The 138,931-nt window shown below is 56.4% G+C and overlaps 2 protein-coding genes across 6 annotated transcripts; both read left to right on the top strand.

The window, feature by feature from the left end:
• The first annotated feature begins 57,674 nt into the window (after positions 1–57,674).
• EPB41L1 (erythrocyte membrane protein band 4.1 like 1) lies at positions 57,675–121,502 on the top strand. 5 transcript variants are annotated; one of them, XM_058814999.1, is made up of 24 exons: positions 57,675–57,773; positions 66,210–66,259; positions 93,428–93,618; positions 94,215–94,379; positions 95,096–95,200; positions 95,278–95,320; positions 95,962–96,037; positions 96,351–96,569; positions 96,661–96,748; positions 97,002–97,154; positions 97,837–97,934; positions 98,083–98,258; positions 98,994–99,142; positions 99,657–99,692; positions 101,495–101,686; positions 102,851–102,949; positions 111,757–112,155; positions 113,499–113,567; positions 113,976–114,062; positions 114,250–114,312; positions 115,233–115,328; positions 116,572–116,652; positions 117,485–117,601; positions 118,692–121,502. In XM_058814999.1, the coding sequence occupies exons 3-24, from the start codon at positions 93,445–93,447 to the stop codon at positions 118,698–118,700; spliced, it is 2,694 nt and encodes an 897-aa protein (XP_058670982.1). In that variant the 5' UTR covers positions 57,675–57,773; positions 66,210–66,259; positions 93,428–93,444; the 3' UTR covers positions 118,701–121,502. The 5 variants fall into 5 exon arrangements, with proteins under 5 accessions (XP_058670982.1, XP_058670981.1, XP_058670984.1 ...); XM_058814998.1 differs by having other exon boundaries at positions 113,499–113,591; XM_058815001.1 differs by lacking the exon at positions 102,851–102,949 and having other exon boundaries at positions 113,499–113,591.
• Positions 121,503–122,790: 1,288 nt separating this feature from the next.
• AAR2 (AAR2 splicing factor) lies at positions 122,791–129,888 on the top strand. The gene is made up of 3 exons (XM_058814831.1): positions 122,791–123,538; positions 124,747–124,976; positions 127,862–129,888. The coding sequence occupies exons 1-3, from the start codon at positions 122,791–122,793 to the stop codon at positions 128,027–128,029; spliced, it is 1,146 nt and encodes a 381-aa protein (XP_058670814.1). The 3' UTR covers positions 128,030–129,888.
• Positions 129,889–138,931: the final 9,043 nt, after the last annotated feature.

Genomic DNA, 138,931 nt, shown 5'->3' with positions numbered 1-138,931 from the left:
TGAAGGTCTTCTAGATATCCAATATCTGGAGCAGCAAGGCAAGGATTCCCAGCTTATTTTTCCTTCAGAGATTCCTCAGGTGAACATCTCAGATCAATTCTGTCCCCTCAGGCAGAGCTGGGCCAAGGGATGTTCACACAGACTTCAGTTTGTCTGGCCACAGTGCTGGTGGTGATCTTCCACACTGGGAATTAAAGAAGTTGTGGTTTTTCCTCTAGCATTTTCATTTTAAAAACATGTTGGTTTTATTCCTTTTCCTGCTGGGCTTCTCCCTGCTGTTCCTGCCACATTCCTAAGCGATTGTGCTGGCTGCCCAGCAGAGGGGTGTAGAAACCAGCACAGGCACCAAACCCTCTCCCAACTGCTCCCAGCTCCTGCCCCGCTGCCCCCAGATCCCGTCCCTCTCTCTGGAGGAGGCAGGGAGGTGATGGAGGGGGTGAGGAGCAGTCGGCCAAGCCTCCCAGGAGCTGCTGGTGCCTGGCTCTGGGCACAGCGCGGTGTGGGCACAGGCAGGGCTGTGCCTTGGGCACCACTCTGGGCACGGGCAGGGCACAGACACCGGGGTGATGGCTGCAATCCTGGGTGAGGAAACCCCCGTGGGGCTCCCAGCCTCTCCTGGATTGATTTGCTTGGAGTGTGTGGCTGGTTGAGAAAGCTGCCAGCTGGGTCTGCATCCCGTGGGAATGAAGGTGTGTGGTGTCCCTTGGAGCTCTGGCTGTCCTTTGACCCCACGGGTGACAGCAGCAGGCTGTGCATGGCAGCTCCTCTCACATCCTGTCCTCCCCACCTTTGCAGGCTGCTCTGTCCATGCCTGGATGTGTTTTCCTAACGAGGCACTTCAGGGCCTTTCAAATCAGCTCCAAATTCCCTTCTCTCCATCTGCTTTCCAGCCTCTGTCCATCTGCTCTGTCAGGCCTGGCTGACATTTGTCACCGTGGGGTGGCTTTGGGCGGTGCAGCCGCCCTGGGACAGCCCGGGCAGAGCTCACTGCCCATCCCCCGTGGCTGCCAGACCCGTGGCCAGGATGAGCAGCAGAGCCCAGCCCCTGCTCTGCCCTCACCCAGCCCTGTCCCTGTCCTTGTCTCTGTCCCTGTCCTTGTCCCTGTCCCTGGTGCTCCGCTCTCCCAGCCCTCCTGTGCCAGTGTGGGGCCACCTCAGGATGGGGAGAGCCTGGTGTAGGCACAGGAAGGAGGGGATGGGACTCCAAAACCCTGAGGATGGGGATTTGCTGAGTGCCTTTGCCTGCCTTCCTGGGGGACTTCTATTCCCTTCTCCAGCTATTTGCCTTCCACTGGGGCTCAGCACTTTTGACTCTGAATAAAAGCCAGAAATTCCCTGGACTCCAGGAGCTGGATGAGTGGAGGGACTTTGTGACATTGCGGCAGAAGTGTTGAGTCATTAAATTGACGTCCCAGAAAATGCTCTTTGCATTAAGGAGATTAATCACAGATTTCTTTATTTTTTTCAAAAAACCTCCTTAACTTGTGTGAATCCTTCCTGTGAGTCCTTCTCTGTGCTGCCTACGATACTTGGCCTCCTTGGCTCAAGCTGAAACTGATTTAGCATTAAAAATGCCATTCCCAACAGTATTAATAACACCTAAACCCTTATGGGTGGAAATCCAAAGAGCTGATCTCCTCTCTGAAGCAGCCTGTCAGCCTTCCTTCCCAGCCATGGGGAAGGGGCACAGTTTGCAGTAGTGGGAGCTGGAGTAAAGATCTGTCAGGGATGAAATGAAGGGTTCAGGCTGGGCAGCAGAACTCCTGAGCTGCTGGTGCCCACCCATTAACCCAGCACTGCTGGGATGGAGAGGCTGTGCCCAGGCCAGCTCTGGTGAGCTCTGCCCCCCTGGTGGGTGGGGGGCTCTCCTTGCAATGCCAGCAAGGATCTCAGCTGGGGCAGCATGAGGAAGCCAAGCAGGAGGGTGGAACTTGCTGGCCCAGGCTCTGGAGCAGCCCCAGCTCTGGGAGATGTGCTGGGCAGAGCAGAGGTGTGGGGAGAAGCTGCCAGGAGCTGTGAGGGGATGTCCCCCTGAGACAGTGCTGGGGACACTCAGAGGGATGTGGCACACAGGAGTGGGGCTGGGCTGGGAAATGGCTTGTAGGAAATGACCCTACACTGCCCAGGGAGGGGAAGAGTGATTAATTCACCCTGGCAGGACCTCAGATCATTCCTGTCCAGTCAGGAGAGCAGCTCAAAGCTCAGCTGCTTATCCTGAACATGTAATGAATGATACAAGACTTCCACACAAGGATAAACATTATCAAATAATTTATTCTTAGATCTTTATACATGAGCAGAGATAGAGATTTATTCTCAGCAGTGCAAACTGCTTTCCATGAAGGTTGTGTCTTCAGGCTTTGAATTAAGATGTGCTGAGTTTATTTCTCCCTGCCACAGCTTTATGTGACCAGACTTCAGAATTGACCTGGTAAATCCAGCAGACCATCTCTGGGCTGTGCCATGAGTAAGAAACAGAGATTTAATAGCACTCATAAGTGACTGGAAGAAAGACCCCAGTGCAGGTAACTGCTGGTACACCTGGGCTGTTGTTTGGGCTGAGCTTACAGCAGCTGGGGTGGAAGGTGCTGAACGGAGAAGAGTTTTGTACCTTTGACACAGAGCAGATCAACCAGTTTGTGGATTTTTTCAAGAAAGAAAAACCACTGTACTGTAAGAGCAGTTTGTTAATTTGCTTCTCTCCTGATTTTACTGAGTTGATGTTTATTTTCCTTCTATTTTGAGGGCATTACAGATGCTCATATTAACAAGAGGTTTGCACTCATGGCTTAATTTTACCCTTTTCCCAAGACTTGCTGACAAGTCTATTGATAAAAATGGTTTCATTTTCACTTAGCACAAACACAGATGGAAGCATATTTGGGTGTCTTGTTAAAAAGATTGTCTGGATGTCATTTAATAAGCTAATTTTTTTTTTTTTTTTTTTTTTTTTTTACAGTAAAACCTGAAATACATCCATAGAAAAATAAATCCCATGGCTGTAGCATTTGCCACATGGTGTGAAGATGCAGATCTGGCTGCATTCCTGGCACCTGGGTGAGGGCACAGCAGTGCAGAGGGATGCCCAGGGACAGCAGATCAGTTTGCACTGGGATGGGCTGTGGATCTGAGATTTTCCATGAGATGGCACAGAGGACTTTGAAAGTGCTGCAGTCACTGTGGTGGCCTCAGCAGGTGTCACAGTGTGGTGCTGAGGGTGATGTGCTGGGATCTCCCTCTGCCTCCAGCAGGGAGCTGAGCCTGGAGCAGGGCATCCCCCAGCCCTGTCTGCAGGGCCAGGGCCAGGGTGTGACCATGAGAGCCCCAGAGAAGGCCTGGCTGCCAGGGCAGGGCTGGCAAAGGAGCTGGAATCAGGGAATTGCCCCCTGGCCACTTCCAAAAGCCTGCCCCAATGGCTTGTTCTCCACCTTGGGAATGAAGCTTTGAGATTTAGGAGAAATTCAGCCAGCTGAGAGCCATCCTTCAAATCCTTACTGAAATCCAGCCAGGAATTAGTGCAGGCCTGGCTTACAGTCCCTGCAGGAAACCCACAGCACAGGTGGGTGCAGCCAGGGGCCACAGGGATGGAGGGAGAAAAGCAGAGAGTGCAGGGTGAGAAGTGGTGGTGCTAAATATGAAAACACAACCAGCTGCTTGTGGGGGAGAGGAGCAGGGTTTGTTTAGGCAATCCTGGAGCAGGGTCTCTGCATCTCCTGCCTGGAGCTCTGGGAAGGTGAGCCAGAGCCTGGCCTGGCCCTGTGCCTGGGCCATGTGTCCTCTCCAGGGTAGGAGAGCCCTGAGGTGAGCACAGGGGTGAAGTTCAGCCCAGAGGTGACACTTGAGATGCAATTTGCCTGGCTCAGCAACGTGGAGAAGCAATCAGGCTGTCTGCACGTGACCTTCCCTGCTCCTGGTGATCAATCTGGAGACATCAGCACCTTCCAATAATGCTGCAGTGCCAGGGGGGATGGAAAACAGATGGTGTGGCCTGCCCCTGTCTGAGTGCAGGGACTCAGGGAAGCTCTTTGCTCGGGGATGGGCACACACCTGACACCTGCCAAGCTGCCCCCCTGGCACCTGGCAGTGCCAGGGCTCAGTGCTGGGCTGCAGGCACTCCCCGCTGTCCCATGGGCTCTCCACAGGCTGGGAATGAAGATCCCAGAGGGGACAGCCCAGGGTCCTGCAGGCTCTGGGAGCAGTGCCTGCCTTGCAGCCCAGTGGATGGAGAAGGAGTGTGGGGTGCAGGCAGGGAAGGGGCAGGGAGTGCTGCCCCCAGCCCTCAGAAATGTCAGTGCCTGTCACTGCTGGGATGAGGCCAGAGCAGAGAGCAGGAGGTGTTCATTGCTGGGCATTATTAGAGCTGCAGCACGTTTTCCTTGGGTACAAACAAAGGGAAATGAAGCAGCAGCTCAGTGTGTCCCACCCCATTCACACACTCCATCCTCAGTGGTGCAGGCTGATCACAGTCAGGGCATTTCCCTGGGTTTATTCCTGTGCATGGATCACTGGAGACACCAACTTCTTTTGGAGGGGTTTGGGACTGGGGTTGTTTTCCCAGTCATCTTTTTGCCTGTTCATTTCCACACCACAGAGCTCTTGTGGTTGCTGATGTGAGCCCTGTGCCATCAGCTCTTACCAGAGACCTGGCAGTGCTCACCAGCCAGGGTCTCCTCTGGGACATCCTAACCTGAGCCTCTTCCTCAGAAGGCAGGAGGAGATCCCTGCTCAGGCTCCTCTTTGCCTCTCATCCCTGGATCCTTCTAGAACTCAGCTGAAGCACAGTTCTCACTGAGCCTGCAGTAGCCAGGGCCAGGTCTCACCCCAGCCCTCACCCTGTGTGAGGAGCAGCAGCACCACTCGGGTGCCTCGGGGGTCTGGGCTCCATGCTGGCTCTGGCTGTGCCATCAGACACCCTGTGAGAGCTGAGCTGTTTAATAATCATTAATGTCAGGCCATGGAGAAGCTTTGGGATATTGCACACGGAGCTGGCAGAGCCAGCGCTGTCCCTGCTGGGTGGGCACTGCTGGCTGTGGTGCCCCATGGAGAGCTCATGGGGCCCTGCTGCAGAGTTTATTTTTCATTGTAAAGGTCTGAAAAGCCCTCTGAGGTGGTGGAGTGCAGCCTCTCCCACAGCACTGCCAAGGCCACCACTAGCCCATGTCCCCAAGTGCCACATCCACACAGCTTCTGATGCCACCAGGGACGGTGACTCCACCACTGCCCTGGGCAGCTGTGCCAGTGCCTGAGCACCCTTTTTGTGAGGAAATTTTCTGAAATATCCAATCTAAACCTCCTCTGGCACAAGTTAAGGCCATTTCCTCTTATCCTGTCCCTGTTCCCTGGGAGCACAGCCTGAAGCCCCCCTGGCTGTCCCCTCCTGTCAGGAGCTGTGCAGAGCCAGAAGGGCCCCCCTGAGCCCCTTCCCAGCTCCCTCAGCTGCTCCTGGTGCTCCAGGCCCTTCCCCAGCCCCAGTCCCTTCTCTGGACACGCTCCTACCCTTCAAGGTCTCTCTTTCTTTGAGGGTCCCAGAACCAGACACAGGATTTGAGCTGTGACCTCAGCAGTGCAGCAGGGGGAAGGCACTGCCCTGGCCCTGCTGGCCACACCATGGCTGGCAGGAGCCAGGTGCCACTGGCCTTTTACCCACCTGGGGACACTGGGGGCATCCTGCACCCCCCAGCTGTGGTGCAGTGCCTTTGTCAGCTCCAGAGTGCTGGGACTCCACTGGGATTTCTGCTTTGCTCAGTGGTTCACACTGTGAGTTACTGGGAGCTTCCCACATGCAGCTGACATCCTCTGGTCCTCCCACACACAGGGACAGGCTGGTGGTTACTGCTCCAGCAGCTGCCGGTTGGCTTTCTCCAATTCATGCCAACTTAGCACAAAATGATCAAAGCAGCCAGTCAAAACTCCCTCTTTTTCCCTGCAGATCATTGGTGGCAGAGATTTTGATCCCTTTGAAGGGAAGAGCTAATTAACAACTCGCTGAATTAAGTAGAAGGTGCAGTGTATGCTCTGACTTTTTGCTGTTTTCGGGGCTGTCACGAAGATTACTCATCCCGAGGAAATAATCGTTTCCATAGCGACTGATGTACTTGGTAGGGGAAGAATTGGAGACACAAATAACAAAGACAAAGGCCAAATCTATAATGCAAAGAGGAGGATGCAAACACAATAAAGCCCAGGCTGCAGTGGGATGGTGTGAGGGGGATCCCAGGAGCAGGGGAGAGTGGGAAGGACTCTGACAGGGTGAGGGGCTGCAGGGCTTGGTGCAGGCATCTCTTCCAGAGGGTTCAGGTGCTGCTGCTGCAGGATTTCTTGCTCAGCAACTGCCACAGGCCTCCTTAAAATCACAGAGATGCTCAAGCTAGCCCAGGATGTGCAGAAAGAGTGGTGTTTGGAAGATAAGCAGGAATTGAATCTTCTCTCCACCTCCGCTATGGGATCACACCTGACTCCATCCAGGTGAGTGATCCATCAGGCTTTTGCCTTATCCTGGCTGCAAGTCCTGTTTTTATAGCCCTGAAATTCAGTGAGCCCATACACCAGAGCAAACTGCCTCCACCTGCCAGCACCAGCTCCCTGCTGACTCCTGAATTGCAGGGACTGCAGAGGAATGTGCCTGGAGCAGCCTGGCCTCTGCCCACAGCACCCAGCTCACAGCCCCTGGGCAGAGCTGCAGGCTCCAAACACTTCACATTCCAGCCTTCTGGAGCCCATTAACCAGGGGGCTGGGGCAGGGGTTGGGTGAGCAACAATGAGGGCTGGCCTGGATATATTTATCCTCTGTCAGTGCAGGAGGGGGCTGCTTTGACCTCTGAGGTCAAACAACAACCTGTTTTACAGTCCTTGCTTTTTCCACCACGTTTGTCTCTTTATCTTTGAGAGCAGAGTGAATCTGCTGGGGGGCAGGATTTACCAGGCCTGTGCAATGGTGCAGCACAGGCCCAGGTTCCCAGCTCAGCAGGAGCACCCTGTGGTACAAATGCTGCACGAGGCCCAGAATATCACAGGTCCAGCTCCACAGCCCCCAGCACTGCCCAGCAGCTCCCTGGCAAGAGTCCTGGGCCAGCCTGATGCCAAAGTGTCCAGGATTCGTGGAGAATGGTTTGGTTAGGAGGAAACTTAAAGCTCATCTCATTCCACCCCATGGGGATGGACACCTTCCACTACATCAGGTCCCTCCAAATCCCATCCAGCCTGGTCTTGGACACTTCAGGGATGGGGTTGATTTGGTTCCTGAGGGTTTGGTTGCAAAAAGGGTCCAACAAGAGGCCCACAGACATGAGCTGAGGCTGATCCAGGTGACATGAGTGCTGGAATCCATCAGCATGCTGTGGCCAATGTCACCAGTCCCATCACCATGAAACACTCTGGCTCTACCCCTCCCAGGTCTGACGCCTTTGGAACCCAGAGCTTCTTCCAGGCTTTCTGCACCAGGGTCAATGAAACCTGGCAGAGGTTTTATATGAGTTGTTTAATAAAGCAGACAGATTCTGTGCTCCCCTGAGGTCCCCAGTCACAGCTGCAGGTGTGTGCATGGTGAGCACAAGTGCTACAGGGTTCTGAGGCTGAAAGAATTGGGGCTGTTCAGCCTGAACAAGAGGAAGCTCTGTGGAGGCCTCAGGGCCCTTTCCAGTGCCCAAAGGGGCTCCAGGAGAGCTGCAGAGGGACTGGGGACAAGGGATGGAGGGACAGGACACAGGGAATGGCTCCCACTGCCAGAGGGCAGGGCTGGATGGGATACTGGGAATGAGGAATTGTTCCCTGGAAGGGTGGGCAGGCCCTGGCACAGGGTGCCCAGAGCAGCTGTGGCTGCCCCTGCATCCCTGGCAGTGCCCAAGGCCAGGATGGGTGGGACTTGGAGCCACCTGGGACAGTGGAAGGTGTGCCTGCCATGGCAGGGAATGGAAGCACCTGCAAGGCTGCTTCCAACCCAAACAATTCTGGGATTCTGTGATTCTTCTATGAATCTTCTATGATTCTTGGCAGGTGCCTCCAACCCAGCAGCCCCAGTACTGCCTGGAACACATGGGAAGTTTGGCAGCAGGGAGGGCTGAGGGAAGGGATGAGGAAGGAGATACTGTGCTGAATAAAGATGCTTGAACAAGGAGGGTTGATAGTGGCAATTCCCTTCTGGCTCTGGCTCCTGAGCTCCACGAGCTGTGGATAAATGCTCCTGCCAGGTGTCAGACAGACCCTGAGGTTTCAGGGTTGTGACAGCTCTGTGCTCTTGCTGCCAGGCTCTCCCCTGTCAGAGCCATCCTGTACAGCCACAAGCTGGCAGGGGGGATTCCATCCCTTCCTCCTTGGTCTTCTCTCTGAGGAAAAGGAGCTGGAAGTGCCATGGCAGCAGCAGGACTGGCTCTGGCTCTGGCTCTGCATGCCCAGCTCCCTGCAGAGTGTGCAGCCTCACACAACACACACACCTCCCTCCCTCCCTCCCTGCTGCTCCAGGGCTCTGCCTCCTGCAAACATCCCTGAGGTGCTTACGTAAACCAGGGGCTGCTTTGCTGAGGCAGAGGAATGTCACCGTGATGTTTTATGGAAAATCTCTTCACCAGGATTTCTTCTCCTGGGAAGGTGGGAAGCTTCAGCTTCTCCCTGTTTTGCTGCTTTGGAATGTGATTTGGAGAATTGTTTACCCAGCATATTTTAATTTAATGACCAATCACAGCCAGCTGTGTTGGACTCTCTGAGTCTGTCTCAGGTTTTTATTATTCATTCTTGTCTACCCTTCTGATGTATCTTTTCTCTATTCTTTTTAGTATAGTTTTAGTATAGCATATATGATATGAAATATGATATTATATATAATAAATATAATATGATACAATTAATATCATATCATATCATATAAGCCTTCTAAGAAATATGGGGTCAAATTCTCATCTCTCACCTCATCCTGGGCACCTCACAACACCACAGAGGAACATTTCCAAGGAATATGAGAAATGGAATCGCTGCTGCCCCAGGTAAGCCCCAACCCCAGCGTTCAGGGCAGCAGGAAGAAGGAGGGGCAGATTAGGATGGATGAGTTTTTCCTCTGTAGAAAAATCTATTCAAGAGAAAAATGTACATTTCTTCTCATGGGACCCCTCCTGCACTCCAGCACCTTTCCCTTGAGGCAGTCCCAGGTGAGCTCCTCCTGTGTCCAGAGCCACATCAAGCCTGGGGCCAGGGCAGAGGGGACTCCCTGTGCTGGGCATTCTTCTCCAGGTCATTTGTGCAGATCATCTGCCTTCTGCTGAGGACTGAAGGCAAATACATCACTGCAGATTGAGAGGAATGGCAGATTTGTCTTTCCAAACCAGCTGTGGGTTTGCAGGTAGATAAAACCAGCACTGGGAGATAAAAGAAACAGTGGGAAGGATTCCATTGATTGATGAATGGAAAAAGGTATTTGCCTTCACAAATAAACTTTATCACTTTGCTGATAAATGAAATTAGACATTGAAAGATGAAACAGTGAGGAAGAAAAACCCCTAAATTCCATAAGAATTAAAAATGAAAAGGGAGAGTTATACATTAGAGGGAAATCTCTGTTATCAGGCAATTTGGGAAGTCTGAACCTCTCAAGAGAGAAGGGAAATGTGGCCAGGAAATTAGGATAAAAAGGAAGGCTGCATCCTCTAAAAATTGGAGAGATCCCAGGGGAATGCCCCATGGCCTCTGCCTTTATTCAAATAAAGGAAATGGACTCCTCTGTCTCCTTTTTGGACATCAACCTCTGATGTTTGTGGATTAATTTTCCTGACAAGATTTTAGGGATGCAGATGGTTCAGACATGACTGCCCTCAAATCTTTCTTTTCTTGGCTACCACAGAGGTATCCTGGCATAGCCATGTAGGGCAGGACTTCCAAAATCTGCCACTGACAGAAAGGGTGGCCCTGGCACAGCTGCCCCGGGCAGTGGTGGAGTCACCATCCCTGGAAGTGTTCCAAAGGTGTGTGAATGTGGCACTGGGGACATGGGAACTGGGCAGGGCTGGGTGAAGGGTTGGGCTTGACTGATTGTCTTGGGTTGGAAATGGGTGTGAGTATCTGTTTCTGTCTGATGGGGCGGTTATCCTCTGTTCATGGGGCAGTTTTCTTTATATGTCCCACAACCAACCCTCCCTCCAGGAGATCTCTGCTGTCCATGGCCACTGAGTGTCCCTGCAGGGCTGATCCAATCCCAGCATCAGCATCCCATGGGGAGATGCTCCGCCCAGGGGAGGAGCCAAGCATTCCTACCTGGATCCAATCTGAGCCTGGCACAGCACAGCAGCCTTTGCCCCCTGCATTGCCAGAGGAGCAGCTTTCTGCTGCCCTGCATGGCCAGAGGGAGCCCAGGCCCATCTGCAGCAGCCCTGGAGCTGCAGAGGAAAACTCCCCCCTTGTGCAGGATCCCTGCTGCAGCAGAACCTGCTGTATAACCTACAGTGTACTCCATTGTTTATTTTATCCTTCTATTTTTTTTCCCTTTCCCTATTAAAGAGCTGTTATTTCCTGCTCCCATATATTTGCCTGAGAGCCCCTTAATTTAAAATTTATAGCAATTGGGAGGGATGGGGAGGGTTTACATTCTCCATTTCAGGGGTGACTCCTGCCTTCCTTAGCAGACTCCTGTCTTTCCAAACCAAGACACCTGGCCATTCCCAGGGATGCACAGCATGCACTGAGCTGTCCCAAGGCCCCAGGGCTGCCTGGCCATGCAATGATGGATGGGACACTGGGCCCTGTCTCAGTGCCATTAGGAGGGCAGAGTTTAAGGGGAGGTGAAGGGTGCAATGAGGAAATTGGGGTCAACCTCATCAATTGCTGGGTATTGTGTATTAAAAATACATCAGTTTCAATACATCAATTTCTGATGAGGGCTCTGCCCACAGGGATGTTTGCTGTGACTCACGCACAGTCCCAAAAGCCACGGTGAGATGAGATGCAGTGCCTTTGTCTCACACTCATTCAGCTGAGGAGGAGGGACTGTCCACTCTGCAGGAACAGAGATGGGATTGGGGAGTGCTCCTGTTTTTTAAGGAAAGCTGCTGAGCCACTTAAACCTTGGCCAGCTGGAAGGGCTCACACAGACAGGGTGATCTCCTGGAGCACAGGGGTGACCAGGAGCAGCTGAGGGAGCTGAGGGGCTCAGCCTGGAGGAAAGGAGGCTCAGGGGGCACCTTCTTGCTCTCTACAACTCCCTGGGACAGGAAACTGCAGCCAGGTGAGGGTCAGGCTCTGCTCCCAGGGAACAAGGGACAGGAGAAGAGGAAACAGCCCCAAGTGCCAGAGGGGCTGTTAGATTGGATATTAGGGAAAATTTCTTCATTGAAATGGTGATCAGGCATTGGAACAGACAATGGAATCACCATGGCTGGAAATGCTAAAAAAAATCTGTATATGGCCCTTGGAGAGATGGTTTAGTGGTGGACTTGGCAGTGGTGGATTGATGATCTTGCAGGGCTTTTCCAATGTAAACAATTCTGTGAGAGAAAAAGAAGAGCACAACAAAGCCCAGGGGCATGTCCCTGTGGGGCATCACAGCAAGCACTGAGCACCTGCAGCAACAACAGCACAGCGTGCAGGGCTGCCCAGGGTGAGATTGTTGGGGTGTCTGTGCAGGGCCGGGGGCTGGGGTTGATCCCTGCGGGTCCCTCCAGCCCAGGATATCCCGTGATTGTCAGAGCTGCCTCACCCCAGCACGGTTCATGGGACAGGAGCTCAGGGGCTGGGACACGGCTGTGGCTGCTGGGACAGGCCTGGGCCACCTCCCCAGGCAGGCAGGGAGTCCCTCTGCCCTGGGCAGCAGCTGCAGCCCATAAACCCCTCAACTCTTATTTTGTGTTGAGGACAAAAGCCATCAACAAAGTCCTAATTAAAAAACAACCACCAAGCAAAAAGCACAGCTAATTGCTTTTTGACTGCAGAACAAAAGCCGCTCATCTGCCTAATTACACTGTGAAAATGAGAAGAATTTAAACAGGAATTATAAGTAATCACAGAAGCAAAGAGAGGAGTGAATGCCTATGGAAACCTGGATGCAGGGCTGAGCACAAAGCAGGCAGCAGCTAGGAGAGGGGGATGACAAGGAAAGTATTTAAGACTCATTATATTGAGCTAATTGGCTGCTCCTCAAGTACCTCCCTGCTCAGGCACTCCAAGCACCCTGTGCTTCCTGGGGAATTGAAGCTTCTCAGTATCCCAGAGGAGTCCTGTGGGTCAAACCATGGTTTCTGGCAGGTGAGGAAACACAGGAGTCACTCTCCCACTGAGGCACCAACCCTGGAGTGCTGTCCCCACTCGGGCACCAACACTTCTCCACGTCCTGAGAGCAGAGCTCCCCCAGGCTGGGTGAGGTCAGGTTCCAGAATATCCTGAGCTGGAAGGGACCCACATCGAGTTCGGCTCCTGGCCTTGCACAGGACACCCCAACAACCCCACCAAGTGCCTGAGAGCATTTTCCAAATGTTCCTTTGAGCTCTAGCAGGTTCCAGTCTGGGCAAGGGGATGGAGAGCCCTGAGGAGAGCCCCAGCCCTGCACTCAGCTCCACCTGAGCCCAGGGCTGTGCAGGGACCCACTGGGGTGAACTGGGTGGCTCTCTGGAAGAGGAGGGTGGGGAAAGGAAGAAGTCATTCTGTTGTGAGAACAGTCAGTGGGGCAGAAGCAGGAGGAGAAAATCAGGTCAATGGAAAATCTCAGGGTCCTCACTGGAAAAGCAAATCCTGTTCTCCTTAGGCTCATATGGAGACAGTGGTCAGGAAAGCTGGAAAAGGTTAAATTAACGTTTTCTGAGAGGTAATTAACCTGCAGAGCTCCCTGTGGGGAGGGAGGTCCTTGCATCCAGTACCAGGATGGCTCCCTGCCATCCCAAGGCCCCACCTGGACAGAGAGGTGCCAGGGGAGCAGGGACACCAAGGACAGCTCGGGCAGGAGGTTTTGGTTCCTGTGGTTGAAGCGCTGGGATGTGACAGTGACAGCCCTGGCACAGGCAGGAGGGGCCTGTGCAGAGCCACCCTGGCTCTGTCCCCTCTGTGCAGCCCCAGAGCCCCGAGGGACAGGGAGAGCCCACACAGGGCTGGGCCAGGGGGGCTCAGGGAACCCTCTGGGCTGAGCCCTACTCAGCTCCCAGCCAGAGCCAGCATTCACCACAACACTGGATCCTGCCAGTCCCACCTGCACTGCAGGCCAGGAGTGCCCTGCTCTGGAATGTGTGTGGGAATCAATAGTTCATTCCTTACCCAGGGACTGGGGAGGGAGGGAGCAGCAGCAGGAGGAAATCAAAGCAAATGGGAATGACACAGGCACGGGCTGATGTCTGAGGCAGCCCCCAGCAGCAGCTGCAGGTCAGAGCAGCCCAGGCCCTGCCACAGCACTGCCAGACTTGGAGGTGCTGGGGCATGTGAGAGCCAAAAGCCTTTGGTCACCAGGGCTTGTCAGCACAGCTGTGGCGTGGCTGAGCAGCACAGTGGGATCTGGGCTTTCACCCACACTGAAAACACCACCTGAGGCCACCAACCCCAGAGACACAGACACAGCCTGGCATTCTGTACCTGACAGAGGGATCATGGAATGCTTTGGGTTGGAAGGACATTACAGAGTGCCAGTCCCACCCCCTGCCATGGACAGGGACACCTTCCACTGCCCTGGGCTCCTCCAAGCCCTGTCCAGGCTGGCCTTGGGCACTTCCAAGATGGGGCAGCCACAGCTTCTCTGGACACCCTGTACCGAGGCCTCAGCACCCTCACAGGGAGGAATTTCTTCCACACATCTCATCCAAATCTGTCCTTTTTTACTTTAAAATTCCTCCTTCCTATCACAATCTTCCTGTGTAAAACGTCTCCCTAGTGCAGAGCAGTTCATTCCATCCCCATCCCATGCCATCCCATGCCATCCCATGTATTTCTCCATTCTAGAGCTCCAGCCCTACAGCTCAGACACACCTGCAGTGCTGCCAAGGTACCCTTTGTTCCAGGCAGGTCTTTTCCTAGCACTAATGATCCCACCTTTTGCAGATGAATTCCCACAGGTTTTTAAAAGAAAAGGAATTGCTTCAATATGTCCCAGACTCAAAATAGTGAGAGGGAATTTACCACCCTGCTATTAAACATTTCTCAGTGCTACCAGTAGCATCCCAAGAGCTGGGATGATGGCATTGTCCTACCCTGAAATCCCTGGTGTGCCAGCACGGGCAGCTGCAGCATGGATGCCCTCCCAAGGGCTGTGCCCAGCAGGTGCCCAGGGAGGTCCCTGTGCCCGCAGCACCCCCAGCCCCACATGGGGGGGTCACTCCAGTGCCACCAGGGCAGGGCCCAGCATCCAGCCTGTCCCACCAGCAGGTGTGTCCCACTCCTGGAGGAAAGTTCTGACCACCAAGTGCCCAGTCCAAGCAGCTACAGACTCCTTTGTGCATGGAATCACAGAATCATTGAGGCTGGAAAGGACCTTTAAGTCCTTGTCTTGGTTTGAACAGCCAGGTGTCTGCTGAGGAATGCAGGAGCCTCCCCTGAAACAGAAAATGTAAAACCCCTCCCTCTGAATTGTCATAATTTTGAAATTGTGGGGTTCTCAGGCAAAGATATGGGAGCAGGAATACCAGTTCTTTATTAGGGAAGAAAATAATAATAAAAAAATTAAACAATGCAGTACTACAAAACAAACCACTGCCAGAGTAAGACCATGCCCTGCCCCCTGTGTGTCAGGGTGGTGGCACAGCCCCATCCCATGGGGCTCAGCCCTCCTGCAGTGCCAGCTCTGTGGGCATCCACAGAGGGTTTTGTGTCTGCATCTCAAAGTGTTAACGGGAAAAACCAGAGCAGGTGCCCAGCACCCTGCCCAGGGATGGCAGTGGGTGCCAGTGGGATGTTCCCACCCTGGCACACACCCCCTGCCCACGGCTGCCCCACTCTGCTGGCACAGCCCATGCTGAGAGCCAGCTCTGGGTGTTCCAAGGCAGATGGATGATGGGGGCTGTCTCACCTGCCAGCATCAGCACCACCCTGCTGCTAAAGCCACCCTCCCCGGGGCTGCTGGCAGCAGCTGAGCTTAGTGCTCCCCTCCAGGAGCACTGCCAGCTCTGCAGGGACACACAAAGCCCCAGGTGTCACCTGACACTGATTTGTTTCCTCATGTTGAATTCTGAGCAGGGTGGCTCGGGGGCTGATCTCTATGGGGAGACAGGAGTTAATGCCGTGATGAATCCTGCTGGGGGAGCCTGGCAGGTGTCACAGTGGGCAGGACACCCAGCCCCAGCGCTCCTGGTATCACCTGGTGAGGTGTGACAATCTCATCAGCGCTGGGCTCAGGGGTGGAGGGACAGAGGTGACAGCCAGGGATGCTTCCCAAGCACCCTGCCCTCTGGCTCTTTCATTTCCTGCCTTTTTTGCAGTATTTCAGGTGTCTCAGATCAGTCCATCACTGCTCAGGGCCAGGAGCAGCAGGTACTTCCTGCTGGAGCTGATTTGCATGGAATAACACAGAGCTCCATCTGCAGAGCTGCTCTCCTGGAGGATAATGACATCTTGGGCTGTGCAGGAGCCAGGACAAAGCCCAGGCCCGGCTTGTAATCCCCTGGAAGCCTCTCAATGGCACTTGAGCAGGGTGTGAGGGGCAGGGCAGTGTGCCAGCCCTTCCCTGCAGCCCAGGCTCATCCCGATGCATTCTTGAACAAAAGCTCTGAGTCCGGCTCTTTGCGCGGCTGAAAGCAAAATCACAGCCATTCCAAGCAGCTCCTTTGGAGCCTAAAATTATCTTCACATCATGTTTCTTCTCCAGTGGTGCCAGCATTACATTTTCTCAAATTCTGAGTCAGACATCAGGAGAGTGCAAATGTAATTGGCTCAAATATAGAATCAGGGAATAATTCCGTTTGGAAAGACCTCTAAGACAATCAAGACCAACCATTACCCCAGCACTGCTGTGTTCACCACTAAACCATGTCCCCAGATCCCCATCCACACACCTTTTGACCGCTTCCAGGGTTTGGTGAACGCTTCCAGGGATGGTGAAACATTCTGTAATATCCAGGGATATGATACAGTTTAGAAGAGGATCACAGTGTCAGGCTGGTTTTCTCCTTTCTGCTGTCTCTAAGCCTTCAAGACCCTTTGGAGCTGAGGTTTGGGGTGTGGAGCTGTAGGATTTTGCTGTTCCTTTGTGTTTTAACAGGCCAGTGCTCACCTGCTGGGCTGCCCACGGTGGTGCTGTGCTCAGTGGAGCTGGGCTGTCCCTGCTGTGACATCCAGCTGGGGCTGTGCAGGAACCCCTCATTCATTCCCTGTTGCCTGACACATTTCCTGAAAGAGCCACGAGCCCTCAGCATTTTAATGGGAAATAAAGAGGAGCAAACCTATTCAATAAAGAGGAGCAAACCTGCCTCTTCCTTGGTGCAGGTGAACACAGGCTGGGACCCTCCTGTCCTGGGGTCCCCTCCCTGCCCAGGGTGCCACTGCTGCTGGGCATGGGGACATGGCAGAGCTGCTCCTTGCCCCGAGGCAGGGCCACCCTGCCCTCCCTGCCCCAGAGTGCCAGGGCAGCTGCCCCCCATGCCCAGCCCCTCCTTTGTCCCGCAGCCCCTCGTACAGAGCCTCCAAACCTCTGCCCCTCCTCCCCTGGCAGGTGCAGATTTAGAGCTCACAAAATCCAGATTTGCTTCTTTATTTGCATGAGGAGATGGAAAAAATGACAGTAATTACATCACTTCCAGACTGCTTTGCTGACCACGAACTGTGGCAGATGCTGTGACTGTCACCATTGCCACCGCTGCCACCACTGCCACTGCTGCCACTGCTGTGGCTGTCTCTGCTGTCCCTGCTGTCACTGCTGCTGCTGCCAGGCAACCCCAGGCTCTGTTGTCCCTCTGCCTCAAGCCATCCTCCCACATGTTCAGGGACAGACTGGAGGGAATGCTGGAGCTGTCAGGGGGTTTGGGTGGGACATCAGGGAAAGGTTCCTCCCCAAGGGTGCTGGCACTGCCCAGGCTCCCCAGGGAATGGGCATGGCCCCGAGGGTGCCGGAGCTCTGGGGATGCCCAGGGTGGGGCTGTTGGGGGTCTGGGCAGGGCTGGGGCTGCCCTGGGTGGTCCCTCTGGGTCCCTGCAGCTCAGGATATTCCATGGGCTGTGATCTCCTCTCAGCACTTCCCCCAGGAGCTGCAGCCCCTTTCCCTGGTGCTTCCCACCCTGCAGTGGGACCAAAGGCCCTGCCGTGCTGAGCAGAGAGAAGGGCTGGTTTGGGAAGAACTGAGTGAGAAATGAAGGAATGGCAGAGCTGCAGGGGGCACAGGAGACCCCCGAGCCCCTCAGGCTGAGGCAGCCCAGCCCACACAGGGCAGTGAATTCCTTCCTCCAGCACATTCCTCTGCCACCTGCTCCACTGAAATCACACTTTATGAATTGTCCATGTCAGTGACTTCTGCTTTGGAGAAAAGTTCTTTGAAAATCCTTCCTTTCAAGGACATTTTTATTCCAAGAGCATATTTTCTATTGTGTCTTATATAACGGTGTAACATTTTAAAGTATCAGAAGAAAATGTACCAACTTTTTTAGGATACACACTTCCAAAATTATTTTTTTGGGATGAAAAGATGAATGTGCCTTTTTTTCCCCTTTTACCCATATGCCTTTGGAAGAATTTCAAAATGCCAGAATTTTCTGGAAAATGGTGGTCCTGCTTCCCTCCCTCCTGGGGCTCTGGGTGGGAAATACCTGAGCTTTTCTTTGTGTGGTTTCCAGGGGTGTCTGTGACCGATCCCTGTACACAGGTTGGATGTTCTGGTTGTGAAAAATGTGTATTTTATGACTGGCTTTTCACAAATATTAAAATGAATATTATATTTGTTATGTTAGAAAGTCATGCTGGATTAATTTTCTTAAGTAGTATGTTAAATATAGTTTTAGGTTATAACATAATGTTAAAATAGAAACTATGTATGTGAGATATTTTTTAAGAAAGGAATGGGGTACTCACACCAGATAGCAGCCAAAGGACATCGAAATCTTTCAGAGAAAAATAATTTATTGCTCCCTTATCAGAAGAAATGAACTTCTTCCTGCCTTGCTCAGCCATGACAACACTGTCAGGATTCAGAGGAAGAAGTTGACACTGACCAGACAGAATCCTGTGTTTGAATGGAATTTATGCATCATGTATGAGGTGTATGAATATGCAACAGGCTGTTGCTTTTAAGGGTTAATCCTCTGTTAACGTGGATCCTTTTTCAGGCTTATTTTGTCCAGAAAGAGATACCCAGACTGTCCCCTCCTTTGGGCAGTTCCACAGAGCTCTTGGCAGGTTCTCTGCAGCTCCTGGGCCTCGTGGCAGGTGTCCCCTCTGTCCCCTCCGGGAAGGGAAGGGAAGGGAAGGGAAGGGAAGGGAAGGGAAGGGAAGGGAAGGGAAGGGAAGGGAAGGGAAGGGAAGGGAAGGGAAGGGAAGGGAAGGGAAGGGAAGGGAAGGGAAGGGAAGGGAAGGGAAGGGAAGGGAAGGGAAGGGAAGGGAAGGGTCTGTGCAGCTCCCTGGAGAGAGGTCATCATCCATTGACCAATCTGAAGAGCCATTGGAATCTCTGGGAGCACCTCACCTAAGGCACCAAGTCCTGAGTAACTCACAGGATCATTTTGGTTGGAAAAGCCCTCCAAGGTCAAGGAGTCCAACCATTAACCCAGAACTGCCAAGCCCACCACCAAACCATGTCCCCAAGTGCCACATCCACACAGCTTTTGAACACTTCTAGGGACTGTGACTGACCAGTGCCTGATCACCATTCCCATGAAGAAATTTTCCCTAATATCCAATCTAACAGCCCCTCTGGCACTTGGGGCTGTTTCCTCTTCTCCTGTCCCTTGTTCCCTGGGAGCAGAGCCTGACCCTCACCTGGCTGCAGTTTCCTGTCCCAGGGAGTTGTAGAGAGCAAGAAGGTGCCCCCTGAGCCTCCTTTCCTCCAGGCTGAGCCCCCCAGCTCCCTCAGCTGCTCCTGGTCACACCTGTGCTCCAGACCCTTCCCCAGCTCCCTTCCCTTCTCTGGACACACTCCAGCCCCACAGTGTCTTTCTTGTCCTGCAGGGCCCAAATGATGAGGAAGCTTATCCCACTGTGACTTATTTTAAAAATGACAATTTAAAATGACAATTTATTGTCATTTGACAAAATGACAATTAAAAAATTATTTTATTGATTTCTTTCCTGCCTGAACTCCCTCCCCAGCCCTCAGCATTTATTGTGGCCCTCAGAGGAGCTGGTCCCTGCAGGGACGGGCTCTGGATGATGGATTGGAGCATCTGCAGTCTCTGTTTTGCTTTGGGCAGGTACAATCCCAGCTGGGCTGTGCCAGGTTTTTCTGACACTGATGAAGAGGCAGGGTAGGAGACTGCAGCCAGGTTTAGTTTGGGGACCCAGCTGAGGCCCCTTTGCTGTAAAACAGGGACAACGAGTCTTGCCTTTGTTTGCAGCCAAGGGGCTGCAAAGTCAGTGAGAGCAGGGAAATCCCTGGAAGCCTCTGGAGAAGCCCAGAGCCAACCCCAGGGAGCCAGCTGGGGTTTGTCTGCACTGGAAACCCCACAGCTGCCCAGGCTGTACGGACACCACAAAGGGAGGATGCTGAAGGAAGGGAAAGGAGAAAGGAAAGAAGGGAAAGGACAGGATTAACCTCAGTCACACATTCACGAGCCCCTGGCAGCCTGCAGCACTGAGGATGGGCACAGACAGCCCAAGAGGGGCTCAGAGGCTCTTGGGTTGCTCATTTTCCCGCAGGAGCCTGAGTAACCCCACAGATGGGACAAGGGGCACTGGCCTTGCCCTGGGGCTGGCAGGGCACCCCAGCCCGGGGTTATCCTGTGATCCTGCAGCAGGAGGGGCACAGCCGTGGGCAGAGCTGGCATCCACTCTGCCCCTGGACCCCCCTCTGTCCCTGCTCATGGTCCCTGGTGTCACCTCCCTCCCTCCCTCCTGCCTCTCCCCATCCCAGGGATGCTCCTGCTCTTCACAGCAGCAGCTGCAAGCTGGAGAAACAGAGAGGAGCCCTTGGTGCCCCATCCTGACCAATTCAGCTTGCCCAGAGCAGCCCTGGCAGCCTGTGCTGTGTGTGGGGATGTGGCTCCTGCAGGAGCTCCCAGGCTGGGCTGGGCCAGCCCCAGGGAGCTCTGAGAGGAGCAGGGGAAGGGGCATCACCCCAGCTCCTCCTGCCCTGTACACCCAGAGCAATTCCCACTTTCTGCCTGGCTGCTCTCCCTGATCCCTGCGGGAATCCCAGCCCTGCCCAGAGCTCACTGTTCGGGTCCAATCCAGCTCTGGACCCCAGCCCACACAATCTCACATGGACAAAAGGCAACAGATGAGAAGAGCTCTTCTCCACGTGGGGACAAATGTCCTTTTAATTGACTTGATAGGAGACACCGGATCAGGTGACACCCCAGATGGGAAAGAGAGCATTGCCTTCTCACGGGAGGGATTTTGAGCTGGGGGAAGGGGTAAGAGGAAAAGGGGAACAGCCAGGGGGATACGAGTGAGGAGGGGCCAGGGGAGGTGTAGGAGTGACAGGGGTAGGACAGTCGGGATGGATGGAGACAAGAGATCTCTGCAGCCAGGGCTGGAACTTGGGGTTTATTGCAAAGGGCCTGGGGGCAGGGCCCTGCTGGGAGCTGCCAGACACAGCTCAGAGCAGGCTGAGAGAGGAGAGGGGGAGAGAGGATGAGAGGGTGAGAGAGCGAGGTTCCCGTTCCAATACAATAAATCTTCTTCTGTGTTGAATACTCTAATTGTCATTAACCCATCTAGTACAAGATACAAATCCTATAGTATTTACATACAGCCTATAAGAGTCATTACATTACCATACTGTGTTACATTTGAAACCCTAAAAAATCCTCTTTGGGCGCTTCTGCCAAGCTGCAGGGTCTGCTCTGACCCTTGGGCCTGTCTGCAAGCAGAGGGTGTTGTTCCATCAAAAGCGGATCACCTTCAGCTGGCCATGCCATTGTTTTCCAGATGTTCAGTAACTGAGGTATCTCAAAGCTTGCTTTCATTTCAATCTCACTTATAGTTTCCATATTCTCAAAATCTTTTGCCTGACAATCATATTTATAAGGCTTTCCTGTTTCATCTTTCCCAACAGGGAGGGACTGCCCAGGGCAGAGACCACCAGGGGGTACTGGGGACAGGGGTGTGTGGGGGAGAAAAACCATGTAATGTAACATCAACTATTCAGTGCAATATAAGGACCACTCAGTGAAAATCTCCAATCACCCAGTGCAAAACAACAACTAAATAAACTATTTAGTGCAATACAACACCTCCCCCTTTTCTGTTAAAAAAAATTAAAGGAAAAGCATCAGCCTATTTCTGACGCAGATTATGAATTCCTCCACCACTCATGATTCATGGGCCTGTCAGTTTGCTTTAGGGCCACAGACTCTGTGTGGTTGGTACTTGTGAGGTAGTGGAGACTGAATGCAGGGGGCAAAGGCTGCTGTGCTGTGCCAGGCTCAGATTGGATCCAGGTAGGAATGCTTGGCTCCTCCCCTGGGCAGAGCATCTCCCCATGGGAGGCTGGGATTGGATCAGCCCTGCAGGGACACTCAGTGGCCATGGACAACAGATAATTAATAATTAATAATTAATGGCCCATGAAGAGAAGAGATCTCCTGGGGGGAAGATTGGCTGTGGAAGAGATAAAGAAAACTGCCCCACCTGGTTTTAACAGCTGGCCCAATTTGCAGAAGATAACTGCCCCACCTTTAACAGATGCAATAGAATCCACAGCCCCAGCCACATCTGACAACCCAGCACAGTGGGACAGTGGAAGGGGTCCCTGCCATGGCAAGAGGTGTGGAACAAGATCATCTGTGAAATCCCTTCTCACCCAAGCCATTCCAGATTCTGATCCTGAAGCTGCTGAACAGCTTGGCTTTCACCCAAAATATCCCCCCCAGCCTTGCTGTGGCAGAGACAGGTTGGAAAGGCTGCTGAGAGCCCTGGAGACAGGAGCAGCATCCCTGGGAAAGGAGCCCTGTCCCAGCTGAGAGCTGAGCAGTGTTCACACCCCAGCAGCTCATGGCCAGAGCTGAGGCTGTTCTGTGTCCTGAGCCATCCTGCGCCGTGTGCCCAGGGTGCCAGGGCAGGGCCCTGCTCTGTGCGTGCCTGGCAGCCCTGAGCAGCTCTGGCAGTGCCATCCTGCTGGCAGCACTCCTGGGTGACATGGGGACACAGCCCTGGGGCTCTGGCAGTGTCACAGGACAGCCACTCTTTGTGCAATGAACACTCTGACAGCAGCTTCTTCCTGCCCCTCCTCTCTTGGTGTTTTTGGGGGTGCTGCAGAGAGGGGCTGGATGGTCTGAAACCATCCTGGCTGGAAGTGCCTTGGCTGATGCTAATCCCTCCACACTGAGAGAAACACAGCAAACCCCACATCTGAACAACCAGGGTTTGCTTGTGGTGTTTGCTCCTTCCAGGGCTCCCAGGGATTCCTTTCCTCTGGCCTGTCAGGCAGGAGAGCCAGATGAGGGGGCTCTGCTGCACAGTGTGGCTAATGCTGAGTGCCAGGGGCTGTGTTCTGGGCAGCTGGGCCAGAAAGGAACTCACACCCCATCAAATCATGGAATTGTTCCAGTTAGAAAAGCCCTCTAATTTTGATGAAAAAGCCTTTCCTTAGGATTTTTCCTCCTGAGAAGCTGAGAGGCCTCAGGAACAAAATGTAAACAATTATTATCTGCTGCTGTGGAATGCAACAGGTGCATCTGTGATTGGTCTCATGTGCTTGTTTCTACTTAATGGCCAATCACAGTCAGCTGGCTTGGACTGTCTGAGACAGAAGCTTTTGTTATCATTCTTTGCTATTCTATTCTGATGAAACCTTTTCTTCTATTCTTTTAGTATAGTTTTAATGTAATATATATAATAAAATAATAAATCAAGCCTTCTGAACACATGGAGTCAGATCTTTGTCTCTTTCCCAATCCAAGAACCCCTGTGAACACTGTCACACTCTAAGATGATCAGGTCCAACCACTAACCCAGCACTGACAGGTCCAGCACTCAGCCCTGCCCCCAAGAGCCACATCCACACATTATTCTGGGCACTGATTTGAGGTTGAGGCATCCCTTGGCCAGGTCACTCCACTCCTGCCCAGCTTTCCCTCTGGATGAGCTCTCAGCTGGCATTTCCCAATTTCCCAGGGGCTGAGGGCTCGGGCAGAGCTCCCCAGGAGTGAGCCAGGCTGCAGGGCTGGCTCTGAGGCACAGGGCAAAGCCTGCACAGCAACACCTGCACCCCTGCACAGCAACACCTGCACCCCTGCACAGCAACACCTGCATCCCTGCACAGCCCTGCTGGCCAGGACAGGCTGGAGGTGCCTGCTTTCTCCAGAGGCAGCATTCCCTGCTCATGCAGCTGCAAATTGCCTGCCTGGCACTCAGGCAGGGCACAGGAAAGCTCTGGGAGCAGCCTGGGCGCAGGAAATGAGTCTGGCTTTAGAGATGGAGTCTGGCTTTAACCCTGCTGTCGCCTGGCCCTTCCCATGGGAATGGGAGCTCGGGGGATGAGGGGGGCTGGCAGCCCTGGGCAGGGCAGGGGGAGCTGCCAGCTGTGCCCAGCTGTGCCCAGCTGTGAGAGGAGCCCTGAGGGAGCTCCCCAGAGCCCCAGCATAGATCTGGTGCTGCTCTGGAGGGCCCAGGGACGGGATGCTGGCACTGCCCATCCCCAGCTGCCCCAGGGGAAGCTCCACAGGAGCTGCTGGGGGAAATCTGCATCCAGCCCTGGAGCCAGGAGCAGCACAGGGATCTGGCACTGAGCACAAGCACAAACACAGCTCCAGGTGACAACCCTGCTGCCTGGGGAAGCACAAGGAGTAAAAGCAGCACTTGGCTCTCCAGAGCAGCCCATCCTCCCAAACCCTTTAATGCACAACACCTCCTTAACCCAGCCCTCCCCACGAGCACTTCCTGGCACTGGGATTTTTTGCACTGCCTTCAACATGGCCAAATTTCCCCCATTTCACTGTAAAATGAACATTCCAGTCTTCTGCTGTAACACCCAGCTTCTGATCCAGGAGAGAATTCAACTAAAAAAAGGCAAACCAGATGTGCTCCTTCCTTCCTCTTCATCACCTGCTGCAGGCAGAGGGGCAGCGTTTGCACTGCTCAGCTGCTCTGCAGAGCTGAAATGGCCCCTGGACATTGTCACCTGTGCCTGGGCCACTGCCCTCTGTGTGGGACCCACTGGCCTCACCCTGCAGCACGGCCAGGCCTTGGGGGCCCCTTCCTTCCTTGGGTTAGGATGAGGGATGAAAGTTTCCCTGCCCCATGGGTTATTCTCAGTGCACCCCAAATTGCTCAGCCCTCATTGAGGGGGTTTCCTTCGTGGTTTTCCCTGAGCTGGAGAGCCCCAAGGATGCAAAACCCCAAAACTCCTGAATTCAGGCTGTTGGTTGCTGATTTAGACATTGCAGCAGCACACGCTCCTCTGGGACATCACAACTCCAGGGGTTTTGGTGCTGAGTGCCAGGGGCTGTGTTTTGGGGCAGAAAGGATCTCAAGCCTCATCAGATCATGGAATCATTCAAGTTGGAAAAGCCCTCTGAGGTGATCAAATCCAACCACTGACCCAGCACTGACAGGTCCAGACCAAACCCTGTCCCCAAGAGCCACATCCTGGGGAGGGTTCACAGCCCTCCCATGCAGGGCAGCCTGGGATCCTCACCCAGACTGATGGACACTGTCAGAGGCTCTCATCCTTCCACCCTGACCTGCTGGACTGCTCTGCCCAGCCTTGGAATGCAGCTGAGCAGGGATCCTGGGGGCACCAGCCCAGCTCCTGCTGCCTTGCCCAGGACAGGGGATTTGTCCCCACGTCACCCCTCAGACCCCGCCCTGGGTCTGTTGTGAACACAGGTGAAGTTCCAGGCAAGGAGGAGGAGGAACCATGTCCCCATGTGATGGTGTCTGTGTTTTTCCCATGCAGGGCAGCCTGGGATCCTCACCCAGACTGATGGACACTGTCAGAGGCTCTCATCCTTCCACCCTGACCTGCTGGACTGCTCTGCCCAGCCTTGGAATGCAGCTGAGCAGGGATCCTGGGGGCACCAGCCCAGCTCCTGCTGCCTTGCCCAGGACAGGGGATTTGTCCCCACGTCACCCCTCAGACCCCGCCCTGGGTCTGTTGTGAACACAGGTGAAGTTCCAGGCAAGGAGGAGGAGGAACCATGTCCCCATGTGATGGTGTCTGTGTTTTTCCACAGAAACAGAGAACTCAACTCCACCTTGAGGGCTTTTGCTTAGCAAAACTCTCCAGTGCTTGTGCTCTTGAACTTCTGGGAAGATTGAAAATTGCACTCTTAGAAAGGAGAAGAGGAATTAAAAAGGCCCTCAGCCTTCTCTGTTCAAAATAACTCGTGGTTTGGAGAGTCTGGGCTCTGACTTGGGAACTCTTGAAGGCTGGAAACACCATGATTGCAGCCCAGGGCCTGAGGCTGTGCCTTGGAGAGCCAGCTGGAAAAGCAGCAGCTCATAAAATCAAGGATTTAACAGCTCTTCCAAGTTTTTGGGTGTCAGGATGTTCTGGATGCTGGTATTGCTCCTCTCTCCCAAGCACTGTGCCCAGGGCTTGAGGACAGTGAGATGTTCCCATCCTGGGCTGGAGCAGCTCCTCCATCTGCACAGAGGGACCTTGGCAGGGGCAGAGCTCTGCAGCTCCTCCTCAATGTAACAGAGCTGCTTCTGCTGACCCTGAGCCCCTGAGGACAGCCATGTTCACAGGAGCTGGAGAGCAACGCGTGCACCAGCCCCTTGCTGTGCCTCAGTTTCCCCCTGGTGGGGCACAAGGGGATGATGGGCAGCAGATGCCAGTGTTGATTTAAACTCTGGTATGAGCAGAAATGAGATCAGAAGAGGACAAAGTGCCCTGTTTTTCTTTCCAGTATTCCCCTTTAATGACTGCAGTTAACCCCCTCTGCCCTCATGTAAGATGGATCTGGCTTTTCCCATGTTCTTTTACGGGCCTTAATTACCTCTACATTTCCTCTCCTCTCAGCCTGCAGCTCTGGCACATCTGGCCATGCCTTATTGTGGTTTTTTCCACTTCATCCAAGGTGTCTTTGCTGTGTCAGGGCAGCATCAGCCCAGGCAGGGTCACTGCCAAGCCTCAGGGCAGCTCCCAAGGCTGATCTCTCCAGCTGCGAGTGCAGGAGCCATCAGAGCCCCTTTCCCCCTTGCTGGCTCTGTGCCCTCAGCTGACAGTTCCACTGTCCATCCAGCCAGGGCTCTGAGCACTACTCAGCTCAACACTTGTACTGTTTCAATCCAACATGAATCACTTGTATGATGGATCTGAGCTGGGCTCCCTCCAGACCACTTGAGCCTCATTGGGGTGTTCTGGGAGCATTTCCAGTCCTGAAAAATGGGCCTTGGAGCAGGAGGAGAAAGGGAAAACAATTCCTGAGCTGCTCAGCTGACAGCAGCCTGAAACCCTGTAAGGAGCCTTCAGTGTCACCCCACTGCAGGTGTGTTGAAGATTGCAATGCAAGGTGTTTTCCATTGCCATCTGTATGGCAGATTACCTTTGTCAAGTGGGCAGTTTGCCTTCTCTCTCTCTGAGTGACTACAATCACTCCTCCCTCAGGAGGGGACATTGCTGATAACAGCTATTGAATGTCCCTGCATGGCTGATAAGAACTACAGCATCCCACTGGGAGATGTGAGCCCAGAGGGAGGAGCCAAGCATTCCTACCCAGATATAATCCAGAGGTTCTGAGACACCAGCACAGCTTCTCCACGGGATTCCCCAGAGGAACAGCAGCTGCCTCTTCTCCCACTGGATCTTCAGAGGAAGAGACTGCACCTTTCTCCAGGATCCCTGCTCCAGCAGAACCAGCCCTGACACTGCAGGAGGGCTGAGCCACAATTCCAATGGGATTGCTGCCAACAGCCTGACCCACAGGGTGTCAGGTTGGGTTCTGACTCTGGCAGGGTTGTTCTAGTGTACTGCATTGGTTATTTTATCCTTTAATTTTTTTCCTTTCCCTATTAAAGAACTGTTATTTCCTTCTCCCATATTTTTGCCTGAGAGCCCCTTAATTTAAAATTTAAAGCACTTCAGAGGGATGGGGAGGGTTTACATTCTCCATTTCAGGGGAGGCTCCTGCCTTCCTTAGCAGACTCCTGCTTTCCAAACCAAGACAAGGTGTGAGTGGGGAGTGTCCTGGCTGGAATGGCACAGCCTGGAATGGCTGGGCTGGGTCTGTGCTGGCAGCAGGACACAGATCCATCTCTCCAGGGCAGGCTAGACCTGGGATCTTGCACAGCACAGCCATGGACCAGCAGAGCTGGAGGGATGGAACAGCAGCTGGGAACACCTCCAGCAGTGTGGCCCCTTCCACAGGGGATCCACAGCCCTTTCTTTGTGGGTCTAATATTAAACAATCACTCGATTCAGTAAAAATCCACAGAACTGCTGGGGTGGGGAGGCAATGGTAGAACTCTTGAGTATGAAAACTTTCCTCACACAAAGAGTGCTCAGGCACTGGCACAGCTGCCCAGGACAGTGGTGGCGTCACCATTCCCAGGGGGATTTATCAACCCTGTGGATGTGGCACCTGGGGACAGGGGTCAGTGGGAACCTTGGCAGTGCTGTGGTATTGGTTGGGCTCAGTGACCTCAGAGGGCTTTTCCAACCCTAATGATTCCATGATCCAAACTCCTGCCCAAAGCACAGCCAAGGGAGCAGGTTGGTGTCTGGGCTGTAAAATGTGGTTTGGGGCTGTGGATTCAATCCCCATCTGTCAGAGGTTATGAACAGTTATCCTCAGTTCCTGGGGCAGTTTTTTCTTTCTCTCTCCCACAACCAACCCTCCCTCCAGGAGATCTCTGCTGTCCATGGCCACTGAGTGTCCCTGCAGGGCTGATCCAGTCCCAGCATCAGCATCCCATGGGGAGATGCTCCGCCCAGGGGAGGAGCCAAGCATTCCTACCTGGATCCAATCTGAGCCTGGCACAGCACAGCAGCCTTTGCCCCCTGCATTGCCAGAGGAGCAGCTTTCTGCTGCCCTGCATGGCCAGAGGGAGCCCAGGCCCATCTGCAGCAGCCCTGGAGCTGCAGAGGAAAACTCCCCCCTTGTTTGTCACAGACATCTTTTCATAAAAATCCTTTCTTTAGCATTTTTCTCCCTTCTGAGAAGCTGTGGCCTCAGCAACAAATATAAACAATGGTTATCTGCTGCTGTGGAATGTAACAGGTGGATCTGTGATTGGTCTCCTGTGGATGTTTGGATTTATTGACCACTCATGGCAGAGCTGTTCTCACGTTCTGCTGGGACACAGAACTTTGTTATTCATTCCTTTTCTATTCTTAGCTTAGCTAGCCTTCTGAGAACTTTCTCTCTATTCTTTTTAGCATAGTTACAATGTAATATAGTAATATATACATGATAAAATAATAAACCAAGCCTTCTGAACATGAGGTCAACATTCTCGTCTCTCTCTTCATCCTGCAACCCTTGCAAGCCCTGTAACACAGGATCCCTGCTGCAGCAGAGCCACAGCTGGCACTGCAGGAGGGCTGAGCCCCCATGGGATGGGGCTGGGACACCCCCCTGGCACACAGGGGGCAGGGCCTGCTCTGACTCCGGCAGGGTTGGTTTGTATTGCTGCATTTTTATTTTGTTATTTTCTTCACTAGTGAAGAACTGTTATTCCTGTTCCCATATCTTTGCCTGACAGCCCCTTAATTTCAAACTTATAATCATTTGGGGGGACGGGGTTTGCATTTTCCATATCAAGGGAGGCTCCTGCCTTCCTTAACAGACACCTCTCTGTTCAAACCAAGACATTTGTTCAGGGCCATCTACAGCTGGACTTTGAGCAGCTCCAGTGATGGAGATTCTGCAGCCCCTCTGAACAGCCCACCATGTTCAGCCACCTCATGATAAAATGGCTCTTTCTGATGTTTAGGAAGGATTTTCTGTATTTCAGTCTGTGTGTGTTGCCTTTTGTCCTCGTGCTGGGCACCACTGGAAAGAGCCTGGCGCTGTCCCCTTTGGACCCAGCTTCAGTTATTTCTATCCATCAATAAGATCCCTCACAATCCAGGCTGAGCACTCCCAGCTCTCTCAGCTTTCCTCACAGCAGAGCTGCTCCAGTCCCTCCATGTCCTTCACAGCCACTGATGGAGCTGCAGAAACCTTTCTTGTTGCATTTTTTGCTGCCTTTCTTGCTGCCTTTCTTGCTGCCTTTCTTGTTCCCTGCCAGCCCCAGCTCTAGGGGCACTTTGGCTGTCCTGACCCCATCCCAGCACCCCTGGATTTGTATTCACACAGTGTCCTTGGATTCCTTGTTCAATTCCCTGCTGCCCTTGCTGCGTTCCCTGCCTGTCAGGGAGCAGTGGAGGAGCCGATCCTTGACAATGAATTGTGGCTCCTGGACCCCTTTTCTCCCCAGGATTGCATCCTGTGGGACTCTTCCACGCAGACCCCTCAGGAGGCTGAGCCTGCTCTCCTGAGCCCAGGTTTGTGATCCTGCTTTTTGCTCCTTTCCCTTCTCTCAGGACTCTCAGCTGTGCTCTCTCCAGCCGAGGCTGCCCCTCATCCTTCACGCTCCTCACCATATCAGATCCATCATAGCGTTTCCCCTCTTTGTGTTCTCGTCCAGCTGTGCAAGGAAATTGTTTCCAGAGTGTTCCAGGGGCTCCCAGGATTGCTGTGCCCTGCTGTGCTGCCCTCCAGCTGGTGCCACAGGGGTTAAAGCCCATGGCTGCAAACAGGAACCCTGTTAGCCCGGAATCTTCCAACTGTCTGAAAAAGCTTCATGCTCTGCTCCCCCTCAGGGCTCTGCAGGGCACACACAAGGCTCTGCCCCCACATCCCTTTGCCTCCCAGCCCAGATTCACCTCCCTGGTTCATGCTCCACCCCAGGGCAGAGCTCACCCAGCTTCCTCTCCTTGGCTTCTCACCCAGGGCATCCTCCCCATCCCTGGAATGACGCAGGCATCCATGGAAAAAGCCCAGCAAATGTCACTGAGACATGGCTGGGTGCCAACAAAGGAACAAAGGGCCTGGCCAGCCCTGGCACCTCCTGGCTCCCACCTGGACCCTGCCACCCCCTCAGTCTCTGTCTGGCCCTGGCACTGCCCTCCCAGGGCACAGGAACGCCCTGACAGCTCTGTCTGGCACTGCCTCCCTCCCATCTCCTCTGGACTCCCATTCATGGCTCATCTTTCATTCTTCCCTGTTTCCTGACAGCTTTGAGACTGCTCACACATGGCCACGCTCCAAACGTGGCTGCTCCTGGAATTCCTGTCATTTCCTGCCAGTTTGCCTTCTCTGAGGGTGCTGCAGGCTCCATCCAGCATTCCAGCTGGGAATGCCACCAGTGCCATGGCCCCAGGCACGGCCAGCACCGCTCTGGCACACAACCAGGGAACAGGAGCTTCCCAGTGCTGCTGCCTTGGGATACAGGTAGGGTTGCACAGCTCAGAGGGGATTTTAAGGGGACACACAGTTGTGTCTCCTGCCCTCTTTTCCTGCTGGAGACCCCCGAGCACAGATAGAGAAGCGAGCTCAGCCTCAGCTCTACAATCAGTGGATGCTGCAGCAGGAATTCTCTTGGCTGGAACACAAACCCCTCACCCAGGCAGACCCTTTGGAGGAGCTGGGAACCAACATCAGAGACGAGTGCTGGGCACAGCTGCTGCCAGCTGGGCACCATCCCTGGCACTGCCCTGGGCTCCTCCTGCTCTGCCCCCTCTGCTGAGGGCTCTGCTCCCCCAGCCCTCCTGGCACCCTGAGCTGCTGCTGTCCCTGTGCCATCTGTGCTCCCCCTGCCCGGGCTGATGGAGGAGGGAGGGCTGGGCAGGCTCCTGGCACGGGGAAAAGGGAAAGCACCACAGGGATCCTGCAGGGGCTGTGGGCACAGCCTGGGGAGCAGGGCTGGGTTCCCAGGAGATGGATCCACCTTAATGAGCGTTTATGAGCGGGCTGGACACCAGACTGGGCACCAGTAGACCTCTGAGACTGGGGGTGCTCCCAAACTGCAGCTCCCAGGGGACCCTGCCTGGAATGGCCCCCTTTGGTCCCCCCTGGCCTAACCCTGGGGGGCTGCAGAGCTCCGGGCTGCCCACAGGCTCCGTGGTTTTCTGTCACAGACATCTTTTATGAAAAATCCTTTCCTCAGGATTTTTTCCTCCTGAGAAGCTGAGAGGCCTCAGGAACAAAATGTAAACATTGATTATCTGCTGCTGTGGAATGCAACAGGTGCATCTGTGATTGGTCTCATGTGCTTGTTTCTACTTAATGGCCAATCACAGTCAGCTGGCTCGGACTCTCTGTCCCAGACACAAGCCTTTGTTATCATTCCTTCTTTTTCTATTCTTAGCTAGCCTTCTGATGAAATCCTTTCTTCTATTCTTTTAGTATAGTTTTAATATAATATATATCATAAAATAATAAATCAGCCTTCTGAAACATGGAGTCAGATCCTCGTCTCTTCCCTCACCCAAGAACCCCTGTGAACACCGTCACAGTTTTCCTCAGCCCCACAGAGGTTCCTGCTGCCTTGGTCCTGCTCAGCCTGGTGCTGAGGGTGGAAGGTGCACCAAAGGACAGCAAAGCAACTCTTGCTGCTTTTCCTTTCATGTCAGGGTGTCTCAAACAAGCACAGCAGAGCAACCACACCCTGCAGAACCTGCCTGACTCCTCTGATCAGGAGGGATTTGTCCCAGCTTCTGCTGGACTTCACCAGAGGATCCTGCATGGTTCTGCCATGACCTCAGTGATTGGGGAAGCTTTGAGCCCCTAAAAGTTGGCTCCACCAAATTTTGGGGTACACCACTGAGCTTCCAAAAGAGATGGTGCAGGGAGCAGGGTATGGAGAGAAGGTGAAGGTGAGGAGGAGGAGGTTCCTCCACCTGGAGAGGATCCTGTGCTTGGCTGTGGGAAGGGACCTGAGGGAGGGAATGGGACACACACAGAGGAACAGAGGTTCCTGAGGGTGCTGGGATTTCTGGGTACCTGCAGCTCCAACCAAAGTGGCCCAGGGAGGGCTGGTGGCTGCTGGGTCTCACAGGGTTTGCTGGCACCAGCAGTGGGAAGGAGCCAGAGGTGTCTTGGTTTGGAAAGACAGGAGCCTGCTAAGGAAGGCAGGAGCCTCCCCTGAAATGAGAATGTAAACCCTCCCCACCCCTCCCAATTGCTATGAATTTTAAATTAAGGGGCTCTCAGGCAAAGAATATGGGAGCAGGAAATAACAGTTCTTTAATAGGGAAAAGAAAAAAAAATAAAGGATAAAATAAACAATGCAATACACTAGAACAATACTGACAGAGCCAGAACCCAACCTGACTCCCTGTGGGTCAGGGTGTTGGTGGTAGTCCCATTGGAATTGTGGCTCAGCCCTCCTGCAGTGTCAGGGCTGGTTCTGCTGGAGCAGGGATCCTGGAGAGAAGGATGGATTCTTCCTCTGAAGAGCCAGTGGAAGAAGAGGCAGCTGCTGTTCCTCTGGGGAATCCCGTGGAGAAGCCGTGCTGGTGTCTCAAAACCTCTGGATTATATCTGGGTAGGAATGCTTGGCTCCTCCCTCTGGGCTCACATGTCCCAATGGGATGCTGTAGTTCTTATCAGCCATGCAGGGACATTCAATAGCTGTTATCAGCAGTGTCCCCTCCTGAGGGAGGTGTGAATGTGGTCACTCAGAGAGAGAGATAAGGCAAACTGCCCACTTGACAAAGGTAATCTGCCATACAGATGGTAATGGGAAGCATCTTGCATTGCAATCTGGAACCGGGGTACAGGGGGACCTCCCTGGCTGTGCCTCAGCTGGGACACCAGGAACCATTTCTTGGAGATATTGCAGCGAGGAGGGAGGATCCAGACATCCAAGGAAACTGCCTTTGATTGCCCTGCAGCTTTAGGAAGCCCCTCTTTGATATCAAGGCTGATATTTACCCTTCCTTCTCTGCCAGCTCAGGCCAAACCTGAGACAAGGAGAGCAGAAAAGCAGGGAGGGAAGGGATGGATGGGGAGCTGAGGTGGGAGCAGGAGAGGCAGTGAGGAGGGATGTGCTGGAGGATGGTAAGGAAGGAAAGCACAAGAGGATCTGAGTACTGAGGCCTCCAGCCAAGCCAGCACTGCTTCTCTCAGCCTGTCTTTCATGTCTCGTAGTGTTTGGGTTTCTCTAAACTTAGAAAATCCCACATAAAGTTTTTTTTAATCTTATCACCAAGACTGCTAAGTGCAACCCAAACTAAGAGACACCACATAGAACAAATGCTTAAACATTAAACCCACAGAAATCACAAGCAAATGGTGCATTTGTTATTGCTGTGTTAACCCCAGGAGCTCCAGGCAGGATTGGAGGGAGCAGTGAGAGAGGAGCAGCAGGAATCAAGGGGAACCTGGCAAAGCTGGGAAAGGGACAGGAAGGGGAGCATTGTGTGGGGGCAGGAGTCTGGAGAAAAGCAGGTTCAGGCTCCTGGAAGCAGAGTCCCACATGCCCAGAGATGTGTGGAGGTGCCAGCACTCACACAACCTCAATTCTGGCTCTGCATCCCATTTACAGATTCCAGTTGGAGCTGGGAACAGCTTTCTGCTTCTTCCAGGGTTAAAAGTTCAAAGTTTTGTCATTTGCTGGGTGCAAAGTGGAACCCCCAATATTTGCTGCTTCACTCCACCCAAGCTCTTCATTTCCTCATGAGATGAGGATCAGCACTGCCAGGCTCAGGGTGGGATTGTTGGGATGCCCTGGGCAGGATTCAATCATCCCTGGGGGTCTGTTCCAGCTCAGGACACTCTTTGATTCTATGATTTTAGCCTGAGCTTTAGAACTTTGCAGCAGACAATTTTTGGCCAGATTCTGCTTCCTCCACTCTCATAAATCAGATCTTTACTCGTTTCCACAGGAGCTGGCCCAGCTCCTTGGCAAGGCTCTGCTGGGGCACATGCCCTGTTCCAGGCCCTGCTGAGCCAGATGTGGTGTGCAGCAGATGTTGTGCCACCATCCTGAGCAGGCTGCCACATCCTCATAGGAGCTCTCTGGTGTGGAGTGGCTGCAGAGTCAGTGTGGGGTCCCAGCCTGGGCAGTGCAGGGTCAGGGATGGCAGCACAGGGAGGAGCTGGGCAGGGCTGAGAAGCTCCTGGCACCCTGCCCATGCTCACAGTGTCACCTTTCCCCAGATGTCCCTGAGCCTGTCCCTGCCCTGGTGGCTCTGGGGAGGAGCCTGCAGGAGCAGTGACCCATCTGCCATCCCAGCTGTGACACATCTGCCATCCCAGCTGCCGAGCCCCTCACCTGGACACAGGCTGGAGATTGAGGGTCCCCAAACCTCCAAGAGCTGCCTGTGCAGCCCGGGCTGGAGCTGTGAGCTGCTCTCTGCCATCCCTGCCCTGCCTTTCTGAGCCCTGAAGGAGCAGCACCTTCCCCTGCCCCCCTCCGGGCAGAGCTTCCCTGTGCCCTTCTGCTGTGGCTCCATCAGCACCCATGGCACAAGGCTGGGCATCTCCAGGGCTTTTGCAGCCTGGCTGAGCAGTGAGGAGAGGGTTTGCTCCTGCCCCACAGCTCCAGTCATCCACTGGGAGCAGAAAATACATCCCAGTGTGTGTGGGCACGCTGAGCCAGGGGTTCTGCCCAGGGGACACCAGCCCTCAGTGCTGCACCCCTGGGCTGGTGCCACAAGCACCTTGCTCACAGCCCCTTTTCCAGCTGCTGCACCTCTGGGGTGCATCAGGGAATGTCCTGGTGAGCTGAGAGGAGCTTCAGCAGCCCTGAGAAACCTCAGTGCTGGGTGAGTGCAGCCCAGCAGGCACATGGAGGGAGCGCAGCCCCAGCATGAGGACGTGGCAGAGCTGGGTGGCACCAGGACTGGGGCAGCAGGGAGAGACAGGGACAGGAAGGGTTGGGGCAGCAATGGGGTCACTCTGTGGGTGCCAGGGACAAAGGGGCTGTGGGAACCTGTGCTGGCAGCAGGGAGCAAGCAGAGTGCAGCCCTTCCCTCCCTTCCAGGGATTCCTCCCAAGCATCCGAGCAGCCAAACCCATCTGCAGTGAGGGGGTGGAGAGCCATCAGCACCGGCAGGAAGCACTGTCAGAAAAAGCCTCGTCAGTGTTGTTCCATCGGTGCAATCATGTCAGGAACACAAAAAGGCAGCGCCACCTGCAAAAGAGCAAAAGAAAGAGCAGGAGCTGCCTGTGCCAGCCCCAGCGAGGCTCCAGCCCTGCCAGGGATGGCTCGGGGCTCCTGCCGTGCCCCCGGGGCTGGGCATACCCAGCCTGAGCCCTGGGCCCTGGCAGGTGATGGGGCACGGTGCCCCCGGGCACACCCAGCCCCGCATGGTGCCCCCGGGCACACCCAGCCCCGCACGGCGCCCCCGGGCACACCCAGCCCTGCACAGCCGGGGGAACAGGGGCTCATTCCCCATCAGCAGTGCCTCCTGGCACTGCCCCTCTGTCCCCTGAGCCCTCAGTGTGGCCCCAGCCCCGGGGGCAGCAGGGCTGCAGCGTTCTGGGGGTGCCAGCTGTGTCTGGAGAGCATCAACCACTGCTGGCTGCTGCCCACCCCTGCCTGCTGCTCCCTGCCAGCTCCTGTGCTGCCTCTGGGGAGCAGGGACATCACTGAGCAGTGCCAGCCCCGTGCCAGGCCTCACCTGATGCCCAGAGAAAGCAGAGCTGCTCCCTGCCCTGCCTTTCCCCAGTCTGACAGTGAGCCAAGCAGGCTGCACGTTGGCATGGGGTCTCCTCATCAGTGCTCCCTCCTCATCCTGCCCTGCCCGCAGTCTGGTGTGCTCAGACACCCCCAGGGTCCCTGCCAAGTGGGCAGGCTGTGCCAGCAGCCAGGGGCTCCTGGGGCACCCGGGGGGCAGCCCAGGACACTTCCCTTCCCCTGTGCCAGGCAGATCTCAAACCTCCTGTACAACATCACCTCAAACCCGGCCTGGCAGCCCGGGAGCAATGTGTGCTCATGCTCAAATCCCGAGGGATCACAGTCCCTGAGGAGCAGCAGCTCCTGCCGAGCTGCTCACAGCCCCAGGGAGGCTCTGCCCGGGGCTGCCCTGACCCTGCTGCCACCTGCCAGGGCCTGGCAGCTCCTCCCTCTGCCCTGCCCCATTCCTGACGGGCACAGCTCAGCCTGGCACCCTGGCACTCCCCTGGCACACCCACGGGCAGGAGGTGCCTTCAGCAGGGAGCTGGGGATTCCTGGCACTGCTGGAGCACCACTTTGAACTGACCCATATCAAACATTTGGGATGTGCTTGTCAAGCCCCAACAGCTCTTCCATGCTGGCAGAACATGCTGAGTGTGCACCCAAACCCCTCCTGCTCTCCTTTTCCAGAGGGGACTGCTCTGTTGGCTCCTTGCCCTGCCCCACTCCATGGGGAGCTCCGGTGTCTCCCTTGTTGGAGGGTGGATGCACTGAGGGCAGGAATTCTGTGTGGGAAGGAGAAGGTGCCTCTGCTCAGCTCCAGCCTTTGTTGCTCCCGCACAGCCCCAGCTGCCCCCCCTGCCCTGCCTCATGCCCTGGGGGGGTTCTGTGTTCCAGAAGGTTCTGGGCACCTGTGTGTGACATTCCCTGAGCTCCAGGCACGTCCCTGCTGGGGCCAATGAAAGGCAGAGCTGGGGGTGCTCACCTGGGGAACAGGAGGCTCCAGGGAGAGCTCAGAGGCCCTTGCAGGGCCTGAAGGGGCTCCAGGAGAGCTGGAGAGGGACTGGGGACAAGGGATGGAGGGACAGGACACAGGGAATGGCTCCCGTTGCCAGAGGGCAGGGATGGATGGGGTATTGGGAATTAGGAATTGTTCCCTGGCAGGGTGGGCAGGTCTGGCACAGGGTGCCCAGAGCAGCTGTGGCTGTCCCTGGATCCCTGGCAGTGCCCAAGGCCAGGCTGGATGGGGCTGGGAGCAGCCTGGGATGGTGGAAGCTGTCCCTGCCTGTGATCCCTTCCAGCCCAAGCCAGTCTGGGATTCTGTAAATCCATCCAGGAGTGGAAGAGGTGCAGGAGGGAGGCTCAGGCTCAGCTCCCTCCCAGCAGAACAGGATTTCTTGATGAAAAATGAAAGTGCACCCAAGGACCTGGTGCCCCTGCCCAGTGAGGAGAAGTTTGTGTCCATTTGAGAGGACTGATGGCAAAAAACCAAGAGGGAGAAATAAGAAAGTTTAATAAAAGCCTTCAGGAAGAATGGGAGGGGGCAGTGGAGCCCGAACAGGGCTGAAGGAGGGAGTGTGGTGAAGACTCCTGACACCTGAGCAGGGCACAGACCAGCACCAGCAGCAATGGGGACAGCAGGGAGGGGCTGGGAACATCCCCATGGAGCAGGACATCACAGGCCAGGTGTGCCATGGAAAAAGGGAGAGCCTGGAAAATGGGAGTAGTGCAGAATTTCTGTACATCAAAGATGGATGTGTGAAGATGAAAGTAGAGCAAAGCACAAATGCAGAGAGGAAAATCAGGCAGACCAAGGAAGAAATGAGTTCTGCCCAGAGGGATAAGCCTATGAAAATATAAATCTGTCTGTCCAGGAAAGTCTTGGTGGAGGCAGTGGGACAGAGAAGGGAATGCCAGGTGACACAAGAGATGGCTGAACCTTTGTGCTTTAAATATGTACAGAAGTGCTCACTCTGCCCAGATTACAGCTGGCAACAAGAGGCTCAGAGCAAGAGCAGAATAATGGGGAGGAATAGAGCATGGGAATATTCAAATTGTCAAAATCTCATCAAGTTCACCTTGGCATACATGGGAAACCAGTCACAGGCATCTCTGACCTCAGAAAGCACAGGCACAGGTGAGGTCCTCATGGAGGGGAGCAGGGGGAAGCACAGCCTGTGGCATTAAAAGGGAGCAGGGAAATCCACTGGGCAGCCTGGCTTTGGTCCTGAAGGGATTCAGAAGGAATTGTTCCATGGGATATGCTAAACCTGTCAAGGGTAATGCATGGTGAGGAGCAGGCAGCAGGGATTTGCAATCACACAAAATACTGAACAATGCAGGGTCCAGCACTGAGGGGGACTCAGCCCAGCTGGGAACAGGAGCAGGGGATGTTCCATGGTGTGCCTTGGCTTCCATGGGGCTTTGGGGTGTGTCCTGGGAATGCTCCTCAGGAAACACAGCTGAGGGGCTCAGTCCCAGCTGGGCACAGCACTGAGGGCTCTGCCCAGCCTGGGCAGCCCAGCTGGGCTCACTGGGGCCCTGGCAGCCCTGTCCTGGGCAGCATCTTCATCAACCACAGGTGCATGGAGCAGTGATCATGCTCATAAAATGCTGAATTAAAAACAGATCACAAAGGGCTGCAACTGCTTCAAAGGACATGAGCAGAATGTAAAATAAAACCCAACTGCTGAGAAATGACTGGGAATTGGTAACAGCAGCTCAGTAAAGACAAATGCAAAGCAGGCGACCTGCAATGCACCACCCTCATACAGAGATCCTGGCACCTCCTGCTGCCAGGCAGGGCCAGCACAGCCTGGGCATGGCCAGAGGGGTGACCCCAGGGATGGAACAGTGGGATGGTTTGGGTTGGGAGCAACCACAAAGCTCATCCTGTTCCACCCCTGCCATGGCAGGGACACCTCCCACCATGCCAGGCTGCTCCCAGCCCTGCCCAGCCTGGTTTGGGCACTGCCAGGGACACAGGGGCAGCCACAGCTGCTCTGGGCACCCCCAGTGCTGCTCTGCTTGGCCCAGGGGGAATTTCAGCCGTGTTGCTTTCTTTAGTTTTTACGGATATACAAAACAAACAAACTCACAAAAGAAAACAAAAAAAAAAGCTAACAAAACTATGAAAGCTTTCTATCAAATTCTAAAAATTCTTTACAAATCTGTTTTGCACACAGCCAGAGATTTCTGCTGATCATCTCAAGGAGCAGGAAGCAAACAGGTGAAAGTCCAGAGGAGATGCTGACCAGCTTGGTTAGAAGTTTGAAAGACTTGCGCTTCAAGAAGGGGAAGAACAAATAAAATCTGGGTCTGGCAGGGTGAAAACTGGGCAGGGATGTGAGAACAGCCTCCTAAAATGCAAAAAAACAAAACCAACAAAACCACTAGAAAGGGATTAGTGATCACTTATTCTCAGGTCTACCAAGGGTGTTTTTTCCAGTAATTGGTTTAATTTGCATCCGGAGAGATTCAGGGTGGATTTTGATATTGCAAGGAGATTTTCCTTGTGCCACATGATGGTGCCTCAAAGGCTGCCTGGGATGGAGGTGCTCCACAGCTCCCTGCAGTGTCAGGGGCTCTGGGGGTGCCCTGCACCCTCGGAGGACCCTCCTGTGCTGGGGACACATCCCTGGTGAGCCCGGGCTGGGCAGGGGTGGGCAGGGAGGGCTGGGCAGAGCCCCGCGGGGGCAGGGGCAGGAGAGGAGGCAGCGGGGGCTCCTGTCCCTCCTGTCCCTCCTGTCCCTCCTGTCCCCCTCCCCAGCTCCTGCTGCCCCTGCCCTGGCAGAGGGAGCTCTGTCCCTGTGCCAGAGGCTGGAAGCTTTCTGTGAGCTGGGAAATCATCTCCATGAGCTCCACTTGTCCCCTTTGTGCCGCATCCAGCCTCTCCCCTCCCGTCTCTCCACTCGTGTTTTGCATCTCCTGCGTCATCCCCTTTCTGCTGCACCCTCCCGCATCTTTCATCCCCCCATCCCTCCAGCTGTGCTCCTCCTCCTTTCCAGTCTCTCCCACTTCATCCCCGCTCTGTCTCACAGCCGCTCTTTAATTCAGCAGCTCGGCATTTCCATTTCAATCGCGTTCCTGCCTCCATCCCGGGCAGGAGCGGAGCCAGGGGCTGCCACAGGGACGGTGCTGCTGTCCCCAGCCCGGTGCCACTCCCTGGCCATGGCAGGGTGTGCCCAGGCTGTCCCCAGTCCCATTCTCACTCCCTGGCCATGGCAGGGTGTGCCCAGGATGTCCCCAGTCCCAATCCCAATCCCATTCCCTGACCATGGCAGGGTGTCCCCAGGCTGTCCCTAGGGTATCCCCAGTCCCATTCCCTGGCCATGGCAGGCTGTCTCCAGGCTGTCCCCTATCCCAGTGCCACTCCCTAGCCATGGCAGGGTATCCCCAGGCTGTCCCCAGGCTGTCCCCAGGCTGTCCCCAGGCTGTCCCCAGGATGTCCTCGGTCCCAATCCCAGTCCCATTCCCTGGCCATGGCAGGCTGTCCCTAGGCTGTCCCTAGGCTGTCCCCAGGATGTCCCCAGTCCCATTCCCATTCCCATTCCCTGACCATGGCAGGCTGTCCCCAGGCTGTCCCCTATCCCAGTGCCACTCCCTAGCCATGGCAGGGTATCCCCAGGCTGTCCCCAGGATGTCCCCAGTCCCATTCCCATTCCCTGACCATGGCAGCGTGTCCCCAGGCTGTTCCCAGCCCAGTCCCATTCCCTGTCCGGAGAGGCAGTGACAGGGAGCATCCAGCGCTCCCCAGGGACATCCCCATGGACTCACCACCATTCCCAGAGCACTGCAGGGCACCAAGCACACAGCTCTGTGACACCTGTGCCCACCCATCCTCGTGGATCCACCCGGCAAACTGGGGACGCCATGGCAAAGGCACAGGTGAGGAGGGAGCTCTGGTGAGGCGTCACAGACATCTTTTATGAAAAGCCTTTTCTTTAGGGTTTTTCCTCTTGAGAAGCTGAAAGGCCTCAAGAACAAAATGCAAACGTTGATTATCTGCTGTTGTGGAATGCAGCAAATAGATCTTTGATTAGTCTATGTTAATTGTTTCTAATTAATGGCCAGTCTGAGCCCAGCTGGCTCAGACAGAGAGTCTGAGACACAAGCTTTTGTTATTATTCTTTCTTATTCTATTATTAGGTAGCCTTCTGATGAAATCCTTTCTTCTATTCTTTTAGTACAGTTTTAATGTAATATATATCATAAAATAATAAATCAAGCTTCTGAAACATGGAGTCAGATCCTCAACTCTTCCCTCATCTGAAAACCCCTGTGAACACGGTCACAGTGAGGGTGGGTCCCAAGGGCTGCTGGCTGTGGAACACCCACAGGGTTTCCAGGGGTTCTGGGAACAGGGCTGTGCCCTCACCAGGGCTGTGCCCTCCCCAGAGCTGTGCCCTCACCAGAGCTGTGCCCTCCCCAGAGCTGCGCCCTCACCAGGGCTGTGCCCTCACCAGGGCTGTTCCCCCATCAGGGCTGTGCCCTCCTCAGGGCTGTGCCCTCACCAGAGCTGTGCCCTCACCAGAGCTGTGCTCTCCTCAGGGCTGTGCCCTCCTCAGGGCTGTGCCCTCACCAGAGCTGTGCCCTCCCCAGAGCTCTGCTCCCCTCAGGGCTCTGCTCACCCAGGGCACCCCTGGGCTCTGAGGCTCCCCCAGTGCAGGTTCCTGCCCAGCTCTGCACACCCTCAGAGCAGCCACAGGGTCTGGCAGAGTCTGCTCCTGCCCCAGGGCCATCTCCACATCCTCCTGCTCATCTGGGTGTTTTGGGGGCTGCAGTTTTGGGGCTACCTCTCTCCTGCAGTTTCACAAGGCCCTGTGGGCACAATGCCCTGGTCTGTGCCAAGCATCAGCATCTCTGCTGGCCTGCCTAGGCTGCTGTGTGCCCCCGGGGCACCTGGCATGTCCTGCTCGCCCAGCAGAGCCTCTCTGCCCTGCAGGCACCACCACAGCCACTGCTTTGCCACCAGAGGCACCAGCTGGGCACCAAGGCTTGGTGGCACCATCCCTGCTGGCCATGACCTTTCAGGAAGCTTTACCCTGTTTCAACCTGAATATTTGAGCTTTGCACTGGACAATCCTTTGGCCAGATTCTGCCATCTTTGCCCATTTTCATAACACACAGGCAACCACATGGGTTGGGTTTGGTCTTCTTCTTCACCAGTGTGCCCAGTCTCAGCAGGACCCTGCCCAAGCAGAGGCCAGCCATGCCCTGGCCCTGTCCCCAGCCCTTCCAGGGTCAGAGAGTTTGTGTGTAGCCCAAATGGCCTCTCCCACACCCCTGAATTCCCTTCTTGCACAGCAGCACGTGTGAACATCCATCAGAGAGCCCTGAGCTGGCCTGGGACCTGCTGGGACAGCTCCAGTGCTGCCCTGGCCCTCCTGGGGCTCCTCAGCTGCCTCACAGGAGAATGGAGCTGGAAAATCCCATTCTGTGATACCCATGGACATGGGAGGCCCTGCAGTAAATCATCTAAAATTACCCTTTGTGGGTCCCACTACAATGCATCTTTCACAGTTCTATTTCTCCAAATTATCCACTCTTTTTGGCAAGGCCATCCTTTGAACGTTGTTTTCAGCTCCATTTCTCTCTCAGCAATGTCTGTCCTATTCCATGGCATTTCCCATGAGCAGAACCATTCCTGGTGCACTCCCTGCCCTGGGCTGGGGTCTGTGAGCAGGGGCTGCCCCCCCCCCCCCAGCCCCTCCTGCCTCTCTGAGGCTCAGCCCCACCAGATCTGCCCGTGTCCCTCCCAGTGCCACAGCCTGACAGGCTCAGTGGGATTTTCACCCTGCCAAGAGCCTCCAGGCCCCCAGGCTGCTCCTGTCCCCCTCTGCAGGTCCCAGTTAATGGTTAACCTCAGGAGCTTTCCTCCTGGCAAACAGGGAGCCCTTCAACATTCTCCCTCAGCTCCTGGTTAAAGAAAAGCCAAGAGGGCCAGTTGGTATCTGGGGAATTCTCTCTGTGCCAGGTGAAGCAGTGCCCACTGTGCAGGTGCCCGGCCAGTGCCAGGGCAGCTCCAGCCACAGCTGTGGCACAGGGCAGAACAGGGGCCAGGTTCACTTAGAGGACAGAATCATGGAATAACAGAATCATGGAATAACAGGGTGATTTGGGTTGGAAAGGACCTTAAAGACCATCTCACCCCACCCCTGCCGTGGGCAAGGACCCCTTTGGGCCCAGGCTGCCCGTCCCTCACACAGCAGCTAAAACCCACAAATGAATTTTCAGTGAGATCCAATCAAACAGAACATCCACAACTCCTTTGGGAAATGTTTCCTTTAGGATCTATGGGAGTGCATTTCCAAAATTCTGGACTTTAAATGAAACCTCTAAAGCTCCAGCAACCCAGATGGAGAGGCTGGGCTGGATGGAGTTCAGCTGAGCATGGGGGTCCTGCAGGGACCTTGCTGGGGAAAGGGACCCCTTTGGGCTGGGAATCAGAACTCTAGCTGTGTCCTTCTCCAGGGGCAGAGGGAGTGGGAGCAGGGCTGGCACTCTGATGCACCCAGGGAGCCTCAAGCCCTTTTCCATGGATCAAACTCACTCTCAGTGTGCAGGCAGCTGGGCTGGGGGGCACAGGCCTGCACATGGTGTCTCCAGAGGCAGAGCTGCTGCCCTGGGGTTCAGGTTCTGCTGTGACAGAGCCAGGGGAGGGTTTCAGTGGTGGCCACCAGTGAACCAGAGGCTCTTTAAGGACCTTTCCCACCCAGCCCATTCCATGACCCTGTGCCAAGCCATGGGCACATGGTGACCCTGGCACCACGAGCAGAGGGGCTGTGTGGCCCCTGGGGACAGCAGCAGAGCCCAGGGCTGTGTCCCCTCAGGCTGGGCTGTACAACAGCCCCTGATCCCCATCCCCTCTGCCATGATGGGGAAAAAAACAGGCAAAGGAGCTCTGGCTCGGGCTGTTAAATTTTCATGGCGATTTAGCAAGGCTGGTTGAGAGTCATTTTCCAGCTGATTTCAGTTCCTTTGAGCTGCTCCTGGGCTGCAGGGCCTGGGCTGCAAATGTGACAGCAGGGAGCTGCTGCTGTGCTGCTCAGAGCCTTGTACAGGAGAAAGGCTGGCCTGGGAAAGGGTGCTAGCAGCATTCTGGTCCTAAAACCTTTCTGTAATAGAAATGAGGGGCTTGTATTGATCCCAGCAATTACAGCCACAAAGGGCTCTCACAGCCAGGGAACATCAGGGAACATCCACTTCTGAGCTGAGAGACAGCAGAGGCTCCCTGGATCATGGCTGCTAATCCTGACAGAGAAATTCTGCCTTTGGAGGAGAAATCAGAAATTCATCAGCTGTCAGAAATTGAGCCCTGCTCTCCCCTGGAATCACAGAGTCATGGAATGGTTTGGGTTGGAAGGGACCTTGAAGCCATCCAGTGCCACCCCTGCCATGGCAGGGACAACTTCCCCTGTCCCAGGCTGCTCCAAGCCCCATCCAGCCTGGCCTTGGGCACTGCCAGGGATCCAGAGCAGCCACAGCTGCTCTGGGCACCCTGTGCCAGGGCCTGCCCACCCTCACAGGGAACAATTCCTCATTCCCAATATCCCACCCATCCCTGCCCTCTGGCAGTGGAAGCCATTCCCCTTGTGCTGTCTCTCCATCCCTTGTCCCCAGTCCTGCTCCAGCTCCCTCCAGGCACGAGGAGGGCTCTGAGGGATGCCAGGACAGCCTGGCCCACCTCTGCCTCAGGGCTGGGTGTCTCAGCAGCCCCCCTGACCCCCCTCTGCCTTCTGTGCCAGCAGGTGCAGGTGGCAGCACCTGGCTCTGCTCCAGTGCCAGCTGGGGCTGTGTCCAAGGTCTGGCATTCCCTGGGGTATTTCTGAGGATGTCTGCAAAGAGCTTTTGCCAGAAAATGTCCCTTGCCATAAAATGTCCCTTCTGGGGTGTCAGTGAGGTGGGCCCTGCATTCCAGGCAGCCTGATCTCTGGGTCTGGTGCAGCTGGGGGCAGTGTCACCTGCTGGGTGTCCCCATGCTGTCCCAGGGTGTGCCCAGTGCTTGCAGACACATTTCCCAGCAGGAAGGAGCATTCCCAGCCTGCAGCATGGCACAGCCATTGCCCCAGCACAGCTGCTTTCCCCACAGGAGGCACTGCCCTTCCTGCTGTGCCCAGGCCGTGCCCAAGCCATGCCAAGGCCATGCCCAAGCCATGCCCAAGACATACCCAGGCCATGCCCAGGCCATGCCCAAGCCTACCCAGGCCATGCCCAGGCTGTGCTCAGGCCATGCCAGGCCTGCGGGTGGGAGCGGTGCCAGCCATGCCAGGGGCATCAGTTGGGGCTGCAGGGGGGCACAGCCCAGGCTGCTCTCTCTGGGTGACCCCTGTGCCCACAACACAGCCTGGCAGGGGGCAGGGCTGCCAGTGTGCCTCATGGCAAAGCAGCAGGGCTGAGGGCAGGATGAGAAACCCACGGCTCCCCAAGGCAGGCCAGGGGCTCTGTTGTTGCCACATTTCTGTTCACAGAGAAAAGCAAGGCACAATTCTTCCCAAGGATTTCTGAGATTCACATCCTCTGAACCTCAGAGAAAGGGAAAACACAATTCTTATCACTTGCTGTGCCTGTGTTGTGCCACAGTAGAATGCAACATGGAGATTGTTTACCCAAAGTGAGGATGTTTTGTGTCCTTGGCCTATCAGGGTGTCTGTGTTGGGACTGCTGGGTGACAGCCACAAGATTCAGAGCAGTGTGTGCAGGGTTGAGTGCTTGGCAGATTCAGTTTTAGATGTATAGAATAACATGGTTTAATAAAGTAATTAATCAGCCTCCTGATATCCATGGAGTCAGATGCATCACTCTCTCTGCCACCTTTAATTTACAATCTCTGTGCCAGGGGAAGCCCTTGGGGGCTGTGCTGGTGCTCGTGTCTGCCCAGGACTCATCTGGAGCTGCCCATGTGAGCACCTCCAGTGCCAGTGTGGGAAATGGGTTTGGAGGGAATTCTCCAGGCCTGACAGAAGGCCCACACAGTGTGTGCATCTGTATGCAAACCTTGAGATAGGAAATACTGACTTGGAAATGCCCTGGAACAGGACAGACATTGCTGAGAGAGAAATGGAGCTGGAAACAAGGTTCAAAGGACGGCCTTGCAAATAAGACTGGATAATTTGGAGAAATAGAACCATGAAAGATGCATTGTAGTTGGACCCACAAAGGGTAATTTTAGATTATTTGCTTTAAGGCATCTATAGCATGGTGTGGCGAAAGCTGATAGGCCAAGAAACACTTAGTAGTGTCTTGGAAATAGATGGAAATATTTCCTAATAGTGTGTTAGGAAATAGATGGCTTCTGATTGTGATGGTGTGAATTATAACATCTGCATTGTCTCACCCTCCTCATGAGACTGAAAATAGAATAAAAGTTTTTAAAATGCCTCTCAGTTGCCCCATCTCTGGGTCAGAAAAGGTCACAGTCCAACAACCAGTCTGCAGTGCTGCCCACTCCTGGTGAGCATTGCCCACCAGCTCCCTGATGCCAGGCCTGGGACAGGCCCTGGCTCTATCCAGGGTGGCCAAGTCCATGTGCTGGGGCTGCTGAGGCTGAGCCAGGGCCCCTCCAGGCTGAGCCACCCCCAGGGGACATCCCAGGGGACAGGTGGGGATGGAATCCCTCAAACACTGCCTTTGCTGGGGGTATGCACAGAATGGAAGTTCCCCTGCCCCAGCTGGCCGCTGGCACTGGGCATCTCCAGCTGTGCCACTGTGGCAGGCAGGAGATGTCCCCAAAGCACCCAGACCCACATCCCTCCCCAGGGTGACCCTGAGTGTCACTGCCTGCAGTGTCCCTGAGCCCAGGGCTCTGTGCCCACCTGCTCTGGTACAAACACAGAGAAACTCCCTTGACTTTGTCACTCCCTGACTGCCCTGCACTGCACAGCTCTGCCATGATTGGTGTTTCTATCTGCTTGTTTGAGACACCTCTTTAAGCATTGCTATTTTACACCACAGCAACTTTAATGCTGTAAAAGATATGCTCTGTCCAAAGGATTCAAGCCAGACCTGGTGGTGGTTTCTGTTTACTGGTTCAATAAGTCTCGTCCATTCCAAGGCCTTAATTCAAAGCCTTCCTCCATGCCTATACCTTCATCCACCATCTCTGTGAGATGTTGAGAACTCTCTGTGAATCCATTTCCTGCATCTCTCTCTTGTACAATAAAAACTTCTTTGATAATTTTGTCCATCATTTGCTGCACACAGTGCAGTATGCAAGGTGTCACTGCCAGTATCACCACAAAACACCCAACACATGCAAACCCATTTTACAAAGTTCCCTTGGCTGGCCTCACCCACCCCAGGGCTCTGGGGCAGCCTGGGCTCAGCAGAGGCTCAGTGCCCTGCCCAGGGACCCCTTGGCTGCTGCCAGCACTGGGGGTTCCGTGGCTCCCCCAGGTCCTGTGTGTGCTGTCCTGGGCTCAGCTGCCATCCCCTGGGGCTGGGGGAGCTCTGGTGAGCCCTGCACTGCCTGCAAGGGCTCAAACGAGAGCACAGTGACCACAGGAGCCTGGCCAGGGAGCAGAGTCTGCACTGCCCCTTCCCTCCTCCTCACTTCTGCACTCATCCATCAGCCAAAGCTGGCAGGGGGCTGGAGGTCTCAGCACCACAAATAAACACCCTGACAAGAGGCCCCCACTGCCAGGCCTGGTGCTGTGCTGCTGGGAGAGGCTCCAGCTGGGTGTTGGACAGGCCTGGCAGGGGCTGGCTCTGCACTGATCTTTATTTTCCAAATATTATTCATGACCCTGTGTGTGATGAGCAGTAACAAGGCTGGGATCTCGCTGAGTGCTGCTGCCAGGGCGCCTGGGCCAGGGAAATTGGCTGTGGAGCTTTGGAAGTGCTCTGAGAGCACGGGGGGCTGAGCCTGGCAGCCCCAGGGACGCTGCCTTGGTGCCCTCAGTGCCCTCGGCCTCGGGGTCAGGGCTGGCTCATGCCAGAGGCTGCAGTGGATGTTGCTGGGAGCCCAGGGCAGCAGGGGTCTGGGACAAACAGGGATTGTTTCCCCAGGCCTGATTTCTCTCCTTAGCTCAGCCCTGGGCTTGTGCTCCCTGGCTCAGTGGGGTTCAGCCCTGGTGGATGCTCCTCCTGCCCCATGGCAGCTGTGGGGTGCTGTGTCCTCACTGGAACCTCGCTGAGGACCTGACCCCCCTTCCTGGGGCTGCTGGGCCCCACAGGGAGACACAGCACAGGCCAAGGCTGCAGGAGAGGGAGCAGCACAGCCCTGGGGCCCCCATCCCATCAGGGTTATGGCATTTGGGAAGGAGCCCTGTGTCTCAGAGCAGGATGAGTGTCCTGTCAGCCTGGGGGACACCAGTGTCTTGGAGAGGGCAGGGCCAGGCTGCTCCCAAGGCTGGAGGCAGCTGGGGAGTCACTGGCAGGAGGGCAGGGCTGGGCAGTGCTGCCAGCCCTCAGCATCTGCCCTGCCTGCCCTGGAGGAGCAGGGATGGAGGGAGCAGGAGCTGCTCCTGCTCCTGGCAGGGACAGGGACAGGGACAGCACTGACCCAGCTGGGGTTGGCTCTGCCTGACCCAGGGCTCTCCTGCTGGGTGGGTCAGGGACAGGCTCTGCTGTCCTGGGGGCTGCAGAGCTCCAGTTCCCATCAGACAGGGGCCAAGGCTGGCACAGAGCAGGAGGGAGCACCTGGAGAGTACCTGGCACTGAGAGGGAAGTGAGGTGGGCACCCATCGAGGAGAGAGACTGCCCTGCCCTGCCTGCCCATTCCATCCCATCCCTGCCCACTGATGCCAGCAGTGGCTCTTGGGAGCACACAGGACACCTTTTCCAAGCCCAGGGGTTTTGCCTTCAGGGAGGGCTGGCCCACCCTATGGCTGCACTTGGGATCTGTTTCTGCCCCATTTCTGGGTGAGTTTCTGATGTTCTCTGGGGTGCTTGGTGAGGGATGGGAGCAATATGAATGCTGCATGCTGACACAGAAGCACCATGGCAACATCCAGACCTCAGTCCAGAGTGTTTAGCACCAAATGTGGCTTTAGCAAGGTTTCTGTAAGCTACTAACCCCTCCCCATTTGCTGATCCCACACCAGAGTCTTCTTTCTTATACCTGGCAAATCCTTGCAGCCTCACTCAACCTTGCTGGTTTTGTTGTTGTATCCGGGGGGAAGCTTTTCCTTGGTTCCCTTTATTGACCAGGTACCCCAGGAAGGACTGTAACCACACTGAACCACATTGCAACCACAATATCCACTGATCGCTCGGGAGATGCTGGAGGGAGCCCCTGCTCGTTGTGATCCACATCCCTGCTGCCTCAGCAGAGAGGGGAGGGGTCCCCACCTCCTCCCCAGGTGTGGAACCCAGCTAGGAAGCACAAACTGCTGGGGACCCTTGGGGAAGAAAGCGTTGTTCTTCCTACAGCGATCCCAAATCCTCCCTGTATGAAGCTGAGTCTCAAGCGTGTTTTAAAGCCACAGACATTTAAATCATCAGGTATGAAGCTGAGAGAGGTCCTTGAGAGCTGCCATCCCAGCCTGGGCAGGGGAACCCGCCTGGCAGCAGCTGGGTGAGCTCCAGCACCCTGCGTGTCCCCAGGAGAATGCACAGAGGTGTGGGAAGAGGCTGGGGTGAGCACTCTGTAACCTGACACCTGCAGCCAGAGCCGCTAATTAGGCTGCTAATTAGAGCTAAATGATGGCTGGGATGCTGCTCCTGGAGTGGAGGTCATTAACTCCCTCAGGCTGTGGCCAGGTGACCACCACTGCTCAGCTGAGTGTCCCCACAGCCAGCTCAGCCCCTGGGGCTCTGGGGACATTTCTCCAGGCTGGGCTGGGCAGGATGCAGGAGTTCCACATGGTTTGGTGATTTTCCACATAAGCAGATCCTTAGATCATTCCTGACCTGTTATTTTAGGACATGAAATAACACAATTCACACACTGCTGTTCTCAAGGTAAAAGGGGAAGTTTAGTTTCTGACTTTAACATTTATAGATCTCCGAAAGTGACAGTCGATTGGAGGGTGACAGTGCCACCTCTCCAATGATACTGGACAAACTAACAGTCCATCAAATTTCTCTTCTTTTATAAAAGAATACAATAAGAAAGAGTAGAATAAGTTATTTACAAAATAATAGAATAAGTGATTTACAAAATGTATGTAAAAAAAGTTCATTACAAAAATGTAAACATCAGAAGGCTGAAAAAATCTTAAATAATCAAAGCAACATTGACCCTCTCTTGATTTATCTTTTGCCATTCCAGCTTTTAGCTTTCCAATTTTTCTGCCTTTCATTGAACCACTGAGGTTGCAAAAGACTCCAAAATCATCAAGTCCAACCAGTGACCAGCACCACTGTGGTTACCACTAAGCCATGTCCCCAGGTGCCACATTCTCACAATCCCACACCTTTTGAACCCTTGCAGGATGGCACCTCTGGTGCTGTGCCCAGCAGTGTTAGAAGCCAAGATTGTCACATGGTCACCTGCTCCATGTGCTGGGACACCAGGGGCTGCTTATCTCAGATATCTCAAACCCACAACAGATGGCTTCTTTCTTTTTTTTTTTTTTCTTTTTTTTTTTTTTTTTTTTTAGGCATTCCCTTCATGCCTGTGACTCTTAATAGAAAAATCCATACAGTCTCAGGATGTTTGCACTGAGAAGGAAGAGCTTGGGCAGCAGAAAAGGTTATGCAGGACAAAGGCTCTTGGGCAGAAATGCCACTTTCTGCTGGTCAGGGGGGCCTGGGGTTCCTGCTGGGAATGGCACTGCAGCCTCCTCTGGGGCTCCATCCATGCAGGGATTCCCCTGCCAGGGAATAACTGCAACACCTCCCTGATTCAGAAGGCTGAGCTATTGCTTTATTAAGCTATACTATATTAATTACACTATACTAAAACTATATCACACTAAAGTGTCTTGGTTTCGAAAGACAGGAGTCTGCTAAGGAAGGCAGGAGCCTCCCCTGAAATGGAGAATGTAAACCATCCCCACCCCTCCCAATTGCTATAAATTTTAAATTAATGGGCTCTCAGGCAAAAATATGGGAGAAGGAAATAACAGTTCTTTAATAGGGAAGCAAAAAATAAAGGATAAAATAAACAATGCAGTACACTAGAACAACACTGCCAGAGTCAGAACCCAACCTGACACCCTGTGGGTCAGGGTGTTGGCAGCAGTCCCATTGGAATTGTGGCTCAGCCCTCCTGCAGTGTCAGGGCTGGTTCTGCTGGAGCAGGGATCCTGGAGAGAAGGATGGATTCTTCCTCTGAGGATCCAGTGGAAGAAGAGGCAGCTGCTGTTCCTCTAGGGAATCCAGTGGAGAAGCCGTGCTGGTGTCTCAAAACCTCTGGATTATATCTGGGTAGCAATGCTTGGCTCCTCCCTCTGGGCTCACATCTCCCAATGGGATGCTGTAGTTCTTATCAGCCATGCAGGGACATTCAATAGCTGTTATCAGCAATGTCCCCTCCCAGGGAGGTATCAATGTGGTCACTCAAAAGAGAGATAAGGCAAACTGCCCACTTGACAAAGGTAATCTGCCAAACAGATGGGAATGGAAAACACCTTGCATTGCAATCTGGAACATAAAGAAAACCCCGTGACCCTTTCAGACACAGCTTTGACCCAATTGGCCAACCCATCCCAACAACCCTCACCAGAGTGCAATTAACAAATCAGTCTCATTAAACAATCTCTATAACACATTCCACATGTGCCAAACAACAGGAGCAGTAAGTAGAAATAAGAATTGTTTTCTCTTCTCTCTCTGAGCTTTCTCACTGCCTTCCCCAGAAAAAATCCTGGGAGAGAGAATGATGTCTCTCCCTGTTCACAGAGTATGTGAGTTCCACAGGGCTCCCCAAAGCTGAGGGAGGCAGGACAGGCAGGGTTAGGGAGCCTCCATCCTCCTCACCATCACCAGCAGGGATGAGGAGCTGGGCAGGAGGATGAGGGCGATGTGGGCAGGGTGGGTTAAAGCAGCACACCTCTCCACATCCACTCTTCCCTTCACACCTTGCTCTCCACCCACCTCTGCCCTCCCTCTGGGGCTCAGCTGCTCCAGGGGAACAGGCTGCTGTCCCTCATCTTTGCTCTGTCCCTGTCACCTCCAAGCTGGCAGTTAACTGAGCTGTTAGAGCCTTCCCTCGAAGCAGAGCATGGCAGGGGCTCCCTCAGGAGAACTTCACCTTCCTGGCAGCCTCAGGATGGGCAGCACAGGATGGGAAGACACCACAGGACAGCCACTGCTCTGCCTGGCACAGTCTGGGGCAGAGCCTGAGCATCCCCACAGAGCATGGCAGTGCCACCCTGCAGGGCTGGTGCAGGATTGCATCCAGCTGGTCCCTGCAGGGAGCCTGGCTATGGAGGGAGCAGATCCAGGGGCTCAGGAGCCACAGCTGGGGCTGGAGCAGGACCTGCCCAGCCCTTCCCCTGCCCCTCACACCCCACAGCACAGCAGGAACGCCTTGGCAGCACTGTCACTGTCTCTTGCTCTGCTGCAGCAGCAATGCTCTCTTTGCACCTGGTTCCAGCTCTGCTGGGTGGCACCAGCGACCCCACACCCTGCCCTGGGTCTTGGGGCCAAATATTCTTTCCTCCCCTTGTCCCAGGGGTGCTGCAATGTTTCCACTGCAGGCTTCCCTCCTGCCAGGCAGCAGGTGGGATGTGTCCCAACTCTGACATAGGTCATTAATCTCTTTGATTAATTAAAAATGCATTTCCTGCCCTTTTATTCCTATCTTTCCACCATGTGCATAACTACCTACAGTATCCCAACTGTCTGAAGGGCAGGCACTGAGAGCATTTGGGGAGAAGGTCCTTGGGAGCCCTTGGGAAGCAGAGGATGAAGGCAGTGGGATGTGTGCTCATCCCCTGAGACTCCAGGGCTGCAGACATGCAGGGATAATAAGGGCTGGATTGCCAGATCTGGTGACAGTCCCTGATGACATCTGTCCCAGGGACTTCTTTGAGCTTGGGATCCCACTCAAACAGCCTGGAGGAAGATGGCATCAAGAGCTGGAAATGTTTTCTTTGGCTGGAAGCGTTTGCCTGAGCTGCCCAGCATTCCCAGCACCCAAAGGATGAAGGGCAGGAGGTGCCCAGGAGCTGCAGCAGCTGTGGCTCCTCTCCTGTGGGTGCCAGCCCTGCCCGTGGGCACCCCAAGCCTCCTGTGGGGGGTTTTGCTGGAGCAGAGGAGCACACAGGGAGTGTCTCACTGATCCCAGCTGGCAGCCAGCAACCCAGGCTCACAAAGGGCCTTTTCATGCCCTGCATAAACAAGCAAGAGCCATGAAAGGTTGTTATCGCAGAGCATCAGCACCAGCAGCAGCTCAGGCAGGGATTCCCAAAATAACCCAAAATTCTGAAAAGGCACAGACATATACACACCCCCTTTTCCCTGCTGCTGGGATTTGGGGAATGAGGGCTTTGGGTGCCCCCAGCCCCTCTGCAGAGCCCTACAGCCCCAGCTCTGTCCCCCTATGCCAGGCAGGGCCTCCTTCAGCTCTACACAGCCCTGCTCCAGCTCCTGCTGCATCCCTGTGTCAGCTGGTTTAAACAGACAGGTGTCTGCTGAGGAAGGCAGGAATCTCCCTTGAAATGGAAAATATAAACTCCCTCCCTCTGAATTGTCACAATTTTGAAATTAAGGGGCTCTCAGGCAAAGATATGGGAGCAGGAATAACAGTTCTTTACTAGGAAAATTAAAAATACAAATGTAATAGTACAAAAAAAGAAAACAAAGCACAGAGTGATCACAGGCCCTGTCCCCTGTGTGTCAGGGGGGTGTCCCAGCCCCATGCCATGGGGGCTCAGCCCTCCTGCAGTGCCAGCTGTGGCTCTGCTGCAGCAGGGATCCTGCACAAGGGGGGAGTTTTCCTCTGCAGCTCCAGGGCTGCTGCAGATGGGCCTGGGCTCCCTCTGGCCATGCAGGGCAGCAGAAAGCTGCTCCTCTGGCAATGCAGGGGGCAAAGGCTGCTGTGCTGTGCCAGGCTCAGATTGGATCCAGGTAGGAATGCTTGGCTCCTCCCCTGGGCGGAGCATCTCCCCATGGGATGCTGGGATTGGATCAGCCCTGCAGGGACACTCAGTGGCCATGGACAGCAGAGATCTCCTGCAGGGGGGGTTGGCTGTGGGAGAGATAAAGAAAACTGCCCAATGGACAGAGGATAGCTGTTCATAACCTCTGACAGATGGGAATTGAACACACAGCCCCAGCCACATCTGACCTGAGGCACCTGGAGCATCCATGGAGCAGCCTCAGCAGGGCTGGTGATGGCTGCACGTGGCCCATCCCAGCACTGGGGCTGTGAGGGCTGCATGAAGGTTTGCTCTGGGCCTCCAAGAGCTCCAAGAGCTCCAAGAGCTCCAAGGTGCTCTTCCTTGCAGGAGGTTTTTTCCATGGCTGCACCCTGGAGCTGGGCCCCAAGCTCCACTCCTCTGATCGATCTCCTTCAGAGAAGAGCAGGTTTCCATGCAGAAATGCATTCCAGAGGTACTGCTGGAGGATGTGCTGCTCCTCTTGGCTTTCCTTCCATACAGCCAGGTCAGAGTCACTGCAGAGGTAAATTGAGAGGGGAAAACTTCCTGGAATGAAAGAGCTTGGAGAGTCTCAAGGAGATAGAGCCATAGACCCAGCCTGGCTTGGGTTGGAAGGACCTTGAAGACCATTAAGTCATTCAGTTCCATGGCAGGGACACCTTCCCCTGTCCCAGGCTGCTCCATCCTGGCCTTGGGCACTGCCAGGGATCCAGGGGCAGCCACAGCTGCTCTGGGCACCCTGTGCCAGGGCCTCACCACCCTCACAGGGAACATTTTCTTCCTAACAAGCAATCTAAATATCTGGTCTCTTAGTTTAAAACCATTTCCCCTTGTCATGTCACCATCTGCCTGTGCAAAAATCTGCTCTCCCTCATTTTTATAAACCTAAATCACTGCAAGGGGCTCTGAGCTCTCCCTGAAGCCTTCTTTCCTCCAGGTGAATGCCTCCAGCTCTGCCAGCCTGTCCCAGAGCAGAGGGCTCCAGCCCTTGGAGCATCTTTGTGGCCTCTCCTGGACTCACTGCAGCAGCTCCACATCCTTCTGGTGCTGGGTCCCCAGGGCTGGGGCAGCTCTGCAGGTGGGGTCTCACCTGGGTGGGCAGAGGGGCAGAATCCCTCCTGACCTCTGCCCACATCCCCCCAGGATGTCTCCCTGGGCTGCTAAAAATCTGGGAAAAGCCAGGTGCCCAAATCTGTCCTAACACTGACCTGTGAAACATCTGCCAGCACTTTGCAATTTGTGCCAGTCCTCGTTTATTTGTGGGGTTTTTGTGCTGATTCTGCTGGACAGTGGGAATCTGGTGAGGCCACCCTCACCTGGGATTACCTCACTCTCAAAGAGGGAGATTTGCCCATGCAGCTCCCAGGCTCACAGGTCTCTCTGCTCACACTGAGGTTGCAGGAAGCTCCAAGGTTTCCTTTGTGCACCCATGGAAATCCAGGCTGGACCCTGGACAATGGACAGGCAGAAGAGCAGATCCACCAGCTGAGACTGCCTGAATTTGGGGCTTAAAACAGCTGTGTTTTCTGGAAATGTGTTCAATTCATCTGAAAATAGAAACCTGAACAAATGCCAGCTCCCTTAAATGTCTTTAAATTTCTTGAAATATCTTTTAATTTTCAGTTAAGTTCTTGAAAACCTTGCAAAATTTACACTTCCTTAGTGTTTTCTGGGGAATAGAGAAGTCTTGCTGTCCCCTCCCTGCCCACCCCATCTGCCATGTGTGGTGTTTGCTCCCATCACTGCAGCAGGAATTGGGCAGGGATGCAGGAAAGCTCATTTATCAGATATTGAACAGCCAGGAGAGCCCATCGCAGCTGTGGCCATGAGAGCTCCCAGGGGATTATTTTGCTAGGGCAGCTCCTTCCCTCTCCTCAGCAGGTGCATTTTCCATGCCTTCAGGGCTGTGGGAGAGACTCAGGCTTTGGCTTGGTGGTCAGGGGAAAACAGGCTGGGCTGTTTGCAGCAGTGTGAAACGAGGAGTGAAGGATTCACTGGGGAAATCTGTTCTGTAAGTTCTTCTTCCAGCTCCTTGGCTCCCAAAGGGGATCCTGCATCCCAAGGGGACAGTGACATTAGGGATATGTGTGCTCAGAGTGCTGCCAGTGCAGTCACCCACTGACTTATCTGACCCAAATTCACTCCAAAGGGTGAATTAACATTTACATTTCCCAGACTTTCCTTTGGAGTGTGACAGAACCCCCTGAGCAGCCATCACTGTTTTCCCTTTGAAGGCCTGCAAGATGAATGCAGACAGTCACAGCAGCTTGCACACAACTGCAATTATTTCTTTTTTCAACAGCACAGTGCAGCTTTTCTCCTGTATAAATTCCCTACAAATTCACACCAGTTGTGTCCCTTGCAGCAAATGCTGTCCCTTGCAGAGCAGGCACAGCACCTCTTCAGCACTGTCCCCTGAGGATGTGCAGCAGTGAAGGTTGGGAGGGAAAGCTGTGCCTGTACAGGGGATCTCAGCCGCCAGCTGGAATATTTATTTATAAATGAATGCCCTCCCTCAAGTTGGCTCCCATGCAGGGGGTGTTTCTTTTTTTTTCCAAGAGGTTCCTGCTATTTACCCAACTTTCCAGCTGGGCTTCTCCACTGCACAAAGGGCAGGACCTGCCTGAGTTTGTACAGTGAGTCAACAGCTCAGCAGGGGATTAGAGCCCACAATCCCGCTGGCATCGCTGCCTTGGCTCGAACCACTGGACCATGCAGCCTCATTTTGTTCCTGGTACTCTCTGCTGGTATGTGGTTTGTCAGGGAAAAAGCCTCAGCGTGGCTCATAAAGGAGGCACTTTCTAAAGCATTCACACAAAGCCTGCCTCATCCCAGCACCCAGCCCAGCCCTGGTGCTGCGGGTCAGGCTGCCTGTGGGATTGGGACCTGCAGGGTTCCCTGGGGCTGGGGGGACAAAGCTGAGGAGCAGCACCTGGAGGCAGCTGGCACAGAGCCCTGGCACCCAGGGCAGCCAGCAGGTGACCATGTGCTGACACCCTGTGACTGCCTGGCTGCACAGGACGGGCACAGGCTCCAGGCTGGAGCTTCTCTGCTGGGAAGGGTCCCCCACCTCTGGAGGCCTTTTCTGTCCCTCACATAGGAGAGACACCGAGGGCAGCTGTGGCACCAGGTAAGGGTGCAAGGCAGGCCCTGCAGGACACTCAGGGTGCTGTCGGGACTCCTGCTCGGTGCAGGTGAGCAGAGGGCTCCAGGAACTGAGCTGGGAGCAACCACAGCCCTGGGAATGGGGAACCCAGAGCCCAGGGCTGGGCTGGCACCTCCCTGCAGCCAGGGTCTGCCACACAGGGGGGCAGAGAGGGCTGAGTGGGCACCTCCCTGTCTGAGAGCCAGCCCCATACTCAGAGCTTACACTGGGAGCAGAGTGGCCACTGCATCCCTGCTGTGCATCCAGTGCATCCCTCTTCTACTCTATCCTTGCTGGGCATCCAGTGCATCCCTGTACCCCCAGTGCATCCCTGTGCCCCCAGTGCATCCCTGCTGTGCATCCAAGTGTGCCCATGTATCCCAATTGTCGGTGCTGCAGATGCACACAGATTTTGAAGAGCAACAGCCTCCCCTTTCCGTTTGCATCTCCTGGACGGGGGGCTGCTTGCCCTGCCACCCCAAAATGCACAAGTCTGACAGCTGCTGATGTGGAGATGTCCCGGGGCCGGTTCACGGGTGTGCCCCCAAACGGCGCTGCTGGGCAGGCCGGGGTGCCCCACGAAGGGCCGGGCAGGACCCGCCGCGTGTCCCGCACGGGTGACAGAAGAGACTCAGCAGGGACGGGGCCCGGGGGAGGAGACTGAAGGTACCGGACCCTGCCCGTGGCCGGGGGCGCGTCCTGCGGGACGTGCGTGGGGAGCCGGGGGGCCCTCGGTGTCCCGGGGGCGGAGGGAGCCCCGCAGCCCCCGCAGCCCCCGCAGCCCCACGGGCCGGGAGCGCTCGGGGCGGCGGCGGTGCGGGCGGTGCGGGAGCCCCGGGCCCGGGCGGGGGCGGTGCGGGAGCCCCGGGCCCGGGCGAGGGCGGTGCGGGAGCCCCGGGCCCGCCCCTCCGCAGCGCCGCACCGCGCCCGGCCCGCCCCGCGCTGCGCCGCGCCCGCCGCACGGCGGGGCAGGAGCGGGCACGGACGGGCAGCGGCGGCGGCCGCGCCCCGCACACGGCGGCGGAACGGAGCCGAGCCGAGCGGGCAGAGCCGAGGTGAGCGGCCGCGGGTGCGGGGCCGGGCAGCCCCAGGTGCGGCGCGGGCTGTGAGGGGAGAGGCGGGCAGGGCTCAGCCCCGGGCCGGGAGCGCTGCCCCGAGCCGGGCCTGCCCTCAGCGGCGGCGGCGGCGGCGGCGCATCCCGCTCCCTGTCCCGCCGGGATGCTGCGGGCGGGGCTCCGGTCCAGGGGGCTCCGGGCAGGCGGCAGCGCCAGCCGCGTCCTGAGGGACGGACCCGGCCACCCCCGGCATCCCGAGCCCCGGGGATCCGGAGCCCCGAGCTGCGGCAGCACATTGAACCGCCGGGCTGTGATTTGAGGGAGATGATTTACATTAGAGGGAGAATGTGGAGAGGGCCAGGAACAACTTGGAATGGGTCCTCGCATATTTCTGTGGTTATTTTTGGAGTACCGTCATATGGCAGGAGGTGGGCTCTGGAGGTATCCTTGAGCTCAGCATTTTCTCCATAGGCTGGTTACCCGGGAGATTGTACTAGAGGACCTGCGTGGCCCTTTCCCCATCAGTGGTTTCTGTATTTCCCGTCGCTGTTCTCTGGCTGTTTCTCTGTATTGTTCCCTCAACCCGTCTCGGTGGGGACCCTCCTGTGGGCAGACAATGGTCGGGGTGTGCGGCTGGGCAGTCTCAGTGTGCTGCAGACGATGGCAAAGCTGTGCTTCATTCAGCTGTGGATGCTGTGAGGTGACTCCTGATCAGCCCCTTCTCCATTGCTGTGCATGAGGTGTGGCTTCTCCAGCATCCCCAGCGAGACCAGCCCATGCCTCCATCTCCTTCCTGCACTCAGCTGCCACTTTCCCTCCAGCTTTCTCCTGCTGCACTTGCCCAAAGGGATTTTTACTCCAGAAAAGCTCGGGGTGTGGGGAGGCACGTTGTTCCTCTGCTCTGCTCCTCGGGGGTCTGCACATCCCCTGGCTGTGCCAGGCCCCTCGGACATGGCTGGGGAGCGGCTCTGGTGGCTTCAGCTGCGTGTCCTTGTTGCAATGGGGCGAGTTTGGAGCTGCCTGGCTTTGGGTGATGGTCCTTGCAGGAAGGGAATTCATTAATGACTCTAATGATGTTGGTTCAGAATCTGGCTCGCAGGCACGGCACCGTCTGCGGGACTCCCCGGGGTGCTGGGTCTCTCCATCAGGACCTGTCTGCTGCCTGCAGGGACACAGGGCATCTTCTGGAAGCTGTGGCAGGTCCAGAGCTCCCTGCCTTACCCAGGCATGGCCTCTGTGTTTGGAGTCCAGGAGCAGGGTGCAGCTGTCTCCTGTGGGCTCTGAGCCCCTCTGGGAGGGGAGGATTCCATCTCGTTTCCTCTTCCCTCCATCCCTGTGCCATGGGGATTGCTCTCCTCCATGCAGCCGTTCCCAGCAGAGCCCTGGGGTGCAGAGCCTGTGTTTGGCTCCCTTTGACAGGAGATGGGTTCTTCCCCTGCTGCTTTGGCTGCTTGTAGATGTTGTGCCTAGGACTGCCTAGAATTTTTTATTTTTACCAATTCTTGAGATATGAGCATTCTCCAGAACTCTTAGGGGAGATGTTTTGGTCAGGAGGAAGCATCTAGAAAGGGTTTTTGGAGTCCAGCATGGGATTTCTGAGCTAGAGGTATGAGTGTTCCTGGTGCGCCGAAGATTTTGGTGCCTTCCCTGTGCAGACACAGAGCGTGCTGGGCCCCCTTCCCTGGCCTGCCACCCCCACCACAACCTTCCAGGGTGATGTGTGATGTCTTTGTGGCTGGCTCAGCTGAAGGAATCACTGCAGCACAGGATGGGGAAAGTCTTTTTCTTCCCCCAGGCAGCTGAGCTCCCTGTTGAGCTCTGGGTGATGACCTTGGTCCTGGTGAGGAGCTGGATCCCTCCCTGGTTTCTGGAGTTACATGAAGGATTTCTGCTGGCAGCACCGAGCCCTCATCCCGCGGGGTTCTGCCGTCACTCTGGGCGTCCTGCCTGCCTTCCTCTCTGTCCAGCACTGCTGGGACTTCTGCTTTCCTGCAGGAACCTTCCAGACCACTCAGGTGCCTGACTAATTCTGTCCCTAACAGAAGAAATCTTTCCCATAACTAATTAGGGTTTCTAAATTAGGAAGCTGCTGACAATGACCTGTCGGTTAAAGGGCAGGGGTTGGGCTTGGCTCTTCCCTGAGCTTCCTGCTCAGGCTCACAGACACCACTGGAGTGTCCTTTGCCTCAGTTCTCCTTGGCTGTGCACTTGGGCCTTTTCCCTGCTGCCTGGGCACGGGGCTGTGGTGCTGGGTGGCAGCTGGGACACGATGGGAGCGCGAGGAGCAGGGCTGAGCTCTGTCAGAGCGGCGTGGGCGGCTGCCAGGCCTGCCTGTAGTAGACTTGCATGCGGTGCCTGTCACTTGGAGGTCTGAGCTGAGCCTGAAGCTCCCTCTGCCAAAGGAGAAACACAAAACAGTGGCAGTCCCTGGGTGCTGGGAGCTCCTGCACAGGGGAACTTGTGCATCCATGAACACCTGACTCTCTGGCAGCACCTAAAGCGTGCTGGGGCTGTGACAGCCATGGCTGTGGGGCTCATTGTTCTCCTCAGAGCACTCAGTGCCTCTGAGTCAGCAGCTTTGTGTTTGTCACAGCCTGTGCAGGTCTGTGGTGCTGGGCCCTGACCCTGTGCAGGGGATGTGGGCTCTCAGCCTGGGCTCAGAGGCACTGGGAGCTTGTGCTGTCCCTTGAGCCTGGAAGGAGCTGGGTCTGTGCGAGCTGCAGGAAGCTCCAGCCTCCCTCAGGAACCCCTTCCAGCCCCTGCCCTGTGCCACTCAGGGCTGTAGAGCTGAGCATCATCACTGCTGCTGGCCAGGCTGGTCCTTCATGGTGCTCCTGTCTGGATCACAGGAGGGGGAAAGTGTGGGAAAGGGAGGAGACTGTCCCTGATGGGGACCTGCTGCAAGGCTCCCTGTGGCTGCAGATCCAGCCTTCCTCTCCTTCCAGCCCTTGAGGGGAACCTTGTGGGGTGTCCAGGACCCAAGTGTGTCTTCAGAGGAAGAGGAGGAAGTCTGGGCAGCCACGTTTTCCAGTGTGGAAGCAGTGGCTGCTTCCTGCAGCAGCTCCTGTGCACAGAGAGTATCCCTGGTGCAAAGCAGGTGCTGGGCCCAGGCACCATGGATGTCCCTTGTCTTGGATGGCAGCTGCTCCCTTTGTCCTGCCTTGCTCCAAGGGGATGTTGGAGCCATAGAATCATGAGTTTGGGTTGGAAAGAACCTTAAAGTTCATCTCAGTCCAACCTTCCTGCCGTGGGCAGGGACACCTTTGGCTATCCCAGTTGCTCCAAGCCCCATCCAACCTGGCCTTGGACATTTCCAGCCACAGCTCCTCTGGGCAGCCTATGCCAGGGCCTGCCCACCCTCGCAGGGAAGGGTTTCTCCCTAATATCCAATCCTAAGGAGAGCTGTTGGGCTCAAGTTTGGTACGACTGGGACAGGAGTAAAGATTTGCTCTGTTTGCACTGAGCAGGGAGTGATGGGACTGTGTGGAATGGGACAGACACCCCAGAGCCCTGGATGGGTCATTTGATACAAATTCCTGTCTGCTTGTCCCAGTACACAGCTGAGGGGGCTCTGGATGCAGCTCAGGGTTATCAGTGTCCTGGCATGGAATGGAAGCAGCAGACAGAGCCTTAAAATCTGGATGATAACTCTCTGGAAGAGGATTTTCTTTCCCCCTCCCGCTGAAGTTCTGTGTCCTGCCCTGAGCAGGCTCCTGGGGGCTCAGCAGTGCCCAGGACCCTCCTGCAGGAGCTGCCCAGAGCCCGGGCTGCAGGAGCACAGCCAGGGGATGCTGGGCTGACCCCATTGTGCTCAGAACACGAGACAAATGAGGCTGAAGCTGCAGATCTGTGCCTGCCAGCGGGTCAGCAGTTTCACTCGGCCACTTGGCCCCTTTGTGGCAGTGAAATGTGGCCGCAGGCCGGGATGTGCTCCATCCCCCCTCAGTGCCCAGCCCGCTCCCCCAGGCTGTGCTGGGCCCTGGGAGCTCCTGGCTGGGCCGGGCTGTCCCCGAGCCCCCTGGAGCCCTGGGGAGGCGCTGGGGGCAGCAGGAGCAGGTGCTGTGCCAGAGTAAAGCACATCCTGCGGCTGAGCGATGCTGAATGGGGATTCACAGCCCAGCCCTGCTGCCAGGTTCCTCCCACCGGCTCCTTCCTCCCTCTGCTCCTACTAACCCACTGCCGGGCCCCTCGCTGCCTGGCAGCAGAGATGTCTGCTGCTATCCTTCCCGAGCATCAGATGGAGAGGAAAACACAGGGTGGAGTCAGCTCCGCACAAAGGAAATGTTGAGGTATCGTTTCTGCCTTCCGTGCGTTTTTTAGGTGGCTGGGGAGAGATTAAACAGAATCTTAACACATTCACAGCCCCCTTCCCACCTCATTTTCCTGTGAATCTGTTGCTGTCATGGTATCTTTCGGGTGATATTTTTAGCTTTGCCTTTTCCTTTTTTTTTTTTTTTTTCCCCTCCGCTCCTCGTATCAGGCTTTAGAAGGGAAACACGTTTCTATGGGAGAACGGAACGAGCCATTTCACGAGACATTTTGTTATGGGCAGAAGGGCCGGGAAGTCTGATTGTGTATTTGAAATGACACATTCCCCTTTGTAATCAGCTCATCGGCCTGGCTGGGGCCGTGCCAGCAGCGAGCGAGGCGTCCTGGCCGGCCGGGGGCGGGGATGGCCCGGCCCGGCCCCTGCATCCTCCCGGGGCATCTGCACTGTCCATCCCCTCCATCCTCCTGGAGCATCTCCACTATTCATCCCCTCTGTCCTTCTGGGGCATCTCCACTGGATCATCCCCTCCATCCTCCCAGGGCATCTCCCCCAGCCCAGCCCCTCCATCCTCCCGGGGCATCTCCACCAGATCATCCCCTCCATCCCCTCCATCCTCCCAGAGCATCTCCACTGGATCATCCCCTCCATCCCCTCCATCCTCCCCTGAGCATCTCCACCATCCATCCCCTCCATCTTCCCTTGAGCATCTCCACTGGCCCGGCCCCTCCATCCTCCCGGAGCATCTCACCCTGCCCATCCCCTCCATCCTCCCCATCCCCTCCATCCTCCCCATCCCCTCCATCCTCCTGGGGCATCTCCACTGTCCATCCCCTCCATCCTCCCCATCCCCTCCATCCTCCTGGGGCATCTCCACCAGCCCATCCCCTCCTTCCTCCCCTGAGCATCTCCACCGGCCCGGCCCCTCCATCCTCCCAGAGCATCTCCACTGGATCATCCCCTCCATCCTCCCGGCCCATCTCCACCAGCCCATCCCCAGTGGCCTCACGGGAAGGGCTCGGGGCTCCTGTGGGTTTTTCTCCCCTGGGGAGCAGCTGGATGCTGTAATGAGGTGCACTCTGGGTCTGGCAGTGCCTGTGCTGGCAGGGGCATGGGGGATCAGGGTACTGGCACAGCTTTGGGGCTCTGGGGATGCTGAGAGGGACATGGCAAAGGGCTCCAGGTGGGAGAGGGGTGGTTGGATGGTGGGGCTGCTGCTCACTGTGGGAAGGTTTTGACAGGGATACAGATTGATGTTATGTGGTGATGGTGAACTTTGGCAGGGGAAAATTCCAGCCCAAATTCTCAGCAGTATTTCCCTGTAGCAGATTTACTCAGGTCCTGATAGATGAAGGTTCTGTGGAGTGGCCAGAGCAAGAGAAGCCTCCTGGAAGGGCTGGTCTGGCTTGGCTCTGCACATCCCTTCGTGGGGCAGGGGCTGTGACCTCTGCAGATTCCCTGGGACTGTTCTTCAGGGAACCAAGGAATGCTTCCTGCTGGTAGGGCATGGTGGCCATGGTAGCACAACATGCCTGGAAGTGTCCAAGGCCAGCCTAGATGGGACTTGGAGCATCCTGGTCCAGTGGAAGGTGTCCCTGCCCATGGCAGAGGATGGAATGAGATGGGCTTTGGGATCCCTTCCAGCCCAAACCATTCTGGGATTCTATGGGATGAGTAAATTCCTGCTCATCCCCTTGGTCTGGTGTAAGACCTGTCTGACTTGGGGTGACCCAGGGAAGGGCCGCAGGATGTAGAGAAGGTGCAGCTGCCCATGCTGTGTTTTGGGTACAGGGGCACTCTCAGCCCTCCTGGGCACCTCCATGCTGCTGAAGGAGCTTTGGAGCTCAGTCTCAGCCTGGGCAGGCCTGGGAAGGCCATGGTGGTGTGGTCCATGGTCCCTGGGGTGGTCCATGGTCTCCCCTGTGTCTTCTGGGCTCCTCTCCAGCTGCACCCCCTGCCCTGTGTGTGCCCTGCCCTGCTGGAGGGGACACCGAGTCCCTGTCCCTCGGTGTGACCCATCAGCAGCTGTGCCAGGGGCTGCTTTCAATCTGGGTGAGCTGGGACAGTGAAGGGCTCCTTCCTAAGCCTGGCCAGCAGTGCCTCCATCCGTGTCCCTGTGTCTGTCCCTGTGTCTGTCCCCAGGCAGTGCCACCCTGACCGGTCAGGGCCGGGCTGGCTGGCAGTGCTGACGAGGTGGTGACAATGTAGTGACAATGTGGGTCACTGTGGATGTTTGTGAGCCTGGGGCAGTGGCTGTGGCTGTGCACGCAGCCTGGCACCAGCAGGGCTGGGTGGCAGGAGCTCAGGGCTCAGGCTGCTGTGGGTTTGTGCTCTGGGAGCAGCAGGGGCAGGAGCTCAGGGCTCAGGCTGCTGTGGGTTTGTGCTCTGGGAGCTGCTGCTCTGGGCAGAATTGAGCCGGGCTGGGGGAGGCCTCGCTGCCACTGCCAGGATTCCCAGAGCCCTGCATTAATGGGATCCTCATTGGTGCAGTGGCTCCCACCCCAATGGGGCCATGGCTCAGAGCTGGCTCAGCAGCCACGGTGGCCTCTCCCAGGGCAGGAGGGCACGGGGAGGGCAGGGGCTCTGTGTGGCAGTGACAGCACAGTGCTGAGTGCCACTGCCCTGCCCATGGTGGCTGCATCCTCCATCCTCCCTCAGGATGCAGCCCTGGGGGCCCTGGTGCCATCCTCCTCCTTGGGGGTCTGGGGAAAGCTGGCTGCTCTTGCACCTGCCCGCCCATCCCTTGAGCTGGGATGAGAGAAATCCAAAATCCAAGCACACAAAGCTGGCAGCAGCGTGGAGAACCCACAGAAATCATTGGGCCCCACAGAGAATGAGCAGGGCCATGGAAGCTGTGCTGGAGCAGGGAGAGAATCCCACAGATCCTCTGTGTGCCCTGTGCTGCTGGAGCCCAGCCCGTGGATCAGCTCAGCCTGGTGGCACCCATGGACAGACAGAGCCCTTCCCACAGGGGCTTGGGCTGCTCTGCCCCCTGAGCCTCTGAGCAGGAGCAGCTCCTGAGCAGAGCAGGCAGGGGAAGGAGGGAGCTTTGTCTGGGCTCTGGGATGGAGCACTGTGGGCATGACAGCAGCCCCCAGACACCAGTGGCATCCCTGAGTGACACTGGGGCACACCCCCAGCTCCATGGCAGTGGTGCTGTGGGGCTCTGGGTGCCACCAGTGCTGAGCTGGGCACAGCCTTGCCCTGTGTGGGCACCAGCCCTGCTCCCTTAGCCAGGACAGCTCAGCCACGCTGGGCAGGGGGGCACCCAGAGCCAGCCCGTGGTGACATCCTGTCTGTGCCTCCCCGGGGTGACAGGCACAGGACAGCTGCCACCCCCTCCTCTCCTCTCACCTCACCTCTCCTGCAGCTCACCTGCTCTAAGGTGGGTTTGTCTCCTTGCTGAAGCTCACAGCTTTATCACATCAGATTTCTGGCTGGGAGCAGCCTTTGTGCTGCTCAGGGCAGGCTCTGGGCTGCACACAGCTGATGTTTGCTTGTGCAGAGTGAAAGGATTTTGCTGAATCCATGGCAGAGGAGGGAGTTTTGCATAGGCCTGCTTTGCTTCTGCCTGGGGGGAGGCTGGGCCTCGCCTGTCCGAGGATGTTTGAAATTTAACCCTTGGAGGAGTGGGGGCTGTCCCTGCTGTGCCAGACCGTGCTTCCTGCTCCTGTGCTGCTGCTGGGCAGATCCTCCTCCCTGGCTGGGTGCAGCTGTCATGTAAAGAGGCTCTGCAAGGCTGCTGAAGGCTGGGCTGGCCCTGCTGGAGCTGCCATGGCTGGGAGCTCCTGCCCCACTGCCCCCCAGGCAAAGCCCTGCTGGCCCTGGAGCCATGGGGACAAGGAGGTGGCACAGATGGCCTGAAAGGAGAGCCTGGGCCGTGCCCAGGGGATCTGGTGGCACTCAGAGGTGTGTGGGCTCTGCTGTAGTAAATATTTGCTGTTCTCCAGGAGGCAGCGGGGCTGGCTGCACATCAGGAGAGCAGAAGGAGTCTGAAGCAATGCACAGCTCCCATTTCCAGCGGGGAGAGTGGTATGGAATCCAAACACAGCTCTGGAGCTGGGCAGGCACCCTCTGGTGACAGCTGTCGTGTCCTTCTGAGTGCTTGCCATCATCTCTGGGCAGGACTTTTCCCTTCCTTTTAACCAAATGTGCTTTCCTCTTTGCAGGTTGTAAATCGTGCCCAAGCTGAGTGCTGAGAGCAGCCCCTGCAAGCAGCGTGAGTTTATCCTGAAGGCTTTTGTTCTTCTCTCCACATCCCACATGAGGTTGAGTGGGTTTTACAGCACAGAAAAGGTTGCTCAGCACGGAGAGGTGCTGCAGGGAGAGCCTTGTCTGCCAGGAACCCCTGGCAATCTGGCCTGCTCCCACCAAAAACACCAAACACTGCTGGCCTTGGGCTTGTTGTGGCTCTCTTTGTGTTGGGATTGTTTCCTGCCTTGGCTGGGGCTGGGGCAGCAGCCCCTGTGCCCACAGAAACCCTCCAGCTGCCTCATCCACTGCCAGAGGGGTTTGGGGTCTCACTGTTGGGTTTGCCCACTCTGGGGTTCTGTGCTCTCTGTTGTGAGGAGGGTCTGAGGGAGACAAACCAGTGTGTTTGCAAAGCAGCTCTGGGGTTTTGCTGGCTGTGCTCCCTGGGCTCCCAGCTGGCCTCAGGCGCAGCCTGGGAAGGTTGAGCTTCAGAATTCAATTGCTGTGATGCTTGGAAGAGTCCAGGGCCTGTGGCCCAGCCCTTCAGGGATGCCAGGGTCCCTCCAGCTGCTGGACTGCTCCATTGCAGAGCCCCCCAGCACAGTGACAGCCATGGGAACCAGATGTGAGCAGCTTCCAGAGCCCTGAGGGCTGGGAAGGACTCGGGGGACAAGGTCCTGCTCTGCTGGGGCTCTCTGAGCTGCAGAGTGAGGTGAGCCTGGGCAGAGCTGCAGCACAGCCCTCATGTCCTTATCTGAAAATTGGGGTGAGGAGCCCCAGAGCTGCACCCCCTGTCCTGGCTCTGCCCCAGATGACAGCAGTGTGTGACAATGTGCACCACAGGGCTCAGACCTCGCTGCCCATGGGGCTCCTGCCCACACAGGGTAATGGCTGCAGGTTCTTTATCTGAGGTTCCACACCCAGAGGTGCTGGCACTGCCCAGGGGATGGGCACAGCCCCGAGGCTGCCAGAGCTCCAGGAAGGTTTGGAAACACTCCCAGGCACAGGGGGGATTGTTGGGGTGTCTGTGCAGGGCTGGGGACTGGGCTGGATGGTCCTTGTGGGTCCCTTCCAGCTCAGGATGCTCTATGGTCTGTGGGTGTGGGGTCTGGGTCCCTGCTGAGGGCTGGGATGGGCTCCCAGGGCTGGAGCTGCCTCTGGCTCCCTGCAGGGCAGGTCTCTGCTGTGCTCGATGAGCAGTTTCTCACCAGCTCTCCTCCTCCAGGCATTTTGCAAGATGCCAACTCCACCTGTGCCTGGGGGTGCAGGGAGAGCCAGCAGTGGCAGGGATCCTTGTCCTGCTCTGTGTGCAGGGGTTTGGGTGTGGGGTGAGCAGTCTGCACTTGGTCCAGGCAGAGCTGCAGGCCCAATGTCACTGGTGGGTTCCAGGTGCTCCTGCATGGCCACAGTGTCCCCCACGTGTGGGACAGGGTGCCCTGGGCTCTGTGCTGGGCTGGGTACTCATGGGGAGTGTTCTGAGTGTTCTGCTCCTGGGCAAGGCCACCAGGAAGCTCTGGCCCTGCATGGGTGCAAATCCCTGTTGGGGTCCCCCATGCTAGGCTGGCATGAGGAGCAGGAAGGAGGACATGTGCCAGCCCCATGGTGGCCCTGGTGCCAGCCAGCCCCTGGCCTTGCTGGTGGCTTTGGTGGCCCAGGTGCAGCTGAGGCCCTTGGGTGTCTTTGGTTCCACAGCTGCCCGTTTATCTCCTGGGTGCTGGGGCCTGGGGAGCTGCAGCTCTGTGCCCAGGGGGTGTCCCCTGCTTTGGAGGGTTGGTGACACTTTGGTCATGGCACAGGGATTGTGCTGGCAATGAGCTCCTCCTGTCTCTGGGTTCCAGCAGCTCCCTCCCCCTGGGGCTGGCTGGTGGCTGATCCTGGGGCAGCTTGCTCACAGGACATGGACAGCACCAGCTGGTCACTGCAGGTCCTTTCAACTGAGCCACCCCAATGGTGCACAAGGTGTCACCTTCTGTTGGGGAAAATGTCACTTTGTCACCACTGCAGACCCTGACAGGGCCTTGTGGAGTGCAGAGCAGAGGATGATGATGGTGGGAAGAGTGCTTGGCCCTTCCTTTGGATGGGAGAAGATGGGGAAGGCAGGGCTGAGCCTGTGCCAGGACTCGCTCCTTTTGGTGCCCTCCCTTGCTCTGGGTGCGGTTCCCTTCCTCCTCCAACCCACAGCTTTCCAGGCTGTCTGGCCCTGTGTTCCTGCCCAGGGAGCAGCTGCTCTGCCCTGGCTGCACATCCCAGCACAAGGCAGCTGAACCCCTGCTCTGTGCCTTCCTCTGCAGGCAGGGAGGATGGAGCAGCTCTGTGCCAGTCCCTGCAGGGTGAGTGAGGGCTGTTCCACCAGGGCTGCAGCAGCTCCTGGAGTGCAGCCCAGGTGCCCCACAGTGGGCAGTGGGGTCTGAATTGGGCTCCCAGGACTTTTGGGCTGTGCCTCCCTGCCCTGCTGCACCACAGCATGGCAGGGCTGGGCTCTGGTGCCATCCCTGGGTGAGGCAGGGAGGAGGGCAGGGATGGCTGCAGGCTGCTGGTCCTGCTCCCTGCCCGGGCTGACTTGGCTGGGGCAGCTTTAGGACACTCACTGCCGGTCCCAAAAAGCAGTGAGGGGGTCAGCAGGGGAGGGCCAGCCCCAGGCAGGGCAGGGCCAGGTCCCAGCACCACCCCCAGGCACACCCCCGGGCTCTGGGGTTGTCGCTGGGGTCAGTCCCACAGCTCTGCTCACAGGTTTTAGTGCCTGCAGAGCTCAGGTGAGCAGGGAGCAGCTGTCCAGTGCCCCCTGAACACCCTGGGCAGGATCAGGTCCCTGTAGGAGGAGTTGGCCCAGGGCACTGCACAGATCCCTCTGGCCTGAGAGGAGCTGTTGGGTGTTTTATGGAGCAGCTGGGGGTGAGGCTGCTCTGTGCTCCTGCCTTGCACCCCGTGCTGCAGCAGAGCCCTGGCAGGGCTGGCACAGGCACTGGGAGCTGGCAGTGCCGCCCGTGGGCACCAGGGCAGAGCCCTGCCCTGCCCCGGGGCTGCTCCTGCACTTTCCTCTTGATTTGGGGCCCGTCCTGGCTGCAAGACATGCCTTGGTCAGCGAGCCCTGCTCTGTGCCGCCCCAGCTGAGCAAACAGGTTTGTGGTGTGTGTCAATGTGGGCCCTGGAGGCTGGGGGAGCTGCCAGCTCCCCAAACTCTTGGGAAAGGCTGGCTGAGGGCCAGACCCCTACTTGCCTTGGCTGAGCTTCACCTCTTGTGCATCCCAGCACTCAGAGCTGGGCCATGGCGGGGCAGCCTGGGGTGCCCACCCCTGTCGGAGCCCCCTCCTCTGGGAGCAGGCAGCGGCCCCGTGCTCAGCCAAGGCCTCGCAGGGCCTGGGGAGCTCTGGTCCCACCCTCCCCACCCTCCTGGGCAGGGGTTTGGGGTGGGCTGGACGGGCTGGGCTGGGATGGGCTGGGCTGGGATGTCCTGAATTGGGCTGGGCAGGGCCGGGCTGAGCTGGGCTGGACTGGGCCGGGCTGAGCTGGGATGGGATGGGCTGGGCTGAATTGGGCTGGGCAGGGCCGGGCTGGACTGGGATGGGATGGGATGGGATGGGATGGGATGGGATGGGATGGGATGGGATGGGATGGGATGGGATGGGATGGGATGGGATGGGATGGGATGGGATGGGCCGGGCTGGACTGGGATGGGCCTCAGCCCTGCTGCACTGAGGTCCCTGTGGGGCTGGCTGCAGGGGAGGAGCTGTCTGCTCTCACATCCCTGCCGAGGAGGATTTGCCACCTGGGATTGTTGTTTCTACAGCTTTTCTGGCACAGCAGGGCCCAGGGGATATGGAGCTGTGGGCAGCATCTCAGCAGGCCCCGTGTGGGCTGGGGATGTGCAGGACTGGCTCCCAGGGGAACAACAGAGGCTGGGCTGTGTTCAGGAGAGCACCTGCCCTATGTGGGTGTGCTCTGGGGCATCATCTTCCAGCAGCACCTCTCTGGCTTCTTCCAGCCCATTGCTGTTCTTTCCTTTATTGTGCCCCCCTGTGCAGCAGGCAGGACACTTGGTGGGCAGTGCAGGGAGCTCTGCACTGTGGAGGAGCTGTCAGGGATTGTCACTGGGCTTGCTGGATGCTGTGGGAGGCTGGGGCTCGTGGCCACTGTGTCACCTGCCCAGCTCCCATGTGCACACTGCCATTGAAGGCAGCCAGTGAAGGGACAGGGCTGTCACTGCACCTGCCCCAGCCCCAGTTCCAGGGTGGCAGCAGAGCCCCTGGTGAGGGGGCAGGGGGAGCTGCTCCTCCCATTCCTCACTGTGAGCTGGTGCTTTGTGATGGGCTTGGGGTGGAAACTGGGGCTGGAGGGGTTTGGGAGGGTGAGGGAAGGAGAGGCTGCCCCAATCCTGCTCTGGATTCAGCTGGGCTTTGTGCACAGGGCTGCTCAGCTGCCAGCGAGAAGGTGCCCGGGTTGCCGGGGAGACAGAGCTGGGGATGTGGAGGATGTGAAGATTGTGTCACCCTGTGCTGCCACCAGGGCCAGTGCCAGTCCCTGCCTGCATTGTCACCCTTGTGCTGCCACCAGGAACAGTCCCAGTGACAGTTCCTGACTGCATTGTCACCCTTGTGCTGCCACCAGGGATGGCCCCAGTGACAGTCCTTGACTGGGTTGTCACCCTGTGCTGCCACCAGCCCCAGTGCCAGTCCCTGAGGCTGCTGCAGGGCACACAGTGCTGGGCCATGTGAGGCCCTGGTGCTCTGAGTCCCCTCCCTGGTGGCTGTGGCTGCCTTGGGTGGTGCCCTGGGCTCAGGGCAGGCTGGGAGGGCAGGTGGCTGTGGGTGCTCCTGGCATGGAGCAGGGCCCAGGTGTGTCCCCTGTGCCAGCCCAAGCAGGGGGATACTGTCTGGGGGTGGGTGGCCTTGCCAGCCCTCATCTCATTCCATGCTGACCAAGATGGGCAGCCCCAACTCTTAAAAAGCCCAGGCTTCTCTTCTCTTCTAGAAGGGTCCCAGATCCACTTCAGGTCCCAGGAGGTGACATGGGGCTGGTGGGCAGAAGCACACAGGGTGCTGTGCCAGCCCAGGCTCAGGCTGGGATGGACCTGGCTGAGCTGGAGCCACCTCTGGCTTTGTGCTGCTGGTCCTGCCTGAAGCTTTCTCAGTTTAGCTGGGAGCTCAGGGGCTGTGCCAGCCTCTGCCCAGGCTGGTGCATGGCCCAGGACCTCCAGGACACGAATTGCTGTGCTGGGATTTGCTGTGGTGGGCCCAGAGCAGCTGTGACAGTGGGGTCCCTGCTCCCAGGGTTGGGACCCTCCTCTCAGAGCAGGTTCTGGTGATTCTCTCCAGCTCTGCCTCCCTCGGGCTCTGCCCTTGGGTGTGGTGGGGAGCCTTTGCTCAGGTTTGCTTTTTGTTTCCCCTTTATTTATTTATTATTGTGTTTTTAAGCTTCTCCTGCAGCCCTTCCTTCTCTTGTCATTTAATTGTCCAAGTTGCCTGAATGCTTGTCACCTGCCTGGGGGTAGAATTTGAGACACATCAGAGGTAGCTGAGAACATCCTCTGGGAGCTGGGGAGAGATTAAACAGCAAGGGAAAAAAAACAAAAAACCAACCAGCTGCTGTGCTCAGGTTTGGCCAGGAGGTAAAATGGAAGGGCTGGAGAAGCAGCAATGTTGGCTCTGCAGAAAATGTCTGCCCTGGGCCTGGCAGGGCTGGCCTGGGGGTCCCATATATGCTGAGGCCTTGGGGGAGCTGGGTGGGAACAGGGGCTGGAGCAGCTGTGCTGCAGGAGCTGGGGATGGGTCCCAGAGCCCTGGGGTGGATCCCAGAGCCCCTGGAATGGCTCTGTGGGCTGGGATGGATCCCAGAGCCCCAGGGATGGATCCCAGAGCCCTGGGGTGGGTTTGTGGGCTGGGATGGATCCCAGAGCCCCTGGGGTGGATCCCAGAGCCCTGGGGTGGTTCTGTGTGCTGGGATGGATCCCAGAGCCCTGGGGTGGATCCCAGAGCCCCTGGGTTGGGTTTGTTCAGGGAGGATGGATCCCAGAGCCCTGGGGTGGCTTTGTGGGCTGGGATGGATCCCAGAGCCCCTGGGATGGGTTTGTGCAGCTGTGGCTGGGATTGATCAGGGCTGGCCCTGCTCAGTGACTCAGCTCCCTGTGCTGCCTGGATGCAGCAGGGGGCAGGGAGCAGTGCCAGCTCCCCAGGGTGGCAGAGCTGGTGCCACCCCTGGGTCCCACAGGTTCCAGGGCACAGGGGGCCCAGCCTGGCAGTGGAGCTGCTGCTGCCTGCACTGGGCTGAGCCAGGCTCCAGCTGCAGCTCAGAGGGGCAAAGAAGGAGTTTTCAGCTTTGTTCCTGGGAGTGATGCAAAGCAAATGGGATCAATCCCAGGCAGTGGCGGTTTGTGGTGTCAGGGCTGGGTGCAGGCAGTGCTTGCAGAGGTGTCAGCACCTCGAGCTCTGGCAGGAACCAGTTCCAGCTGCACCTCCCGGGCCTTGGCAGAGCAGCCTTTGGGCTCCTGGTGGGGCTGTGACCAGCCCCTGAGCCTTGCTGAACCTGCACTCAGGGAAAAATGGATTTTTGGGGATGTTTCTTGTGGTTTAAAACCCTTATGGCAACAGGCATTTTGTTGCAGAAAATATCTCCTTAACATATCTTTTAAAAAAACCCAAAATAACCCACCTAAGATGTTCTCCTCCACTTCCCTGAAAAACCTCAGGGATTGATGCTGCTGGTGGGTGAGCCAGTGTGGGATGCTGTGCCCAGCACATCCCTATGCCAGCAGGAATGGATGCCCTGGCTGGGCTGAGGGAGCAGCCCAGTGCAGCTCTCTGGGGCTCCTGCAGTGCCCAGGGGCAGTGCCAGGTGCAAGGGGGCAGTGCCAGGGTGGGGAGCTCATGGAAGCCTCCCTGTGCTGGTGAGTGCATTGATTTCCTGCAGCTCAGTGATCAGTCAGATTTCCAGGTGCCAAGTCAAAGGGAAAGCTTGGATTTACCTCCTGCCCCTGATCTGTGAGAGGTCAGAACTCTGCTACAAACACCAGTGCTGGGGGTAGTTTAAGGAAGCCCTCAAAGATCCATTTTCCAGCTGTTTTCCATGGTTAATGCAGCAGTTTCCTGCTCCTCTTTCCAGCCAGGGAATCTGTCTTCCCTCAGAAGGGAGATGAACAGCAGCATAAATTGCAGGCAGGGCCCAAAAAAGACATTTGCAAGAGCAATTCTCTTCCTTGAGCTCCTGCCTGTTTCATTTACAGATCTGCTGCTCCTCTCCTGTGATCTTGTAGCATTTTCTTCCAAATGAATTTTGAGGTGTTTGGAGGAATGTTGGCCTCTGTTGGCTGAGGGTGTTCAGCTGGAGAAGAAAAACCTCCAGAGAGGACTCAGAGCCCATTCAGGGACTGAAGGGGCTCCAGGAGAGCTGGAGAGGGACTGGGGACATGGGATGGAGGGACAGGACACAGGGAATGGCTCCCACTGCCAGAGGGCAGGGATGGATGGGAGATTGGGAATTGGGAATTGTTCCCTGGCAGGGTGGGCAGGCCCTGGCACAGGGTGTCTGTGATGGTGTTCACAGGGGTCTCAGGTTGAGGGAAGAGACAAGGATCTGACTCCATGTTTCAGAAGGCTGATTTAGCATTTTATGATATATATTACATTAAAATTATGCTAAAAGAATAGAAGAAAGGAGTTCATCAGAAGCCTAGCTAAGAATAAAATAATAAAGAATGATAACAAAGGTTTGTGGCTTGGCTCTCTGTCCGAGCTAGCTGGGCTGTGATTGGCCATTAATTACAAACAGCCAACATGAGCTAATCAAAGATCTACCTGTTGCATTCCACAGCAGCAGATAATCAATGTTTACATTTTGTTCCTGAGGCTTCTCAGCTTCTCAGGAAGAAAGAATCCTAAAGAAAATATTTTTCATAAAAGATGTCTGTGACAGGTGCCCAGAGCAGCTGTGGCTGCCCCTGGATCCCTGGCAGTGCCCAAGGCCAGGCTGGATGGGCTGGGAGCAGCCTGGCACAGTGGGAGGTGTCCCTGCCATGGCAGGGGTGGCACTGGATGGGCTTTATTGTCCCTCCCCACCCAAACCATTCTGGGATCCCAGTCAGCTGGACTGGCTCTTGAGCTGGGCTCAGATGTGCTGAAGGTGTTTCCACGTGTCCTTTCCCTTCCCCACATGGCATTTATCAGTTTCTGGGGGCAGCAGCTGTACCTGGGCTGGGAAGGTCCCATCTGGAGGTGCTGCTGCCTTTCCTGGAGCCCTTTGGGTGGGGCAGAGCTGTGGGTGCAGCTCAGGGCAGAGCAGCACATCCCAGTGGAGGCATCATGGTGGGATGAGCAGGGGGCTGCCAGGCACCAGGGCTGCTTCCTGCCTGATTCCTGCATACCTGCCTGATTCCTGCACCCCTGCATCCCTGCCTGCATCCCTGCCTGCATCCCTGCCTGATTTCTGCATCCCTGCCTGCATCCCTGCCTGATTCTTTCATCCCTGTTTGCTTCCTGCCTGATCCCTGCCTGATTCCTGAATACCTGCCTGATCCCTGCCTGATCCCTGCATCCCTGCCTGATCCCTGCCTGAGTCCTGCCTGAGCCCTGTCTGCATCCCTGCATCCCTGCATCCCTGCATCCCTGCCTGCATCCCTGCCTGCATCCCTGCCTGCATCCCTGCCTGCATCCCTGCATCCCTGCATCCCTGCCTGCATCCCTGCCTGATTCCTGCATCCCTGCCTGCATCCCTGCCTAAGCCCTGCCTGATCCGTGCCTAATCCCTGTCTGTTCTGGCACCCCCACATCCTCCCAGGCAGCTCTATGGGAGCCCCTGCTTCCCACCACCCCCTGTCCTGGGGCACGAGAGCATCACCAAACCCTGATCTGGGGTTTCTCTGCCCTCTCCTTTTTCCCTGAGAAAGGAAAATATCTTGAATCTCTGTTGGCCCTTTTGCTTGGGATTCCCACCCCAGCACTGCCCTGCCTGGCTGTGGGAAGCAGAGCCCAAAGAGGGGAGACCCAAGGAGCACCCTGAGCCTCCCTGCAGCCCTGGGGTGCTGCAGGAGCAGCTTTCCCCTCTGGGATGGGGATGCCAGGGAGCCTGGGTGTGGCTGTTTGTGACAGGGACAGCCAGGCTGGCACAGGAGGTCCCTCAGGGTGCCCCCAGCCCTGCCTGGCCACGCTGTGCCCTTGGCTCCTGTTCCTGTGTGCCCATGGCTCCTGTTCCTGTGTGTGCCCTTGGCTCCTGTTCCTCTGTGTGCCCATGGCTCCTGTTCCTGTGTGTGCCCTTGGCTCCTGTTCCTCTGTGTGCCCTTGGCTCCTGTTCCTGTGTGTGCCCATGGCTCCTGTTCCTGTGTGTGCCCTTGGCTCCTGTTCCTGTGTGTGCCCATGGCTCCTGTTCCTCTGTGTGCCCATGGCTCCTGTTCCTGTGTGCCCTTGGCTCCTGTTCCTGTGTGCCCATGGCTCCTGTTCCTGTGTGTGCCCTTGGCTCCTGTTCCTGTGTGTGCCCTTGGCTCCTGTTCCTGTGTGCCCATGGCTCCTGTTCCTGTGTGTGCCCTTGGCTCCTGTTCCTGTGTGCCCATGGCTCCTGTTCCTGTGTGTGCCCTTGGCTCCTGTTCCTGTGTGCCCTTGGCTCCTGTTCCTGTGTGCCCATGGCTCCTGTTCCTCTGTGCCCTTGCCAAGGCTGGGTGCTGGTAGGGCACTGGGAGGGTGTTTGGCTCAGGTGACATCCTGCAGGTGGAAGGAGCCTTCCCTGTCTGCCTGGAGGATGGGGAGGGTGTTCTGGGGGTGGCTTTAGCCCTCCAGTGCCTCCCCAGGGCTGATGCATCATGTGCTGTGGCACTGGTGGGTGTTGTGTGCTCAGTGTGGAGCACCTGCTTTATCCCCAGCCTTGTCCTGCCCAGCCAGTGCCCCTTGCTGGATGTTGCTAGAGGAGCTGGAAGCCCCAGCTGTGCCACCAGATCATGAATTTCCCCTCTCTCCACTCCTGGTGTGTTCCCCACTCTGCTGACTGTGCAAGCCTTGCCTTTTGAAAGGTCAGAGTTTCCCTGGAAGAAACACATTCCTTCCTTTATGGGGCTGCCTGCAGTGATGGAAGGGACAGGCTGGGCAGCCTGAAGCCCCAGGGGGCTGCCAGAGCCCTGGGCCCCTCCCTGGGGCAGGGATCAGGCACTGGGCTGGGGTTGCTGTGGATCTGTCCTTGATGCACCCCCTGCTCCCAAGTGCCCATTCCTGGGGTGCTCTGGGCTGAGCTTTGGGGTCCCTGGGAGCTGCAGGGTGTGCTGTGCTGTGTGACAGCTGTCCCCAGGCAGGGAGGGCACTGCTGGGCAGCAGGGATGGCTCTCAGGGGGCAGAGGATGGTTTCTCATCACTGCTGAGAGATAAAAACTTCAGCTTGTGCTGCTGGGTGCCTGTCCCAGGGAGGGATGAGGGAACTGGGGAGCTCTGCAATAGCAGCACCCCCCTGTCACCCCCACTGCTGTGGCACTGTGGGGCTGCTGGGCAGGGGCAGCCAGGCCCTGGCATGGCTGGGGGCATCTGTGGGGCTTGGTGGGATGGGAGGGGCCCGTGGGGCCAAGGAAAGCAGGAATGTCCCCAGAGCTGTGAGCAGCAGGACGTGCCCTGCCCCGAGGGTGACACCAGGGCTCAGTGGTGACACATGGTGACTGTGGGGGTGCTGCTGGTCCCATCCTGCTCTGCTGGGAGCAGGGGAGGAACCAGGGTGGACTGGGGGCTGCTGGCTCTTCCCTCTCCCTGCTCTGTGGGGCCAAGGAAAGCAGGAATGTCCCCAGAGCTGTGAGCAGCAGGACGTGCCCTGCCCCGAGGGTGACACCAGGGCTCAGTGGTGACACATGGTGACTGTGGGGGTGCTGCTGGTCCCATCCTGCTCTGCTGGGAGCAGGGGAGGAACCAGGGTGGACTGGGGGCTGCTGGCTCTTCCCTCTCCCTGCTCTGTGGAGTCTGGGCTGTGCTTCCCTCTGGAGAGGCACTGGGTGTTCGCAGGGGCTGGCTCAGGGCTGTCCCCCTCCAGCTGGGACATCTTCATTTGGCTGTTAATAAGCCTGTGGAAGGAGTTTCTTGGCTTCTGAGGGGACACAGCAACTCATTCCTGGGCTTGTTTGCTCAGCTGGGAGGTGTCACCCAGCAGGGTGGGAGTGGGACCTTGCTGGGAGTGCCCCAGGGCTGGCAGAGGGACCAGGCTGTGTGAGGGAGCAGGGGGAGCTGCTTTTGCATCCTGCCGGGCCTAGAGGAGGAGAAGGCACCTCAGCCCTGTCCCCCAGGATGCAGCAGAGCTGTGCTCCCCTGCCCTGCTTGTTCCTGGTGCCAGAGCAGGCTGGAGAGGGTTGGTGTCTCGGATGGGCTCTGCCCTGGCTGCTCTGCCTCTGGCAGCTGTCAGGGTGAGCTGCCATGGCTGCCTGGCTCCAGCCTGGCTCAGGGGATGGCTCCCTGTCAGTTTGGTGGCTTCTTTTCCCTCCCTAAGTTTCTCATGATTCATTTTTGACATGTGGCACCAGCTCTGGAGCCGCAGGGATGCTGATCTCCACTTCCAGCGTGTCCTTTTGTGCCATAAGCTCAGGCTGCTCCATTAACCCCAGCTCAGGGGATGGCCCTGGGGCAGGAGGGCACTGCCCGTGCCCTGCAGGCCCTGGTGCCAGGGGAGGGTGTGAGGGAGGCCTTTGGTGCCTGTCAGCAGGGTCAGATGTCTGTGCTGCCTGGCTGGGGCATGATGAGCGAGCAGATGTCTGGGCTCCCGGCAGCTGCTGACATCATGTAAATCCATAATTGCCCAAACACACACTCAACACGTGTCAGGGAGGGCTGGGCTGGCTGCAGGGGAGCTGGGAGAGCCCCAAACCCAGGCTCCTTTTGGGTGGTGGATCCCACAGCTTGTGGAGGTGTCCCCCAGGATCACTGTGTGTTCCCGTGAGATCATCCCACCCTTGTGCCTTTGCTCTCCTGCTTTTCCCCACTTGACCCAGTTCTCCCCTTGGCAGCTCCAGGCTGGCTGTCACACTCTGTGATGACGAGCTGCTGTCTGCTCTGCTCTGGCTGCTCGTGGTGCCTCAGCCTGGCCCTGGCTCAGCATCCCTGGACAGCTCAGCTCAGCTCAGAGGGGTGGGCACAGCAGCTCCACAGCCCCAGCCTGCCTGGCCAGGACAGTGTCACAGACATCTTTTCATGAAAATCCTTTCTGTTACAGTGGTCACAAGGGTTGCAGGATGAAGAGAGAGGCGAGAATGTTGACCTCATGTTCAGAAGGCTGGATTTATTATTTTATGATATATATTACATTATAACTATACTAAAAAGAAATAGAAGGAAAAGTTCTCAGAAGGCTAGCTAAGCTAAGAATAGAAAAGGAATGAATAACAAAGGGCTGTGTCCCAGCAGAGAGGGAGACCCAGCTCTGCTATGAGTGGTCAGTAAATCCAAACATCCACCTGAGACCAATCACGGATCCACCTGTTGCATTCCACAGCAGCAGATAACCATTGTTTACATTTGGTTGCTGAAACTTCTCAGCTTCAGCAGGAAAAATCCTAATAAAAGGATTTTAATGAAAAGATGTCTGTGACACCTTTCCTTAGGATTTTCTCCTCCTGAGAAGCTGAGAGGCCTCGGGAACAAAATGTAAACAATGATTATCTGCTGCTGAGGAATGCAACAAGTGGATCTGTGACTGGCCCATGTTGGATGTGTATAATTAATGGCCAATCACAGTCAGCTGGCTCAGACAGAGTCTGAGCCACAAACCTTTGTTATTCATTCTTTTGCTTTCTATTCTTAGCTTAGCTGGCCTTCTGAGGTGAAACCTTTTCTTCTATTCTTTTAGTACAGTTTTAATGTACTATATATCATAAAATAATAAATCAAGCCTTTTGAAATACAGAGTCAGATCTACATCCCTTCCCTCATCCTAAGACCCCTGTGAACACCATCACAGGACAGCACCACCTGCCTGGGCAAAGGGGCTGAAATGGCCAGCAAAGCCCTGCAGGGCCTGTCCCCAGCAAGGGGAAGCCTGGAGGGGCCCTTCCTGCCCTCCCCAAAGCCTGTCCCCTGTCCCCAGCAAGGGACCAGCCCACCCAGCCTGGAGGAGCCCTTCCTCCCCCTCCAAAGCTTGTCCCCAAGAAGGGACCAGTCCAGCCACCCTGGAGGGGCCCTCGCTGCCCCCTGGTCAGGCAGGCTCTGGCTGGACCTGTCCTTGGTGCCCCAGGACAGGAGAGGATGTGTTTTCAGTGTCTCTGTGGTTTCCATGGGAGCAGACTCCCGTGGCCAGCCCATGGTGATTTCCTCCCCCAGCAGGTTCAGACCTCTCAGCTCTTCCCTTCCTGAGCTGCACAACCATTCAGGCTGGAAAAGACCTCCAAGGTCATGGACTCCAACCTGTGACTGATCACCACCTTGTCAGCTAAACTGAGTGCCACATCCAGTCATTTCCTGACCACCTTTAAGGGTGGGCGCTCCACCACTGCCTGGGCAGCCCTTCCAATGCCTGGCAACCCTTTCAGTGAAGAGATTTTCCCAAATATCCAATTTAAAACTCTGCTGATGCTACTTGAGGCTGTTCCCTCTCATCCTGTCTCTGTTCCCTGGGAGCAGAGCCTGATCCCCCCAGCTGTCCCCTCCTGTCAGCTGTGCAGAGCCACAGGGATCCCCTGAGCCTCCTTTTCTCCAGGCTGAGCCCCTTCCCAGCTCTGTGTCCTTCTCTGGACATGCTCCAGCCCCTCAAGGTCTCTCTTGTGAGGGGTCCAGAACTGGGCACAGCCCTGCAGATGAGGAGCTGCTGCTTCATGGTGCACTGCTGCCATGGGGTGGGACAGCTGAGGTCAGGCTGGCAGGACAAGGTGACAGAGCTCACCTGGGCTGTTGTGAAACCCGTCACAGGCTGAGGTGAAGAGGGAATGCTCAATTGCTGCCTTTCCTGCTGCCCTTCATGTTCCCAGTGTGATGTTTTTGAGCTCAGTCCCACCCTGCTGGGCAGGGAACAAGGTGCTCTCCTCTCTGACCTCCTTCCCAAGGCTCCTGGCCGAGGGCTGGGGGACAGCAGGCTCCTCCCTGGAGGGGGAGTGCCTGCTTTTGCCTCTGTCAAGGTCAGGACTGAAGCACTCCGGATGGTATTTTGTGTTCAGACTCAGGTGTTTATTATTTCTTACCTGTATCACAGACTTACAAGGCATAGGTTCTGTAGTATTTCACTAACAAGGTACAAAATGGCTGAATGTCCTTCTCTACAAGGGAGGGAGATTTGCTGAGATGGAAAACAACTCTCAAAGCTGAGGAGGATAAAGCCCTGGTGCAGGTGGTGGTGCAGGAGAGGAGTTATGGAATCCCAGAGTGGTCTGGGTTGGAAGGGACCCTAAAGCTCATCTTGTCCCACCCTGTCCAGCCTGGCCTTGGGCACTGACAGAGATCCAGGGGCAGCCACAGCTGCTCTGGGCACCCTGTGCCAGGGCCTGCCCACCCTCACAAGGAAGAATTTCTTCCCAACATCTGATCTAAATCTCTAGTTTGGAATGGTTCCCTCTTGTCCGGTCACTCCCTCTCCATGTAAAAAGTGTCTCTCTCTCTCTATTTCCAGTGCCCTTAGGCCCTGGCAGGGGCTCTGAACTCTCCCTGGAGCCTTCTCCTGTCCAGAGCAGAGGGGAGCCTGTCCCAGAGCAGAGGGGCTCCAGCCCTGAGGCCCTGGGTGAGGAGCCTTGTCCCACTGTCCTCTCCAGCACAGAGTGCTCAAGGCTCACTGGGATGGATGGATGGATGGATGGATGGATGGATGGATGGATGGATGGATGGATGGATGGATGGATGGATGGATGGATGGATGGATGGATGGATGGATGGATGGCCAAGCTCCAGAGCAGGCTGCAGGCTGCAGAGCCCCAAAGCAGGCTGCAGGGGCCCAGGGCAGGCTGTGAGCCCCATCCTGCCCGGGGTGAGTCAGCTCTGGTGATTCAGCTCGGGCCAGCCCCCCTGCTGCAGTGGGAGGAGCCACCGGAGTTGTTTTCCCTCCCTCATCTCAGCAGCGGTTCCTGAGCCTGCCTGAGGTACAGCAGCTCTGAGCTGGGAGATGTGCTCTGCCTGCCAAGGGAGCTCCAGCACATCTGGGACAGCTGGAAATCCCAGACTGGTTTGGGCTGGAGGGACCTTGAAGCCCATCCTGTTCCACACCCTGCCATGGCAGGGACACCTCCCAGTGTCCCAGGCTGCTCCAGCCCCATCCAGCCTGGCCTTGGGCACTGCCAGGGATGCAGCAGCAGCCACAGCTGCTCTGGGCACCCTGTGCCAGGGCCCGCCCACCCTCCAGGGAGGAATTTCTTCCCAGTACCCCATCTGACCCTGCCCTCTGGCAGTGGGATGTGGTGGTGTTCACAGGGGTCTCAGGATGAGAGAAGAGATGAGAATCTTGACTCCATGTATCAGAAGGCTGATTTATTATTTTTTGATATATATTATATTAAAAGAAAATTATATAATAAAGCTTCACTAAAGAATAGAAGAAATTATTTCATCAGAAGGGTAGCAAGGAATAGAAAGGAATGGAATGATAATGAAATCTTGTGACTGACCAGAGAATCTGAGACAGCTGGGCTGTGATTGGCCATTAATTAAAACCAACCACATGAGGCCAATCACAAATGCACCTGTTGCATTCCACAGCAGCAGATAATCATTGTTTACATTTGGTTTCTGAGGCCTCTCAGCTTCTCAGGAGGAAAAATCCGAGCAAAAGGATTTTTCATAAAATATGTCTGTGACAGTGGGAAGCCAGTCCCTCGTGTCCTCTCACTCCATCCCTTGTCCCCATCCCTCTCCAGCTCTCCTGGAGCCCCTCCACGCACTGCAAAGGGCTCCATGCTCTGCCCAGAACCTTCTTTTTTTCCAGGCTGAAATCCATTCAAATCCATTCACCAACCCAAGCACTTCAAAAATCTTACTTGGGCATCTTTCCATGTCCTCTCTGGGCTCAGATGCCCTCACCTGGAGCCACAGGAACTGCCCACAGGTTCAGTCCTCTCAGGGCTTGGCCCAGCTCGGTGCTGCAGCTCACAGTGGGCTCAGAGGCTGTTGTGCACCCCCAGTGCATGGCCAGGCTGGTGCTCCCAGCCTCTGCCTTCCTTCTGCAGGATTCTGCAGAGCAGGTGCCCTGTGCCAAGCTGAATCCTGGTCGGGGGGGGGGGGGGGGGGGGGGGGGTTGGTTGCATTTTGCAAGTCACTGAGGGGTTCTCAGCCTGGCTGTTTGTGCTGTCTGAGTGCTTGGATACCAAAGGATTCTCCTCAGCTTTGTGGGGACACAAATGCTGCTGCTGTGCCTTTGTACAGGAGTGAGACTGGGGAAATGTTTCCTTAGCAGAATAGAGGCAAAGCCAGGTAAGAAAGGTTGTTCCAGGCTGGACCTCTTGCCATCCATCTCTGCCAGGGCTGCTGTGAGCCGGCTCAAGGGGGATGTCTGGCCATGGTCCTTCCCTGGTTGCTATTCCTGGCTCTTGTTCAATCTCCTTTGACACCCTTTTAGTCCTTTTGTGTATCTGTGAGATGCTTCAGAGGATGGAAATTTCCAAGTTCCAGTTTCCCTGCAGCAGCTGGAAGCAGCTAAGCCACACGTGCTGCAGGACTCAGAGTTTCAAACCCTCAGGGTCAGGGTGGGGGCTCTGGGGACTTCGGTGCTTTGGGGTTTGTGCAGGAGGGGCACGGTGTGGTGGTGATGCTGCATTAATGGGGATAAACCCCCCCATTATAAATACACCCTGCCCTGCAAACAGACAGGGACAGCAGCTGGGCAGGGCTGGGCACTGCTCAGACACAGCCAGGAGGGTGTTAGAGGGTGTTATGGAGGAGGGAATGGCAGTGACGCCACGGGGTGTGGGCACTTCCCACCTGCAGCAGCACTGGGGCTGAGGGGTCCCACTCCTGGGGATGGTGGAGGGCTGGGAGCATGTGGGGCCCGTGGAGGTGGGCATGGGGCAGCTCCACTCTGCTCCTCCAGGCTTGGTGGCATGGCCTGGCCCTCCCTGTCCCCTCCATGGAGGGTGGGCAGGGCTGGGCATCTCTCTGTGCCCCCGAGGATTACCCTGCACAAGGAGCTGCTGGGGAAGGGGGTTCTGCCCCAAATAGGGACCTGCCAGGGTCTGGGTCCAGCACAGCTGCTGGGGTAGCTTTGCTGTTTTGGTTGCATTTTGCAAGTCACTGAGGGGTTCTCAGCCTGGCTGTTTGTGCTGTCTGAGTGCTTGGATACCAAAGGATTCTCCTCAGCTTTGTGGGGACACAAATGCTGCTGCTGTACCTTTGTACAGGAGTGAGACTGGGGAAATGTTTCCTTAGCAGAATAGAGGCAAAGCCAGGTAAGAAAGGTTGTTCCAGGCTGGACCTCTTGCCATCCATCTCTGCCAGGGCTGCTGTGGGGATGTCTGGCCATGGTCCTTCCCTGCGTGCTGGTCCTGTCTCAGCTCCTGGGAGCTTTGTTTCAGTGAAAGCCCCGGGGCTTATGGGAGCTGTACAAGATAAACTGGGGAACACAAGGATGGGTGTCACTGAGCCTGGCTGTGTGGGAGGCCCTGGAGGCTCCCTGGAGCAGTGGGACACCTCTGTCCCACAGGACCTGGGGCATGTCCTGCCTCTGGGGCAGGGGGAGGTGACAGGAGCCCGGCGTGGGCAGCACTGGGGGGTTCCCTGCAGGGCAGCACTGAGGTGCCTCCTCCTCTGCACCTGTGTCCCCTCTGTGTCCCTCTGTCCCAGGGTGTCCCCTATAAGGAGGGTCAGAGCTACTGAAGGAGCCCTTGTGCTGCTTCCCACCCTGCTGCAGCCCCGAGCTCACTCGCTCTCCCTTCTCCCCACTCTGATCCCTCTGGCATCCCTTCCCTTAAAAACATTTCTCTCTTATCTTTGATAATTGCCTGTGAGGCCTGGGCACCCCTGAGGCCTCTGAGCTGCCCTTGCCTTGGCAAAAGCTGAAAATCCTGAAAATCCTCTTTCTTCCCATGCCTGGGCTCCCCCAGAGGGGCTGTGTCCTTCCTGCAGCTCCTGGGCTCCCTGTGCCAAGGTACCAGGGGATGGTTCCATGCACAGCAGAGGTTCCTCATCTGCCCTACAGATTCTCCTTGGAGCTGTGGGTGCTGCCCAAAGACCGCCTGCTCCCTGCTGTTCCTGTCCTGCTGCATCCCAGAGTCAGTGTCCCTGTCCCTGTTCCTCAGTGTGGTGTGGAATCCTGCCATGGACAGGGGCCTGTGTTGCACATGTTTGTGTTATTTAGTCCAATTTGGAGACACTGGGGTTTTTCAGGGTCCTAGTCCTGTGCCAGTCTGTCAGTGGTGGCAATGGGGCTGAGCAGCCACAGGGTCCCTCTGTGTGACACACCTGGCTGGGAGAGGGGCAGAGGAGAGGAACCCAAGGGAAGCCTGCCCTGGTGGCTGCAGATGCTCAGAAAGTGTGAATCAGGCATCCCAGCAATGGGGAACTGGGCTGAACCCCGCAAATACTCAAAGAGCAGCCCCTCCAGTGAGTGCTCTGAGGGAGGAGCTGAGGACAGAGCTGAGCAGACACTGACAGGGACGAGGGTCCAAAGGGGGTGTCTGGGGAAAAGACTGCTGTGGGTGTGGGCCAGCTGTGCCATGCCAGAGCTCCTGGCCTCCCAAACCCTCCCTTCCCCTGCTCAGCCTGTGAGGGCAGCAGGACAGTGTGGGGACAGTGTCTGCCTGTGGCTGGCTGGGACTGGGTGACTGAGAGTGCCTCTGCTGGCTGGAGGTTACAGGGAATGAGGAGCCCTCACTTGCATTTAAGCTCTCAAGGGGTGATGGGGCCTGAAATGGCAACTGGGTATGGCAGGAGGCTGCTCCCAAATGCCCACCCCCAGCTGGGTATGGGATCAGACTGCTCCCAAATGCTCACCCCCAGCTGGGTATGGGATCAGGCTGCTCCCAAATGCCCACCCCCAGCTGGGTATGGGATCAGGCTGCTCCCAAATGCCCACCCCCAGCTGGGTATGGGATCAGGCTGCTCCCAAATGCCCACCCCCAGCTGGGTATGGGAACAGGCTGCTCCCAAATGCCCATCCCCAGTTGTGTGAGGTACAGGGGGTGCCTTGATGTGACTGAGCCCCACATGTCGGGGCTGGGTCGGCTCAGGGAGGGGACACAGGGAGGACAGTCCTTTCCCCCAGCATGAAGCCAGTGCAGAAGCTCTTGGCCAGTCTGGTCCTCAGAGGGAGAGCCATGGTGCCCCTGGGCACAAGGGCCAGCCCCCAGCACGGGGGGCTAACCCTAATGCCCCCCCAGGGCCAGGGAAGGGGGGCCTGAGCTGCACCAGCCCTTTTTCTGCTGGGGTGCAGGGCAGTGGGGCAGCCCCTTCCACAGTGCCCCCACACTTCCCTCCTTCCCTGAGGGCATGTCCAGTAGGGATGTGCCCAGGGCTGGTTCAGGGCAGGTTTTTCAGTTGATTTTTCAGCCTTTCCAGCACAGCTTGGCCATCCCTCCCCTTCCTCCACCCCAGCTTTATTGCTACCCAATTAATGAGGAACATGTTGGTGCTTGAAGTCAGAGGCTCTATCAGCAGCTCTGCCTTCCCCCAGCTTCCCAAATGCCTCCAAAGGAGGGCTGGCAGCTCTGCCAGGGTGAGGGGCAGGGCTGGCACTGATGCCCTCCGCCCCCACAGCATCCTCTGCTGGGATCTAAGGGCTTCTGGGCCTCTGAACTGAAACCAAAGCCCAGCTCAGCCTTGAGCTGTGTCCCACTGTGGTCTGAGGGAGCTGGCTCTGCTTCTGCTTGAGGCACCAAATCGTGCTCCAGGTGGCAGTGGGGGATGCAGCAATGCCCTGCTGTGCCATATGGGATCACAGGGATGTGAGGAAAAGGTGCCATGGGGTCAGAGGGGCAAGGGGGACTCTCCAGCAGCACTGCCTGTGCAGGAGCTCAGCTCAGTGCTTGCTTGGGGGGCACTTCTGGAGCAAGGGGAGCACCTGTGGGACCCCCAAACTGCTCCTTCCCCCAGGAGGCACCTTGGGGGTCTCACCAGTCAGGAACCCCTGAGCCTGGAAAGGAATTTCATGTGTCAGGTCCAACCCTTATCCCTGCACTGCCAAGGCCACCACTCAGGCATGTCCCCAAATCTGAGTGTCCTTTAAATTCCCCCAGGAATGGTGACTCCACCACTGCCCTGGGTGGCCTGTGCCAGTGCCAGACCACCCTTTCCAAGATTTTTGGAGCCCAGAGGAGTTTCCACAGGCCCCTCTGCAGTTAGTGGGTAGTGGATGCAGTGTGTGTCCCTTTCTCTGGGTCCATCATTGCTTCCTGCCAGGGATGGAGGGAAGGTCCCTGCTGTCCCTGTTTTCCCCAGAATTCCCTGTTTTCCCCAGGATGGAGGGAAGGTCCCTCCTGTCCCTGTTTTCCCCTGGATACCTGATGGAGCCTGCAGGGACTCTGTTCAGCTGTGGGTGACCCCAGCCCTGAGCAGTGCTGAGCAGCCAAGAACTGGTCACCCCCAGCCCCAAGCCCCAGTGGTTGCAGCCTCCAGGAGGGCTGGGAAGGGGAGGTTTAGGGCTGGCAGTGCCATCGGGGGTGCTGAGGCTGCCTTGGCACGGTGGGTGCTCCCAGGGGGGCTGCAGGCTCTGGGGGAGCTGCAGGCCCCACTGCAGGCCTGCCTGAATTGTGGGGATTGCACTGCTGAGGTTTGGGTTAGAGTGCAGGTCAGGCAAGGATTCTGGAGTGTGAGTTTGCTGGTAGCTGTGGGATTCCTGGCTCTCCCTGGCTGCAGGCTGCTGTGTTTCACAATGGGACCCCTGGGCTGTCCCAGTTCAGTGGCTCAGGAATGCCTGTGAAGGTGTCCAACCTCAGGGAGGGCTGTGGGGGCTGGAACCCCTTCCCTGCCCATCTGCTTCCCCCAGGGCTGATGTTCATGACTGGGGAACAGTCCATGAGCATCCCAACCCACGGGTACCACTTGGGGAGCTGGTCCTGGTGAGCAGCTGGGCACTCTGGGGTTCTGCATCCAGCGTGGTCACCCACACAGTGAGTGCCTGTACCCCACAGCCAGAGCCTGACGGGGTCTCCATGACTTGTGCTTTGTCCCCTTGTGTTCCTGCTGGCTCAGCATGCCCAGGGCTCCCATCAGCGTGTGCCCAAACTGGCGGGTCCTGCCCACACCTGGCCAGGACCCCCCAGCCCCTGCCTGCCCCCCGGACCCCGCCGTGTCCCTGCCCGTGCTCTGGCTGTCCCCCTGCCAGCAGGAGCTGTCCCTGTGCCCGGCGGGGTCAGTGCAAGGCTGCAGGGAGCCCCTGCCGAGGGTCCGTGCCGTGTTTGCTCCGCGGGGCTGTCCCTGCCAGGGGACCGTGCCCTGGGGACAGGGATGCGCCGGTGTCACCCTGGGCAGGGCCGGTGAAGAGGAGCCTCTGTTCAGCCGCCGGCCCAGCCTGGGTGTGGATGGCAGCGCAGGGTTCGCTGCCCCGGGCCCCATGGCAGGGCTGGCAGGGCAGGACGGTGCCAGGTTACCTTGGCATGGAGATGAGCAGCCGAGCTCTGCTGCCCTGCCGGGCGTGCGCAGGGAGGATCCCGGCGGGAGTGCCCGGCCCGGGATGAGTCAGGCGTTTGCGGGGCCGGGGGCGATGGGGGCGGCACCGGCACCCGGGGACACGCCCGGGAGGGTAGCCCCGCTCCCATCCCATCCCATCCCGTGCCGGCTGCGGCAGCAGCGCACATCCATCCATCCATCCATCCATCCTTCCATCCTTCCTTCCTTCCATCCGTCACCGCGCGGGGCGTGGGAAGAGGCGGCTCTGCAGAAGGCGCTGCCTCGGCCGCAGCGCCCGCCCGGCGGGATGAGCCGAGCCGGGCTGAGCCGAGCCGAGCCGGAGCCATGGGCAGCTGGCACCCAGGTAGGGCCCCCCGGGCACGGCGCGATGCTCGGCCCCGCTGTGCTGCCGCTGCCCCGGGCTCAGCCAGCGGGGGCTGCCTGGGGAGGATGGGGAGGATGCGGCTCCTGGAGCCCGGGGACCATGGGGGCGCTTGGACTTGATCTCAGAGGTCTTTCCCAAACTTGCTTCTAGGATTCCATGACGAGGCACTTTTACAGCTCGGGGCACTGCAATCTCTGCCCCTGCCAGTCCCCCGTGAGGAGATCAGGGTTCAGTCTCCAGGAGCAGGGGATCCCCTGTGTTTCTGATCCCCCCCTTCACAACAAACAGCTCATATGATCCTCTGGCCCTGCTGCAGAGCAGCACAGGAGAACTCTCAGGCTACACTGCGGAGTTCTTTGGGGATTTGTGTGTCCCGTGCCAGGGGGGTGAGGTCCCAGGGATGGCACTGGGGCCCGGGGGTGGCACTGGGGCTCAGGGTGCTGTGTGCTGTCAGGGCTTTGGGGCTGCTTTCCTTATTTGCTGTTTCTATGGAGGATTCCCAGGACTCCCTGCCGGGCTCCCTCAGGTTTACAGGATGGCTGCACAGCACTGCCTGTGCCCCTGTCCCCTGTGCCCTGTGCCCAGCTCAGCCCTGTGCCCAGCTCAGCCCTGCCCGGTCGGGGTGCTGGGTGCCACAGCCCCGGGGAGCATCTCGGTTCTGCCCGGCCCCTGGCCCGTTCCCTGCAGCCACTGCCACCCCCGCAGGGTGCCCCCCATGTCCGTGTGTCTGTGTGGCACCATCTGTCCCCAGTGTGACCCCACAATGTGATGGGGCTTTGCTGCCACCATCAGCCCCACTCGGAGGGGTGGGAGAGGAGGTCACTGGGTTGTCACCCACCCCTGTGCTCCCCACCCGAGCTGGAGCCCCCTTTGAGCGCTCAGCCGTGGAGAGCCGCCCTGCAGCCGGCAGTGACTGGGCACGGAGGGGGAGCAGCCTGCAGGGAGGGAAGGGAAGGCTCTGCCAGAGCAGCGCTGCAGCGCCTGGAGCTGCGAGATGCTGGGAAAGTGCTGGGGCAAAGCAGCTGGGAAATCCACACTCCAGCTTGAAGGGGAAGGAGGAGGAAAACACCAAGGGGAGGAGGAGCAGGCAGGGAGATGATGGGAGGAGATTCCAGGCATGACAAGCAGGTCTGCCTGTGATCCTGCTGAGGCTTCCTTTGCAGTCACCGTTCCCACGTGCCTGTTTCTGTAGCCTGGGCTCCATCCGGCTCCAGCCCTGTCCCCTGAGGGAGCATCCCCGGCCCTGGGCTCCAGCTGCAGCTGCATCGAGCCAGCCCTTGATGGAAACTGGGCCTGTGCTGAAAGCTCACCCTTGCTGGAAACCAGGCATGGGACACCAGGGCCTGTGGGTGCCAGGAGGAGCCCTTTGGGCACTGCCTGCACAGAGCAGGCTCTGGGGGTCTGTGCCCACTGCCTCCAACAGCCTCAGCACGGGATTTGCTCCAGTGGGACAGCCATGGGCAAGGCTGGGTGCTGGGAGGGCTGGTGCCCACAGGGGTGGGGTCCTGCTCCTGCTGTAGGAAGTATTTAGAAAGAAATAACTTTAGTACTCCATCAAGTTCACTGCACATGTGTAAACCTCTTTAACAGGTTTGTAACAGCAGATATTTCAGTGGAATTGTCCCTTTGGCAGCACTCTGGCAACTGTGTCCTTTCTGAACCCATGGCCTGCACTCTGGGGTCTGTGCTGGGACAGCAGGAGCTGAATTTGCACAGGGAAGGTGCTGTGGGATGGGCAGGGCTCCATGGCTGCTGCTCCCTGTCTGTGGTGTGCTGCCCCCTCCCATCAGGGACAGCTCCTGCCCATGGCACAGAGCTGCTCCCAGGGCAGCATCTCCCTCTGCAGCTCTCGAGGGCCATGGGGATGCCATGGGGTAACAGAGGGACAGGGGGCTGGGACAGGTGTCACTGTGAGGGTGCTCAGGTCCCTGCAGGGCCTGCAGGTGCCCCCAGGGTGCTGAGCATCCCCAGCTGGGCACAGAGGGTGCTCATGCGGGTGCTCATGTGGGCCTTGGTGTCCCTCTCCCACAGCCCCGGGTGCAGGTGAGTGCAGGTGACCAGGCTGCCATGGAGGGTGGCAGTGTCCCACAGCAGGTGCCACTGTCCCCAGGGGCTTGGTGCTGACCCTGGGCTGCAGCAGCACTGGGGTGAGTGGCAGTGCTGGAGGAGCCCTGGCCTTCCCCCTCAGCCCCAGGGCGGGCTGGGAACAGCTCCTGAATGTACCCCTTGTGGCTGTGCCCGGGAGCATGGCAGTGCCAGCGTGGTCCCTCCGTCAGGGCTGTGCAGCTGCAGGGCTCAGCTGCAGCGGGGCCGTGCCTGCAGCCACTTCCCCTGCCAGCCCTGGCTCCCTCCAACAGCTCCTGGCCCCAGCAATGATCCTGTGGAGGGAGCAGAGCCTCCCCAGCACGGCTGCAAGGCCAGAGACTGAGGGATTCCCTGCCCTGGGAGCAGGGACATGGTCCCTGGGGGTTTGCCAGGCTCCTTTAGCAGAGCCCTGCCACCCTGGCACTGCTGTGCCATGCTCTCCCTGGCTTCAGATGGAAGGCAGTCCCTGGGATCAGGTTCCTGGCGCACCATCAGAAGGTTGGAACTGGAGCTTAAGATGCAGAAGTGAGATGGGATGAATTCCCAGCTTACTACACTTAAAAAACCCCTCATTTCCTCAGGGATCACTTCGGGGAAAAAGTAGTTTGGAAGAAAGTTGAGAAATGCCAAGTGAAAAACTCAGCATGTTTTTGGCCCAAAGTGATGCGTTGTCATTTTAAAGATTTCACGTTGATTAAAAATTCACACACTGAGATCCAAGCAGAAGTGCTTGGGAATGATCCACACAGGGACCAGGCCTTGGAGTGAGCAACTGCTTGAATTTGCAGTGGAAAAAAGCAGCTCTGTTTCCTCTGTGGAAAAAACAAACCAGCAGTGACCTCTGGAAGCTCCTGGTGGCCTTGGCTGAGTGTGGGGTCTGTCAGGAGGAGCTGAGGCTGCTCAGGGCGGGTTGTCTGGCCTGTCATGGCCAGGAGAACGTGGCTGTGGCACAAGGGGTGACATGCTGGGCCCTGGCTGTGAGCTGAGGCCCCTTGGTGAGCACGCAAGCACGGGAGGGGAGCGTTCCCGGGATCTCCTGGCTGCGGATCCGGCGGAAGGCGTAGGCTTGACTCCCTGTCTTCTCCATCACCTCCTCTCTGTTCCCTCCACCCCCAGAGCCAGTTTTAGTCATTTTGTTGGGAAGGTTTCACATCTTCCCACGGCTGAGGACACCTGAAGGGCAGCAGTGGGACAGGAGCTGTGGTGTGGGATGGGTTTCTTTGTGAGTCTCAGTGACAGTGAGCTGAGCCTGAGCTGTGGATCCAGATCTGCCAGGGATGGGGCACCCAGAGGGTCCTGGGCAGGCTGGGGGAGCTCACATGAACCTCATGGAGCTCAGCCAGGCCAAGGGCAAGGTCCTGCACCTGGGTCAGCCCCAGCACCAGCACAGGCTGGGAATGGCTGTGTGGGGAGCAGCCCTGGGACAAGGACTTGGGGGTGCTGCTGGTGACAAACTGGATGTGACCCGGCCATGGGCACTGGCAGCCCAGGAACCAACCCTGCCCTGGGCTGACCACAGCGTGGGCAGAGGTCAGGGGGGATTCTGCCCCTCTGCCCACCCAGGTGAGACCCCACCTGCAGAGCTGCCCCAGCCCTGGGGACCCAGCATCAGAAGGATGTGGAGCTGCTGCAGTGAGTCCAGGAGAGGCCACAAAGATGCTCCAAGGGCTGGAGCCCTCTGCTCTGGGACAGGCTGGCAGAGCTGGGGTGCTCATCTGCAGGAGAGGAGGCTCCAGGGAGACCTTGAGCCCCTCCCAGGGCCTGAAGGGGCTCCAGGAGGGCTGGAGAGGGACTGGGGACACAGGATGGAGGGACAGGACACAGGGAATGGCTTCCCACTCCCAGCGGGCAGGGTCAGATGGGATACTGGGGAGAAGATTTTCCCTGTGAGGGTGGGCAGGCCCTGGCACAGGGTGCCCAGAGCAGCTGTGGCTGCCCCTGGATCCCTGGAGGTGTCCCAGGCCAGGCTGGGCAGGGCTTGGAGCACCCTAGGATAGTGGAAGGTGTCCCTCCCACAGCAGGGTTTGGAACTGGAACAGGATCTGCAGGCATTACTCAGGGCTGCAGGTGTGGCTGCTCTCTGGGCAGGGTGGGTGATGTGACCACAGGGTCACAGATGCTCCAAGTGAGCCACCTTGTGCAGCCATAGCCCTTGGACTCGGGGATGATCCCAGCAGGTGCTGCTCAACTGGATACAGCCTGGTGGAGAGTGGGTGATGGTCCAAAGGGTGCTCCATGACCTGTGGAGTATGGACCCTCCCAGGACACCCTGCTAGCCCATGCTCTGTTGGCATAAAGCATATCAAAACCATAAAGGTTCCAAAACCACACTGCTGAGCATCCCAGCATGGAAAGTGCCTTCCCCTCCCTGTTCCTGGCCCTGGGTTTGTTTTTCAGGCAGCTGGGGCTGGAGGCAGGAATCCACAGGGTCCCAGGCTGGCCGTGGGAACCCAGCATGCTGCTGGGGTGGCCGGAGGGGAGCAGAGCAGCCAGCCCGGATGTGAGAGCTGTGCACTGTCCGTGTCTGCCATTTCCTGTGTCACTGCAGCCCTCCCTGACTCACAGCCTGCCTGTTCCTCCCACTCCTAGAAAACAGCAAGGCAAGGCTCCAGCCGGTGCAGGGGTGTGGGAGCAGGGGGTCAGAGCAGCTCTGCACGACCAGGTGCATCCCTGGCCATGGTGGGTCCCTGTCACCGATGTCCCTCCCCACTGCTGCTCTTATCCTCCAGCTCAGAGTATGAAATCCCGGTCCTGTGCTGCTGCCACCAGCCCTTTGCAAAGCCAGCTCTTGGCAGAGACAGGGATTGAGATCTGGCAGTGGATCTGTGCAGGGACAGGGATCTGGGCTCTGGCAGTGGATCTGTGCATGGACAGGAATCTGGCAGTGGATCTGTGAGTGGACAGGGATCTGGGATCTGGCAGTGGATCTGTGCAGGGACAGGGATCTGGGATCTGGCAGTGGATCTGTGAGTGGACAGGGATCTGGGATATGGCAGTGGATCTGTGCATGGACAGGGATCTGGGATCTGGCATGGATCTGTGGATGGACGGGGATCTGGGCTCTGGCAGTGGATCTGTGCAGGGACAGAGCTCTGGCAGTGGATCTGTGCAGGGACAGGGACAGGGCTCTGGCAGTGGATCCGTGTGAGGCAGAGATGGGCGCATCCCAAGCCTGTCCCAGCCTCCCCCGAGCAGCCAGGGCATCCCAGCCGGCTGCCCGGGCAGCATGCCCCGGCCCCGGGTGACACCTGCTGTCTCTCTCCGGTGCCGGTGGCAGCGCGGTGACCGGCGGTCATGACAACGGAGACAGGCCCGGGCTCTGAGGTGAGGAACGCGCAGGAGGACGCTCCGCAGCAGCAGCTGGAGGCGGCCGCCCAGGGCCCCACGGCCGCGCCCAGCCCCGCCGGCCGCGACACCGACCCCAATGAGAAGCTCGGGGCACAGCCGGACACCCGAAACCTGGAGCCGGTGAGTGGCTGTCGGCCGGGGAACGCGGGAGGGGACGGGCAGAGCAGCACGGGAGGGGCCGTGCCGCCGCTCGCTGCCGGCCGTGGTGCCGCGAGGCGGGCCCGGCGCTCGGGGGCAGCCCCAGAGGAGCCCCTGAGGCGGGCCCGGCCGGGCTGTGCCGCTGCCCCCGCTGCCCGCGCGGCTCCTGCAGGCAGCACCGGCAGCCCGGGCACGGGTGATGGTGAGGCCGGTGGTGTGCCCGGGCTGGGAATGGCCCTGCCGGCCCGCCATGGCTGTGGGCAGGGGTGCCGTGTCCCCACTGAGCTCCCCGGCCCGGCTGGAAGCCCCAGCTGCAGCCGCTGTTGGCTGTGGGGCTGTGGGGAGCTGAGTGCTGCCCTGGTGGTTGGGCAGGGAGATTGGGGTGCCGAACTGACCCCTGGTGTCCGTTTTCCAGGGAGCTGGGCTGTGCTGGCACTGTGGGTTGGTGGAACTGGCCTTGGCTGGGCACTGTCCATCAGCAGCTGCCCCTCTCTGCTGTGCAGAGCCTTCCCCCTCTGCCCCTGTGTCCCTTGGCAGTGGTTCCAGGTAAGGTAACTCTCTGTGTGTCCCTGCTCCAGGGCACAGACATGGAGGACAAGGACTACAGCGAGACCGACGGGCTCTCTGACAAAACAACTCCCAGCAAGACCCAGAAGTCACCCCAGAAAACCACCAAGAAAGTGAAGAGTGCCCTGTGCAGGGTGACCCTGCTCGATGCGTCCGAATATGAGTGCGAGGTGGAGGTGAGTCCCAGACTTGGGGGCCTGTGCGGGCACCAAGGAGGGGACACTGCTGGGACCCTGCCCAGTCCAGAGGGTCCTGAGGGAAAGGACTCTTCCTAGGACAGCTTTGTAGTACCTCTATCCTAGAGAAAAACACACGCAGAAATAGCCATTGAAGTTGAAATTTCAAAATTAGTTAAAAGTCTGGAAAGAAAGACCCTTGCAGGGGATATCAGCCCAGTGAAACCAAATTTGGCAGCTACTCATAAGAAAAAAGAGTGTCTAAGTCAGAAGCTTAATGGCTGGGGATAGAGCTCTGCCTGGCAGTTCGGGCACCTGGCCGTGGCTGCAGGGTGGGACAGAGGGGACACACATGGCAGTGTCTGCAGGGTGGGAGGGAGGCAACTCATGCCTGTTGGTGGCTGCAGGATGGGACAGAGGGGACACACACACCTGGCGGTGGCTGCACCAAGGGTGCTTGCCATCACTCCACATGCTCCTGGTGGCTCTTGTTATGCTGTGCTGGGGGATCCAGCCACCACTGCCACCAGGAGCCCATCCCTGCAGCTCTGGGACACCCTTTGGCCCCACTTTAGGGACACACAGGTGATCCTGGGGCTGCAAGGCTGGGATGTGCTGCAGCCCATGCTGGGTGAGAGGATGTTCTGATGGTCACCTGGAGGGTGTCCAGGAGCCCAAGGGACCAGCTGACATCAGCCTGTCCATGTCTCTGACAGAAACATGCCCGAGGCCAGGTGCTCTTTGACTTGGTGTGCGAGCACCTCAACCTCCTGGAGAAGGACTACTTTGGCCTCACCTTCTGCGATTCAGACAGCCAGAAGGTGAGCATGGGGGGGTTCCTCTGCAGCCCCCCCATCCAAAGTTGGGACCCCCCTGACCTGCTGTCTCCTCATTGCAGAACTGGCTGGACCCCTCCAAAGAGATCAAGAAGCAGATCCGCAGTAAGTGCCTGGGGAGGGTCCATCCTCCTCAGCCCTGGGATGTCCCATGGGGCTCCTGGATGGCTCAGTGTGGCTGTCCTGTGGCAGGTCACCTCCCCTTTGGCCACTGGCCTGGGGACAAGGACACTGTTGCTCATTCAGCTGTTTGTTACCCACCTCTTCTCTTACTCATGACAGGCGAGGGGGCAAAGGACTCTGCCACTGGAGAGCTGTCTGACACTTGGTGCCACCCTGGGCACCACCTGGCCCATGCAAGGGGGACAGGGATGTTGGGGAGAGTGGGGATCCTTGCTGGGACAGGTCCTGGGGTGCATTTGCCATGGTATTGCCTTGCTAGGATGGCAGAAGAGCTGTTGCCCAAGGTGTCACCTTCTGGGACACAGGAGGCTTTTGCAGGGACACTGAGCTTGTGGCTCCTGCAGTTGTGATGCTTTGCTGTCCCCAGCTCTCTGGGGAGGATTCCCCAGAAGCTGTGCTGGAGTCCCAAGGGCTGTGCCCCTGGCAGCCTCTGGAGCCCCCTTGTCCCTGCCCTGTGCAAGGCTTGGAGGGAGCAGCAGGATCCTCTGTGGGCACACAGATGCTCCTGTGCCATGTGTGCAGCCTCTTGGGTGCTGTCCTGAACTGCTCTCTCCCCTCCCCAGGTGGGCCCTGGAACTTTGCCTTCACTGTGAAGTTCTACCCTCCAGACCCTGCCCAGCTCACAGAGGACATCACCAGGTGAGGAGAAAGGGCCTCCTTCCCAGGGAGTGCCAGCCTGCTCCAGAGAGCACCAGATTCTTTCTCAGGGAGCCCCAGCCTGCTGTGGGGGCACCAGATTCCTACCCAGGGAGTCCCAGCCTGCTGTGGGGTTCACAATTCTCCTTCCCAGGGAGTCCCAGCCTGCTCCAGAGGGCACCAGATTCATTCCCAGGGAGCCCCAGCCTGCTGTGGGGTGCACAATTCTCCTTCCAGGCGAGCCCCAGCCTGCCCTGGGGGCACCAGCTTGGTTCCTGGGTGCCCTGCCCCGCTCTGACTGCCTGCCCCCCTGCAGATACTACCTGTGCCTGCAGCTCCGTGCCGACATCATCACAGGCCGCCTGCCCTGCTCCTTTGTCACCCACGCCCTGCTGGGCTCCTACGCCGTGCAGGCCGAGCTGGGGGACCACGACACCGAGGAGCACGTGGGCAACTACGTCAGCGAGCTGCGCTTCGCCCCCAACCAGACGCGCGAGCTGGAGGAGCGCATCATGGAGCTGCACAAGACCTACCGGTGAGCCCCAGGAGGGGACAGCACGGGCAGGACAGCTGCCCCACGGCCCTGGGGCACCCAGCTACGTGTCCCCCTCTGTGTCTCCCTGCAGGGGAATGACCCCCGGAGAAGCAGAGATCCATTTCCTGGAGAACGCCAAGAAGCTCTCCATGTACGGGGTGGACCTGCACCATGCCAAGGTACGGGGCTGCCAGAGCGCTGCCGCTTCCCAGCCTGCTCCTGCCCACCTTCCTCCCACAGGGAAGGCTCCTGGCGTGGCTTTGGGTGGCACCAGAGAAGCTCCAGAGATCAGACTCCACCAGCCTGGGGTTCACTGTTCCCTCTGCCAGCCAGGCCCCCGCAGCACTCTGCAGGAGGGATGTGGCCCTGCTGGCCAGGCTGGCTCTTGCCAAGCTGCTGACCTGTCCCCTCCTGTCCCCTTGTCTCCTGCAGGACTCAGAGGGCATCGACATCATGCTGGGCGTCTGTGCCAACGGCCTCCTCATCTACAGGGACCGGCTGCGCATCAACCGCTTCGCCTGGCCCAAGATCCTCAAGATTTCCTACAAGAGGAGCAACTTCTACATCAAGATCCGCCCGGGGGAGGTGGGTGTCAGGTGCTGGTGCAGCCCCTGGGTACCTGTCCTGAGGGATTGGAGCTGATGGTGAGGATTTCCTCACCTGGCTCTGGCCTCTGCTCCAAGGATGCCACATTTGTGACCATACTGGCCAAGAGAGCACATTTCCTGTGGCATGGATTTTCTTTCATGTTGTCTTGTGACTTCAACAGCTGAGGGACCCCAGGATCCCATTGCTGACAGACATCATGACCCTGCTGGTACAGGGAGCTTGCCCAGGAATGGGGGTTAAGGGCCATTTTTGTCACATCTTCACAAGGTTTTTTCATTCATTTTCAGACTTTATTTCCACTCATTTATGGTGGGAAAATGCATTTCTGCCTATGTGTTCCAGCAGGCTGGAGGGCAAGGACAGCACACCTGGGAGTGATGCCCTCAGATCAAAACAGCTGTAAAAGCTTTTTGTTTCTTGAGGGAATTTCTCTTGCACCGAAAAGCTGTTTACAGCTGAGGAGAGTGCTTAGCCCAGAGATGTGGGGGCTATCACTCTGCTGGGCATGGACCATCCCAGCATGAATTTGAAGAAGATTTTTGAGGGTCTTTTGCATGGTCACCGCTCCTGCCAGGGGAACCTGAGGACCTTGGCAAGGTCCTGGCATGTCCCCTGGGGCAGGATGTGTCTGTAACAGCCTCTCTCTGTCTCCCCCTAGTACGAACAGTTTGAGAGCACCATTGGCTTCAAGCTGCCCAACCACCGCTCAGCCAAGAGGCTCTGGAAGGTCTGCATAGAGCATCACACCTTCTTCAGGTGAGGCACCTTCCCTCAGCCTTCTCCAGGCCTCTTTTCCCGGAGGCAGACACATTCCTGCTTCTGCTGCAGTGGGTACACGTGGGGGAGCAGTGCCCGGGGGCCTGACTGGGGCTCGCTGACACCGTCCCACCCCTGTGACCCCCAGGCTGGTGTCCCCAGAGCCACCCCCCAAGGGTTTCCTGGTGATGGGCTCCAAGTTTCGGTACAGCGGGCGCACGCAGGCGCAGACGCGCCAGGCCAGCGCCCTCATCGACCGGCCCGCGCCCTTCTTCGAGCGCTCCTCCAGCAAACGCTACACCATGTCCCGCAGCCTGGACGGAGGTACAGGGCACACGGGGACACTGCGCCTCTGGCACCAACAGGGGACGCTGCCCGGCCTCGCTGGGCTGGCTCACAGCACCGTCGGGCTTCCTTCTGGAGGCTGTCCCCAGCCTCATCCCCGTGGCACAGGGGCTGTCCCCACCCCTAGGGGTAGCTCAGACTGCATGAACAGGGGGACGTGGCAGGGCTGGGGTCGGGCAGCTCAGGGACACATCACCCCCTCCCCTGTGACCTGGGACCCCTGGAACCACCTGCCCCAGGTGTGAGCTGGCAGGGCAGGGGGCTGGGGCAGGAGCAGGGTGGCAGGGCTGGGGCAGGAGAAGGGTGGCAGGGCTGGGGCAGGGGCAGGAGCAGGGTGGCAGGGCAGGGGCAGGAGCAGGGTGGCAGGGCAGGGGGCTGGGGCAGGAGCAGGGTGGCAGGGCTGGGACAGGAGCAGGGTGGCAGGGCAGGGGCAGGAGCAGGGTGGCAGGGCAGGGGCAGAAGCAGGGGCAGGGTGGCAGGGCTGGGGCTGGGGCAGGAGCAGGGTGGCAGGGCTGCAGTGACCCAGCTGGAGGGGCAGGGAGCAGGGACAGGAGCAGGGTGGCAGGGCAGGGAGCAGGGGCAGGGAGCAGGGACAGGAGCAGGGTGGCAGGGCTGCAGTGACTCAGCTGGCAGAGCTGGCAGGGGCAGGAGCAGGGGGCCGGGACAGGAGCAGGGTGGCAGGGCTGCAGTGACCTGTCTGTTCCCCATGGGCAGAGTTCTCTCGCCCAGCCTCTGTCAGCGAGAACCACGATGCCGGGCCTGAGGGGGAGAAGCAGGATGAGGACGGTGAGTTTGGCAGCAGGAGACGCTCTGAGACGGAGGATGAGGAGGTGACCACCCCGACAAAGATCAAGGAGCTGAAGGTACAGCCGAGGTGGGCAAAAGAGGGTGGGGGTGGAGGGGTAGGCAGGCAGGGCCTGGGCACAGGCAGCAGGGCTGGGCTGCAGGCAGGAAGGGTCACCTCAGGGCAGGGTCCCTGCAGCCCTGTGGGTGTCACCTGTGCCCCAGGCTGGTGGGGCCCTGGGGATGTGACTCTTGGCCCCACCAGTGGAAGTGGAGCTGTCACAGGGGTTCAGATTAACTTGGATTCCCCAGAGCCCTCCAGGTGGTCTCAAGGTTCATCTCCAGGCAGGGCTGGACCTGGGAGCAGCCAGGTTCTGGGACAGGGATGGGGACAGGCTGAGCACATCAGTGCCCACTACTGCCTAGCACAGCCCAGCCCCTCCTACCCTGGTCCCTGTGCTGTCCCAGCCCATTTCAGCCCCATGCTGGGAGGGGAGGGGGGTCCCTACCAGCCTGTCTACTTAACTGTGGTGTTTGTGACAAGTGCCCTCAACTGACCCTGCTGGTTACTTTTAACCCTCTCTTTGCTGCCAGCCGGAGCACGAAACAACCCCCAGGCACAAGCAGGAGGTATTCTCTCTCTGGAGTATCTTAGTCCTCATTGGTGCATCATATTGTCCATCCTTCCCAAAACAAGTCCGTCTGTCCCCCTATTTACTGGAATACAAGATGCACCGGGCCGGGGGTTGGGTGCTGGAGGAGCCCGAGGAACAGACAGCTGGGCATCAGCTGTGGCATCTTCTATCCCACTAAGTAAGGTGGTCCTGATCGTGCCTGTGAGCAAGAGCCCTCCCAAGGGCAGGAGAGGCCCTGGCCCGTTGGGATGACTTGGCTTCTGCTCGTGTTCCTGACCCTGCCATGTCCTCACCTTGTGTCTCCTCTCCTGTGGAGCTGGTCCCATCCTCCTGCTGGCACCCGACCCACGCTCTGCTCCTGCCTGACCCAAAGTGCCTCAACCCCCTGCCCAGCTCTCCTGCAGCCCCCGGAGAGCTGGGCTGGGGCTCCCCAAGCACTGTGGCTGCCATCCCACCCCACAGGGGCCAAGAGGCTCTCAGCTGCCTGGGGGGCCAGCACTCACACCAGCCCTGTGCCTGCCCACCCTGAGGGGGCCTGAGCAGAGAAGGAGGCTGAACCCTCCCTGCACAAATTGTGCCTGTGATGGCCCCGTCAGGAACGATTCATCCTGGCCTCAAATCCAGGGGTGCTCCCCGGGGGATCCCCTCTGTGAGCAGAGATCCCAGCTGGAGCTGCCAATGGGAGCAAGCACTGCCAGGGGATGGGGTTGGCACCGCCGGCGGCACGCCCAGGCTCCCTGTGCAGCCCCAGCAGGGTGGGCACTGCTCCGACCCCGCCCAGGCTCCCTGTGCAGCCCCAGCGGGGTGGGCACTGCCCCCACCCCGCCCAGGCTCCCTGTGCAGCCCCAGCGGGGTGGGCACTGCCCCGACCCTGCCCGCCTCATCGCTTGCCCCCTGCATGTGCATGTGCTACGCCCAGCCCAGAGGTGAGCACACCTGAGCCCCCCTCAGCTCGGGCATGCGGGGCCAGGCCGGGACTTTCCTGAGCGCTGCTGAGCCCTCTGGTCTGGAAAATTCAGTGGGGCTTTTGCTGGGACTCTCATGGGTCTCTGCTGTGTTGCCCAGAAGGTGCTGGGGAGGTGTTTGGGGGCCTCCTTTTGAACCTGAGGAGAGCTTTGGGTTTGGGTTGGAGGCAGAAGCCGGGTTCCTCCTGGTTTGCCCACCTCTGTGGCAGGATGAGGGGGCACCGCGACGCCGTGCCCTGACACTGACCCCTCTCTTCTCCCTGAGCACTCTGAGCTGTCCTCTCTCCACAGCAGATCAGACTCACCCCACCCTGGGCTGATCCACAGGGATCCAGTCTTGGATCCATGCTGGACATCCCGGCCCAGCCCTGGACCTCCAGCCCTTTGTCAGAGCCTGCTCTGGGGGAGCTCTGCTGGAAGTTCCTTTGTGAGAGAGCCTGGGCTCCCTTGTGCCTGGCACCAGCCAACAGCAGAGGCTGCTGGTGTTTCCAGCAGGGCCCCATTCCTTGCTGGTCCCAAAGGAGAGGCAGCTCTCCCCTCCAGGAAGCTTTAGCATGTCCCCAGCCAGGAGGACACAGAGCCCTGGAGATGCCACCAGACCATGCTGTGCCCTTCACCTGCTACCCACATTCTGCTGCTGCCTGCAGTGAAGGAGCTGCTCCCTGTCCTACAGTGGGACCTGCAGACCATGGTGCTCCATTCTGCTCCTCATTTGGCTCCTGAGCCCCTCAATTCCAGCCCAGTGTGACACCAGCCCTCCCAGTGCCCGTGCTCATCCCTTTGGACTGGGCTGCTGCTTTAACCATCTCCCTTTTCCTCTCTCCTTCCCAAGTTTTTAGACAAGCCAGAGGACGTTTTGCTGAAGCACCAAGCCAGCATCAATGAGCTGAAGCGGACCCTGAAGGAGCCCAACAGCAAACTGGTTCACAGGGACCGGGACAGGAGGCTGCCTTCCTCACCAGCCTCTTCCTCACCCAAGCACGAGGATGAAACACCAAAGGGAACCCCTGAAAAGGCCACTGAGGTTTGTTCTGCTGCTTCTCTTCCAGAGAGGATCAGGATCTGTTGGGGAGCAGTCCTTCAGCTCCTGTGCTGCCCTGTGCATGCTGGGGACAGGGATGTTGTTTCTATGTTTTTGAACCATTTTTACTGCTGGTGGAGGGGTCTCCCTGGGCACTGCAGGAGACTGAGCAGCCCTTGTCTGGAGGAGTTTGGGGGCTACCAGAGAGGTGGGCTGTGGCTCTGGTGGCCCATGGGGTGGGGTTTTGCTTGCTCTTCTCAGGAGCAGCCTGTGGGGCAGGGCCAGTGCAGCTCCTGCCCAGGGCTGTCCCCAGCAGGGCAGGACCAGGCTCCTGTGCAGGGGTGCCCTGTGGTGCTCTCAGCAGTGGAACCTGGGTGGTGGGAGGAGGTGGAAGATGGGTGGTGCCGTGCTGGATCCCACAGCCACATCCTCCCTTCTGGGCATTGTGCACACTGGCTTTGCACTGGGACCAGGGGGGCAACAGGAGAGTGCTGGAGTGGGGTGCCAGGACAGAGCCCCCGTGCTGGAGGGGTGTGGATGTGGCACAGCTCTGTGGCCTGGGTCCCTGCTGGGCTCAGTGCAGGCAGCATGTGACAGGAGTGTCCCCCTGCCAGCCTGGATGCCCTGTCCCTGCCAGGGACCTTCCCTGCCTGCTGTCCCTCGGTGTGTGCTGTGCCCGCAGCAGGGGACATGGCTCCAGGAGGGTGGGTGCCACCCGTGGGGCTGCTCTGCCCTGGCTGCCCCTGTCATGGAGAGGCCATGGGCTCTGTGGGGAGTTTGGGATGTGCCTGTGTTCCCAGTGGGCCCCAGCACTGCCTGGAGATGGGGGCTGCAGGGGGGGCTGTGGCCCCTCACAGTGCTCAGAGGAAGGGGGGCTTTCCCCCACATTGCTTTTACCATGGAATATATCAGGTGCAGAGATGTGATTGGAGCATCTAGAGCTGGCACAGCTGTGACCTCTGTCCATCTATCTATCCATCCTTCCATCCATTCATCCATCAGCTCACCCACCTGCTCACCCTTTGTTCCTTCATTCCTTCTCAAATTCTCCCTTTCTCTCTCTCTCTCTCTCTCTCTCTCTCTCTCTCTCTCTCTTTGTCTCTGTCTCTCTGTCTCTGTCTCCCTCTCTCTCTCCCTGTGGGTGCTGGGGTTTCCGTGCTGGCACAGACGATGGAAGAGGACACCTTAGAGGATTTTGCATCTGAGCATGGAGCTTCCCTAAGCATGGAGTCTTTCACACAGAAAAGCCTTGTCTCCTCTCCTGAGGTTGTCACCATCCCCTTTCTTCCCCACCTCTCACTCCCACCATGGGGGTCCCCAGCCTGCCAAGGGGTCTTGTGCCCTCTGCGCAGAGCTGCCCATGGCTGGGTGCCCTCTCTGGTGATAGGCAGGACCCTCCCAGGACAGGGCTGTTGGTGGGACCTCTCCCCTGGCTGTTCCTGCAGGGCTCTGTGTTCCTGGAGAGAGTTCCCAGTGCTGGAGCTCAGTACTGAGGGTCCCAAGGCAGGGGTGACCTGATGGCCTGGACACCTGGGTGGCTGCTCCAGCAGCCTCGGGCTGTCCTGGCTGCAGCTGGGGTTCCCTAGGCCCAGGCACCCTGACAAAGGGCACCCTTGGAGCCATGCCTGTGCACATCATGCTCCATCAGTGTGAGGGCTGTGACCTCCCAGCACCACCTGTGTGTGGGTTTAGGGGACAGCCAGGAGTGGTGCCTTCACTGAGCAAAAGCAGCCTGGGGTTTGAGCCTTGGTTCTGGCATGGTTGGCCCCAGGGATGTGCAATGCTGGGACACTTGTCCTGCCTGAGCACCCCAGGGGAGGCAGAGGGGTGGGGGACAGGCTGGGCACACTCTTGCTCGATGTGGATGTCCCTTAGACCATGCAGAGTCACTAGCATGGGCAGGAGCCTGAACCTGGGCTGGCTGAAGCAATCCCCAGGAGGCAGGATGGGGGTCAGGGAGGGCTGGGGCACAGCCTGGGCTTCAGCAAGGATATGGCACCTTCAACAGAGCAGCAGCATCTCCTGGTCCATGCTGGCACCCTCCCCATTCCAGGATTTGGGAGCTGGAGGACAGAAACAGCAGGTGTGAGGTGCACACACACATCTCCTGAGTCAGTCTTGCCCTCGGTGTGCCCAGCCTGAGCTGGGGTGCAGGTGCTGAGGTGCCTCACCAGTGGTTTCTCTACAGGCATCTGTGACTGAGACAGCCCTGACATGTCCCCATGTGTCCCCACAGGCCAGAGCCTGAGGTCTCCCTGAGAGAGTCATGGCCCCAAGGGGGTGATGGCACAAGGACAGCACATCTGCAGAGCCTGGAGCTCTCATCGCTGCCAGGACGTCCCCTGGTGCCCATGGGGTTGGGTGGTCTGTCACTTCAGCCCTCTGGCCCCACTCCTGCTGGAGGGCAGGAACACTGGACTGGGCAGTGCCAGGAGCCTCTCCAGCCCCGTTTTGTCCCAACATCTGATTCCCTCATTATCCTTGCCTGAGGCTGTGCTTTCCTCTCAGGTGAGCTGGGTCTCCCTCAGAGCAGAGAAGGGCAGCAGGGGCACTGAAGGATGCTCAGGGGAAAAGCCCCCATGTGCCTCTCCAAGGCTGTGGCCCCCCTTGGCAGGAGCGGAGGCTGTCTCTACTCCCTGCTCTCCTCTTTCCTTTCTGTCTCTTGTGCTGAAGGCCACAGTGGGAATGCCCTTCCCAGTTGCTCCTGTCCCTAGAGCAGGTGCATGGGGAGGGAGGGAGGGCAGGAATGTGAAAGTCCCTTATCCCTTGGGAGGTCAGGACTGGTCTCTGGACAGAGCCTTCCCAACATCAGCCCTTCAGAGGCAGCTTTGCTGTGGCTCCATCCCCCAGCCCACTGACAGCTCCTCACGAGCTCCTGCTTCCCTGGGGGATGTGCCCCAGGGTCCAGGGATTTGCCCCAAGCATCCCCCAGAGCCCTCAGGCTCTGGACACAAAAGGGCTGCCCTGAGCTGTGGGCTGTGGCCAGAGCCCTCCAAGCAGAGTGTACACCACACCAAGGAGGAACTGGATGCCCCTTGGGCTGTGCCCATCTCAAGAGCCTGAGGAGAGGGAAGAAGCTGGTTTGGGAATAAATCTGAAACTTTGGGGTTTTCCTGACTGGTGAAGAGGTCCTGTCATGGATGAAGATGTTCCAGGGTTCAGACTTTTTGATCTACATTTATCTTGGGCCTTAGTTCAGAAGAGGAGCCTGAAGAAAATCATCCCCTTTGCTCTGGGAAGATCTCCTCTGAAGGACTCTGGTTTGAAGCCAGAGAAGAGGGATGAGAGGGCTTTGCTGAGGAGGTTTGTACAGGTGCCCACAAGCTGCCCATCCTTGTCCTGGCTGAAATGCTTCCAGCAGTGGGACAGCAGGGCAGGAGCAGGAGAGAAGCTGCTGCACCCTCAGGAAAGTGAGCGGTGTCCTGACTGAGCGTGGCTGCTGGACAGCAGGGAGTGCAGAGGGACAGAGAGAGCAGCACAGGGACTGAGGGACAGAGAGAGCAGCACAGGGACTGAGGGGCAAAGAGAGCACAGGGACTGAGGGGTAGAGAGAGCACAGGGACTGAGCGACAGAGAGAGCACAGGGACTGAGGGGCAGAGAGAGCAGCACAGGGACTGAGGGACAGAGAGAGCAGCACAGGGACTGAGGGACAGAGAGAGCGCCGGGACTGAGGGTCACACAGCAGCACAGGGACTGAGGGCCAGAGAGCAGCAGAGCAGCCCAGGGAGCTCCCAGGCAGGGGGGATGGTGCTGCCATGGGTCACACCCAGCTGGGAACAGCCCCGGGGCAGGCACTGGTGGGCTCTGTTCCCAGTGCCATGGACTGGGAAGGAACAAAAGCTGCCCTGGAGGCAGGAGTGGAGGAAGGGAGCTGGAGAGCAGCTGGTGCAGGGGAAGGGGCTGTGGGAGAGGCTCCTGCTGGAGGGGGCTGGGGATCAGGTTTCCTGCAGCCCCTGCTGCTCACTGGGGCTGCCTGGCCAGGGCAGAGTCCTTGCCAAGGATCCCTCTGGCACCAGAGGAGGAGGCTGCCTTGCTGCCCATCACTGTGGATGCCCTGGCACTGCAGGAGTTGGTACTTTCCTGCCCTCAGGGGTGGGGTGTGCTCCTGGGGTGCCCATGGGCTGCATCACAGCACAGCCCCCAGGTGCTTCCCTGCAGGCTCCTGGGGGTTTCTGGGGGCAGAGGGAATCTTGGCAGAGCCTGGGGCAGGGGCAGGTGGGGGGCTGCAGTGAGGGCAAGGGCAGGGCCTGCAGCACTGTGCCGAGGGAGCTCTGCTTCCTTTGACACCTGGCAGAGAAAGGAGCAGCTGGGAATGGCATTCTTCTGCTGGGGGCTTTCACTGACTTCTCATTTCCTTGTGGGAGCTCTTCCGCTAGTAACTGTTTTTCCTCCTTTCTTTCTCTCTAATATTATCTTCCCTTCCTCTCTCTGGCTCTGCTCCCCTCTGCCCCTCTTTCCCTTTCTTCAGTATCAGTCACTAGGTTTGCATTTTGGTGCAACTGCTCCAAACATTCCCCCAGTGCCCTGCATGGGGCAAGGCTCACATTTCCAGCTGTTCCTGGCTGGAGGGGGCACGGCCAGGCAGCCCCTCCCTGGGCCTGGAGTGCATCCTGGTGCCCTCGAGGGCCATCCCTGCCCCTGCTGCAGGCTGTGCCATGGGCAGTGCCAGCCCCAGGGGAGCCCCAGCACTGCCCTCCTCATGTGCTGCCAGGGGTGGCTGAGCTGCCCCATGGTGCAGATGTTCTCCTGAAACTCTCTTCCCATGAGTTATTTCCTACCTGCTGTTCCAAAAGTGGCTGGGTTCTAGCAGTGCTTTGTTCTGTGCCCTCATGAGGCCTTCAGCTGACGTGCAGGATGAGAACATGGATGTACAAGGTGTCCCTGGCAGCAGTGACCTGGTGTCCCCTGCCAGCAGCACGGTGACATTCCCGCTGTGGCCCTGCTGCAGGATGCTCCATGGCCTTTGCTCAGTCCTGCTGCTGAACCTGTGATCTTTTACACTTCCCAGGGAGCCTTTCTCAGGTGACACTTGCTGAACACTTGTTTTCAGCATGGCTGGGTTCTGAGGAGATGTCCCTGGTGAGCTGGAAAGGAGGGATGGCCTTTTGGGGAATCTGAGCTGCAGCAGCTGGTAGGAAAGGGACAGGGCCTTGCTGATGGCTTGCAGTGGTTTCTTTCCCTGCTTGTGCTCTTGGCACTCTGACAAATTCTTAGGGCACATGGATGACACTGAGAGTGAAGCTACCCAGAACCCAGGGCCTTGCTTCCAATGAAATCTCACCCCTGGGAGTTGCCAGAGCCAGCTACAAACAAGGGGGCAGCCAGCTGTGTTCCCCTGCCTCCAGAGAGACCCTGGTGGTGTTCTCGTGTGTGCTGGGAGCTCCACTCCCACTCTGTGCCACCAGCAGAGCCCCAGGTATTGCAGGTGTGTCAGGGGGCCACCACCCAGAGCAGAGCACTGTCCCTAGAGAGGACACTGGCTTGATCCCCAGTGTGGCATCAGCCCCTTATTTCCAGCCCCTCTCCCCATCAATGAGCGGCTGGGCTCTGTGCAGAGCCTCAACTCTGGCCTTGATAAGAACAATAGTAATAGTAATAATAATAATAATAATAATAATGACAGTGATGATGGTGATGATGATGTAGGCAGCCCTGTGCCAGGCTGAGCAGCTGTGCCAGTCATGCCAGCAGCATTCGGGGCCGGGTGTCTGATGCGTTTAACTCTTCTTGCTCCAATTGCAATGCAGGGCTCGGAGCACTGGGTATTTATAGAGAGAGAAGCCCCTAGGCTGGAAGCTGTAGCTCTGAGGAAAACTCTGAGAGCCAAGACAGAAGAAGCACGTGCAGGGACCTCGGAGGGGAGCACGAGTGGCAGCCTGACCAAAGTGGTGGTGACGGTAGGGAAAGCCAAGGATGGGGCAGGCCAGGAAGAGCCGGCAGCTGCAGCCTTGGAGACGAGGAAGAGAGCCAAAATGATTGCTAGTCCCGAGGATTTTGAGTCTGTGTGGGAGGATGAGCTCTATGAGAAGGAAAGCAGGGGTGAGTCCAGCCCAGGGGAGGCACATCCACCCGCCGAGAATGCAGAGGGGGAGCCCCAAGAGCCGGGCAGAGGCGCAGCCACCAGGGAGCCAGGGCTGCCCAAGCCCTGTCAGCAGCCTGAAGAGAGGCAAAGGACCAAGATTTTGGAGCCAGAGCCTCCCCAGGGAGAAGGTGAGGTGCTCTCCAAGGACCGTGCTTCTGCAGCCTTCAGGAAGCAAGAGGCCAGAGTGGCAGCCACAGCCCCAGAGGTCCTGAAAATTAAAGTGAAGGCTGGTGACGACAGCTCAGAGACTTCTGCAACCCAGAGGATCATCTACTTAGGAGATCCAGAGGGGGAGGAGAAGGACAGTAAAGCACACCTGGTCTTGGACACTGGTGGGTGCCTTGGCTTGGAGGAGAGACCAGAAGCCCCAGTAAACACATCCAGGGAGGGATCCGAGCATGTCACACCTGTGGCAGAAGGGTTCCAAGCCCCCTCCTCAGCAAGTCACCAACACAGGACAGTGTCTGAAAAACCCACTGGAGCACCAGAGCCACCTGGGATGAGCTGTGATGGGACTGGCCTGGAGGGACATCCCCTCTCAGGGTGGGAAGAGCTGTCCCTGCAGCCAGAGAAAGCACCTGGTGCTGGGGTGCCTGGAGGAGCATCCATGGAAAGTGAAGCCCTGCTGTGTTCCCAGGAGGTGGGACCAGAGGAGATGGAGCTGCAGAGCTCAGTGGGAGGCTTGAAGCCATGTGGCCTGGCAGGGGATGGCCCCAGGGCTGAGGAGCACAGAGGGAGCCCAGAACAGTCCCCAGACATCTGCCCAGCACTGGAGGGGCTCTCGGGAAGGGTTGGAGCAGACAGTGATAGGGAGGAAAGTACCAGAGTGGTTCTTCAGATGGAAGAGATAGAGCCCAAGTCACCACCATCATCAGCTGGGTCTTGGCAGGGCCACACTCACGCCACGGGGCTGGAGAGGGACAAACCCAGTGCTCCTGTCCCTCCACCCCTTCCCCAGAAACCCAGGCCAGTCCCTGTGGAGCCATCTGCAGGTACGGAGCCATCTCCAGGTACGGAGCCTCCGGGCACAGACCTGTCCCTGGGCACCAGCCCTGCCAGAGAGGTGGCCATGCCCGAGTGTGGGAGTCCCTCTAAGGAGGTGGCATTGCCCATGGGCACTAATCCTGAAGCTGAAGAGCAATCCCAAAATGTGGGATTTGCCTCATGGAAACCCCGTGAGGTGAAAAGTCCTGTTACAAGAGAACCACCCCAAAACACAGACCCTGCAGCAGAGTCAGTCCAGGTCAGAGACCTGGCCACCAGCGAGGTGGCCCAGGACATGGACACAGCGCAGAACAACAACGTGCCTGCCACTGAAGAGCCAGTGCAGGGAGAGAAGCCCATGATCAAAGAGCTCTTCCAGGGCTCAGGGTCAGGGAAGCCAACCAGAGATGAAGGCTCTGGGATGGAAGAACTGTCCCGTGACAAAAGCCTTGGCATGGCTGAGGTGCCCCCCGAGGGAGAAGAAGCAGAACAGCAGACTGAGACAATCCTGAGGGACTTGCCCCTCCCCAGTGCAGATCCCAAAGCACAAGAGCCACAGCAGGACTCAGAGTTCAGTGTTGGACAAGATCTGCAGAGTGGGAGCTGGAGAGTCCCAGAAAGCACCAGGGACAGTGACCTGGCTCCGGGGCAGCCACCACAGGATGACTCTGTCCCTAAAGCAGCTGCTGATGTCTTTCCCTTCCAGTCCCCTGCAGCAGGATTGTGCCAAGGAGGCGAGGCATCCCAGCTCTCTGCCGTGGTGAATGAAGGCAGGACAGGGCAGTCAGGTGGTGAGACACATCCAGCAGGGCCTGGGCTGTCGGTGTGCATGGCTGGGCTGGCAGGAGCTGTGGCCCAGGAGCACAGGGATGCTGCCCTGGCCCCAGGAAGCCCGGAGGACAGCAAGAGCTACAGGGAAACTTCCGTGGCCTCCAAGATCAAGATGTTTGAGCAAGGTGAAGCGGAGCGAAGGGCGGGCCAAGAGGGACAGGAGCACGTGCCTGAAGCTGAGACATTGGTGACAGCCACGGGGAAGGCAAATGTGGCACAGGATCTGCCTTGGAGCACCGGCCTCGCCTCACCCTCTGCAGTGGGACCTGTGTCCAGCGTGGGCTCCTTGGCCCTCGGGCAAGGGGCTGGTTCAGGAGGCACCTCCCAGCCTCAGTCCCTGAAGGAAGGAGTCTCTGCCGAGCCCGAGCACGAAGAAGACAGTGCCGAGCTGGCCTCGCCCGACTCTGGCTGTGAGCTCACCCTGGCCGAGGCCGTGGTAACCGCACTGAGCCGTCCGGACGGGCCATTCGTGCGCATGTTCTGTGGCTCTGCCCGTGTCCAGTGGCTCCTCACACTCCATTGACTGGCAGCAGGCGCTTTGCATCCCTGTCCTCTCTGTCTGTGTGTGTGGTCAGGCTTCACTGGCTGCATGCGCAGCCGCTGCCCAGTCGGTTCATCAGCTTTTGTTTTGCGCCCCCCAACATTTTGGCTCCCTGGAGAATGCTGAACCCAGGAGGGGCACCCGAGCTCCGTGGCCGGGAGCAGGACAGGGCGCCGGGGGGTGGCTGGAGCAGCTGGGACTGTCACGGACACGCGGCCCACGCTTCCAGCTTCACCCCTGCATTTCCTACGTTGGTTGATTACCCCTTCTTGCTTAGCTGCCACCCTTCCTGCCTTCAGCAAGCTGGTGGCTGGCTGATGGAGCAGCTTCCCTCGCTCTCGTGAGCGCCTGAGCAGCTCCTGCAGAGTTCATTTCCTTCCGACTAACCCTTTTCTCTAATCCAGAGCAAATCTCAGCAACCAAGTGGGGAAGAGAAGGATTTATGTGACCCATCAGTAAAATCCAGCCTGAAAGAAGAGAATGTAAAGGCTGCTGTTCCAGTGGTCTCGCAGGTCTCAGTGCTGTTTTGATAAGTGCTTCTCCCGGCAGTGTGAGCGCTCGCCCCGCGGCCAGGGCTGTGCTGCCCCTCCGCTCCCCTTGCAGGGCTCTCTGTATGTATTGGTCAGACACACCCCCACACGTGTCTGCAGCATGTTCCCCGGTGCTGCTGGACACCCTGTGTTTTGTCCATACCTCTCAACCTCCCACAGTGCCGAGGGAGGGGTGTGCCAGCAGGCCCAGCCCGTGGGGGATGGCCCTGGCTGTAACACCTGGAGCAGAGGCCAGGAGGTGGGGTTTCCTCTGGCATCGATGAGCTTAGAGCTGTTCCTAAGGGACAACTGGGTGTAGATTTCCCATGGCTTCATGGCAAAGCGTGGCAATGGGACATGTCCCCTCCGATGGCAGAGTTGAGAGGTATGTCTGTGTCTGGAGAAGAGTGGATGGAGGGAGGTCATCCCTTGGCTCTGGCCGTGCTGTCAATTACACTGACCAGGTCACCCTGAGACTCACCTGAGGCCTCTGGAGGGGCAGGTGGTGTCAGTGGGGCAGACTCACCCCGGGGCAGCTGTTGGGCTGGACCTCCCCCCAGGGTGATGCTTCACAGGATGCTCAGTGGAATTGGCTCATTCCTCCTCAGTGGAATTGGCACCTTCCTTTGCTTCTCCCTCACCGTGCCTGGCCGATGGGCCCTTTCCTTTCAAACTCTTCTCTCTTTCTTTCCCTTGTTTGTTTTTTTTGAGTCACTGACATCCGATAGCCCTTCGTCTGAGCTCTTTCTGAATGTCTCCTGTCAGACCCATTGTTTTGCATCCATCTGCTTCCACTGGTGCACTGAAGTGCCTCCAAGCTGGCCGAGCTTGTTTTTTGTCTGACCGAGCCTTTTTGAGATGATTCATTGCCAACAAACTTTTGGCACAATCCAATGGAGTCGCCTTCTCTCCCGCAGCAAAGCCACTGCTGTCAGAAAGGTTTCGGTCTCCATGCTTGAGTTGTGTTTGACTCTACTCTGTGATGTTTGCTGCAGTCTTCCTCCTCCTCCTCCTCCTCCTCCTCGTGCTGCTGCCGTGTCCCGCCGGTGCTGCCCCGCGGTGCTCACGGCCCCGTCTCTCTCTCCACGATTGTGTCTCCCTCAGAGAGCGGGGGCAAGGGAGGGCCCCGAGGAGAGGGTGAAACCGCCCCGGCACAGGGCCCCCGAGAGCGACACCGGCGACGAGGAGCCCGACCAGGAGAAGGACTCGGTGTTCCTGAAGGACAACCACCTGGCCATCGAGCGCAAGTGCTCCAGCATCACCGTCAGCTCAACCTCCAGCCTGGAGGCAGAGGTGGACTTCACCGTCATCGGGGACTTCCACGGCACGGCCTTCGAGGACATCTCCCGCAGCCTGCCCGAGCTGGATAAGGACAAGAGTGAAACAGAAGATGAAGGCCTGGTTTCCTTGCAGCACACTGACAAAGTAGTTCCCGGACTGGAAGAGGATGTCAAAGGCCGGGATAAGGTCTCCCAGCCCAGCCCAGATGTCTCCCAGGCAGAGGTACACAGGGACACCATTCACTGAGACCGGCCCGGTGCCGTCGTGCCTCCGTGTCCCTCGTGCCTGCGTTGTGCTCCCGGCTGGTTTTGGGGAGCATGCTGGCTGCCACCCCTCGTTCCTGCCTGGTGCACGCTGTGTCTGTGTTGCATGGCTCTGTCGCGTGCTTGGTGCATCTGCTAACCAGGAGAAGTCACTGTCACCTGTGTCCCTGCGTGTGGCTGCCCCAGCACAGCCCACAGCAGCATGTGCGCCACAGGGAGGGCACGTGGCACTAACCATGGGAGCTGTCCTCGTGTCCTGCATGAATCCAGTGACCAGTCTGTGTAGTGCAGAGCCATGTGCTGCCCACTAACCCCTCTGGTCATGCTGGGGCTGGGGGGGATTGGCCTCGTGGAACCGTCCTGGAGCTCATGGAGGGTCACTCTGTGCTGGGAAGGGTCATAGCAGGGCTAACAAAATTGCATGTGCATGTGTGTGGGGCTGAGTGCACTCATGGGGATGGAACAGCATCTGTGTGGCCTTGTCTCTGTGCTGGGCAGGGCCATCTCTGGCCCTCCCACCTAGGGCAGCCTCCAGCCCTGCAGGTAAGTCCCCAGTGCTGGCCAGAGCTGCCGAGGTTAGTCCAGACCTAAAGCCAGGAAGGAGCTACAGAATTAGAGGGAGCTGTCTCTGAGCCAGCCTGGAAACCCTGGTTTGTAGCTGTGGCTAGCTGTGGGGGATCCACTCCAGGGCTGTTGGCTCAGGAATTCTGAGCACTGGTGAAGCATCTCCCATGCAGGAGCCCTTGGCAGCTCCAGTTTCCTGCAGCAGGGCAGTGCTGCCAGCCTGTGTCCATTCCCCCCAGGTTCTGACACCCCAGGTGTACCCAGAGCCACCAGGAGCTGGTACAGATCACAAAATGACTGCAGCATAGGCATGAAACTGGTTTGGTGGCTCTCACTTGGCTTTTGAAGAGTAGTTTGTCTTTATCCATGGTGTCTATAAATCTATCCAAAAAATCCCAGGGACAGAGCAGCAGGGCTGATTTGGGGTGTGTGGGTCACAGGGCACTGTGGGTGGTGCCTGTCTGCCCAGGGCAGCATCCCAGCCCTGCAGTTTGCCCAGGCAGGACTCAGTGTGACACTCATAGAACATTGTGTGCCATTGTGTGTGTGGCACCTGCGAAGGAGCAGGGCAGGGATGCTTTGGCAGGGGCTGCTGCACAAGGAGCACAGAATTCAAGTGGCTGGGCTGGAAGGGACCTTAAAGGTTGTCTCTTTCCAGCATTGTGCCATGGACAGAGCACTCAGGACTGTTGGCATCGTGCCCCAGGCTCTGCTGACTCTCTGCTGTTCCTCCTGCAGCCCTCAGCCCCCAAGGCAGACGCTGTGACTGTGAAGAAGCCCGAAGCAGAAGGCTCCGCTCCCCATCGGGTCAGCGCCACAGACACGGCCCAGGTGACACGGTGGCTCCCCAGAGAGCCTGAGCCCTGAGGCTCCCCAAAGCCTCAGCCCACCAAAGCCTGTCCCTGGCAGCAGCTCTGGGAGGGCAGTGGCTTTGTGGGGTGGTTGGGGGCCTCTGCTCACCCTTGGCGTGGTGAAGTCCTCCAAAAACACAAGCTAAAGGGGTATTGTCTGAGTGTCCCTGGCCCCACCTGCCATGCTGCTGGGCAGTGCTGGCACACCTGAACATCCCTAGTGGGTGACAGCCACCAGCTGGCTGTAGCTTCACTGCCCTCCCTGGCTTCCTCTGGCAGCAGGATATGGCCACATTGTCCCTGCAAGTGTCACCCACTCCCTGGTGGCACCTCCAGGCTCACCTGGTTTCCTTTGCCCTGGCAGGTGGACGGAGGCACCCCGGGCAGCAGGGACAGCACCACCACCAGCACTGGCCAGGCTGGCACCACAGAGACAGCGCTGGTGACCTCAGTAAGCGGGGCTGGCCCTCGAGGGAGGGGCAGCCACTGTCCCCTGCGGTCCCTCTGCTCCTGTGGGAGTGACCGGGGTCAGCTGTGCTGGGGAGACCCTGCCCCACTGGGGGTGTCTTTGGAGAGTGGCACCTGCCATGTTTGCCCCATGCCAACATGAGCCAACGTGCCATCTGCTCTTCTTACAGGATCACGGCACCAAGGCTGGCAAAGGGGCCGCTCCCACCACAGACCTTCGCTCCCTGTCACCGGTGAGGGGGGACCTGGTGCCACCAGCAAGGCCAAGCTGGGAAAGGCAACCCTGTGGGGCTGGAAGTGGGTGGGATTGGTCCCACTGGGCCCTATGCTGTGTTCCCAGGACTGGCACCCAGCTGATAGGTTGGTACTGGGAAGGGAAGAAGGATGCTCAGAAGATTGGAGCAAGAAGTCAGGAGGCCCCAAGCTGTGGGGTTCTTCCTATGCCAGATCCATACCTTGAGCATCTGCCTGTGGAGGATAATTCCCAAAAACACCCCAGTCCCTGCTGCATTGGGCTGAGATACATTTAGCTCTGTGTGTCCTGTGGGGTCACCCAAGGCCACCCACAAAGTCTCCTGACTCCCAGTGGAGGTGGTGGCCACCAACCATCCTGCCCAACACAGCCCTTCCTCTGGAAAGGGATTTCTTACTCCACCCCTTCGTTTTGATGGAGTGCAGCCTGGCCAAACACCAGGTGCTGCCCCAGGCTCATCCTTTGTGCTGCAGGGAGAGCAGCCCTGGGGCTGAGGTACCAGTGCATCCTTCCCAGCCTTCCCTTTGGCTTGCAAAGTGGGATGGACAGAGACAGAGGCAGCCTGAGAACTCTGTGCTAGAGTGGCCCTGAGGGTGGATAGAGAAAAGCCAAAAGCAGCCATGATACCCTCTGCCCTCTGCAGCTGCTGTGGGCCTGGATACCTGTGGAAACCTCTCCCTGGTCCCCCAAAGCTCTTGGTGCAGTTGGAAGCACAGCTCATTGCCTTTTTCCCTTGCTGTGCTCTCCCCTCCCTGCTGGGCTGAGGGGGTACATCCCAGAGGGAGGTCCTGGCTGGCTGGGGCTGGGCTGAGCTCCCCAGGAGCAGAAGGCTCTGGGATGTCCCCTGAGCACGCTCCAGGATGTCCCCTGACCATGGTGTCCCCTGTTCATGTCCCACAGATCTCGGGCGGCTCTGCTGGCAAGGAGGTGCTCACCAGCATATTCAGTGCCACTGCAGAAACACTCTCCACCTCCACCACCACCCACGTTACCAAGGTGAGAGCAGCTCCAGGGCTTCCTGAAGGCCACTGGAATTAGGGGATGGGTGGATTTATGTTGTGCCAGGTACAGCAGAAAGGGCCCCTCTCCTTCCAGCAAGCCAAGAGCTGAGTGCTGTCCCATGGCAATCCCACAGAGTGCTGTGTGCCCTGGGTGCTGCCTGTGCCATCCAGCCAGGTGTGACCACAGCAGGCAGGCACAGCCAGGGGTGAGCATTCAGCCAGGGACAGGCCAGGGGTGGGAAGTGAAGGAGACAAGGCTGCAGCAGAGGGTCTCACGCATGGCTGTTGCATCCCCAGATTAAATACACACTTTTCTTCCAGGGAGCAAGGCACAGGATGGGAGGAAATGGCCTCAAGTTGTACCAGGGGAGGTTTAGATTGGATAAAAGGAAAAATTTCCTCACAGAAAGGGTGGTCAGGCACTGGCACAGGCTGCCCAGGGCAATGGTGTGTGACAGTGTTCACAGGGGTCTTAGGATGAGAGGAGAGTTGAGGATCTGACTCCATGTTTCAGAAGGCTTGATTTATTATTTTATGATATATATTACATTAAAACTGTACTAAAAGAATAGAAGAAAGGATTTCATCAGAAGGCTAGCTAAGAATAGAAAAAGAAGGAATGATAACAAAGGCTTGTGTCTGGGACAAAGAGTCTGAGTCAGCTGGGCTGTGATTGGCCATTAATTAGAAACAACCACATGAGACCAATCACAGATCTACTTGTTGCATTCCACAGCTGCAGATAACCATTGTTTACATTTTGTTCCTGAGGCCTCTCAGCTTCTCAGGAGGAAAAAATCCTAAGGAAACGATTTTTCATAAAAGATGTCTGTGACAGTGGTGGAGTCCCATCTCTGGAGGGGTTTCAAAGATGTGTAGCTGTGCCACGTGGGGACATGGTCAGTGGTGGCTTTGGCAGTGTTAGGAAACAGTTGGGCTGGGTGATCTCAGAGAGCTTTGCCAGCCTCAGTGATTCTGTGGTTCTATAAGGACAGCAGCAGCTCTGTGAAGGAGCTGAGCAGCAGGAGGGTGTTTGGCACCTGCCCCAGCCCCTCTCCTTCCCCTGGGGCTGCTCTGTGCCTTCCTTCTCCCTGAGCCAGGGGCAGTGGGAGTTCTGCTGGATTACAGGGCACTTCTGAGGAGATGCTGGTGCTGTTCCTGCTCCTGTGGCAGAGTTCCCTCCCCTGCCTGGGGCTGGCTGCTGGGGCAGGGCTGAGAGCTCTCCTCTCCTCACGCAGACTGTGAAAGGAGGGTTCTCCGAGACCCGGATAGAGAAGCGCATCATCATCACGGGAGATGAAGATGTGGACCAGGACCAGGTAGGAGCAGGATGCTCTGCCTTTGCCCACTTCTGGCTGTCCCTGGATGCAGCACTGCATGTTTCTGCTTCTGCCTGAACCTGTTTACTGCTTTTGGCCAAAACCTGACTGCCGTGGGCCCAGACCTGTCTAGCAGGGCGGGTTCCCACAGGTGCAGTGACCCTCGGGCCATCTGCCACCATGAAGCCATGGCAAAGGCCACATCCCAGAACAGAACAGAGTGATGGCATCACTTTCTTACAGTCATAAACACATATCTACGTGTCCTTTCTCTGTTGAAATACTCCAAAGTGACCCAGGTCACCTCTCTCTTCCAGCACTATCTCACTACAGATTGAGCCTCCAGGTGACAGTGCCTCAGTGTCAGAGGACAAAAGTGACATACTTTTGGGATGAAATCACAAAGACTGACACAAGTCTTTAGGTCCACAAGGTCACTTCCCTGTGGCCTCACAGGGATTCATTACTTAAGAAAAAGAAATAAAGAGATAAAGTAATTAAAAGGCTCTGAAATAATTTTTAGAATTATAATAATGAATTTGATAATTCCTGTAGATTTTTCTAGTGTTTTCCTCTGCCCAGGCTTCAGTAGCACATCTGTACAGAAAAACAGCAGAGAAAGGCAGCTCGTGGGGGCTCTGAGTCATGGATGAATTCCCAATCATGCTGGATTCTCATGCTGGGCTTCAGCCTCTTCACCCCTGCATTCCTATCCTCCTGGAATCCCACTCTGCTCCCTGGAATGCTGCTCAGCTGCTTTCTGGCTGCAGTCAGGGTGCCTGATTGCAGGAGAGGGAGGATAAATGCTCTCTCTCACCCTTCTGCTTTCCAGGCACTGGCTTTAGCAATCAAAGAGGCAAAACTCCAGCACCCTGATATGCTGGTAACCAAAGCTGTGGTGTACAGAGAAACAGAGCCCTCTCCAGAGGAAAGGGACAAGAAACCTCAGGTAGGTGGAGAAGCTGCCAGGTGTGATTTACTCCTGCTGGTAATGGCGGTGTCACAGGTCACGGTCTCTGGTCCCCACAGAGGGTGGCATGGTGGCTCTGGGCTCAGCCACCTGGTTGTGGTCAGGAAGTCACTACCATGCCACTGAAAGCAATGCTGTGGATGTCACCCTGCTGTCCTGCTCAGCACAGGGCTCAGAGGCATTTGATGTAAAAAGGAAAGAACCTGGAAAGAACCTGTTCATCCCCCTGAGGTGGGAAGGGAATGAGGGATCTCAGGTTTTTGGGTAGGCTGAGGCACTTGGCTACAGGTTATGCAAAGCCAAAGTATCAGAACAACATTGGCACAAATTATATTTGCTTTACAAAAACCGTACAGGCTTTCAGTCCCACTCATGCCCAGGCTTCGTTTTTATACACACACAGGTGAAGGCAGCAGCACACAAGGTTTGCACCTCCCTGCAGACACCCCAAAGCTGTCACAGTCCCAGACACTTCTCTAGGGCTTGAACCTAGAGAAGCCCCCTTTGAACCCATTGCCCCTGTCAGCCTGGAGATGCAGCTCCTCTGGGCTGGCACAGCCACCGGAGCCCTGTGTGGGAGCACTGGGGACAGAGGTGCAGAGGAGAGGGAACAGTTCTGGGGGCTCTGGCAGAGCCAGGCTGCAGGTGCCTTTGGAGAGGCTCCTCAGAACTGGGGTTTTCCATTTCTTTATCATATGAAGGTTCGGATTGGCAGCTTTTAAGCCTGGAAAAGTGGCCAGCAGTGCAGCTGGGGAGGCCATGAGAGCCTGGTGGAGCTGCCTCACCCTGTCCCACAGTACAAACGAGTCCAGACATTCCTGCATCCCATAGGATCCACCCAGTTTTAGTTGAATGGCTTAAAGTGAGGGAGTGACAGCTCCCCTCATGTCCTTCATGTACCAGCACCAGCCCAGTGCCTGAATTCCTGCTAATTACCAAAGCTCCTGCTAATTAAATGCAAACCGTGGCCCCAAGTGTTTGCAAAGTTTCTATCCAGTGCCCTCATCCAGAGAGGAGCCTCCATGGACTGGCACTCCATGACTTGGTCCTTTCCATCTGCCTTGCACAGGAATCTTGACCAACATGTTCCTGGAAGCCAACATCTGTATTCCAACCTGGAGAAGAGGGGAGAAGGAGCCTTCATGCTGGATTTATCAGCAAGACATAGACATCCTGGCTGCAATGTTCATGGCAAGAGACAAAAATTTTTAAAAAAGGAATAGCAAATATATTATATATATATATACATACATACATATATATATATATATATATATATATATAAACAGGAAACAAAATGCATCCTTGCACTGCTGCTATATGCTGGAAACGAATAGCAAACAACACCACCAACAAACAAAGCCAACCCTCTGCAGATAAATTGAAGAATTTCCTGGATTGGTGATCAAATCAGATTTAAAAAGTCATAATAATAACAATAATCTTGGTAACAATACAATAAGCCACCATCTTGCATGTTACATGAAAGGACACACAATCATGAGTTCATTTGTTGCACACTGAATGAAAAGGAAAACTGCTTTGCAACAAAGCAAGTAAGCAAACTGAAGTAAAAAACCACAAGCAGAAGCAAAACCATTCCCCACCTCTGGAAAGAAGAGAGAAAAACATTCAAGTTATGACCTTAGAGTTATTTTCCAATTCACAAGTGTCGTTTCGCCCTTCTCCTCATTCCATGCTGGTTTTTTGCATTTTTTGGGGGTTCTGTTAACTCTTCCCCTCCCTTCCTTATATTCTCTGTGCACTTGTCCAACCTCTTGTTCTCTGAAGGTATTTAGGAATGGGTTCATTTCAAACAAAGCAAATGATATGTACATGGTTTCTCATCTCTAACGAGCAGCCTGTGGGGTTTCATATGGATGTGCATTTCAGTTCTGTATATTATTCTATATAACAGAGGGGGAGGGAGGGAACAATGCTGAAATAATTGAACAGTGCTGGTACAGACGATGCCAACATTTTTAAATGGTTAACTCTTGGATTGACTGTGGTTGGTGTACTTGGAGACTCTTAGATCACCCGTGGGACTGTGAGTCCTGCAGGAAGGAATGGGAAAGGTTTTGGCTGCTGCTGGCTGGGGGGGGAAGGGGAGAGGGACAGGGACAGGAGTGTCCTGCTGGTGATGTGCAGTGTGTGGTAGTGAGGTTTGGAGGGGCAGCATCACCTGGAGGGGCAGGGAAGGCTCCAGCTCCAACAGCAAGAGGGGCTCCCAGCCCCAGAGCTCGGGCTCAGCTGGGAGCGAGGTGGGAGCTGCAGGGCTCGGGGCTCCCCTGCAGGAGCCCTGCCCCTGCGTGGGGTGGGTTTGCTTTGTTTCTGGATCCCAATAATGGACGTACTTGAGTTTTGTAGTAGGGTCAGAGGCAGAGGGGCTGCTTGTGCCCTGCCTCCCCCACTGCCAGGGGTATGATGGCAAAGGCTGGGGACAGCGCTGGCAGTACTGCCCTGTCTGCCATGGGATGGGCAGTGCAGGGAGCATGCTGTGCCCATCCCTGCAGTGTCCCCAGCGTCCCAGGCTGGATGGGGGAGCCCAGGAGGTGTCAGTGGAGCTGCTCCCAGCTCAGCCTTCAGCCGAGGCTCCTCCAGGGCTGCCTTTGGAAGGGGACCGTGGGCCAAGCCCAGGGCCCCGAACACTGTGAACAGGCAGTTCAGGTAAGCTCCCAACCAAAATCAGAAAGGAAAGGAAAGAAATGGGTTTCCTTCTTGGAATTATATCTAGCTCCTACAGAAACAGAAGGGCCCATGATTCTGCACCATTTTGCCTTTAGTCTCCCACCCCGACACAGGCTGTGCCCAGGACCGGGTGTGCTGTGCCAGGCCCTGCCAGGGCTCGCAGGATGCCCGAGCAGGAGCTCCTGAGCCACGAGGATGCCGTCGGCAGCCCCTGCTCCCACCTGCACTGCCCAGCAGGGAGCTGCTCCCTGGCAGCTGCTCCCCAGTGACTCTGTTCTCTGGCAGAGAGGCGTGGAAGACAGAAGCACAGGGCAGTGCCCATGCCCAGGTGCCAGCCACACACCTCCAGGGAGCACAGCCCCAGCCTCACAGCACTTAGGGCAGCTGCAAAGAGGCTCCTTTTGTCTCCTTTGTTTTCCCAATGCACCCAAGCCAGCCGTGCCCAACAGAGGCACTGCCAGGGGTGGTGGAGGGTGTTCACCATGGCACAGTTCAGGGTCAGAGCCCACCTGGCTGGGGCACCTCCACAGCCCACCCGAGGCTGCTGTGAGCCTGCAGAGTTGCTCTCAGCGTGGTGCCCAGCCCGGGAAGCGAAGGCTGCCCTGGGATTGAGCAGCTTTACGGAGTGGGGCTCCCTGTGCTTGGGCTGCTGCGAGTTCTGTTTGCAGTGAGCAGCCCCTGGCTCCCGCAGCGTGTTCATGGGTGGCACTGTCAAAACCTTTTTTTCCTTACAAAAAAGAAAAAAAGGAAAGAAAAAAGCTCACTTCTTGTTTTCTTGGCAAGGTGTGGCTTACTGCTGCTCAGCCCCAGCCTGCCCATCACCACACTGTTTCAGATAGCTGGCCACTGCTTGTTTTCTTCCAGGGGCCTTTTCTGTGGAAAGGGGTGGGAGACATGAGTGCCTGTTTTTACCCAATCCCACAAATTCATTCTGAACCTGGCCTGCGATTGCATGAGTAATAATAACAGTAACAATAATAATAATAATAATATTTATTTTTCTTTGAGAAGCACCTTACCAACCAACTGCAACGCTCTGTTGTTCCTTCACTAACTCTCCTTTTCTCTTCCCTTGTTCTCCCTCTCCCCCTTTGGTCATACTCCTTTTCAGTGCTCGGTGGTGTATGCGTGTGTGCTCACTGTTCTTGTATTCAATAAAAGTGAAATAAATGTGTTTGATGCTAAATCACCCAGGGGCCTCGATGGACTCTTTCCTTACTGAGAGGATGGAGAAGGGAAGGAAGAACCTTGCAACGGGAGCACTGCACATGGAAATATCAGGCTTTGTGTAAAAAGATCATAGAAATCACAGAACCCCAGAATGGCTTGGGCTGGAAGGGAATATAAACCTCATCCTCTTCCATCCCCTGCCATAACCAGGGTCACCTTTGGCTAGACCAGGATGCCCCATCCAGCCTGGCCTTGGGTGCCAGGGATCCAGGGGCAGCCGCAGCTGCTCTGGGCACCCTGTGCCAGGGCCTGCCCACCCTCACAGGGAACAATTCCTGCCCAATATCCCATCTAACCCTGTACTCTGGCACTGGGAAGCCATTCCCCCTTGTCCCCAGTCCCTCTCCAGCTCTCCTGGAGCCCCTTTAGGCCCTGCAAGGGGCTCTGAGCTCTTCCTGGAGCCTCCTCCAGGTGAGCACCCCCAGCCTGTCCCAGAGCAGAGGGCTCCAGCCCTCGGAGCATCTCTACGGGCACCTCCGGACTCCAACATCTCCCCACCCGTCCAGAGCTGCTGAGCCCAGAGCTGGCGCAGTTCTCAGGTGGGCTCTCAGCGCCCCAAGGGCAGATGATGTTGCCAGGTCGGGAACTGCGGCTGCCGGAGCCGGGAGCGGCTTCATGACAGGGGCTGAGCCTGGGGCACAGCGCGGGGCAGCGAAGGTGCTTGTGAGAGTGCTCGGGGTGCGGGGAGGGCTGGAACTGCCCCTCTCTGGGGACCCCGAGCCCGTCTGCTGTCCTGCGAGGGAGGACGTGGTGCTGGGACAGTGTCTGTGTGTCACAGTGAGAGTCCCGTGTGTCTGTCCGGGGGGCCCTCTCGATCCATCGGTCCCAGGCACGGCTCTTGTCCGTCTGCCCCGCTGGGGGCTGGAAGCACGGGGCCCAGGGGGATGGCAGGAGGCAGCTGGGGGGGACTGCGAGCCGGATTTGGGGACAATGGGTCAGCGGGGAGCAGCCGCCAGCCACGGAGAGGCTGAGGGGAGCAACGCCGGGCCGGGGCTGGGGCTGGGCGGAGGGGACGGGGAGCGAGCCGGGGATGAGCGGAGGGGACAGCGAGCGAGCAGGGACCGAGCCGGGGCGATCGGGGACACTTCCCGCTGTTCCCCGGGCACCGCCGCACCGCAGCCCGAGCAGCCCAGCCCAGCCCCGCCCGGGTGCGGTGCCGGGGCCGGCCGGGCACAGGCTCCTCCCGCCGCCGTGCCCGGAACCGCCAAGCCCGGATATCCGGGCAGGGCCGCTCGGTGCTCGGTGCCATGGCGGCGCTGCGCTCGGACCCGGAGCTCGCCCGGCAGCTCTTCTTCGAGGGCGCGACCGTGGTGGTGCTGGACGTGCCTGAGGGCACCGAGTTCGGCATCGACTACAGCGCGTGGGCCGTGGGGCCGCGGTTCCGCGGCGTGAAGATGGTGCCGCCGGGGCTGCACTTCGTGCACTGCAGCGCGGCCGGCGGCGGCGGGCGGGACGCGGGGCCGCGCTCCGGCCGCTTCCTCAGCCTGCGGCGCCGCGAGGTGCGGGTGCTGCGCTGGGACCCCGCGGGCGAGGCCGTGCGGCCCGAGCCGCCCGAGCAGGGCGAGGCGCTGCGGGACGGCCTGCGGGAGCTGGACCCCTTCCTGGGGCCCTACCCCTACGAGACGCTGAAGAAGTGGGTGTCGCTGAGCAACTTCATCAGCGAGGCGGCGGCCGAGGAGCTGCAGCCCGAGAGCGGCCAGATCTGCGCCTTCGCCGAGGTGCTGCCCGAGGCGGCGGGGCGGCACACGCGGGACCGCGCCGGGCAGCGCCGGCCGCCGCTGGGCGCCGAGTGCCGCAGCTACGCCGAGGGCCTGGCCCGGCTGCCCCGCATGCGGCCGCGGGCCGGCACCCAGATCCGCTTCTCCGAGCTGCCCCGGCAGGCCTTCCCCGACGGGGCCAGCCCCGAGGAGATCACCCGGCACAGCATGGACCTGAGCTACGCCCTGCAGCGGGTGATGGAGCAGCGCTACCCCGGCCAGCCCCTGGGCCTGCTCGGTGAGCCCCGCCCGGGAAACGGCGTTTTGTGCTCGGGGTGCAGGCTGTGCCGAGGCGCCTCTTCAGTGCGGGACAGGAGTTTGTGGAGTTTATAGCAGCCACAGGGCTGTTCCCATGGCCTGGAGGAGGCTGAGGCCGGAGCTGCAGCTCCTCCCCGGGGGCAGCTGCGATCTCCCTTCTGTGTGACCAGGGAGAGCACCCGAGGGAACGGCTGCAGCTGTCAGGGCAAATTTAGGTTGGATATTAGGAAAAGGTTCTTCCCCAGAGGGTGCTGGCACTGTCCAGGCTCCCCAGGGAATGGGCACGGCCCCGAGGCTGCCAGAGCTCCAGGAGGGTTTGGACAGCGCTGCCAGGGATGCCCAGGGTGGGGTTTTTGGGTTGTCTGTGCAGGAATGGGGCTGGGCTGGGTGATTCTTGTGGGTCCTTCCTGACTCAGGATATTCTGTCATTCTGTTCTGTGACTCTGGTGTGGGAACATGGTGCTGCAGCCCAGGTTGCCCCAGGTGAAGTCAAAAGCAGCCGTCAGAGGTGGCCCTGGTGTCTGGCACCTTCCCTGTTCAGGGAACCTCTTGAGGAACCTCCCAGGACTTACAGATACAAATAAGTGCTGCATTTGTGGAGGTCCTGGAGCAGGGTTTTGTTTTGTTGCAGGATGGAGGGAGAAGCCCTCCCAGCTGAAACCAGATTTGGAATAAGCCTTTGTTTTTCTTTCGTTTTTTTGTACATTAACATTATACAACTTATTATTTTTCAAAATTACCAAAGACAACTGTAGGATGTAGAGAGAACCTTAGGGAATGGTGGCAAAGCAGCTGATACCAAGCATCCAGTGTGATGAACCCTGGCTCTTAGTTCAACAAGGCAAACACACTCGTTGAGGCACTGCTGGCCTCTCCCAGAATTCCAGGACAGTGCTGTTTGCAGTCCCATAACAGAATAACAGCAGGCTCTGCCTTGTTGTCTGGTGTTATTTACTGTTTGTGGAGTCCCTCTGCAGTGCTGATAACCACAGTTACAGGTGACCTGCCCCATTCTGCTTTGCTCCAGCTGAAGAGCAGCACAGGGTCAGTGTTTGAGGTATGAATGCCCTATGCAAAAGCCAAACCAGAGTTTAGAAATCATTTGCAGAGCTTTGGGGAGGACACATTCCCAGGATATCTGTTAGTCTTATGTGTTTTGTTTTGTTTCCCTTCTCTGAACCCACACAGCTGAGTTGCAGTTTGCCTTCATCTGTTTCCTGATTGGGAATGTGTATGATGCCTTTGAGCACTGGAAGAGGCTCCTGAACATCCTGTGCCGCTCAGAGGAGGCCATGGGCAAGTACCAGGACCTTTACATCAACCTCATTTCCGTGCTCTATCACCAGCTCAACGAGATCCCAGCAGATTTTTTTGTGGACATTGTCTCCCAGGACAACTTTTTAACCAGCACCTTGCAGGTGTGTTGGGGGCTGTTCCCTGGGAAATGGGGTGGGAGGGAGGGCATCAGCAAATCTGGGGAGGAGCCGCCAAAGGAGTTCAGCTGTGTGGGAGATGGGAGCCTGTTTGAGCACACAGGGCTTTACTTTGACTTTTTCCCTCTGTTATTCAGTGAGAAATTCAGCTCAGCAGATACCAGAGAGGCTGGGCAACTGCAGCAGGGTGTCTGTTTGTTTAATTTTTCACAAGTGCCATTCAATTTTCAAAAGAAAAAACAACACACAAAGCTTTGGCATGAAGGACTGATGATGCTGATCATCAGTCAGCATCATCAAACACTTGGTTTGCTCAGTGTGCAGGGAAGCTGCAGCAAAGCTTTCTTGAGACAAGGGCAGTGATGGTGTTTAAGAAGCTTTTCCATTGCTTAGCACAGCTGAGGATTTCCTGCCATCAGGTTCTTATCCAGAGGGAATTTATGGTTATTCTAAAATGCAAAAGGTGCTGCCTCTGCTGGGACAGGTGGGGCAGGTGTGTTCCTCAGCCCAGTGTCAGTAGTTACCCACTGTAGGAGCAAAGGGGGTGGGACAGTCAGGACAGACGGACACAAGAGATCTCTGCAGCCAGGGCTGGAACTTGGGGTTTATTGCAAAGGGCCTGGGGGCTGGGAGCTGCCAGACACAGCTCAGAGCAGGCCTGAGAGTGGGAAAGAGGATGAGAGGGTAAGAGAGCGAAGTTCCTGTTACAATACAATAAATCTTCTTCTGTGCTGAATATTCTAATTCTCACTAACCAATCTAGTACATGATACAAATCCTATAGCATTTACATACAGCCTATAAGAATCATTACATTACCACACTGTGTTACATTTGAAACCCTACAAACTCTTCTTTGGGCCCCTTCTGCCAAGCTGCAGGGTCTGCTCTGACCCTTGGGCCTGCCTGAAAGCAGAGGGTGTTGTTCCATCAAAAGGGGATCACCTTCAGCTGGCCACACCATTGTTTTCCCATTGTTCAGTAACTGAGGTATCTCAAAGCTTGCTTTCATTTCAATCTCACTTATAGTTTCCATATTCTCAAAATCTTTTGCCAGGCAATCATATTTATAAGGCTTTCCTGTTCCATCCTCCCCAACACCCACTGCTGGTGCTCATGCTGGCAGTGCAGCAAACTGGCTTAGTTTACAAAAAAGAGCCCAAATCAGACACTGACAAAGCTGAGCAATGGGAAGCAGCCCAGCAGGAAGCTCTGCTACAGATGCAGTTCCATTCCTCTCCTTGGTGACCCCAAGTCCTTGCTGTACTTCTGGGGAAGCTGAAGGTGTTTGGGTTTAATTGCTGGGTAAAATGTTCTGGGAAGCATTGCTTTAATCAAGTGGCTTTCAGATTTTTCAGTTGTGATTCTTACAAGTCTCAGGAGGGTTTTAATTTACGTTTTATTTCTGTTGGTGGATTTTTTCCATCCTAGTACAGGACAGCCCAGCTGTGTTTGCAGCATGATCAGAGCAGTGCTGTCAGTTCCCAGCAGTACCCAGAATTTGGGAAACCCTTTTGGCTGCCTGAGTCTTGTCCATCCCTGGGCTCCCTCAGTGTGTGTTTCACCCCCTCAGCAGGAGCTGTGCTGGTTCAGGATCACCCCTAGGCCCTGCAGGACTCACCACATTGCCCTTGCAGACTGAGCCCCTCCTCACTGAGCTCTCCATGCTCTGCTCCTGTGGGATTTCCTCAATGGAGCCAGGGAAGCTCTGGGCCTTGCCTTACCCACTGCACACACAGACTGCAGAGCTGTGGGGAGGGCATTGTCTCTGCAGCTCCTGCTCAGCTCTGGAAGCAGCAGCTTCATTTTTGGGGTTTGAGCCAAGGCAAGAGGAGCACAGCCACCAGTGACTCTGCAGCCCTACCAGTGCTTAAAGAAAAAACAAAACAGCTTGGTGAAATAACTGATTTTATGTGCAGTTCATTGAGAAGAAGTAGGAAGTAAAGTCTTCTAGTAATTTTTCCCTACCAGCAGCATTTCTGTGTAAGAATTCTGTTAGAAAGAGGCAGTTTTCCAGTAGAATGAGCAAGAAAAAGGCAAATGTTCATCCACAAAGCAGAGAACTTTGCTGCTCATTGTCAGTGCTTTATCCAGCTCCCAGTAAATAAGAGGCTGTGTTTTCCCAGAGGAGATTTCTTTTTATGGCAATTATTTCTGGATCAGTTCAGGAGGAGCAGAGCTGGGCTGGGCTCTGGGCTCAGTGCCCTGTTCATCACACTCAGGTGCTTTCCCCTGAGTCCAGCAGAGGCTGAGTTTGTGACATGTCAGTAGATTTGTGTTTGGGGATGGAAGGCAGGGGTTCCCCCACACTGCAGCACCCTGTGCACAGGGGGATGGCTGTACTAAGGATAACCAAGCTTTTCCAGAGAGCTCCCATTCCTTTCTGACATTCAAGGTATTTTCATTAAGTTTCCTCTGTGTCCTGAAGTGTTGGTAATACCTTGTTACAGAAATACTTTGGGAGATCTCTACCCATGGAAATGAGGGGTGCAAGTATTTTCTGGTCTTTAGACACTTGCTGGAAGTTTGCCTACTCATATTTGAATTTTTTAAATGCCTTCTGTCAGGATGTTGTCCTGAGCTCACCTTTGGCCCTATTTCAGAATTGCACAGTACAAATTCAGTTACAGACACCTCCTGCCTCAGACCAAGATCTGCCCTGAGTGAGATGTGTGTGGTGCTGCTCAGTGCTGGAAAGGCAGCAGGCAGCATGGGCTTGGGCTGGGAGGTGAGAGCTGTGGGCTTTGGCTGGGTCCCCCCAGAGCTGCACGAGTGCCAGGGTGTGGATCCCAGCCTGGCGTCCCTGCAGGGAGGAGCTGCCCAACTGGGGCCATGGCTGGGCTCTGCCTGACCTCTGCTCTTTGTTTCAGGTGATGTTCTCCTGCACCTGCAGCTCTGCTGTGGATGAGGCTCTGAGGACCAAGGCTGAGAAGTTCAAGGCTCACCTGACAAAGAAATTCAGATGGGACTTTGAGGCAGAGCCTGAGGACTGTGCCCCTGTGGTGGTGGAGCTGCCTGAGGGTGTGCAGGTGGACTGAGCCAAGGGCCCCTTAGGAGCAAACAGCTTCTAAAATGACCTTTCCTTCTCTTCTCCAGCCCTGCCAGCTTCTTGAGGGCTGTGTCTGAAGCTCATCCTCTCTCTGCTGGAGGAGCAGATGTGGGAAACCCAGGAGGGTGCTGAGCTCTGTGAGGAGCCCAGAGGTGTTGGGGGAGTTTGAGCGTTGCCATGTGGCACCTTTGGACAGGTTGGGGTTTTCCCAGCCCTCCTGCAACGTCTCCTTCTGGAACACAAGCCACAGACAAAGTCACAGAGTCATTAAAGATCCAAAAAGACCTTTTGGATATCATGGAGTTCAGCCCTAAAGCTGACACTGCCACGATCCTCCTGCACTCAGCTGTCCTCTCATCCCTGCTCCCCTCTCCTGCTGGGCTGGAGCTGATCCCTGCTTGGGGAGCACCTGTGCTTTAGGGCTGTCTGGGTTTGAACAGCCAGGTGTCTGCTGAGGAAGGCAGGAGGAACCTCTCCTGAAATGGAAAATGTAAACCCCTTCCCGCTGAATTATTATAATTTTGAAATTAAGGGGCTCTCAGGCAAAGATATGGGAGCAGGAATAACAGTTCTTTACTAGGAAAATTAAAAATACAAATGTAATAGTACAAAAAAAGAAAACAAAGCACAGAGTGATCACAGGCCCTGTCCCCTGTGTGTCAGGGGCTGTCCCAGCCCCATGCCATGGGGGCTCAGCCCTCCTGCAGTGCCAGCTGTGGCTCTGCTGCAGCAGGGATCCTGCACAAGGGGGGAGTTTTCCTCTGCAGCTCCAGGGCTGCTGCAGATGGGCCTGGGCTCCCTCTGGCCATGCAGGGCAGCAGAAAGCTGCTCCTCTGGCAATGCAGGGGGCAAAGGCTGCTGTGCTGTGCCAGGCTCAGATTGGATCCAGGTAGGAATGCTTGGCTCCTCTCCTGGGCGGAGCATCTCCCCATGGGATGCTGGGATTGGATCAGCCCTGCAGGGACACTCAGTGGCCATGGACAGCAGAGATCTCCTGGAGGGAGGGTTGGCTGTGGGAGAGATAAAACTGCCCCATGAACTGAGGATAACTGCCCCACCTCTGACTGATGGCAAGTAGAGCACACACATATCTTACAATCCCGGACTGAATCCAACCCCCAAACTGCTCTTCATTCCTTCTCCCTGCTCCACAGGCTCTCTGGTGTTGGACAGATCAGAGTTTTTAGTCTCGGACAGTTTCCTGGTGTGGGGCCTCTGCCTTGTCCTGCACCATGGATTGCTGCTGCTTGTCCCATCCACCTGCAAATCCAGGCATGAGGAATGAGCTGCCCTCCTGTTACAATGTGGCACAACTCCCTTTTTATTGGTGTGACAGGTGAGCAATGTCATGGCTGACTCACAATTAAAGGGCAAATATCCTGTGTATATGTTAAGAAAGGTTTTGTAGATTTATAGTTGTGTTTTACCCCCTTGTGATGTTATCAGGGATCACCTGGGTTTGGGACATTTGGGAGGGTCAGTTTGTCACTGTAGCAGCACCTGAGCTCCAATCAGGATTTAAGGCAGTGAACTCCACCACTGGACAGTGAAGGAGGAGTCGATGGACAGAACTTTGAGAGGAGCTAAAGGGTTAAAAGGTGAAACCTCCATGGTGTGGATGAGCACATGCTGGGAAAGATCCTCTGCTCCTGGCACTGTAATATTGTCTCCATTCAATCTTCTGTTGTATTTTTCATAAGGTTTTAATAAACCTTTTAAATGTTTTGAAAGTGAGTATAATTTCTCACAATGGAGAGAAATAAAAAAAATTAAAGACATAGAAAGCTTTGCTCAACCTCATCTGAGGTGTTGCTTGGGCCACTACCCATTTCTGTTGATGTAGATAGAATGTGTTTCAGAGTGTGGTGTGTTCTTTCAACCATTGCCTGATTTGTGAGGGAATGGGGATTTCCAAGAGTGTGGCAAACACCCCAGTCCATCAGAAATGTGGCCAATGTTTGAGCTGTGCATGCAGGGCCATTGTTACTCCAATGGTGACTTCCCTGTTGGTGCCACCCCCTCCTGCCCCCTGCCAGGGCACCAGGCAGGGCACCTATGTCCCCTCTGGGGTGGGTTGGTGCCCCTGGTTCCACCCTGGCACTGGGATTCTCTTGGGGTGCTTCTGCAGCCCAGGCTGGGTTTGTGCAGCCCCGTGGCAGCTCTGGTTTGTGGGGTTTGTGGGGTGTCAGGTGTGAGCCAGGGAGGTTCCTGCTCTCCAAAACCAAACTGAAGGGGAAGGGAGCAGGTGGGAAGGTGCAGGAAGCTTGGCAGTGCTGTGGTTTGGAATCTGAAGTTATCTCAGGGTTAAATTTTTTTTGAACCAGCAATTCTTCCTTGGAGCATTCTCTTGTCCTGTTTAAGGGCAAGTTGAATTTCTGTTCTTTGCTCAGTGTTTTGCTGTGGCAATCCTGCCTGTCTCTGTCCACTGTGCACCAGTTCCAGTATTTTCAGGTTTTATTAGGTTTTTCTGGTGTTTGCTGTTACTGTACCCTCATTTTTCTTCAGAAATAACACAATAGAAATCCATTTGTGCCTCCAACAGCTCCCAGGAGGGAGAGGTTTTCCAGGGTCTCTCAGACACACACCACCTTTGTTTGGAGCACTGTTTATATCTTCTGTGCCTTGGCAGCTGGACAGGGCCTGCCCCAGCTGCTGCAGATGGACTGGCTGGCACTGAGCTCCTGGAATATGGAAAAAGATGGAGTGGAGCTCCTTGATTCCCCTTTCTGAGAGGGAAATCATTTACTGCTAGTACTGCTGGGATTGTCAAGCATTGTCAGTGCTCCTTGGGCAGGAGGGATGTGCTGGCTCTGGCCATTCCTTCCTGCCCTGCTCCCTCAGGAGCTCCTGTGCTGCTCTGCTGGGTCTGGGAGCTGCCCTGGGGACAAGGGGGCACCGGCCAGGCTGGGGCAGACAGAGCAGAAATTACCCAGAGTAAAAATCCATTTTGATTTAGGTGAAATGTACATCTTTGAACTAAGTCTGTAGCTTGCTGACAGCTGTTTAGTCTGACTGCCTGTCCTCATAAAAAGCTTATGCTGGGAGAAACTGCTTCAGCCAAAGGACAGAGATAAGGGGGAGCAGACAGAGATTGTTACAGAGAGAGGGCAGCCTGACCCAGGAATTCTTTCTGATAAAGAAGAACTAGTGGCAAATATCACACAAAATCAGTAGAATGAATATCTATGAACCTATTGTGAAATTGCATGCAGATGTGTTTGAGAGGGGATTAAAAAAGGATCTGGAGTTCCCAGAGGTGCCCGTGTCATTTTAAGGGAACAATTCCCACATGTGTCCAGCGCTGTAATAAACACAGCAGCTTTACAGCTTCACATGTTGTGGAGTTTGTTTGGTTCAGCAAATCAGGGCTGGGGATGCTCCACAGAGCCCAGGAGGCTCCACTGCAGGGGCCTCATTAGGGCAGCGCTAATGAGCTGCACAGCAGCCTCCATGCAAATCAGCCCCATGTGGGTCAATCGATGGCAGGAAAAATCCCCGGGGCTGCTCTGGGTGCCCTGGGCCTGCCCTGCCTGGGCAGCTGCAGCAGGAGTGCCCTGGGTGAGAAACGCCAAGCACTGGTTTGTAGAATTTTAGTAGTTTAATAAAATGGTCATAAAAATAGCAATATAATTAGAATAATAAAAATTTTGGACAATTTGGTTTAGGACAATATGAGACAATACAAACAAAGAGTTATGGACAGTCTGGGTACTTCTTTCTGGGCAAAATAAGCCCGAAAAAGGACCCACGTTAACAGAGGATTAACCCTTAAAAGCAACAGCCTGTTCCATATTCATATGCATTCATGATGCATAAATTCCATTCAAACACAGGATTCTGTCTGGTCTGTGTCAGCTTCTTCCTCTCAATCCTATCACTGTCTTCATGGCTGAGCAAGGCAGGAAGAAGTTAGTTTCTTCTGATAATGGAGCAATAAATTCATTTTCTCTGAAAGATGTCGGTGTCCTGTGGCTGCCATCTGGTACAAGTACCTCATTCCTCTCTTTAAAGAAATCCCACATACATAGTTCCTATTTTAACTACAAAAGTTACCTTTTAACTACAAAACTGCATTTACCATACTGTTAAAATGTTAATGCAGCACTACTAATCAATACAACAAAATAGATACAGTAAATATCTGCACAGAGCCATATAATATGCACTTTTTATGTATATATTTTATGTATAATATACACCCTTCACCTGCAGGGCTGGCACCTTCCCTGCATCTCCACTGTCCCCATGGACTGGGAACCAAACCCTGAGTCCCTGCCTGGCAGGAGGGGACAGGGGACAGAACAAGTCTCCCTTCCCTGGCTCCATCCCGGGCAGTGCCCCCATGTCACTGTCATGTTTTATGAAAAATCCCTTCGCCAGGATTTTCCTCCTGAGAAGCTGAGAAGCCTCAGAAATTAAATGTAAACAATAATTACCTGATTGCTTGGGATGTGGTCTGGAGGTTGCTACCAACAGGTGCATCTTTGATTGGTTCCATGTGAATTATTTCTAATGAATGACCAATCCCAGTCCAGCTGTGTCAGGACTCTCTGGTCAGTCACATTTTTTTTTATTATTCATTCTTGTTAAGCCTTCTGATGTCTCCTTTCTCTTTAGTATAGTTTTAGTATATCGATATAATATAATATAATATAATATAATATAATATAATATAATATAATATAATATAATATAATATAATATAATATAATATAATTAATATATATACATATCAGCCTTCTGAGAACTTGGAGTCAATTCTCATCTCTCACCTCGTCCTGGGGACCCTCACATTGACATCACAACAATTGGTGACCACACTCCTGTGTCGTGCACAAGCTGGTTGCTCCTGGTACATGGGGGCTCCCCAGAACAGGTGTAGTTCTGTCCTATGCTAAAGGATTTTTAGTATTTTTTAGTATTTTTCCTCCTCCCAAGGGCAGGTTTAGCCACATTTGTTGATTTTTAGTAGCAAAAGCTGCTTCTTCCCCCTCAGTTGTGATGGCTCTGCCCCCTTTTGGGGGAGGGCAGGGTAGAGAGGATTGCTGTGGTTTTTATACATTACAGTAAATACAAAAGCAGGTTTCAAACTTCTAAATAAAGAAATTAAATAAGAGGAAGTTGTCTTTGGTTTTATTCAAAAATCCCTGATTTCTCCCTCAGTGAGGAGCAGCTGGAAGTGCAAGGAACAGCTTGGAGCCCCCAGGAAAGCTTAACCTGGGGGTAGCTGTGGGCACACAGGAGGCTGCAGAGGTTTGGAAAAGAGGTATGTCATGGATAATATTGAAAAAGCTGGGTTTGGAAGAGATCCTTTCCCAGCAGATGTGGGTTTGTGGAGGTTTCAGATGATGCACAAAACAGGAGCTGTTTATTTTGATCGGACAGAACTGGGGATTCTTTCTTTGCACTTGAGCAAGCAAAAAGGTGGCCAGGTCTGTTGGGAAAGGATCTCTGGGGGACAGGAATTCCCTTGAGAATCTGACTTGTTTCATCCTGTCAAGATTTTTTTTTTCTCTTTTTTTAATTTTTTTTTTTAATGAAATTATCTTTGTTTAAACAAAGGCATGAAGTGACAGGACAAGGGGGAATGATTTCTCAGTGCCAGAGGGCAGGGATGGATGGGATACTGGGAAGGGATTCTTCCCATGAGGGTGGGCAGGCCCTGGCACAGGGTGCCCGGAGCAGCTGTGGCTGCCCCTGGATCCCTGGCAGTGCCCAAGGCCAGGCTGGATGGGCTGGAGCTACCTGGGATGGTGGGAGGTGTCCCTGCCATGGCAGATTTGATCTTTAAGGTCCCTCCAACCCAAACCATCCTGGGATTCTAACCAGTGGGAATCCCAGAGATTGTTTCTCAGGAGTCAGTGGCTAGAAGCTCAAATATCCCAGGAGAAGTGCTGTCAGTGCTGGGAATTCCTCTCGCTTCCCAAATATCCCTTTCCGTGTGTGCTGGGAGGGAGGGAGGGGCTGTCTGTGCTGCCTTTTGGGAGGGTTCCCGTGAGCAGCATCCTCAGGGGCTGCAGATCCAACTTGGCTGGTGAAATTTGGCTGCAGAGAGGGAGAGCTGCTGCGGCAGAGCAGGAGAGGGACCTCTGGGTGGCTCCATCCTCAAGGGTTTGGCAGTGGACGTTGGGATTTGTGAATCTGTGCTGCAGGAACGTCTCTGTGCTCCTGCTCTGTCCCTGTCCCTGTGCTCAGCAGGAATCTGGTGCTGCCCAGCACAGCTGGCAGAGACAACCCCTCTGCATCTCTCTGGCCACAAACAGAAAACATTCCCAGAACGATGCCAGGGAGAGGCTGTGAGAAGATCAGAGAAAAGAATGAGAAACAATTCTTATCTTAACCTGCTGCACCTGCTATTGTGAACATGTGAATGTGTTATGGAGATTTATTTACCAAAGGGTGGTTTCTTAATTAGCCAATGGTGATGGCGTTTGGATTGGAGGATCAATTAGGTCTACCTGTAGGAAACTGAGGTATAAAAGTATGGGTTTCTTAATAAAGGTTATCATTACTGATCAGCCTTCTGTAATACATGGAGTCTATTGTAAGAGCTGATATGAGAGATGTGGGACTCCAGGGGCTCTCCAAAATGCAGTTTATTGTATCCAAAATGCAGTTTATTGTATCCAAGGTGTTACAGCAGTCCAGGGTTGTGGGTGACAGAGCTGTGCCCACAGCTGTCAGCTCCAGTTGCAGGCAGGCCTGGAGACCCTCTGGTTTTGGTTACAATGCATTATAGACTTTTTTTTTGGTTACAAGACATTCTATACTTTGCTGAGCACCTTGATACAGCAGAACCAATCTATACCTTAACTTTTATCTCTAGCCTATCATAACTGCTATAATTATCATATTCATGTTACAATTCTCCAATCAGTAAAAGTCAGTACATTACAGTTTAAGCTAGAAGTTGTTTTTCAGTTTTCTTGCAGTGGAAAATTCTGAGACCTTTTTCCTACTTGCCACATTTGCTGACTTATTTGCCTGTGCTCTCTTTCTGCTTGGTAAAAACATCTTCTTGTTTGAGGTGGGTTTATCCTTTGCTCTAAGCCATAAAAACCCTTCTAACTAACACACCCTTTGCCTCTCTGATTAGCCAGTGAGACTGGCTCAGCAATTCTTTTATTCTAGATCAAAACTTGCTTCCATCTCTATTCCTTCTTCAGATTCTGCATTCAATAATCGTTCTGCTAAGCACACATATCTGTGAGACTTTCTTGTCAAACTTTCATCCTTCCCAAGTCTATATCAATTATTATCCAGCCTGATTGCTGTTTCACTGCAGCCATTCCAAGGAATTGTTATCCCAGGGTTATCCTGGCAGTGCTGTGACACATCCTGGGCTGTCCAGTCCTATCCCAGCTGGCAGCTGGTTCTTCCCACATGCCCCAGTTCCTGCTGGTGTGGAAGGAATCCCCCAGGAATGCCTGGTCCATGGAGCACCAGGGTGTTGGATCACACCTGAGATCATAAGACAGCATCATCAATGGAGCTCAAAATGCTGGATTGGAAATTTCAACATCAAAATACAAGAAATCTCATGAGACTAAAAATAGAATAAAAGTTTTTAAATGCCTCTCAGTTGCCCCATCTGTGGGTCAGAAAGGAGTATAATCCAACAGCAGGGCAGGCTCTGCACCACAGCCCTGGCAGAAGCTGATTTTGGGTCAGCTGCTCCCTCCAGGCAGAGCCCGGCTGCTCCCAGTGACAGGAGTGAATTATCCTTTAATAAGGTTTGATGGAGGATTTGATGGGGCCACATTAATATGTATTCACTCCGTGCTGAAATCCTTCTCTGGGAAGGTTCTTGGGCCCTCCAGATGGGTGTGAGCTGCTTACACACATCCATGGGATGGGATGGGATCCCTGCTCTGCCACCCAGCTCCAGGGCAGGGCAATGCCACAGGGACTGCCTGAGCATCCCTGTGGGAGACACAAATGTCCCTGGGGTGAATTCCTGGCAGCTGGGGCTGGAGCAGGATGAGCTGGCAAACCTTTGGGAGAAGAGTCAGGCAGAATTGCTGGGCAGCCCCTTGGGCTCCATTTTCCCCTTTGTGTGAAGCACAGCCTCCTGTCTGGGGGTATTTTTGTTTTGTTTGTCAGACAGCCTCTTCAGGATTTCAAAAGCATCACTTGAGAGTCTGCTGAGCTCCACAGACTTGTGAGAGACCTTGGCAGGCAGGCAGTGCAGCAGGGAGCAGTTAGCCACGTCACCCAGCTGTGCTGCTGGTCACTTGGGGGCTCTAATGGCTTCATTTCATTAGCAGCAGCTCGCTGGGGAGGGCTCTGCATGCTCAGCACTGCTGGAGCTCCTCACTGCCCAGGAGTGCTCATTTAATGCACCGAATTTCTTAACAAGCCCCATAAGCAGTGTACCCAGTGATCCTCCGGGGCTCGCACTCGTTTCATTCCTCAGCAGAATCGGGGAGGTCAAGAGCTCTCCTGCATTAGCAAAAGATGTTCCACCTTCCTTATTATCCACTGTTCCCTGCAAAGATTCTTTTAAACTCCCAAGGGAAAAGCCACCTTTGATTTACATTATTTTTCCTTCCTCTCCCTTTTCTTCTTCAGTGGCAAAACATTTATTGCTGCTTCAAAGGATGAGACAACTCCTCTGATTGTGGCTGGGGTCCTCACCCAGCTCCAGTGAGGCTCAACCATCAGCCTGCCCACACCTGAGGAGTGGGAGGATGTGGAAGGAGATGGAAGGAGATGGAAGGTTTTGTCGTGCATCAGCAATAAACCATTTTCCCCCCATGGTCACCACCCAGTTGTCACCAAAGCTGCAGGAAAAACAAAATCTCTCCAACATTTTCAGTGTAAGAGAATCAAGGCATTACTTCATGCTGGCCAGGATGTGCAACAGAAGTCATTGCATCCACACATTGCACAGGTGTACAGAGAAAATCATTCCATCACATATAAACTTTACCAGAATTTTTACTTACTTACACTGTCACAACCCATAGAAATTCATTGGTTCCATGTACATTGGTCCCACGTTGCTCAGTTCTCAGTGTTTGGTTTCCTACTGCTTATCAATCTCTTCACTTTCAATGTTAATTAGGTTCTCATTTTTATCCCTCTTTTCCCAGACCAGGTCTCTCTGACCAAGCCAGGGGTGATGTTTGGTGTTGATGGTCACTAATGGCTGTTAATGGTCATTATTCTTTGTGTACCTTCTGTGCCACTACCAGTCTGTTGAGTTTGAAGCTCATCAGACCTTGCTGGACCAATCCTCTGAAAATAAAGTTCAATTCCCTTCCCCCATGCCAAGGGCGAACAAAACTGACTACAGCTATAAAATAAAACAATTTAAACTTGGTGTATTTTCCAAAACAGTGAAAGCATCTTTAGGTGTGCACCCAGGAGGGTCCCTCAGAGCTGAAGCCCAAGGTGCTCAGAGCCAGGAAAATTAATTCACAAGCATCAGAGGTTTATGTGCAAAAAGGAGACAGAGGAGCCCTTTTAGATTATTCTAATAAAGGGAGAGGCCATTGGGCATTCCCCTGGGATCTCTCCAATATTTGGAGGACACAGCCTCCTTTTTATCCCAATTTCCCAGCCACATTTCTCTCTTTCCCCATTGGCTGAGGTACTTGAGAGGTTTAGACTTCCCAAATTGCCTGATACCAGAGATTTCCCTCTAATGTATAACCCTCCCTTTTCATTTTTAATTCTTATGAAATTTAGGGATTTTTCTTCCTCACTGTTTCTTTCATCTTTCAATGTCTAATTTCATTTATCAGCAAACTTAAAGTTTATTTGTGAAGGCAAATATCTTTTTTCCATTCATCAATCAGTGGAATCCTTCCCATTGTTTCTTTTATTTCCCAGTGCTGGTTTTATCTACCAGCAGACCCACAGCTTGTTTGTAAAGACAAATCTGCTATTCCTCTCATCAGGAAGGGCAGCCCCTGTGTGTGCATCACTCAGCTGAGGGCCTGGGCAGGCAGTGGGGTTTGGGCTCAGCTTCTGCCCCTGGTTCTGCCCAGTGCCCTCAGAACCTCACCTCTCCCTCCTGTGCCTGGTGGATGTTATGGATACACATTATAATATTGGCTTTTTGCAACTATTAAAATGGATTGTATCTGTGTAGTGTTAAAGTAACTTTGCTATAAAGATACAGTTTTTATTTCTGTTGTTCATGATCTCAGTGCAATAGCTGATATCAGTGTGCTGTGTTCCACTGCCTGCTGGGATGGGATAACAACAATGGACACAGGCTGAGCACACCTAGACAGATGTGCCAACCATCAGCACTCACCCTCTGAAGGCAGTGAGGGCCAGGGCCCAGAACTGGAGGGGATGATAATGGACTCAAACCACACCCAAGGAATGCCCATGCTCTAGAAAGGTGAACCCAAGAAGGAGCCAGGCTAAACAATTTTTGGAACATGTGAACTAGTTTGGGGAAAGGTTTACTATGCATGAGGTTCCATGAATATGCAACAGGCTGATGTAATTCAAGGTATTTCAGGGGTACCCCGAAGGTAACGGTGCTCCTGGCTCAGTGCCAAGATGCACCTGGCTGTGATAACCTTTGCTCTGTGCTCCTGGGCTCCCACTGTCCTTTACTGAACTTTTTACATTTTCACAGGAGAGTGAACGTGTTTTTCACATGGGTGAGGAGGGGCTCGAGTGGTTTCTGCTCTGCAGGGTGGAAGGGGAGGTTATGGAGAGAGGAATCCCTGGGAAGGGCTCTGGGGATTCCTGTCCAAAGGAGAGCAGCTGTGCAGTGCTCAGGGTGATGTGCCCGGGTGTCCCTGCCCAGAACTGCCCCAGGCCCGGGGCTGGGCTCAGCTGTGAGCGGGGCTGGAGCACCCACTCAGCCAAGCTGCAGGGACAGCACCTGCTCAGCTCCCTGTGCCCGTGGTGACAGAGCCCTGTG

This window comes from Ammospiza caudacuta, chromosome 15 (genome assembly GCF_027887145.1).
Source record: "Ammospiza caudacuta isolate bAmmCau1 chromosome 15, bAmmCau1.pri, whole genome shotgun sequence".
NCBI lineage: Eukaryota > Metazoa > Chordata > Aves > Passeriformes > Passerellidae > Ammospiza > Ammospiza caudacuta.
The sequence above is the reverse complement of the archived record's forward strand: the minus strand, read 5'-3'. Positions and strand labels throughout refer to the sequence as shown.

Coding starts and splice junctions, on each gene's coding strand:
- EPB41L1 (XM_058814998.1), top strand. CDS start 93,445: ATGACAACGGAGACAGGCCCGGGCTCTGAGGTGAGGAACGCGCAGGAG. Junction 95,201..95,277: donor GCGATTCAGACAGCCAGAAG/GTGAGCATGGGG, acceptor TCCTCATTGCAG/AACTGGCTGGACCCCTCCAA. Junction 114,313..115,232: donor ACCTTCGCTCCCTGTCACCG/GTGAGGGGGGAC, acceptor CATGTCCCACAG/ATCTCGGGCGGCTCTGCTGG.
- AAR2 (XM_058814831.1), top strand. CDS start 122,791: ATGGCGGCGCTGCGCTCGGACCCGGAGCTCGCCCGGCAGCTCTTCTTC. Junction 123,539..124,746: donor CCAGCCCCTGGGCCTGCTCG/GTGAGCCCCGCC, acceptor GAACCCACACAG/CTGAGTTGCAGTTTGCCTTC. Junction 124,977..127,861: donor TTTTAACCAGCACCTTGCAG/GTGTGTTGGGGG, acceptor TCTTTGTTTCAG/GTGATGTTCTCCTGCACCTG.